This window comes from Lissotriton helveticus, chromosome 11 (genome assembly GCF_964261635.1).
Source record: "Lissotriton helveticus chromosome 11, aLisHel1.1, whole genome shotgun sequence".
In the NCBI taxonomy this organism is placed as follows: Eukaryota; Metazoa; Chordata; class Amphibia; order Caudata; family Salamandridae; genus Lissotriton; species Lissotriton helveticus.
In genome coordinates, this window is record NC_136072.1 from 113,438,321 (window position 1) to 113,582,499 (window position 144,179).

Genomic DNA, 144,179 nt, shown 5'->3' on the forward strand with positions numbered 1-144,179 from the left:
CTAAAAAACGGTGATGGATCAAGCCCTGATCCTTTGACTGGGTAGGAGTGTTCTGCTTAATTCAGATGCTCTGTCCATCACCACCACCTTTTATGAATCGTTTTGGCCACTATAGGAGTGGAAGGGTATGCTCAGACATGAGTCCCTTGCTCACTGCACCATCAGGATTCAAGCAAGCCGGGCCGAAGACGGCTGCAATGCCAGAAACTGGTCCCCGGAAGCTTGTTTCCTTTCCAGTAAAGAATTGGCTTGGTAGTTTGGTCTGCCCTGTTCCCATGATGCACTGGGCCAGGGACAGACTAATTTGCATGTAGCCAGGTTCTGAACTGGGATGGTGCAGTGAGCTAAAAAACGGTGATGGATCAAGCCCTGATCCTTTGACTGGGTAGGAGTGTTCTGCTTAATTCAGATGCTCTGTCCATCACCACCCCCTTTTATGAATCGTTTTGGCCACTATAGGAGTGGAAGGGTATGCTCAGACATGAGTCCCTTGCTCACTGCACCATCAGGATTCAAGCAAGCCGGGCCGAAGACGGCTGCAATACCAGAAACCGGTCCCCAGAAGCTTGTTTCCTTTCCAGTAAAGAATTGGCTTGGTAGTTTGGTCTGCCCTGTTCCCATGATGCACTGGGCCAGGGACAGACTAATTTGCATGTAGCCAGGTTCTGAACTGGGATGGTGCAGTGAGCTAAAAAACGGTGATGGATCAAGCCCTGATCCTTTGACTGGGTAGGAGTGTTCTGCTTAATTCAGATGCTCTGTCCGTCACCACCCCCTTTTATGAATCGTTTTGGCCACTATAGGAGTGGAAGGGTATGCTCAGACATTAGTCCCTTGCTCACTGCACCATCAGGATTCAAGCAAGCCGGGCCGAAGACGGCTGCAATGCCAGAAACCGGTCCCCGGAAGCTTGTTTCCTTTCCAGTAAAGAATTGGCTTGGTAGTTTGGTCTGCCCTGTTCCCATGATGCACTGGGCCAGGGACAGACTAATTTGCATGTAGCCAGGTTCTGAACTGGGATGGTGCAGTGAGCTAAAAAACGGTGATGGATCAAGCCCTGATCCTTTGACTGGGTAGGAGTGTTCTGCTTAATTCAGATGCTCTGTCCATCACCACCCCCTTTTATGAATCGTAATCTATAAAGCATGCATAGAGCAGACTTGTGCTTTTTTTATTGCTCTATTCATCAAGTATGAGAGGGCAATAACATTGTCGATGTTTGAGGCCTTTGGGCGGAATCCCATTTGATAATATGGTATTATATTTTTGCCGGTGACCCAGGCTTCTAATTCTTTGGAATTGCTTTCCCTTCTATGTCCAACAAGGCAATTAGCCTGTAATTTTCTGGGGCTTTGTTCTCGCCCTTTTTGTGGATGGGATATAGGATGGAACCCTCCATGAATCTGGAATGTTGGATGTCATCAGACAGTTCTTGAAAAGAATTTACATGTGAGGTGCCCAATATTTTGTGCCTTCAATAAACACACTGCCAGGCAGGCTGTTTGGCCCAGGAACCCCACAGATTTTTGCAGTTTCCACCTCTGTTACTCCTTTTCAATCATCTGTGATCATCAAGGGATTCCCGTTGAGTGCCTGCTTGTATCTTTGTGTCAACATATCGACTGTGTGCAGCCATTCTTCCTTCAAAAGCTTTTGTTTTAGGGCCCAAAGTATTTTTTATGTATGCTTCTTGCCTCATTTAGTTGTCTTAGTGCCTCTGCACCTTTCTGCTTTTCACACTTGCAAGCTGACATAGCATTTTACTATGTTTAAGTTCATTGCCCTTGTGGGTAGATCTTATTAATAGCTGTTGTTTGATCTTGATGCTGTTAGTGGTGAAATTGAATTGAATTGAATGGGGGATTTGTAAAGCGCGTAGCTACCCTAGGGCGTCCCAGCGCTGAATTGACCTAAGGTTCCAGAGAGGGTAGTAGAAGAAATGAAAGTTTATGGGAAGAGCCAAGTTTTTAGTAGCCTCCGAAAGGCCAGCAGATTGTGTTCTCTCCGCATGGCAAGTGGGAGAGCGTTCCACAGTTTTGGGGTGTTGTAGGAGAACAAGCGCCCCCCCGGATCGGGATTTTTTTATTCTGGGAACGCTGGCCAGGGCGAGGGAATCCGATCTGAGTTGTTTATTAGAGTGATTGGGTTTGACGAAGGATCTCAGAATTGGGGGGCCTCTACCTTGCATTATTTTGTGTGCAATGCATAAGGTCTTAAAGATGATCCTCTCTTTGACTGGAAGCCAATGCAGGCTTTTAAGTGCTGGTTTAGCAGAGCATCTTGCTTTGGTTCCAGTTAGGAGTCTGGCAGCAGCGTTCTGAGCGCATTGCAGTCTATGAAGAACAGATGCCGGTGCCCCCAGGTACAGGACGTTGCCATAGTCCAGTCTGGAGTTCACCAATCCCTGCAACAGCAGTTTCCTTGATTGGAAGGGGATTAGATGGAGGATTTTTCGCGCCATTCGAATGAGGGCAAAACAAGTGCCCGTGGTTTTTCTGGCCTGAGTTTTGAAGTTGAGATCTTGATCCAACCAGATGCCAAGACTTTTGACGTCGGGTTTGGGGGTAGGAGGTGTTCCCATGCATGGCGGCCAAGAAAGGGATGGAGGGAGTTTGTGTGGGTTTCCCAGGAGAAGAATCTCAGATTTTTCTCCTTTAGTTTTAATCGAGATTCACTCATCCAGTGGGAGACACTCTCGAGACATGAAGGCCCCTAATCATGTTGTGCCTTACATGTCTGATACATGAAGTTATTCCCAGGTCCCCATTTAACCCTTTTCTTTAGAGGGTTAGGTTCTGGTGTTAATTAAGTAAGTAAGATTTTTTTATAGCACGCGTATGCCCAGGCACCTTAGCGCTAGCGTACTAAAACCAAACTGACAAAGAAGAGAGGCCTACCTAATGCTGGAGACAGAGAGCCATGTCCTCAAAGATTTCCTAAAAAGAGCCCTGTCTGTTTGAGATCTGAACAAGAAGGGCATAGAATTCCAAGGCTTGCAGGCTAGTTAGGAGAAGCTTCTTCCACCCCAATTATCCTTCCTTACCTTAGGAATGACAACTAATTTAGCAGCAGATGATCGCTGAGGGACAAGCCATGCAAAGGTCTTCTGAAAGTAAAGAGGACCAATTGCATGCAGTGCTTTGTGTACTATACACAAGGCCTCACATTTTACTCTTTCACCAACAAGCAGCCAGTGGAGGTCCCGAATACCCTTTGAAATGGAACTAGCTTTAGGCAATTTTGCAAGCAAACGGGCTGCGGTATTCTCCAGATATTGTAGCTTTGATTGGAGAGGTTTGTGAATTCCAAATTAGAGAGCGTTGCAATAGTCTATCTTAGATAGAACCAGGGCAACCATTACCGTTTGTTGTTCCCAAAGAGCATCACCTCTATTTTCTCAGTGTTTAGCTTAAGGCAGTTTTCCTGCATCAACATTGTGATATGTGCAAGACAATTGTTAACTTCTTTGGCCACATCGTTGACATCAGATGTAATTGATAGGACTATCTGGGCATCGTTGGCTTAAGATAATCCAGAAAAAACATGTGATCTAATAATTTTTGCTAAGGGGGTGACATAGATGTTAAATGGGATTGAGGATAGTGATGATCCCTGAGGTACCCCAAAAGGAAGACAAAAAGAATTGGAGGTGTGCCCACCGAGCGCAACAGTCTGTTCTCTGTTTGATAGAAAAGAGCTGAGTACGGTCAGAGCTGTGCCCTTGATCCACACCCTCTCTAGCCAGTTGATAAGCATTTGATGGCTAACCATGTCAAACGCAGCTGAGAGGTCAAGCAGAATCAGGGTAGCCCTCCATACCTTATCCACCTGCTTTTATATCTCCCCTGAACCACTTAATCGAGGCTAAATCTGCACAGTGTTGTGACCTGAAACCATGTTGGGATGGATTCAGAATGCCTTTAGCCTCCTGAAAGGCCGGATCTTCAATTAAAGCTTTTCCAAGCTTTTTGCGGGGAGCAGTAGACGGGAACTAGGCCAGTAGTTTTTAACTTCTGCAGGATTGTGCTAAGGTTTTTTTTTTTTAAATAGGACACACCAGTGCATTTTTCCATGCTGCTGGAAAGTGCCCTGAGGACAGCAGTTTATTTAACAGTTTAACCAGATGGACCGCAATCCTACTGGAACCATTTGCAATACAAATGGCGGACATGAATCCATAGGGAACCAGATTTAGTGGTTTCCAACAGTCTTATTATTATTTCTTCAATTAAAGGGAGACAACTGTCAAGACCATTCAATACAGCACTTGAATTATCGTGCGGCCCAGCAAAAGAAGAGTAAGCAAAATGAACCCTGTGATTTACATTATGATTTGTAGAGAATTCCTCATAAATTCAGTTTACTTTCCGTTGGAAAAACTCAGTAGGTTTATTGTAAAAATCTTGATCTGGACCAAGCAGGGAGCCGGCAGATATGGGAAGGATGTAAGTAGTGACACACATATTATTCTTTATTGTCACTGGGTGGTGATCATTATCTGTTCTTGCCGGGGCCTTGTATATGACACATCTCATTCGCAGGAAAGCGATTCAGAAAGATGTATTGCAGTGTTGAGGTGTTTCTCTACGTGGAATGTTGTTTGCTCTTAGAGATGTCCTGTTGATCACTTGTATGGAGGTCACATTCCTCAATACAAACCTCTAGGAGGTGAGGATTGAGGGGCATATTATCAAGACAGGCGGTAATGGGCTTGATGATATACTCTATGGAATTCCAATTAAAGCCCATGTTTGATGTCCTTCACATTTAACATGGGCTTCAATTGGAATTCCATAGAGTATATTATCAAGCCCATTATTGCCGTTTTAGTGGCAGTTTTCTGCCGCTAAAACGGCAATAATTTTACTGCCTGTCTAGATAATATGCCCCTTAATTCCTTCTGTGGTACAAAAGGGGGTGGTGATGGACGGAGCATCTGAACCAATCAAACACTCACACCCAGTCAAAAGATCTGGGTTTAATCCATCACCGTTCTTTAGCCCACTCTGCCACCCCAGCTCAGACATGGCTATATGCAAATCAGTCTGACCCTGTGCCTCATGGGAACAGTCCAGCCCGAACTGCCAAGCCATGCCTTCCCTGGACCGGAAACAAGCTTCCGAGGACCGGTTTCTGGCATTTCAGCCGTCTTCAGCCCGGCTTGCTTGAATCCAGTGGCAAAGTGAGCAAGGGACTCACGTATGAGCATACCCTGCCACATTTATGGTGGCCAAAAGCGGTACAAAAGGGGGTGGTGATGGACGGAGCATCTGAACCAATCAAACACTCACACCCAGTCAAAATATCTGGGTTTAATCCATCACTGTCTTTAGCCCACTCTGCCACCCCAGTTCAGACATGGCTATATGCAAATCAGTCTGACCCTGTGCCTCATGGGAACAGTCCAGCCCGAACTGCCAAGCCATGCCTTCCCTGGACCGTCCATTACCACTCCCTTTTGTACCCCTTAATTCCTTCTGGTCACATTCTGATTGTCCTAAATTTAGTGTGTTAAAATCACCTGCAAGGATGTTCTTGTGGTCTGGGTGCTGATAAGTAATTTCATTTAAGAATGACTGGATCCAATGTAGGGCAGTATGTCCAACATCTGGCACAAATTTGAGATGTTCATTTGCGGTCTGGGATCTTCAGAAACAACTTAAAACAGATACTCCCTTATCATGAACAATGTCCATTCTAAATGAAAAAGGGAGACAGTAGAACTAAAACCATAGCATGAATGCATAAGGGCTCGTGTTTCTTCATCGTGGAAGTATAGTAATGCAATACGTGCACTTGTTATACTAAAATGAATATGATACAGGATGTAATGTAACTTAATATTATTATCCATATTTCTCATTCTGTACAGCTAAGATCTCTAGCAAAGCAGCATCTTGAAAAACAATACAGCTCTTTAAATTTTAATAACTGTTTCTAAAATTAGTACTGGATTGTGGAAAGCAAAGCCTGAAATTTGAGGTGCTGCTTCAGGGAAAATCTGCAAAACTATCTCATGATTCATAAGCATGTTGAACAGAAGAAATAAGACAGGGCAGACTATTACAATATTTAATTTAGTTAAAATTAGAAACAATCAGTCTGCAGGCACGTTTGCCAGCAAGTTTATTAATTATGTCTGGATACTTTATGTGTCCATAATATGTACCACAAGAGAAGTAAATGTTACACTATTGAATTAAGAGAATGGACTCACGTGACCATTCACCCATTGTACACAACTGGCCAATGAAGCACATTTATTTGAAGAAGGTAAGCTTTAGGGTTAAATAAAATCTTCTCTCTTCCAAATATACTCACAGTCTACCAACTTAAATGCTGTATGTTGGCTTAAATTTTTTTTACCCCAGAGCACTCACATACACATGCCCCCACTCAAAAGCCGCTCATTTCCCTTGTCCTTCTCTTTTTACACCCCTGGTTTTTGTTAGAATTGACATCTGTGGCGAGGTATTCCCCCACAATTTTTGCCTTCACTCCAGTGGCGGCTGGTGACATTTGGAAGTGGTGAGCGTAAAAGTTGGGTATGAGTTTTACGTCATGAGTGTGCGCAGCCCGCAAACCCGACTGAAAGAAAGGGTGTTTGGAAGTTCTCCCCCAGCGGAAATTTTGAAGAAAACAATGGCAAATGGTGCATTTTAAAGCAAATTTGAGAAAGGAAGGAGGTTTATAAAGCAACTGTGAAGATGTAGTCTTGAAATATTTATATTTAAACACATTAAAAATTGCCCCATTTCTTACTGTAATGTGCAAATTGTACAGTGCGACATAAGTTCACCGAAACTAGGGAAATGTCGCACATAAACAATCGGAAAACCCAGAAAAGGAAAATTCAATTGCTTCAAATGTGAATGTCACCACCAAGGCAGGACATAACTAATTGTCAATTAACAAGTAAAAAAAAAATACAGAAGGCAAATTCAATTGCTTCAAATGTGAAATTGACCTTCTAAAATTCTGACTGTCTGTCCCTTCTTCAAGACTGTGTGGCATTATTTATGTTTAATTTTGCCCTACGCACTCCAGCAGGCAGCAGTCACCTGGGAGAAAACATTCCAGCTCAAAATGTATATCTTCCCAAAAATAAAACCAGTGGTTTACAAGTTTTTCAGTTGGCACAACAAAGGGGTTCCGACAAATGCCAGCGCCAGGCGCCTTCCCAAGCATTCATAGAAATTAAATCTCATCGCTGTTCAAAACCCCCTCAGGCAACAGTAGGGTGCCCACTCTTTCCATTCTGGCTTTAGACTAAGAGCTGGTGGTGCCCCAGTGGTCCCTCCATTCCATTGTGTGCTAGGGCACTGAGTCATGCAGCTTGCCTGCCCCTGTTATGTAAAGGAGGTAGCTGGGAGACCTCCCCCATCCCTTGTGCAGCTAGTTAAAGGAGAAGCTGCCTTCCAGTAGTTGGACACCTTCTGAAACGTGCGCCTCCCACCCCTCGCAAAGGGTCCCAGCTATGCGCATGCATATTAAGGGGTCTTTCCAGTGCAGTGTTCCATCTAGTGCCAGGGATCCAAACCTGCTCTGGTGTCTGCAGCATTAAGGGCAGAGCTGCCAACTTTGGGACTAGGAAACTGGGTTTGAGTCTCGGCGCAGGCTGACCATCCTGTGATTCTGGGCAAATCGCTTAGTTTCACCATACCTAAAAAATGAATGTGACCTTGTGTAATGTAACTGGCACTTGTGTAAAACACTCCAATACCTTCTGATTTAGTTCATAGTACATAAAAAAAACTACACACTCTGCTGCATAAACATCACAAGACTGTGCTCAGCCGCATGGAAATAATAATGCACAAAAGGGATAGTATCCTCCCCTTGATGGCAATATAGCCTGGGGCTTATTTACAAGGCTCTTGTACCACTTTTGCGTAATTTTTAACATGGGAAAAGTGACGTACGGGTGGCGCAAGGGGCTTGCAAATCTGCCCTCCTGTGCCTTGTGGGTTGGTTCTTAGTATACAGTGTGGCTGCAGTATGTGTCCACGGTGCAAGGCATATGCTTACTTTCTACATACTCTTTACCTGTGCGCATTACCTGTAAATGCCCTTGTGCGTCTGCGTGCTTGTGCGCGTAACCATGAGTACATGCTGCAAGTGTCTGTTCATCGAGTTAAATACATTTATATATTATTATGTATGTCGATATAAGAGATTGTCGCGATGTGTCTGTCTTAGGCCTTCATGTGCTGTCGTCTAGCAGTGTCTGCACAGTGTGTGTGGCAAGGGGAAAAGAAACTGCATCAAAGGTAACAGATAACAAGAACAGCCTCAGCCCCTTCTCCCCGGTCACAGACCTCAGCTTGTTCCATGCAGTATAGGGTTTGTCAATAAAGAGTCAAGAGTGTGCCAATATGGTTGTGACAATGTTTGACAATATCTCCCTTAAAGCAGACGCAATCGCCCTACCACGTCATATTTTAAGCACTGGGCAGCACGTGGCATGGTACCAACAATCTCCCGATCCCCCCCCCCCCATGGCCAGGCTTGGCTTGTGTGGTACCTTATTTCATCATACTTTGAGCCCAATACCTGGACAACCCAATTCTCACATACATTTTCCGCCTGAAATTTAGATAGAGCCAGTTCCAATGTTAACATTCCCATGGGCTTCTTTGTGCACTGAGCCTTTATCTCACCTCACATTTCGATTGTAGCCCTGGATACCTTTGCTCCGCAATTTCTTCTAAGCACTGTCTGGCAGTGCTGTATGCAGAAAAACTGCTTGAAGATGTATGATGGCCTAAGAAACGTGGAGTATCACACTCGTGCTCAGTTCATACAGCCTATGTTATTTACGGCTCGCGCTTAGAACGGTATAAGTTAACAATACCAGTGTCGTACTCTGTGGCTGCAGTACTGGCTCAGGCTGGTAAGAGGCAGTCCTGTTCCTAGCAGTCAAGCTAGCTTGCTTGAGGAGTGGTGTTGCCCCAAAACTGGTCCTAGGATGCTTGTTTCCAGTCCAGGGAGGACCTGGCCTGGCAGTTCGGGCTGGACTGTTCCCATTGGGCACAGGGTCAAGACTGATTTGCATATGGCTGGGTCCAAACTGGAATGGCATGGGGAACAACAAAAATAATGAATTTAGGCCCAGATGTTTGTACTGGGGTGACTGTTTGACAGTGTGCAGTATTCTGTCCATCAGTTGTGCTTGTTGCATTTATTCCTGGCAGAGAGCAGCAGGATCAGCCCAGGTAGCCGTCACATCTACAGCAAGTTACTATCAAATGTTTTACGAATGAAAGAAGAAGACTTGCTCGCTGATCCGTACTACTGGTTTCCCCACATGGCCTCGGGCTCACTCTTTTAAACTCCTTGGAAAAAACAACATGGAGGGAGCTGGGGTAAGAGGGAGACAAAGCAGAGCGCTAGACTGTCTGCAACTCGTTTACGCCATACACAAGAGCGAGATAATGAGGCCTCTAAAGTCAGCTTGTCCCCGGCTGAACCTGCACTTTGGAAAACATACCTCTCTGCATTGACCTACAGCCTCAATGCAAACTACGATGGTGCTCCTTCCCCCTCCTGAGACCACCTATAGCAATCTAAGCACTGGCGTAACGAAACGTGAGGGGGCCTCCCTGCACAGTACTTAGGGGGGCCCCCTCCAGGCTCAATCAGGAGCTCTCCGGCCAGACTGCAGGGCCGATGGGGCCCCTTGGAGCTAGGGGCCCCCCCGCACCGCGTGGGCTGCGGGGGCCTGTGTTACGCCCCTGAATCTAAGGTGGAAAGGAAGAGCAGCAATTGCTGGGCTGTAATGAAGAAGGTCAGTGACACCCCCACTCCTTCCTTGTTCCCATGAGCCAGCCCTACCCCCTCCATGCCCATTTATTTTAATGGAAGCATTACAATCCCACCTTAGGCCATTGGAAATAACACCCAAATCAAAGCCTATGCCTCGAAGGTAAAATCCGCCACGCCCACAACTTGTCGTCACTGACGAGGAAGACATTGACCAGCCATGACATGCGCAGATAGCAGACTCAGGGCATTCCCTGAACCCCTCCTCCTCCCTATAAAAGAACACACACTTTAACTTGTTTTCTGACCGAGCAGCAAGTGCAATTTGCTTCCAGATGATCGGTCTTCTTTTAATCCTCTTCTGTCTGCGCCCAAAGTTGCAGGGCAGTGCTCCTTTTGCCCGTTAACACCAGCCGCCCCTGCTTCACTCCCTTATTTTGCTGGAACCGTTTTTGTTGGCATTGGGACTCTGTGCACTTTAACCATGTTAACCAGTGTTAAAGTGCTTGTGCTCTCTCCTGAAAACATGGTAAAATGTTCCTGCAATCAATTTAGTTGGAAGTCTCTACTAAAAGGTACTACCTGTACCCAGGGCCTGTACATTAAATGCTGCTAGTTGGCAGCACCCACTAAAGTAGCACTGTAAAACATGTCTCAGGCCTGCCACTGCAGTCTGTAGTGCAGTGGTTTTAAACAGCCATTTCGACTAAGCAAATTAAAGTGTATGCCATACATAAACCTTCCTTTTTAATACTTATAAGTTACCTCTATGTTTGGCCCTAAATGTCAGGTTGCTTGGTAGTTAAAACCGAGGACATGTGTGTTTAAGTTTTACATGTCCCGACAGTGAAAAACGTTTAAAGTTGATTTTCACTGTTGTATAGCTATTTCTCCCATAAACTAACAATGGATTACCTTAATACATTTGAAGAGAGCTAAATTCGGATTGGGAGCAGAGAGAGATAATATGTTTACATTCAAATGGATTGTAATTTAAAATCCACTTATATGGTGAAGTTGGATGTCACTTTTATAAAGTTGCCATTTTACTGCTTAAACCAAATGTGTCTTTCTGCCTATACTCCTGAACCTGTAGAAGATTCAGAAAAGGGAGTACCCTGCTGTCTGAAGATGAGGGATTGCCCAGTTAACTGAAGAAGGATTAGACTTGCGTGCCTTGAACCGAGGCTACCCAGAGTTACTCCAAAACTCAGTCGGATTACCTCCTGTGTGAGCTACAGAAAAACAACAAGCTTCCAGAAGCCCCCCTGCAACTGCACAGCTGACCGGCACCTACTCGACCTGCCTAGACCTGCCGGAGCCTTGCAGCTGGCCTCTGCTGGAGTGAGTCCTGACGTGCCTCCCAGGACCCATATCCTTGGCTAGCATTGTGGTATCTAGGTTGCCTGTTCTGGAATGTAGGGGTAGGAAGACACTTGGAGTGATTACTGGTGGCGATAAAATGCCACATGCTTGCTCTCCAATAAACTACTGACCAACTGAAAAGTAGTATGTTTCTTCTCTACACGTTTGTCAATGAGTTTGACTTGAACCACTACGGAGGCTCCTGACTCTTACACAAAGCGGAATCAGGGAGAGCAGCGACGCGGTGTGGGCTCAATCAAAATGGAGAAGCTGGAACCCCAGGAAACGTCTGGAACCAGTCCCGTTTGCATGATGGGACGAGGAGGAGGCAAACATCTTCAAGTTTTGAGGAAAAAGCGGTAAGATAGAGTGTGAGCTTGAGCACCTCTTTTGGCAGGGTTCGCTCGCACTCAGACTCACGCAGCGAGATCCGGTCACAAAACAGTAAGGCAGCGCCTGTGCAAGACGAATGTGATGCACATGCATGAAAACATCTAGTGGGATGATCAAGGCCACAGCATGCATTGCAAGAATGGGGCTTAGGTTGTAGGATTTCATATATGACATGGAATACTTACCTGGGAATAAAAAGAAGGTGGCAGATCATTTGAGGTGTTCATCCTTAGCCTTGTCAGTAATGGTTGGGGTGAATACAGTGTGGAAATGATTAATGATGGTAATCTGGCAATTTTAGATGAGGATTGGGTAGCGAATAATGAAGAGGACGAAGTTTTGGGAATGGTGAAGCAATTTATCATGAAAGGCTGGGCAGATAAAAGTAAATTACATGGGGAATGTAAGAAACTATTGGAAATTAAGGAGTTATCTCTTAGTGATGTAGGTTACATTCTCAGAGGAGACCGAGTGGTACCTCATAAAGTTTTACGGCAAAGAATATTAGAAATAAATCCTGAAGGACATCTAGGAATAGTTAAACCAAAGAGAAGGGTAAATACATCATATTGGTGGCCTGACATTGATGTTGACACAGAGAGATTTGTGAGAGGGTTGTCAGTTTTGTAAAAACTAAGACAAGGCACAATCGGTTTTTCGACCATCCCTTGGGGATCGGAAATGTCCAGAGAATTTATGGGAAGATATAAGTTTACCCAAAAATGTGATTGTTCTCATTGGTCATTATTCAAAGTGGCCAGTGATTGAAGTGTGTGATTCAGTAGATGATAATGCTGTTGTTTCCTTCCTAGAAAAAAAACATTTTTAAGGGATGGAATCCCTAAATCCATACTAAGTGACAGACTGCAATGTCTGTCTTGTCTCAGTGAGACCTCCTTCTGAAGAAAAGGTGAAGTTACAGAGGTTTTCGGCTTCTTGTGAACATGAAGCAACCTTGTTGCACCGAGAATCAACTGCCTGAGTGACTGCCAATACAAAACTCCAATGGGACCTGCTCTTCTCGTGACAGCGATCATCTGCGATGACTTTCAAAGTAAGACTTGCACTTCGCGCCACTGTACCTGCTCCTTGTGCAAGACCTCCTTCCCTTCACGGACCCTACCACTGTGAACCACAACTTTTACACCAGACTTGAGAAGGAAACTCTTCAGTCAAACTAACCGGGTACCTGTTGCTGACTCATGCTCCATTGCAGTTGGCCTGAACAAGTGATTTTGCCCTGTTCTAGCGCTAATCAGATAACAGCGAATGGCCCTTTGTGCTTCTTTGCGCTATTTTCACCTAAATGTTTTTATGTTCCAATATCTTTATTATTTTTAAGAAAAGGAGTACAAATAGTTAAAATACTATATAAAGCAATACAACTTGTAATTGTGAACCATAAATAGATGAGTGATTCATAAATACAAATATATTCAATGCAATAAATAAGGTATACGTAACAAGCTAAGATCGGGACAGCTGCTTCATTGAGAGAGATAAGTTAAGAGGAAGACACAAAAAGGATACTGAGCCACCAAACCCTGCGAAGCCAAGTCCATATATTTATCCAGAGACGTCCAAACAACACTAGAAATGGATGGCGTATGGTGCTTCTCCTCAACAAAAGTATGAGATCTTCAAAGATATGATAACCATGCCCACCAAGTATGATATGGTACTAAATTAAAGGATTTCCACTCTGTTAATATAACTTTAACTGCAATTGATATAAGCAAGTCTAACAATTGCATATCCGTAGAGTCGAGGGGTAACTATATTTTTCTAAATTGTTTTGGGATTTTTCTTGTGTTGTGTTTTTACTTTATTACTGTTTGTGTGTTGCATACATACTTTTCACATTGGCTCCAAGTTAAACCTGATTACTTTGGCCAAGCTACCAAAGGTTAAGCACAAATTAATTTTTTGGCTTGGTGATGGCTGTGGAGAGGATGGACTATTAACTAGAGTAAGCAAGAATCTCAGAAAGCACAATAAAAGAGAGACAAGCTTAGAGAAGAGAGGACATCTGAAAGAAAAGAGGTAAACTGAGAAGAGATGGGGGAATCAGAAGTCAGACTGTGGAAGGAAGCAGAGCTCAGATACCTCGGGGAAGTCGAGTAGAGGTCGATGTGCTGCGGAAACAGACATGAGCAGCCTCTTGACAGTCCCCTGGGATGCTGATGAATGAGCTGGCGTGTCTGCCAAGGTGTGATCTGTTGCCTTGTCAGGCGGTGCTCCTGTCTGAGAGTTGTGATGAAATACACACAGATACAACCTTCCCCATAAACATCTCCTCCACCAATAGTAGGAGGAATCCCCACCAGACCATCACTTTACAGCTGAGCTCACTGTCGCGTGCGGTATTGGGGAATAATTGAGGATTTACTAATCTATCTAGGAAAGGGATTGCTGGAATCATGAGCTTTGATGTTATCTCATTGAATACCATTTGTCTTGCCTTTTGATCAATATTTATAAGTTGCAAGTTTCGTAATTCTGGATTTTTTCGTTCAAGTAATTGATCATAGACCAAAACATCCCGGGCTGTACAGCAAACATTCTCTCTGGTGCCATGATATTAAAATACCCTGTTAATATACACATACTCCAGGAATGATGTGCTTGGAATGGAGAAGGGGCCGTGCTTAATTTGAGCCAGTGGTTGCCAGGTGGACCGACTTGAACTCATTTTTAGGGACCGCAACTTATTTTTCTGCATCGAGAGCAAGAGAGAGAAAACACAAAGCGAAAAGACAGAAGAAGAGAAAGGTCGACAACCCGTCACTAGGATAAAAGCGGGCACCGCAAATTTGTGAGATAAAGCGGTAGGGAGTGTTTGGTAGTGGATTAAAGAGATTAACTTTTTGGTGCTCTGTAGATTGAGCCTGGAGATTTAATGTTGGAATACTACCAGAATATTGAGTTTTAAAAATTGTGCTAAAAAAAATCTCAGGTACAATATTGACCACCAAAATATCTTGAAAGAAGTATAAGTTTACTAACTTACCTCCGCATATATGTACCTGGGAGAAATATATATTTTCAAGGTACATGCATGTGAAGTTAAGAGTAAATCTATATTTGCCTATATATATTTACTTTAACAATATTTTGGTAGTCGATTTTCTGGCTATTCTATTTTTGCAGCATGTTTGTGCTTTGTATTCTGACATATTACTTAATGTCATGCATGGCTCTTGTATAGAGCCTCTGTAGTTTAAAGCACTTTCTGAATCTCATAGTCCAATTCTATGACGTAGCAACAGTTGATATCACAACTTGGTATCCACTTTTGCTAAGTCATAAAGGCCTTCCAGGCCAGGTGACTGGGCTCCCTGGGAGCCAGTGAGAGCATAGCTGCTTTTCTGCTTGGTATGGAAGCAGGAAGCACAGCTGTGGTAGGGGGGAGGAAGGCAGGGAAGGTGGTGTGGTCGGTTAAAGGTAGCAGGTAAGGTATTTCATTTTCACATTTGGGTCATGGATGAGAGGCCATGGAATGCAAGGGTCCACCATTACTCCTCTGCTCAGTTAAAAGCAGGGGCAGATGATTTTGAGGGATGACAAATAACCCCTTCCGTGCTCCCGTCGGCCAGCACTCCCTCCCTGGTGCTGCGAATGACCGTTGGCCGTCGCAGCCCCGCCCACCCTTTAGAACGCCCGCACCGCGGCGGTTTAGGCGATAACATATAATTACAGATAAGGGTAAAAAGTAAATTACGGAGATATTTTTCACCTCGGGGTGCTGAGTGACATCATAGACAACTTGGACTTTTCTTTGGTTGTTTATTTGACGTCACTCAGAACCACTTCGTGAAATACATCCTCGTAATTCACTGTTACCTATCTGTAATTCTTTATGTTGAAGCACTAATAAAGAAGGAGTCATGAAACAGCCATCATAGATAAGGGAATGTGACCATCAAACCTTGGGCCGCGATATATGTATAATCCGATCGATGGAAATGTAGTGTGAAAGATGTTTGATACACGTGGAGTTGCCACCTGACTGGTTTTCTGCTGTCACCACCGGTATTGTGATGCCCCGGCCAGTACAAAAATGAGCAAAATCACCTATAGCAGGTATTTTTTGTCTTTATCTGTACATACCTCAAACAGCAAATATAAACAGAAAACACTTCTAAATGTTTTCTAGAGCTGCATTAATGGCCCTTGACTGATAATTAAAGTAAACAAAGACAGAAAGCCGTTATAAATTAATACATATGATTTTTTTCTATTTAGTATCTTGTTTGTGTGTTTGCAGACTCTTAAAACAACAACAAATGGCCGGTATTTTTCTCTTGGAAAAGTGGCATTTCTAGATACATATGATAGATGCAAACCATTAACTTTTAGGCCAGATTTGGGTCAAAACCCTTCCGTTAGACACTTCTGATTTGCGAAACTACACAGGATTTTGCTTTTCGAAAAGTGGATGCTTTCAACTGTGGGTTCAACAAACGTCTGTACTTATGCGATGAATAGTGGTAGTAAAGGAAAGTGCTGAAAACAGTGGTGCAGAGGCTATACAAAAGTGATGTGTGTGTATGTATGGGTGTTCATGAGCACTTATGCGGTGGTTGTGTGTGTGTGTGTATATGAATAAGCACCTGTGTGTGATTGTGTGTGGATGGATATTTGTGCGTGTGAACAAAGTTTGTGTGTGTCAGAATGGGTGCAAGGTTGTGTATTCAATATAGACTATATGGGTAGACACATATAGAGGAGATAGACAGGGACAGATAGATCAATAGACATGGTTTCATGGATGGATGGGTGGGTGAATAGTGGGGAGTAGATTGAATGGATAGACAGCCAGCCAGATGATTGGAAAAGAAGCTAGACAGACAGGCAGACATATTAGACAGTCAGAATAACAGACAAATAGATGGGTAGATAGATAAACACATAGATCCCTGTATTTGGAGGACTGATAGAAAGACAGTAAGTTCAGCAACACATGCTAATGATAGCATGAAAGCCAAAATAGTAATTTAGCTAAGAAAAAAGGAGTACAATTTGAATGTAAATAAAGCCAACTTTATGAGTAATCAGTCACATTAATCAGAACACCTGCTCAGCTATTTAATGCTGTATCATACTTTAAAAATTGCCCTAATAAAGTAACCTTACATTTCCTGAGATTTCATTTAATAAAACCTTTTTCTATTTGAAATTTTGGGATGTATTGCTGAGTTTGAAAGGGGAGTCAACTAAGGCAACATGTGCTCTGTTTTCAGTCACAGATGTTGCACTTTGGTACTTTTGGGTACAGTACTTAATTTTAGTAAATGTTGAAGCAGTAAAGGGGGGAATGTGCATTGTGCTACCTATCACCATACAACTGCTAGCACAGATAGAAGTGTTGGTGCTAGATTATGTGTTGAGTGCACAAGTGATAACATTTATACTGTATTACCTGAGAAGCATACCTCATGGCGCTGTGCAGCGGCAACAAAAACAACTTCGAACACAAAAGCAGAAAGACTGGGTCTAATTCACATAGGTAACTTACGATGTTGAGTAATTTGCTCTTTCCAGTTAGTATGCCACTTTTTGGCTATTCACAAAATCCGAGTGCACATTTATCACAAAAGTGTAACTTACACTCTGATTTTGTATATAGGCAAAAAGTAGTAAACTTACTCAAAATTTTAAATTACTCAAGACTGTATATCAATTAAAATTAAATCGCCCACAGGTCCTTCAATTTGGTGGAGACATACGAGTTATGCTTTTGGAGTAAATCTACACTTCAATTTAGTGAATAGTTAAAAAGTAGTAAACTAATTCAAAAGTGTCAATTACTCAAAAGTGTAAGTTACCATTGTTAACACCCCTTGGGTGGATTGCTCTATATGTATCTTCTGTCCTGTATTTCCTGCATGCATAAAACCTAATAAAAACTTTTCTTTAATAAAAAAAAGTGTAAGTTGCCCTTTTAAATTAAGCCCACTTTGTTTAGGAATTCCCCATCAAGGTGTACGAATCAGTTCCATTGAGTAAGTATGTAAGTTTATTATGCATGATTAATAAAAACCGTTGCATGTACTATCATTGTATAAATTCATTTAGGCAAGTTAGGTTTCCAGTCTAAACGAGAATTTAAAGGCCCCAGTAAACAGTGTGTTTCAGTGTGCAGTCGGTCTGTCAGGAAATGTAAGTCCCCAACTATCTTTACACGTTAAAGTATTTTAAGATATGGCAGTGCCCCAGTCAGGCAGCACGACTTTGGGCAAACTTTGCAGTGCGCAGCGCGTCCGCTACGCGGTACTACGGCAAGGGGGCAAAGCAAGGCAGCCGTGTTGATTGGTTCAACGCGACACCATTCACAAAGCCACCGCCGTGTGTCTGCACCGCCGCTCCCGCGCACGCCATGCCCTGCCACCCACAGCGCAGGAGCGGCGTGAGTTTCCATGGGCACCCGGTGCCAGGGAGGTTGGGAGAACAAGGTGACTCGGTCCGGGAAGAGCCGGCTGCCGAGCCTGCGCTGCCTAGGAATCGATAACCTCCTGAGACAGGAGTCATATTTTATTTCTGTAATTCACGTGTGCGCTTTTAATAGCTTTTGAACACCTGCCCAGTCTGCAGCGGTGGGTACCCGGAAGGTAACGCAGGGCGCAGATTATTATTAGGCAGAAAAAAAAAACTTCAGCAAATCACGGTCCACGAACAAACACGCAGAACATTCTGAGTGTGAAAAAAATCAACAGAGAGCGAAAGCGCCTAGTCGCCCCTAGAGCCGCGCCATACATTTGCCCTTCAGTTGACATACAGGAATAGTAAGGGGTGACCACCCATGTGCACAGCGCCTACACGCAGCGTCAGACCTGGATGACGCCCACTGATCTACCACCAAACTCCAATGGGGGTGGAGGGCGGGAACAACCTCACTTTTCCGGGGTGCTGAGGGAGTTAAATTACATCAGTCACCTCGGGGCCCCCCTTGACCTTGCACCCGACAATTCATCTGTAGTCTGTACCCTCAAACAGAGCTGCGCCTGGTTCTCCCATCAGCAGGCCATGCCCTTAACCAATCACAAAATTCCCTGAGCACAGAACAAACACATTAAAACATCCGAAAGTTTAAAAAAGCACATTAGTAGGGATGCTAAACTTCCGCTGGGCAGTGTTTCCACTGGAGCAGTAAAGCACACACGTCCTGCTGTTTATTAACACAGGGCAGCCTGGGAGGCATTGCCTTACCTGGATGTGTCCCTGGTACATCCTGCCCTGCTGGGTGGGCCGGCTGCTGGTGCTGCTGGGGGGGTCTCACGCCCCACTCTCCCCAGAGGGCAGAGATGCTCCCCTTGTCACTTGGCAGAGTGTGAACTGTGCCTCAAGTGGAAAGAGGAGGCTGTCTGAGCAGGGTGGAGGCGCCTGAAGGGCTCTGCTGCTGGCTGCCAGGTGCCCTGCTGGGCGCTGCTGCTGGGACGTGCCCGGAGCTGCTGTCCGCCCTCGGTGGTGCTGAACTGGGCGCAGCCTTCCTTGGCCTGCACGGGGGCGCGGGCAGGGTTCCCTGGGACTCCGGCACCCTGACGCCGCTCTCCACTTCCCTGGCTAACTCTTCCCCGGGCTCTGCCTGGCACCTTCATTTCTTTTCGGTCTGAAGAAGGCTCCTCCCTGGCCGCGCCTCCCCCTGCTGCCTGTGCGCGCCCCCGGCTGCAGCAGCGGTGGTACGGGCGCGCCCCCGCGCTGAGAGGAGAGCAGAGGGAAGAAGTGCGCGCACGCTGCCCTTGGTAGCTCCAGGCAGGCGTCGAGCGATGCCCAAGGACCAGATGGGGAAGAGAAGGGAGACCCCTTTCTGTTCATAAGGAGTGATGGAGCGTGCCCGCGCTGCATTGGTACCCATGAGCGCGTGGCCGAACATGTTCACCTTGTCAATAGTTTCACATTCGCACATCTTGGAACAATCACATATTCCCATTCTCTCAAAGCGCAAAATTCCCACATTTAGGTCCACCGACGTTTTATGTGCAATACACTTTAAAGTCTATATTTTATTATATAAGTGCAGTTTTCAAAAGGATGTTTTAAATGTGTTTCAACGTTTAAATCAAACCCGAGTGGAAATTCTTGTTGCTTGCCTTTACATCTTAAAGAAATTGATTTTCATGCATTAATGGTAAGTTTTAATTGGTGTTTTGTGCTACCTCTAGTTGCGATGAGTACTTACGCTTGAAAATCAAAACTCACATGCTGCAACTAGATGTGGAAAAAGCCCTTGGATGATTTGATCAGTTATATTTTTGGAAAGAAGGTTCAGCGGTTGAATTAACGTTTATGGTAGCAGTAACTTTTAGAGAGACAGATTTCGGATTGCGCGCAGTGTGAGATGGAATTGTTCACAGTCAGTGGGATTTCTGGAAGTGAGTTTTAGGAGGGGCACACAGAGGCCAACAAATAAAAGTGGTGACGCCACTTATAAAGAGCAACCATAAAGAATGCAGGCATGCTTATAAAATATATATATATTACACAGCAACATTTGCCACTGTGTAGTTATAGTTAGGACCTAGTTACCATACAAAATTGATTTTTTGGTATGCAAATAACTTTGGCACGGTGAGGGGTTGGCCTAACGGCTAAGGCGCTCGACCTCGGACCTGGGGATCTGGGTTCGAGTCTCGGTAACGACGCCAAAAACCCCCTGTCATTCTGGTCAAATCACTTAATCTCCCCGTGCCTAAAATGAAAGTGTGTCCTCATGTAACGTAAATGGTGCTATGTAAAGCGCTCTGATAACTGATTCGGTTCGGTTCTAGTTCGTGCTATATAAAACTCAGCAAAAAATAAATAAATTCTTCACAAAACTTTCCAAAAACAGGTCATCGACTAGCTCCTTCCTTCAAAGTTTTGGTGTGATTTGTCAAGCGGGAGCCGATAAAGAAGAGGGGGGCCAAAACACAATTTCCCTAAAGAAGTTTAGACACCGGAATGGCTGATCGGAATGGCACCAAATTTAGAAGAAATCAAGATATTTACCCAGAAAGCATGCTTTTTGTGATTTGGTGTAAATCAATGTAGCAGTTTTGAAAAATTATCGTTCAAAATGTATAGATATGTGGATGGATAGGTTTGCGGGAAGCTTGCAGGAGTCACGCTTCACTCAACTTTTAATAATAGAGTGATCTGATTGTCTGAGAGGCAGCGACGGCCCTTGTAGGGCGTTCCACCGGGCGGATACGTGGGGCGAAGAGGGGCAGGGTGGGAGGGTGTAAAATACGGGAAACAGACGATTACAGGTAAGTAACGTAAAAAAATAAATAAAACAAATTTTGTTGTGCGCGCTGCATCGCATATGGCGTTGCAGTGCGCGCAACAAAATTCATTTTATTTATTTTTTACGTTACTTATCTGTAATTGTCAGTTTCCCGTATATTACAACCCCCACCCTGCCCCGCCCCACGTCACCGCCCGGTGGAACGCCCTACACGGGCCATCGCTGCTGAGGGGATTTTTTTCTCATTGACCGCCTTGCTCCCACAGAAGTTAGAAGCTCCCATTCGTTCCAAAAGAGCTAGCTCTCTGATTGGCTAGCTACAACATGAATAGAAATGTTGCCTCCATCATTGCAGGACATGGGGACTTGATCCTCTTCACCTGAAAATGAAACACATAAATAAAGTTTTAGGGGTCCGGGTAGGGGTACCCTAACCCCATAGACCTTGTGGGGGTGTCTCAAAGCCACCCAGGACTAAATGTATTTTTTTTTACAGTGCCACAATCCTGTGGGACTCTCGCAGGAGCAAGCGTGGACGCTTCTGTCCCAGAAAGTCTAGCTGGCACACAGAGGCTGTGCTGGTTGCTGCGAAAGTCCAGCAGGATCTTTTAAAACAAAAAAGGGGGAGTGCATTTCTGTGGTTGAAAGGCTGTGTATGGGCAATTGGGTGCAGGGCCTCAATCGCAGGGCCCACCCCACACATGCCTGAGGGCCATGGGTGCAAGGCCTGGGCTGCAGCCAACCCCATGCTACACACACACACATAGAACATGAGTGGCGAGGAAGTGGCAACCGACAGGAGGTGTGGGCATAGGGTTTGGTTCGGCCAGGTCCTGCCACCAATCCACGCTGCACAGGGCCAAAGGCCATGCATGGCAGAAAATCTCCACCCATGGAGGTTGAGCGCAGGGCTTGGCAGCAGTCCATTCGTGGTAAGGCATTGGCATGGTTATGAATAGTAAGTGAATCTTACTTTGCATTAAAAAAAACTGAACAAATTCACTGTGAGAAAGCAAAGGTTAAAGTGATGTTATTGTTAGGTGTGGTAATAATATCTTACTTTACATCACAAAAAATCTTAAAAATGCAATGAAGAAATCAAATGTTAAAGTTACTTTATATTCAAACAAAAATGTCACTTTGAATGTAACATTTTATACTAAAAAAACAGAATTCACCTGTTGTAGTAAACTGAAGTAACTGTAACTAACGCCCTTGCCATACACTGCTAATGAGCTCACATATTACATCACTCATGACATGTTCAATAACATCATTGATAACATAACTGATGATATATGAAATTGCATCATTGATGACAACACTGTGCAGGGTGAGGGCGCAAGTTGTGGTTACTTTAGATAGCTGTAACTGAAGAATTTTAGTGGTTTTTTTTTTAGTTTAAAATGCTCCATTTAAACAGACATTTTCACCTAGCTATAAATTCACTTTAACCTTTGTTTTCTTTATTGAAAAATATATATATATATAAAGAACAGATATTATGACAAAAACAAAGGTTAAAGAGGTTGGTCCTGCTCCTCTCACCCCGGCACGCTCAAACATCTACTGTTTGATTGCCCCTCTGTTCTTGCTTTTTGGAACTCAGTTTGGGATCTTTGCATGCGTATTTTTCATTTTTCTGTCCCATACTCATCGCTACACGTTTTTTAGGCTCCCAATCTGATATTTTAGACTTACATTCATATAATGCTAAACTATTTGATCTTTTCATTGCAACTGCTTTTAAAGTAATTTTGTCCTGTTGGAAGGATAATACTAAACTGTCTGTTCATACATGGTGGAATTTCATATGTGATGAGCATAGAATTGCAATTGCTTCTTCTTCCTCTGTCACCTTAAAAATTAAATCTGATCTTACCTGGCTTCCTTTTTCTAACTTCTTATCATCCTCCCCCCCTTCCTAAACTGTCCTTCTTTTCCTTCTCTCCCTTTCTTTTTCTTTTCTCCTCCTTCTTTCCTCTTCCCCTCTCTTCCTTTTCTCACACTGTTTGAACCACCTCTCCTCTTCATCTCCTTCTCCTTGTTTTCTCATATTGGTTCTGATTTTTTGTATACTGTTATATTATGCTGTACTCTTTCTTAAACAAAATAAAACTTTATTAAACTGAAAAAAAAGAGACATTATAGTTAGGCTTTGTAATAATGTAAAATCTAGTGTTTTAAAACAAAAGAAAACCTTGCAATTCGCCAGGTAGAGGTTACTGAGCTAACTATAACTTGCACCCCCTCCATACACTGATTATAACCTCACATATTATATCACTCATGACATGTTCAGCAACATCATTGATGACATCACACATGACATCTCAAATGGCATCACTGATGACAACACTGATGACATTACCCAATCTACTGTTGTTTAACCTACTTTACAAACTTGTACAGCTCTTCTCAGAGATGCCACTCCATCAAGACATTCAAGCCCCATTAGATGGCCAAGCACGTACCATGCACAGTTTCAGTGAAATTCTACTTTTGTAAAATGTAATGTAAGTTCTTATTAACATATCTAACCATACAGGCAGTCAACCCACATCATGCACGGCCTTTGGTTATTGGGCCTGTCTTCCATCCAACTCACTCCCTTGAAGAGTCCAACCTCCCATTGCACATGGTTTTGGCTATGCGCTGCGCTGGTTGGCAGTGATGCCTGCATACAACACCCAGCAGTCAGCCAACTCCACTGACGCGCATGGCTTAGGGCCCTTTGTCTAACCCCCATCTGACGGCTAATCCCTTGCCATGCACAGGTGTGCACCGCTTGGTGTTGGGGGAACAGCCAAATTTTTTCCATTTTTTTCCTAGTTCCACGGTTCTCTTGTGGTACTCATGGGGACGTATGCGATTGACCGTGCTGAGTCTCACAGTTATCCCACAAGACCCCTCACCAGTGTTCTACAATTATGGCCACAAAATTTCTCTCAATGACTTGTTGCCCCCTATCACCAAAACTACCCTACGTTCGGAGTGTCACAAACTACTCCTTGTCCCTAGGGTCAATAAAGCAAGAAGTGACAGAAGGTTCTTCGCATTTGTAGCCCCCAAACTGTGAAAGGCGGTTCCCGCTCACATCAGACTGGACAGCTCGAAGTCAGCTTTATGAAGCAACTGAAAACCCATCTATTCAAGCATCAGGAAGGCAATTAACATCTTAGAGCAGAGGTTTACCAGCGCTAGGAGGCCCGTTGGTTAGCCATGCGTGATATAATTCCCAAGAAACGAACAGAATGTTGCAGCCAGCCAATCAGATTGTTTGGTACAGCAGAACTGTGCCAGTCCGGCTGTTCCAAGACAGAAGGCGGGAAAAAAGCCCTCTCTGTCAATCACTCTATTTTTTTAATTTGTGCACCCGCATGACCAACTATCTTTATATTTCTGTTTTTTTATCTTAATTTATCAAAACTGGATTTATAGATTTACACAAATTACAAGAAGGTCACTTTGGAAAGATCTAGCTTTCTACCAAATTTGGTGCAATTTTGTTCATCTGTTTTTCCTGTAACACTGTCTTAAATTTCTTATTGGAAGTGTCATGGGCAAAACATGTTGTGGGACCCCTCTTTTTCTCTGGCCCCCTTTGACAGATCACTCCGAAAGTTTCCATTAAAGGGGGTGAGATTGATAAGCTTTTGTTTTGAAAGTTTCATAGAGATTCGTCAAACAATGGCAAAGTTATTAATGAAAGAAAATGCTCCTTCCAATGGAAAGTTTGACATAACTATTATATATATTTCCTCGTATACTCAGGACACTGGGGACTTTCTGAAGAAAATCTATGACATCATTTGGGAAGAGGACTACATCTTAATGACCTTAGATGTCTCCTCATTATATAAAAGCATCTCCCACACTGATGGGATCAAAGCGGTGGAATCTTTTTTAAGCTCAAGGCAGCTGTCACTGCTTAAACACACTAGGATGGTAGTAGATATGATACATTGGTGTTTCCATAACAACATATTTCTCTTCGGTCCAGATATGTTTCGGCAGCTAAGAGGAACAGCCATAGGCACCTGCTTCACCCCCAGTTATGTCAGCTTGCATATGGGCTGGTGGGAGGAGCAGGTACTGGCGCAAGATTTTGCCCTAAACATGAGAGACAAAGTAATCTTATGGTCACTCTTTATAGATGAGCGCTTCATCATATGGCATGGTAATATAGAGTCAGAAGAGGATTTTGTCAAACAACTCAATGAGAATCAACTCAATCTACATTTTACATCTCACTTCGGTATTAATGAGGTGAATTCTCTTGATCTAAAAGTGTATGTCATGGAGGGGTGTCTGCACACCAAGACATTTCAAAAGAATACAGCTTGCAACATGGTGTTGCATGCACATTGTTTCCATACCAATAGGCTAAAATACAGTATCCTCATATGCAGAGAATCTACGTATGTGTAGGAATTGTAGTGCTTTAGAGCACCTAAAGATTACGCAAAAAGAATTGAATGATAGATTTCCCACTCGAGGATACAATCAGCAAGTCTTAAAAGCCAGCAACAAGTCTAGGGAACAGCTGCTTTTTGCAGATAGTAACAGCATGACAACAAGACAGCAGCCAAATGAGGTTTGTTTCATCACTGGATACATCAGAGGAATAGAGGTATTTTCCAAAAGCCTTGGCATCTCTCACGCAACGAAGCGGTCATAGATTCAAAAATACATATCAAACCCCTCATAGCTTTTCGAAGGGCAAGATTTATGAAGGACGCTCTAGTAGTCAGCAGCCCGAAAGCACAATAGCAGAGGACATGGTTGGGCAGAAATTGAGGTTACAAGAAATGCCATAAATGCAAGGCTTGCAATTATGGGGTCAACACCACAGAAATACCACTGCCCTTCTCACATAAGATGAGGAATATTAGAAAGCCACTTAACTGCAGGAGTGAGTTTGTTGTGTACGTCTTGAAATGCACTTGCCCAAAGCTCTATATTGGCAACACAATTTTGAGAGCACACCAACGTTTTTTACAACATATTAGAGCGTGATCAAACTTATCCAGTGTCCACTTTCAGGCAGCACACTCCAGTGCTATATAAGAGCTGAGTTATTTTGTATTAGATCACGTACAAGCCAGATTGAGAGGGGGCAATAGAGAGAAGTACAAGAGACAACTTGAATCCATATATATATTGCGATTCAACACAAAAATACCTGAGGGACTGTACACTGAAGATGAGTTGTATGTTCTAATCTAAGAGATAAACTGCACTGTTTTATCATCATTGGTCAATTGGCAAATGTTAGAGCAGGGCTATTCATTCCATGTAATGTGTTTTCATATATATTTTTTTTAATTGGGATAGGGTTCCGTATACACTTATAAATCATTTTTACAAGTTTTTTATTGAGTCTTTTTTTGAGGCAGAGGACTGAGAAGGTTATAGAATTAGATCCACACAATTCCCCTTGTTAGATTTAGACAATGGGGGTGAAACATAAGGGAACTTGCCTAGATGCTTATACTTACAGAAAACACAACATGTTAAAAAGATCAGGTTAATTAAGCACAGGAAACTCTGCAATTGGAAAGTTGTTGTCTTTATGGTTCCGCCCTAAGACACACAGTACTACATTTGGCAGTAAGGTAGGTGTTTGTCCAAGGAAGTGCCTTTTTGTGATTTGGTGTAAATCTTTTCAGTAGTTGCGGAGTTATTTAAAGGTTCTTCAGATATACACACTTGGTATGTGGAGGATCTGCGATTCCACTGAGATCTTATGCGTAGATCTGATTGGCTGCCAACACTTCAAAGCAGGAAGTCAAAGGAAAAAAATAAAGAAAAGGGGGCAAGGTAGAAACCCCCTGACCACCTAGGCCTCTTGGGGGGAGGTCCCATGGTGACCAAGTGGAGGCAAAAAAACATTTAAAAAATAAATTTGGCTTGAGTTGCGCTGCAACACCCACTAGGAAACAAAATGGGGTGTGGGCTCCTGCGTGAATTCATTGGTCCCTGGGGCCAAAATTGGCCTGGGAGGAAGGGCCATGTGCCCCCGCCCCTCACCCATTGAAAAAAGGCCTGGATCTGGGGGATGAGGTTCCAAGGGCCCAAAATAGCCCAGGGAAGGGGGGTGGGGCACGCAGCGCCCCTCCCTTGAAAAAAGAAACAAATAAAAAGAAAAAAACATCCATCAAGTCACCGGAGCCTGTGCCTTCACCACCATGCTGCAAACGCACCTCCTGGCACACTGCCGGTTTGGAGATGAAGTCGCTTGGGTCCAGAGGGTCTTTGGAGGCCAACAAGCCTTCCTGTTACCTCCAGTAAGTCCTATACAGCTGTAATGCTGACAGGTCTTTGGAGGCCATGCACCCTTTCTGCACCACTATGCAAATGCGTCTCTAAGCTCACTGCCTGTAGGGGAATTAATTCCACTTTACTCCTGATGGCCTCAGGACTAAAGTGGACTTCTTCCTGAACCAGTAGTGCGCCAGGAGGCACATTTGCAGAGTGGCAGAGAAAGGGGGCATGACCTCTGACAAACTTGTAGCAATTCAGCTGTGTGGAACTTACTAGAGGTAACAGAAGGGGTAGTGGACCCTCAGGAGTCAAGGGGTCTTCATCCCCCAACTAGTAGCATGCCAGGAAGCGCGTTTGCAGAGCGGTGGAGAAATGGGGCATGGTCACCAAAAACGTCTCAGCAATCCCGCTGTGTGATATTTATTGGAGGTAGCAGGAGGGGTAGTCGGCCCCCAAGGACCCTCAAGAGCCAAGGGAACTTCATCCCCCAACTAGTAGTGCACCAGGAGGCATGTTTGCAGAGTGGTGGAGGAAGAGAGCGTGGCCTTCGACAACCTTTCAGCAATCCTGCTGTGTGGAACTTATTGGAGGTAACATGAAGGGTAGTTGGCCCCCAAGGACATCCTTGGGGTCCAACTACCCCTTTTGATACCTCCAGTAACGTCCACAATGCAGGATTGCTAAGAGATCTTCAGAAGCCATATCCCCTTTCTCCACAATTCTGAAAACGTGGCTCCTGCACACTACTGGTTGGGGGATGAAGTCCACCTTTCTCCCAAGGGACCTTGGGGACCAAGAAGTCCTCCTGGTACCTTCTGTAAGTCCTATACAGGGGCGTTATAGTTAGGATATACATTTTAGAAAAACTTGAAATTCACTGAAAAAAACAAAGGTTCAGGGATATTATAGTTAGGAAACAACATTAAAAAACCTGTTGAAATTTACAGAGAAAAAGGAAAGGTTACAGGGATGTTATAGTTAGCCTTACGTTTCACTCGTACAAAACCATAGAAACTTAGCAGTTATAGATACCTGAGCTAACTATAACTCATGTCTCCACAATGCACTGTCTATGAAATCACATATTACATCACTCATGACATGGTCAGTAACATCACTTTTGACATCTCAAATGACATCACTGATGACATAATCCACAGAACTAGGTCTGGGCGGTGAACCCTACTCCATTAGCGTAGTTTTACGCACTCTGCGGAACACTCAGAGTTCAGCAAAACTCTGCTCCTCATAGTGGAGTGGAGTTTTTTCCTCACTTGTGCTCACCAACGTCAAGTTGGCAAGTGCGAGCAAGGAAAATCCACCTACCCGTGAGATTTCTCAACGCGGGCTGTCATATTTCTCAACGTGGGCGGTTGCGGAAGGTCGTGACCACTCGTGTTGAGAAACCTTCCGTTCGCGTTGAGAAAGCTGCAGTTTGGGTTGAAAATCTACTTGAGCGGCAAGAAAAGAAGCAGCGCCCTCTTGCGCTGCACTTGGTGCTGTTTGCGCTGATTTTAGAATTCAGGTGAAACACCTGGCACTGAAAATCAACACAAACGACATGACCAAACACATTTCTGCCATTTGCAGTCTCCGCGCACCGTGGTAGAGTTTTTTGAAACTCCGAAAACTCTGGCCCAGGCCTACACAGAACCACTCACACACCTGCTCACATCCACATACAACCTCTCATATCACCCACACCCACAGAAACATCCACATACCTCTTTAAAAGCTTTCAGTTGGTATTTGAATCATCATTGTAGGAGATGTTCTCTGTTTTTGGTTGTTTTTGTCATTTATTGTAATAGAAAATGGCAACAGGGATTGAGGAGCGGGACCTGCATCAAGAAGCTGAGGAGCCAAAGGTTCAGGCATGCCCAGAAGACTCTTTAGATGAAGAACCAGTGTCAAAACAACAAAGTATTGCCTGGGATTTTTTTACCACCCCGTCTGAAGTATCAAAAACAGTCACCAAATTTGTAATGGGCACCTTGTGCGACAAAACCCTTTCAAGGGGCACTGCAAAAAAATATTCTTGTGGTACAGTAAGCATGTTGTTCCATTTAAAAACATACCACAAGAACCATCTGAAAAGGCACAAAAAGAGAGAGCTGGATAGGGGCATCAACCTCTAGTCATACACCACCTGATCCTGGAGAAAAAGTACACGAGGAAGTGGAAAGGCGGCTAACCCAACCTTCTCCAGAATTAAAGAGATTAGTACATTTTGTCTCAACTGCAACACTACCCTCACAGTCGGTGAACAGTCAGTTAATGTTATCTGTGAGTGGATGCATGTGTGTCTGAGTGTGTACTGAGTGTATGACTGCCTCTGTGGAGGTGTGAATGAGTGTGTTAGAGTCTCATTGGATCTGTGAGGGGGTGCATGAATGAGTAGATCTGTGACTTGGTGTGTGAGTCTCTGAGTTGGTCTGTAAGTGAGTGCATGAGTATCTGAGTGGGTCCATGAACGAGTGTATGAGTCTTTAAGTGGATCTGTGAGTGGGTACATGAGACTAAGTGGGTCTGTGAGTGGTTGTGTGAGTCTCTGAGTAGATGTGTGAGTGGATACGTTTCAAAGTTGGTCTGTGAGTGGGTGCATGAGACTGTCAGTGAATCTGTGAGTGCTTGAGTGTCTGAGTGGGTCAGTCAGTGGGTGCATGAGTGTCTGAGTGGGTCTGTGAGTGGGTGCATGAGTCTGAGTAGGTGTGTGAGCGGGTACGTAAGCCTCTAACTGAGTCTGTTAGTGGGTGTGTGTGTCTCTGAGTGTAGGAGGCTGGATCTCTATATAGTGTACTAAAGTGAGGTACACTGTGCAGAGAGTTCAATGGATCCCTTACTGGTATACAGAGGCAAAAGCAGATAATACTAATGATCTTTTTGTGGTAGTGTGGATGAACAGTTAGGGTTATCAGAGGGTAGTGTTAAGCATTTGTTGTACTCACAGAGGCAATAAATGAGACCCACATTCAAGCATGAGTCCGAGACCAATTTGTAAAAATAGCATCAATTTTTATTCAATTTTTCAGACCAAGAACTTCATTCTAAGGTAAGTGCTTTTAAAGATATAGTTTTTCCGATTTCCCAAGGGAAATCACTATTGTGCACAATAGAAGTCAATGGGAGAAAATAGGAAAAGAATATAAAATCACACAGTTGGCTCTCAAGGCACATCTTCTCAATTTAAGTAAGTATCAGGACCACTTCCAATGTTACAGCAACAGAAGATTGGGGGCTTCCCGGATTTGACCGAGAGCAGGGTGCTGAGGTTGCTGTCAGTCGGCACTATAAAGAAGGGGGCCACCTGAAAACACCAGGTGCGGCTGGCACAGGTAAGAGCGGTTGGGTGGGGTAGGGTGGGGGAAATCAACAGATGATGGGATAGGTAAAATTAAATAAAACCACTTACCTTGCACTCGACACATCCTCGACTCAACAATTTTATCTATCCCGTCATCGGTCGACTTAATCCCCACCCGCCCCACCGCTCTTACCTGTGCCAGCCCACCTGGAAAACACTCTGCACAGAGGGTCTTAAAGGTGAGTTCGGGGGTTCTACTTGAGGGAGCAGGTCACAAGGGCCTCAGGACCACAGGAACACAGCTGGTTCGTTGTTACCCAGGATGGGCGGGTTGGGTGCAGAGCAGATAGGTCAGCCAAGTGGCGGGTTGGGTGCAGAGCAGATAGGTCAGCCAAGCGCCTTGTGTCAAGATGGTCCTCTCGGTCATGGGCAGGCTGGTTGCAGGGATGATTCCGGGACAGCTGGGCCATTCATGGAGCAGTTCTAAGGGGGCTTGAAGCCCATCAATGGGTGTATACGTCATGAGTAGTTGGAGACGGGATTTGAATATTTTTTGTCAGTCTTCGTGTAGGGGGCTGGTATCCCAGGTATTGGCACTGCTCCGTTTGGTCTTGGCGTCCCCTCACTTGGTGGGGGACAGATCTAACCCTCCGGACCTGATGTACCTCTTCTGGCTTGAGTGCTGTGTCCGAGTTGCTGCGGAGCAGCAGATCGGTAAACCGGACTTCGCAGTGTGGTGCCTGCAGGCTGCAGGGGAGAAGCTCCTCTACTTCAAGGGAGGTTATCTGCACATATTTAAAGTCTGGAGGTGCTCCAAGGATCTCGGAGGCCTCACAGTTGCATGATTAGACAGCACACCATGATTGTTGAGTTCTGAATGCAGCTAGCACGGTTTGGTGCCAATTCTCCACAGCAGGACTTCAGTTCTAGTGTCAGCAGCTCTTCTTTTTTTGTTACTCTTCTTAGATCCATCAAATCTAAGTTCAGGGTCTGGGGAGGTCACCTAAATACTGAATGTTCGGGCTTTAAAGGGAGTGACAGGTAGTAGCCAATGGCCTACCTACCTTTAGGGTATCTACAGACTCTAAGTGACCACTTCCTGTGAGAAGGGGCACTACTCTAGCCCTGATAGGTTAATTTTCTATCATCTCAAGGTGGAGGAATTGGAAAAGTAGTTTCCACATCGCCTGCCCCACCTTAGGGGTGATGTTGGCGGAATGTGTGCACACCTCCTAATCTAACAAATTTTCCCACCTGTCCTCCCATCAAAAGGGCAGCAGGAAAGGGGGGTTGGTATCCTACGCTATCTGGAGATGTTGCATTTCAGAGGGGGCATCGCCTTTGAAACGTCCCTCCCTGGCAGGCCCTTCTGGCCTGAAGAAGGTGTGAAGCACATCCAACCAGAGCAGGCTTTGTTCCTCGCCTCTGAGAGTGCTGGCTCTCACCCCATGAGGTCAAAAATATGCCTGGTGGTGGCAGGCTGGATAAGTCTAGTGAAAGACTACAACAGTGCTAGGTAGGTTTTCGGGCCCCTCTGTGTGCATGTATTATTAAATCCAACATTGGCATCATATTAAGATGAGATGTTTGGTACCTAACATCTTAGGATCCAGTGAAGCCATCATGGAGCTAGGAAACTCATAATGACAAGTATCCAGCCCATGTACTCTCTTTGTCCTCCATGTGCACTTACAGTATCCAAGAATGGACTTTGATACTGTAGGGTCATATCTGTTCATGCAGATATGTCCACACATGGGATATAGTACACCCTGCCTTATGGCCGTAAGGCCTGTAGCAGGGGTGACTTACCTATACCTCATGCAGTGTATGTGGGCATGCCACACAGGGCTGTATGCTATGTTGACTCTTCAGTTTTCTCTGCACCAGTACACACAGCCTGCATTGGCATTTCGTATGGTGTTGGTGAGAGGTCCCTAGGGTGGCACAGTTCATACTGTAGCCCTAGAGGACCCTCTTCAGTACCTAGGCCAAAGGTAACAGGTTACAAATTAATGGGGACTTACAGGGGGTGTAGATGTGGTGCCAATCCTGATACAATTTTAGGAAAATAACAATGGTGCTGGGAACCTGGTTAGCAGGGACCCGGTACACCTCGGTCAAAGTTTAATAAAACAAACAGGCAAAAAGTGGGGGATACTGCATCAAAAACCTGGCTTCCCACATTGAGTGAGAGTGTTAGTGGGAATATGAGTGTCTGAGTCAATCTGAGTGGGTGCGCGAGTCTCTGAGTGGGTCTGTGAGTGGGTGCGTGAATCTCTGAGTGGGTCTGTGAGTGGGTCTGTGAGTTTCTGAGTGGATCTGTAGTTGTTTGCATGAATGTCTGAGTAGGTCTGTGAGTGGGAGATTTTTAGCTGGCATGTTAGTGGGTGCATAAGGGTCTGAGTGGGTCCGTGAGTGGGTGCATGAGTGTCTCAGTAGGTCTGTGAGTGTGTGTGTGAATCTCTGAATAGGTATATGAGTGGGTGCATGCGTCTCTGAGGGAAACTGTGAGTGGGTGTTTGAGTGTCTGAGTGAGTCTGTGGCCATGTGCATGAGTCTCTGACGGGGTTTGTGAGTGGGCATGAGTCTCTGAGTGGCTGTGGTGGATGTCTGAGTTTCTGAGTAAATCTGTGAGTGGGTGGGTGACTGAGTGAGTATGTGAGTGGGTGCTTGAGTCTCAGAGTGCATCTATGAGTGTGCAGGAATGTCTCAATGGGTATGTAAGTGGACGCATGAGTATCTGAGCGAGTCTGTGAATGGGTGCATGAGTCTCTGAGTGGGTCCGTGAGTGTGTGTATCAGTCTTTGAGTGTTTCTGTGAGTGGGTGCATGAGTTTATGAGTAGGTCTGTGAGTGGGTGCATGAGTGTCTGAGTGGGTCTGTGAGTGGGTGCATGAGTCTCTGAGTGGGTCTATGAGTGGGCACATGCATCTCTGGGTGTGTGAGTGGGTGCATGAGGTTCTGAGTGCACCTTGGAATGAATGCATTAGTGTCTGGATGAGTCTGTGGATCTATTATTTTTTTTAATTTCTGGCAATATTTGTGAATTCATTGTGACATTACATAGGGGGCTCGCTGAGCGTTGTGGCAAAATTGCGAATATCGTTTGTGGCACACAAAAACCTTTTCTTTGACATGTTATGACCATACTCTGCCCCAGAAACACCCCTATAACTCACCCATCAGGTCAGGGTACATGAGTCTCTGAGTGGGTCTGTGAGTGTGTGTATCAGTCTCTGAGTGTATCTGTGAGTGGGTGCATGAGTTTCTGAGTGGGGTCTGTGAGTGGGTGCATGAGTGTCTGAGTGGGTCTGTGAGTGGGTGCATGAGTCTCTGAGTGGGTCTATGAGTGGGCACATGCATCTCTGGGTGTGTGAGTGGGTGCATGAGGTTCTGGGTGCGCCTATGAATGAATGCATTAGTGTCTGGATGAGTCTGTGAATCTATTATTTTTTTAAATATTTGGCAATATTTGTGAATTCATTTTGACGTTACATAGGGGGCTCGCTGAGCGTTGTGGCAAATTTGCGAATATCGTGTGTGGCACACAAAAACCTTTTCTTTGACATTTTATGACCATACTGTGCCCCAGAAACACCCCTATAACCCACCCATGGGGTCAGGGTACATCCAACCTGACCCCTTATTCCAGTTTCTGCCATTTCACTGAGCCCCTCAACACTCTGCTCAGGTTGAGGCCAGCCAATCACGACTTTCCTATTGGCGCGCGCATTCACAATTCGTCGCGAAATATTTGCTGCCATAGATATACAAATTTGGATTTCCTTAAATTTCTCAACAACTATAGAATGGATTTACAATTTTCTGACAATCAATGTAACAAAAAGACTATTCAATTGATATAGTCAGAGTAAAGATGAAAAACATCTGCCTTTCTTAAATAAAACGGTCACTTATACAAATATTCACACATGGAGAAATGGACTATGTAGTTGACGTTTCGGTCTTCAATTGTATTAATCAGACCTTCTTCAGGACAACACAGTGTGCATTTAGCAGTGACCCTTTGCAATGTGGTCAAGTTCTGAACTCAGGAATATTGGAAACATCATGATGTCAGCATTCACGTGACTCCAAAAGACTTCCGCATATCACGGCGAAAGTTTGCTTTCACAAATTAGAAGCATTAAGTGCAAAAAGGAAAGGAGGACGACTGGTCCACAAAAAAGAAAAAAGCGCTTAAACTAAGTCCTGGGGACAATTAAATCAGATAAAGACCAGGACTACCAATGAGAGTCATTTGACTGTTTCCAATATTCCTGACCGTTTTATTTGAGAAAGGTAGATGTCACTTACTGTTTTATTTTGATTTGGACTTTTTTCAGATGAACTATAGGAAGAATTGTCAAACTCCTTGGTCATTTTAAGAATTGCAATCAACGTGAACTGTTGATATGTACCCTATGAATTTATGAGCAATATAAATAAGAAATATTTTTTCAAAAAGATTATCCTGTGTTGTTTTTCATCTTTACTCTGACTATATCAATTGAATAGTCTTTTTGTTAAATTGATTGTCAGAACATTATAATTCAACCAAAATCATAGCAGATATCAATTTGATTGATCAGATTATTGTAAAAATTGAAATGCAATTCTGAATCTGGAAATTACCTTGATGAATAAATTCCCTGCTGGCATCTTAAACCTTATACTGTTAGTACAAATACTTTAGACATTGGCTCTAAGTTAAGCATGAGTGTTTTTGTACCAAGCTACCAGAGGGTTAAGCACAGGTTAATTTATTGACTTTGTGGATCATCCTGACAAGTTTTGTGAAGATTATTTGAGGTGGGTTCTCGACCCCTGAACAAATACTCTAATTTCTTACCGGAGTGTTTTGCAGAAGGCAATAGATCCCCTCACAGAACACACCACACTGCCAATATTACCCCCTTTGACATTTGCCTTTATTTGGTAGATCTGTATCTGTAATTATCAAAATATCAGTGGCTCCCTTATCAGTGCCCACAACCTAGTCCTGTCAGGTCTTGCAGCACCTGTGGTTCATACTGGACACACAGAAGACTTTTACTAATTAACCCTGAGTACTGACATACAGCCAAACTCCTTTATTGCTGCACCAACAAGGTGATTGATGGAATGCTTCAATTAATCTGTTTTATTGGCAATACCTTGGGCCATATTTCAGTTCATTGTTTTCACTCACCATGTCACTCTAGATACACGGAGGGTAGGTCAGTCGCGCAGTGCGATCATCATCGATGAGTTGGCCGTGACGCCAGTGAGCGTCCCATGACTCTGGATCTCCAGCCCCTTCCCCCTGCCACCACGGTCCAGACTCAGGAGGAACCTTCCTGCAGTGGGTGTATTTTGGTGAGGGCATGGTTACAATTCTTTACACATATATATGTACCAACCCTCAAAGAGTAGCAAGTAGGGTATTGAGGTCCTGATGAAATGCCACGATCTTTATGACACACAGGGCATGAAACATGTTGACCATTATCCAGACTCATAACGCTTAACGAAACCATTATAACTCTCTATATAAGTATGACAGGTTTTTAATAATCACATGGAAACCACTAAAATAAAGTGAATACAGCTAGTTCCCATAGTTATTTTTGGTTTATCCACCCCACATTCTAATCACTCGTGTACATACCCCCAGTTCCCACACAGACCCACTTCTTCTGCGACTGAAACCACAGGACAAAGATCTCCGGCTAAGAGCCCCCATGTGGGTCCCATCGGGCATTGCAGTGCCGGCCTGACAAGGAGCTGCCCTATGATCAAGCATGACACCCCCTGGGTGTTTGAGGACCCTTGCTCTTTATAGGAGCTATCCCCCTTTCTGTTTGGATCTATGAACTGATTTCACTTCTTCTGTTAGGAACAGCACACCTCGTGATTGATAGTTCATACATTGGGGATCATGTGCCAGACCTTTATTTGCCTCTGGTCCCCCCCTTGTATATGTGTTACTCTAGATAAAGGCCCGCCATATGCAAATCAGTAACAACTGTGCTCCTCATGGAAACAGTCAGTCCTGAACTGTCAGGTGAAGCTCCCTATTTAAGGGACCACAAGCAACCTCAGACCTGTTTCAACCTCCTTGGGGCACATCAGTTGGGTGTAGTTTGAGTCCTATGGCACAGTAAGCTTGGGGCGCATGTTTGGGCATACCCGTTGCAATTAGGGCATCATCTGTAATGACAACAAGGTGATGGATGGAAGGCTTGAATTCATCTCAGCCAATGACAATCACTTGGGCTTCATTCCAATGCATTGGAATTTGCCCACCATGCCACCCTAGACAAAGGCCCATGCTTATGCAAATCAGTACCGAGCCTATTCCTCATGGGAATTGTCTGTCTAGCACTGCCAAGTGAGGCCCCCTCCAGAAGAGACCAAACGCAACCCCAGACCAGTTGCTCTCTGTTTGGGGCGCATTAGTAGGGTGTAGCTTTGGTTCTGTGAGACAGTGTGCTCGGTACCCACATTTGTTTGCACCCATCACACTTATGGCATAAACATGATGACGTTTGGAATGCTTGAAGTAATCTCACCCACTGGCAATCACTCGGGCTGCATTCCAGTCCATCGTTTTTCATCCACCAGGCCACTCTAAATGAAGTACTACCTTATGCAGATCAGTACAGACCTTGATCCTTGTGGGAACAGTCTGTCCCAAACTGCCAGGCGATGCGCCTTAGAAAAGACTACAAGCAACTCCAAACTAGTTTTGCCCAACTTGGAGCTCTGCAGTAGAGTGTAACTTGAGCCCTATGACACGGTGAGATTGGGAGCAACGTTTGAGCATACCTGTTGCATTTAGGGCACCAACAGCAACAGCAAAAGGTTAATAGATGGCATGTTTCAATTAACCTCAGCCACTTGCAATCACTCGGGCCACATTCCAGTCCATCTGTTTTTCGTCGCCAGGCCACTCTAGACAAAGGCACGCTTGGGGTCTCATCAACCCTTCCATCCATCATTAGATTGCCAGTGGCTGAGAGTAAGCATTCCATCCATCATCATGTTGTTGTTGTAGAAAACTTTATTGTGGCAATAACTCTTCCCCTTCTCAGGGTGGCGTGCTGTAAATACATCAATATATCATCAGCTTATAGGGAGATGTTGTGGACCACCTATGAGATTCTTATATCCAGATTTGCCCCAGCACCTGAAATGCACTCGCTAGAGGTTTTATGACCAACACAAAAATCAGTTGGGGCAGGAGGTTGGTCTATCTGGTTAGATATCCCTCACAATAAAATAGAAGGAAGCCCCCCGGAAGGGTAAAATTATAGGCAGGTAGCGGGGATAGAAACAGAACGCCCCTGTGCGAACATCTCTTTGAACTGACCCTTTCTGGGACTGAAGCGCATCATTGGACCTCGGCCTAAAACGCATGTTGATTCTTTGTCCCCTACTGAGGGGTGCATCATCGCCCTGACAAAGGTGTGGCCCGTTGTCGGCCGTTACACCGAAACGCGCGTTGGCGTGTTTTCTGTTGACAGCAGGATTGTTTATTCCACCACCAGTCCTTATTTCCACCTTTGGTCCTGCGGACAATCCCTTTGTTTGATGAATTATTGTCCATCTTGTAATTAATTCATGTTATGGCGTTTATGTTCCAGTGGGAGTAATTGAGTCTGGATGTTTGAAAGAGTGGCTGTGTGATTGTGAGCAGATTAGGTAGTGAATCCAGTATGAGAGATGTACGGTGTATGTGGGACTTTACTTGTTCTATGAATCATATGTGTTTTATTCTAATTGATGAATTTTGAATTTATATTTATCTTTTGTATTATCAGCCCATGGAATTTTTGAAAATTTAAGAAAATGAGTAAATAAAAAATAAATATATTTATATATAAAAAAAAACACCTCGATTTTTGAATGAATTAATGTTTGGCTCTGACTGGCTGGTCCGTTGTTTCATTGATATAAAGGATCTTTACTTAGGACCTTTTTCTAGCATTATTGGCAGGGTGTTCTCCTTTTTGTTTTCTGTAGCTATCCCTCACAGTTTTGTCTGTAGCCATCAGTAGGGTGTACAATGCCCTGGCCCATCCCAGGAAAATCTGATCTATACCTACCTTCCCATGTAACTCAAAAAGATAACACCAAGGTACGGCATTCAGGCCCCCTTGAGGTCCACTAAAAGTACTGGGTAATGGTCTGCACTCACCATTGATTCAATCATATAAAATAGCAGCCTCGTTTTAAGGGATGTACCATGTCCCAGCACAAACCTTCTTTGATCCGAGTGAACCAACTGAGTGGAAGCACCTTGAGGAGGCAGATCGCTCTGTACTTCGTAATTGGGTAAACAACCTTTACCACAAAGTTTTTACCACGCCGTACCTTTACCATTCGGCCGTTACAACACAAGTCGTTACCACGACTTGCGCTGGAGGGCGCTGTGGGATAAGGAATTTTATTAATTTATATTCCAACACCTTCCCTACTGTTATGGGGACTGGTGTTGGAATATAAAATTATAAAAATCCTAAATCAGCGCCCTCCAACGCAAGTCGTGGTAACGACTTGCGTTGTAGCGGCCGCGTGGTAACAACGTAATCCTCGTAATTGATATTTAACTTCATAAATGGTGTTACAGTGTTCTGCCCAATGCTATCCACAAGGCTTAGGGAGGGATACTAGTAAGGTTTCCTTGGTCTCATTTTATGATAGGCTATCCCATACAGAGGCAATTATTTTGGTGCCAACCGACCACAGTAGGACCTTTCGAAATGATCTGTCCCAGTGGTTTTTCCCATCACCAGACTTAAAATTGCTGCCCTAATCTCCTGGATCATAATCACTTCATCTGGATGTATGACGTTACAACGCATATATTTACATCGTTGTACATTACATTGCGGTTTTTACAAAACAAGTCATTACAAAGACTTGCATTGGAGGGAGCTGGACTAAGGAGTAGTATAATTTACTATTCCAGCTCCAGTCTACATACAGTAGGGAAGGTGTTGGATAGTAATTTATACGATTCCTTGTCCTAGAGCGCCATCCAGCGCAAGTTGTTTTAAAGACTTGCCTTGTAAACACCGTGATGTAAAGGCATCGCGATGTAATCCCCGCGTTGTAAATGATGTTTCCCCTTAATCTTTATCTTCCCTTTGTTCAGGGGACAGTCATGTTAGATCAACTGTGTCTTGGTAGTGAGCCACGTATCTGCTATGTCAGCTCACCTTGATCTGCATTGAGCTCTGCTGTGCACTGTCAGAACGTCTGATTTATTTCTGTGTCCATGTGAGTTGACCCATATCATCTAGGAGTTCTCTTATTGCAACACTCCTAAGCTTAAGTTTAATGAGACAGGCTAAGAGCTTTTGGTGATTGTCTCCCACCTCATATCTCCTGGCCATGTAGGTGTTGAATTATTGACAGCGTAATCCCTGTAACAGTTGGGCACGAGTTTCCTGGTCCGCGGAGAGATCATGATTAACTGTTTCATATGTAGCCTGTTCTTGATTATGTTTTCCGCTCCCAGTAAAGCTTTCAAATGCAGTGTGCTCTTATTACCACTTTGAATGTATCCTGTTCAGCTAGGTTATCCCAGGCAGTCCCATTATTGTCCTCGAAATAATTATCAATTTTGTCCCGTTAAGGGCTACTGACTGAAGACTCGGGTTAGGGATAGCTGCTCTTTATCAACCCAATTTAAGTGCAACAGAAATACACTACAGTCTGACTGTGCCATTCACAACTACTTAGATCATTGACAATAACTCTAATGTGTAATATATTTCATCAAACCTATCATGTAGGTTGTGTATGTGTGATACAAACTAATATGCATTAATTGCCAGGTTAGAAGCACGCCACATGTCTACAAACCCCAGTTTTATCACCCGTATGTCACTACACATGCCACCTTATGACAGAAGAAGGTAGTGGTGACTGGCATCTATCATAAACGACATCCTCCATGCCATTGCCATCACCTTGTAGCACAATTTGCAGGTTTGCAAACTCAGCCAGTGGTTCAGAGGAGTTGTAAAATATAGCCAGGTGAACATGGGGAATGTATACCCTGGGCAGAAGCATATCCATTCAGTCCATCCTACCCACCGCCAACGAATGACTACCCTTTTGGTCCATTGAGATGCTTAAGGCAGCACATTCACTTCCTGCCTCACCACTATCAGGAACACCTGACATTTGCTAAATACGTTGAATAATATCCCTGACCTTTCCAGAGTGTCTTGAGCTTGACATCCTCATAGAAGTGCAATGGGTTTCTCGTAGAGTGGCTATATACACATTTCTGAACCACTACACCTCAGGGAGGTAGAGTTGTTGTGCTGCTTCACAGCATTCCATGTTAGAATGGTATATTAAGTCAACAGGGTTGACTGTGCCATATATATAATAGGAATAGCTATTCATATTCCAATGTCTCACACCCATGAGGTATGACCTCTCATAAGGAACATCTGATCAGGAGACCACCCACATGTGTGAATCTGTTCACCTGTCCCACTCCCCCAACCCACAATAAAGCATCTCATCAACAAACACATAACCCTGGGCTGAGAGGTCACATACCAATGCAATCTAACTTTATCAACTGAAAACAGACTCCCAACTCCCAGCACATGGGAGTGAGAACTAGAGCTGAATGGTCTCTATAGTTAAAGCAATGACTTAGAGCTTGGGTCGTAGGTTCAACTGTAGGGTGGAGGCTCATTCCATAGCTACAACTAATATATTAAGTTGTTCTAGTAGTGAATGTGAGAAAATTCTCTTTGATGTCCAGGATCTTTTACGAGGAGCCTTTGTTTCTAGACCTAAAGTCCATATGTTCTTCTTTGCACCATTTAGCACATCTCTTGGATATCATTGCTGCATCGCTATCCTTCTTCGCTTCAGATGGCGTAGGCCATCCACGCCTTTGTGCTCTCTCTGTCTCTGCTCTCTCAGTCTCTGTTGGGTTTCTTGGACCATTGCTCCTGAGGGAAAAGACCTTCCACCCTGGCACTTGCCCATTCCCCAGCTTCCCTCAGGTCATCTAAGAAAATAGTGTTGTAGTTCATCATTCATAACCGTAAGATATGCAGGGAAAGCAATGCCTATTTCACCTTGAGCTCTTGTAGTTTCCATTTCATCTCGATGAATGATGACGAATGGTCTTCTACTGCCAGAGTGTAGTCCAGGAAGATCATGATTTTTACATTTTTACATTACATACCATGTAGTGGTGAGCCTCCCTTGCTCTGTTTAAGATCATGTCTCTGTCTCTGTATTTAAAAAATCTAACCATCACTGGTCAAGGTGTGCATGGGAATAGGAGTCTCTTAGCACTCTGGGTGTTCTCTGCATGGCAAAGAGCCTTGAGAGCCCGTGTAGCACTAATGTCGGTCTCAGCCATTCCTCCAGATAATCAACCATGTCGTACCTCTCAGTCTGCTCCAGGAATCCAATCAATCACACATTATAGAATCTTCATTCTCTGTCCTGGCCCTTCTTTCCTGGAAGCAAACTCACTTTGTGAGTTCCTTCGCCTACTCCTTCAGTTGTCTGGACTAAGGACACAGCTCATTCAAAGCCCCTGAATCTGCTTAACTCTCTCCACCAACTTTTATTAGTTATCATGCAAAATACAGATCAAACAGCCAGCTAAACTTCTCCGCTCAGGGAAACAGTCTTACCTCTTCCTGCTTTTTCCTAATAAAAACCTCGAGAAAGATTTTTCCTTTCATTGTGCAGATATTACAAAAGACAGTGGTGGTGGCTCTCCTACTATCTAAGCTTGACTATTGCAACAGCTTGTTGTTGGGTATTAACAAAACCCAAACGAGTAGGCTGCAGTCACTACAGAATGCTGCCGCAAGGCTGCTTCTGAATTTACCTAGAAGCCAACCAACCTCTGCTGGAATTAGAGCTCTTCACTGGCTTCTGTACAGCAACGTGTGGAATTCAAGGCATCGTGCTGGCCCACAAAGCACTTTACAGGGGAGGAGCTAAAGACATACAAAAAAATGTCAGGCCTTTTACCCCAGGTCGTGCCTTAAGATCCAATAAGTTGGGCCTTTTCCACATTGATAGGATTAGGAGAGTGAGATGGGGTGGAAGAGCTTTCTCTAATTGTGCAGCAAAGTTGTGGAATAAAATGCCAACAGCCATGCGATTTTAGTCCAATAGACAATCCTTTAGGAGACACTGAAGACCTGGCTGTTTGCTTTAATATAGTCCCTGTAATCTAGGCTGCACCACTTACACATACACCAGCCCCAAGACGCCACGGCATTTGAGCGCTTTATAAACACATATCCTAAACACAACTGTATCGATTTCTTGTTCAAAGACCTCTCTTGTGGTCGTGATGATGGAGAAGATCAGGTCTAGCTTATCCTGTAACTGAGTGCTTACCAAGGCTGCGCCAATTGCTGGCATCCTAGCAGCAAAAACAGGAAGTCTGTCATCTCACTAGGTGCAGACATCCATGCACGTATCCTGAGGCTTCATATTTTTTTGGTTTCTCCTCAGCGATGACTTCAACCACAGCAAAAGGGCGCTATGTAATCTTGCCCTAAATGTTGGCGTTGAAGCGCAGTGGAACCAAATTGGCATTCCTGCCATTGTCATCTTGAAAGGTGTTAGTCTGTACTGGTAATCCACTTCTTGCCACTGGTCACTGGCATCCTGCTGCTGTCTATCATGCTAATATTGAACTGCCACCATTCTGCGTCCAGCCCTGTCTCTGAGTGGTGGGGGACCCGTCACATTCAAAGTCTAAAAATTGCAGAATTCTATTGATTTCTCCATCTCCCACCCATGTATTTCCTCAGTCTCCAGAGGCCCTTGTCCGTGGAGGGTCAAGATAAGTCTTCCTCTATTCCAAAGCACAATTCCCTGACCTATTCACCACTGACAGATCTGGACTCAGCAGCTCATGCATTCTGAGCTGTCTGCCCAATGCATAACTCAGCGACGCAATATACTGAGGGCACTCAGCATTCCAACTTCCCCTCCATCGTCTCTGTTTTCAACAGCCAGACACCATCCAGCTGGTCTCAGTGTATAGGTGTGATTCAGAAGCTAACTTGTGTATGCTCTAGGCCTTGCCACCATCTTGGCAGACCCCATGGTGCAGCGTGGCCTTCCATGCACCATGGTTTCCATTCCTTCTTCCACCCCCAAATCTCATCCAGAGCATTCACATCAGACAGCGACAGGTGAGCGCTGAAGGCTATATGGTTGTACCATGACTGCAATGAGGCCAGCGGGGATCTCCACAATCGAGCATTCTATGACATGTGTAGACAGGCTTGCTGAACAACTGCCATCCTGAGATGATTCAGTTGCAACAGATGAGCAGATTACCCCAGCGTTTTTTGCAGAGATGTATGCAAGTCACACCAAAATCTTTGTGCATTGGGCCCAAATGATCTATTTTTATGCCCGTGTTTATCATCAAATGGAACTTTGAACCATTTATATCTACCAACAACAACCTCTGCAGCATCCACAAACTCTGCTTCTTACTCATGTGGTAAAAAGGGCATCAATTGCATTTACCTAATTGGTAGCATTAAGATTTGCCCACCCATAGGTGCACCTGTTGCATGCTCTGGGGCAATAAATATAGCAACTCTAAGACAGGATATGCATCACAAATACTGATAGCAATGTTGTCAGTGCCCAACTTTTTAATAGCATCAGTTCCAAGCAAAAGTGTGTTTTGAATTTTGAAACTGATCTCATAGTGGAGAGGCTTGGACAAGAAATTATTGAATGGAGATTGTACAAAGAATATCACTTACTATGGGCCTGATTTAGAGTTTAGCTGATGGGATACTCTGTCACAAACTTGATTGAATGCATGTGTAATGAAGTGGACAGGCCATCTATCACTTGTGTGATGGAGTATCTGATCTGCCAAACTCTAAATCAGGTCTTATAGGTCTGATTTATGCTTTGGAGAACAGAATACGGTCTGTCAGTTTCGGAGGACATTACCTCCGTCACCCTGATGGACTGCCATCACCAAAGTTAGAAATGACCACTGGCCCAGTGACCACCTCTGAACAACAAAATGAACCATGTCACAGTGGTTCCCATCAAGGTACAAAATGTTTGGTGGAACTCTGCTGTCGCTTTTGACGGATGCACATCAAACATTTAAAGTCTTTTGTTTCTAAAGACAAGCTCCCATAGTGGGAGTTTCTTTCTGAAAAACAAAAAAACTAATGACTCCCACACCCTGGGAGCTTTCTTCCAGGTTGTGGCGGGCCTTTACTTGTTTTTTTCTGTCCCTGGTTGCCAGGTGGTGAGAGACAGAATAAAATAGGACCACCTGTCCACCCTAAATAGGGCGTGCATTGTAATGTCCTTCCTCTGATGGCCCCTACTCCATTGGGCAATTGGAGGAAGTTTGCCATCGACAGAGCGAATGGGTGGGTTAAGAGTTTTTATCTTAGTTTCAGGTAGTATTAATTACGCTTTACAAGGGTTATCATTCTGCTACAACCTTCTTCTATTTATATTTTAATTTGATTTTTATTAGCATTCCTTAAACATGTGCAGAGAGAGAATGTAAAGAAAGAACATACGAAGGGTCGAAGGTACTTATCCAATTGTATAAAGTTATCCTCACAAAAAGAAAGCAGTTTCTTCTATTGCCAGAACAGATTTTCTTTTCAAAGTATATGGTGAATATATGTATTAATGTGAATATGTGAATGTATGAATGTAAGTATTTTCAGTGCTTGTTGGAAGTACCAGATTGACAGACAGCCTTTGAGATTGAATTCTTCCAATTATCTACAAAGCAACTACAACCTAGGCAACAGCAGTAGACCATTTCTCATGCTGCTTTAATGTGTGTTAACCTTCCACAGCCAATTAGCTGCTTAAGAGTTCAAAGGTGCTTCATTTGGTATGCCCTTGCAATTATTGCTTTCCCTGTTCAAATACATTTCCAATTAGTGTCTCACTTGAAAGTCATTTTAGTCATGCGGATTTCATCCCAGGGGGAATCTGTGTCAACAATCACAATTTCAGAAAATACTCAAAGGTCCAGACTTACCAGTGCTTTGCACTGGTATTAGCATGACGGAGAGCCTAGTAAAGTTGTGCAAACTGATTCATCCTACTTACTATCCAATGCACAAGCTATTTTGAGTTGAAATGACACACTTTTCACAGTGCAAAAAGCACTTTAGACAATCAATCAATATAAACTGTATTCGGCTTTAGAAATAAAAAACACGAAAGTGCAACAAATCAATATATATACATCAGTTAAAAAGTTGACCTCAAAATGTTGCAATAAACTTTGTTTCATAAATAAATAGGAAAAAAAATATAATGAAGGCAATTTTACTAACCACCAAAACATTTATGAAGAAATTCCTAAAAAAAACATTCCACAAACTGGGGTTAGCATAAACACCCAAGGCTATTAATCACAACTATTTCCAAGCCTAACAGCGGGTTTAAAAAAACTAAGGGGCAGATGTATCATCACCATCATTTGCGATTCCCAATTAGCGATTTTTTAGAAATCGCTATTTGAGAATTGCAAATTGGGATCTATGTAGAAATTCTCTATTTTTTAGCGATTTCTTAAAATTCCTTAATTGCAATTAGCAAATTGCTAATCGCAATTAAGGAATAATTTCCCATTCATTTCTATGGGCCAGGAGGCCCATAGGAAGGAATGGGAATTTATTCTCAATTTGCGATTCGCAATTTGCTAATCACAAATTGAGAATTATTTCTAGGGTGCAAGGGTGTCTTAAGGACACCCTGCTGCACCGCTGAAATTTACATGTGTGCGCATATGGCGCACATACATGCCCTAAGGGCATGTATGAGCGCCACATGGCACCTTTACAAATGCCAAAAAGTGCATTTGTAAAAGAATTCGCAAATTACCACCAACTACAAGTTGGTGTTAATTTGCGATTTCTTAAGGTGAAATCGCAAAAAATAAATGTTTCTTACATAGCATTTAAGAAATCGCAATTTGCGATTCCTTAAATGCTTTTGCAAAATTAAGGAATCGCAAAATTTGTGATTCCTTAATTTTTGCATCATACATACCGTTTTGAGAATTTTTAGTCGCAAACGCTGCTTTTTTGCGAATCGCAGCGTTTGCGACTAAAAAATCCCATGATACATTTGCCCCTAAGAACATTAATTATAATAGTTCCCGAAAGCATTTGTAAATAAATAAGGGCAGGGCGGACCTGTCAAAAATGAGCTCTTTTTAAGATGGGAAGAATATATAGCTTCCTGGGTACCACATAAAAACTTCAAAACATTATGAAATGAAGCATGTCCTGGGGAGACTTTCTGTCGCATCCATAGGGCATATGTTTATGGCCCCTGTTTGCCCCTCGAGGGTAAGCTAAAAGGAAAACAAAAAGGTCGAGCCGAAGCCTAGTTAATAAAAAGCAATCATATCTGCTTTTGACCCATAAAAGATAAGGCTCCATGGAGGGCACAGTTTTCATTATAGTGTAACGTCATACACTAGGCTTCATCAAGGCTCCTTCTCGAACCAACAACCTCTTGCTCAAACAAAATGTTCTTTCACCCAGTTGTGATCCTTCTTGCAAATCTTACCTGGGTTGCTAAATAATTATTTTCTGTCTATATTCAAAAGGCAGTCCCTAATATATTTAATGTGATGGGAGTAATCGAGGGCCAAGCAAGCCTTTAAAATCTCTTTGCCTAGTTCAGCCCCCGGCTAAGACTAAATTTTCAGCCAAAGGGAAAGGGGTTGAAAGGCCGTAATATCAGATGAATAGGCCACACCCATTTCTTTGTGTACTGCAAATATGGGGGTACCCTGCGGCACACACAAAAACCGTCTCAAAAAAGCATTTTTGGCAATATGCAGCTCATCCTGGGAGGTATATCCCCTGATCTCATTTCCATAGATTGCTTTGGAAATATACTTGGCCGATAAATCTGTAAACGGGCCCCGGTGAGTCTAATTGTGAGGCAAAGTCAAAAACATCAGCGTTTGCCCTAGCAAACTCCTCTTTCTTCCTACAGACCAAGGGGCGCCAATTAAAGATGGAGTCAAACAGCACTCCCAGATAAGAAAATGCACAGCTCTTTGGCACTGGAGTGGGCCCAACTTTGAATGTATGTGATTTTGTGGATCGTGGATTCACAACCAACACATACGATTTTTTTGTTGTTAACAGAAACGTCTAGGTCTTCCATAAAATGTACAAAGGAGTTCAACAAAGCCTGCAGCCCCTGGCAGTTCGGACCATAAGGACCGCATTGTCTGCGTATAATAGTACCAGCAGACACCGCTGACCCACCTGTGGGCAATCTACTTTTAACTCCGAGAGGACCTGCCCCAAGTTGTTAACATAAATGTTAAAAAGAAATGGGGCCAAGATACAGCCCTGTCAAACCCCTCTTTGTATTGGAAATTCCCGGGTAACATTTAGGTCTTTTGCATAGCGTGCAGCTGCCATAGTGTCCCTATGAAGGTCCCTCAAAAATAAAAAAAGTCTAGATCTACTCCTATAGACAACATAATCTGTCAGAGCTTTGTTCTGTTAACATGATCGAACACGGATGACATATTCATAAATGCATGATGGTTAGAACCAGAGCTAGCTAAGGTGTACTTACTCAAAACCACTTTGAGTCAAGAAGGGAATTACGGGAGGGGATCAGCGCAAGCACCCATAGCTTTTGATGCAAAGCCCAATTTACTAAATTAACCTTATTGGGAGTTGATTATAAACCATCTCTATTTGAATGAGGCGTAAATAGGGGGAATGGTGTTTATTACTTCAGCAAATCAATGTCTTGCATGCAGCTCAAAGCACTCATCTTATGCCTGGGAATGTTCTGACTTTCCATAGGAATCTGGAGTGGAAAAGGGGTATGTCTGCAGTACAAATCCTATGGTAGGCAGCTCACACTCACCTGTGAACCAGTGTCAAGGCAAGAAATGACACCAACAGCAAGCCTATCCTTTCGGATGTGGCATGGTGTTGTTTTCCCTCTTGTGCAACCCATGGATGCTTCACTTCATTGCATGAAAAACGAGTAAATCTTGGCAAATGTCCCTCTAAGAACACCATACCTTTTATCAAGTGTTGAATTCAGTGGCATTTCGTGTGCTTTGAAGATTGTAATTGTGAAATTATGAATTGAACATAAAGTGAATGGAAAACATTAAATTAGGAAACAGGACACATTAATGAGTACTGTCTATAGGCAAACCTCAATTGGTGTTAAAATTCATAAAAAACTTTATGTCGGCGGCTGGTGAAATTTTAAATTGGAGGGTCATAAAACTGTTCTTGATTTGCATAGAGCAAATAAGTATGACTGAATATAGGCTTGTGATGTCTATATAGTGGCATAGTAAGGGTAAAATTAGCCATCGGTCAATTAAGGAAGAAGGGCCCCCTATGCCACCTGTTTGGTTGCATAAAGAAAGCACCCTCAGTTAGGGTGCAGAATGCCCCTCAAAATCCTGGGGCCAATGCCACTGCAACTGCTGCACTGTTCCCAGCTACGCCCTTGTGGCTGCTGACTGCTTGGCTAGACAGAGTCCTGGGCATGAACTTGCATACATATTGCAGTTGGGAATAATTGTAGGTCTAAGATCGATTAGAACATTGGAATATTGGTAGCTCCATTGAAAACAATGGAGTGCTCTGGGCTTTTAATGGCTGGTATAAGCCCGGAGCTCCAACATTCCAATGTTTCTTTGTTCACAGCTCTGGCTGTGAACAAAGGCTTCAGGGAGCCTAAGGCGATGTCAATCCTCTCGCGCTCCCTAAAGGCTTCGTTTTATTTGTCAGACCATTCTGCACTCTAGTGGCAGAATGTTTGTAACAGGTTCGGGGCGGGTGGCCTTGAAGACTGGTGGACCCCTGACCCTAACTCCCCTCCTTACCTGCAGACGGACACTCCGAGGGCAGAATGGGAAAGCCGTTCCGAACAGGAAGAGGAATACTACCCCTGCGCCTTTAACTGGGCGTATGTCGACCAAGACGAGACTCCGCCCCCTGCTGACGTCGAGAGCCCCCGATTGGTGAAAGGGCAGGAAGTCCTGTTTGCAGAGTGTGACATCACCCCGGAGGTCGGAGAAAGAAGCGGAGAAGCGGAGGAGAAGAAGAAGCGAGGAGAAGACGGAGAGGGCGAAAAAAACGAGAGTGGAAGAAAGCCAGGAGGCCAACGACCCCGTGAACCACCGTGCCACACTCCCGAGGGAGGAGTGTGGCTTTCTCAGGTACGGCGGCGTTGGGCAACCTGGGTGGGGAAGAAGAGCGCCCCTTTGTAATTAGTGTACAAACCCCTGTGTGTGCCTTTCCCTTGTTCCTTTCCATTCCCTTCCCCTACCGTACCCGTCCTGCGTTCCTCACATCTCCCCTCCTCCCTGAGCACGAGCACGTTCTACTTGTAGTATTCACGGGTGCTCCCTCACCACACTCGGTCCCAAAGCGGGTAAGCCAGTATCAGACGGCAAACTAATGGTTCCCTCTGTTGGTCTCTCTCCCTTACGGTCCTGAGACGGAGTATCCGAGTGAGAGGAGAAGAAGTCTACCTGAAGTACCTTCGGCCATACAACACCGCCACCACGGATAAGCTGGACTTTGCAAGAGAGAGGCTCACCTTCAGAACACGTCGAACCATAAAAATAAAACCCAGTTTAAAGAAACATTCTGGTCTTCCGCTTGTTACTGTGGCTGCGCCCCCGTCCTCCTTCCCTCCCACGCCCACACTGGTGTCAGAAGTGGGATCTGCCCCTACACTGCTGGACACAGCAATGGAACAGGTGATACAGCACCTGATCGAGGGGCAACAGAAGCTGGAGTGGGCCATCAGCCAGCAAATCTCGACTGCCGATGCCGACCGGGACATGTTCAAGAACACCATCTCTGCCCAGATTGAGGGCCTACAAAAAGTAGTACAGAGCCCCGGTACCCCTATGCCACTCGAACGAAGAAGCATTGGACCACATCCCTCTGGTATACCGCTGCAAAAGTATGTGCCTGGGGAAGACCCCGATGCCTTTCTCACCAACTTTGAGAGGGCGGCCAGGGCCTGCGGGTGGCCAGAGGAGAAGTGGCCCTTCTTTCTGGCCCCCCTCTTGTCCGGAGAAGCCCAAGCGGCATACCATGTCGCCAACCATGCGGGAATGACCCCCTATCCCACAATCAAGGCGGTGATACTAGACGACTTGGGTCAGGTTCAGGAAGGAAAAGGGAGTTGCTGGGGAGCATCCTAAGACTCTGTACCTGAGACTGAAAATGGCCGCCGACAAGTGGTTGAGGCCAGAGAGCAGAAGCAAAGAAGAAATAATGTTCAGCATCTACCTGGAACAATTCATGGAGGCCTTACCCTACGGCACCCAGCGATGGCTGAAGCAACATTCAGGCATAACAGCCGAGCAAGCCATTGAAATGGCCTCCAATTACAACCGAGCAATGCCACGATCGTTCCCCTGGGAAACAGACAAGGGAACAAAAGCAGTCACAGGGATAGCAAGACAGGACAAGAAGAAGAAGCCGGTTCCTGAACCACTGAGGTCTCGACCAACTAGATACGAGATACCCGAGGCAAAGGGACCGCAGTGTTTCGAGTGTGGGGAGTGGGGCCACATCGCCCGACTGTGCCCCCGAAAAAGAACAACAGAAGAACCGATGGAGGTCGGTTACATTCCAAAAGCCGTGATGTACACGGCGGAGATGAGACCATCCTTTTACGTAAGAGTCTATGTCAACAGTAAATGTGTGAAAGCCCTTTTGGACTCAGGATGCAGACAGTCAGTGATACAGAAAAGACTCGTCCTTCCATCCCAGTTAGGTCCTAACGTCTTGGTGTACATCAGATGTACACCAAATGCCTGAACGGACTAGGACCCGCCTACCTGGAAAGGAAATTTAGACCATATGTCCCTTTACGGTCCCTTAGATCAAGCAACAACTTTCTTCTTGTGGTGCCGCATATCAAAAAAGTTAGACATGGAGGAAGAGCTCTGTCAACTATGGGCCCCAAGATGTGGAACAAGCTTCCGCTGGCCTTAAGGCTATGCAAAGAGCATCTAACCTTCCGAAAACAACTAAAAACTATTTTGTTTAAAAACGAAATCTAATTCCATTCCACTGTGTAGTTACTAACTTTATTGGGCATGAAGCGCAGAGATACTCCTTACGGAGTGATTCTAGCGCTATATAAACTAATAAATAAATAAATAAATAAATGGAGAGGTGAAACCGTACCCTGTAGCCCACCTCACCATACGGCCTCTAGGCAGAGAACCATGTGCAGTGAAAGTGGGAGTAGTGGAATCCCTACCCGAGGACCTGATAATAGGGATAGACAACCCTGATTTCCTTACCCTGTTCAGGAGAGAGATGAAAGGACAGCCCCTGGGAGCCTACTTAACAGCAGAACCCTGGGAATTAGATCGGGGTTTTAAGTTTGCACAGGCTAATGACCCAACCCTTATGAATGCCTGGGAGGCAGCCCATGTAGCACAGACAACCCCACCCCAAGGGTATCTCAGATTCAAGATCGAAAACGACCTGCTGTACAGGGAAGGGAAGGCAGGTGAACCCCCACAACTAGTAGTCCCAAAAGACTTCAGGGACCAAATCCTTTTCTATGCCCACACCCACCTGACAGCAGGGCATAGCGGTGCCGAGAAGACCCTACAAAGCATTGTCAGACTCTTCTTCTGGCCCGGTATATACAAGACAGCGGAGACCTACTGTAAGCAATGTGAGGTCTGCCAAAAAAGGAACATGAGCAAACCACCAGCGGTGCCCCTCCAGCCCTTACCCATCATAGGCAACCCCTTTGAAAGGGTAGGAATCGACCTCATAGGTCCTCTCCCCCGTTCAACCCGGGGACATACCTACGCCCTAGTCATCGTAGACTATAACACCAGATTCCCTGAAGCCTTTGCCCTCAGTGCCCCGACCACCAAGAACGTACCAGAAAAACTGGTTGAGTTGTTTTCTAGGGTGGGATTCCCTAGGGAGATCCTCACGGATCAGGGGACTCCCTTTGTCTCCAAATTGATGGCAGAAGTGTGTAAAACACGAGATCTTCGGCATATACGTACAACGGCCTACCATCCCCAGACGGATGGACTGGTCGAGAGATACAACCATACGCTTAAAACCACACTCAAGAAAATGTTAACCGCAGAAAACAAAGACTGGGACAAGCTGTTGCCCTTAGCTCTTTATGTTCTACGGGCGCAAGTACAGAGCAGCCTAGGGTTCTCTCCTTTTGAACTCCTGTATGGGCGACAGCCCAGATCACTCCTGGAAATCACTAAGGAAGCCTGGGAAAGGGAAGAGGCGGCTGATCAGAGATCTCTGTTGGAGTATACCAAACAATTGAAATCCAGGTTAGGTAAACTGAGAGATCTAGCCTACTCCAACCTAGAAAGAACCCAGGAAAAACAGAAACTATATTACGACAAGGGTAAGAAATGGAGGACTATGAACAAGGGTGACTGGGCCTTAGTCCTTCTACCCTCCTCCACACAAAAGTTCAGAAGTGAGTGGAAGGGGCCTTACAAGGTAACGGAGACCATAGGCAAAACGACCTACCGAGTCCAGGTCACTCCCTCCCGGCAGCAGACCTTCCACATCAATCTATTGAAAAAATGGATAGGTCCCCCTCCTAAAATAACCCACCTAGCGCTACCCTCACGAGACGAAGGCAACACTTTGGACCAACTTCCCATCAACCCAGAGCTGACAGTGACCGAGCGAGGCGAACTCATGCAAAGGATGCAACGATTTGCCCCTATGTTCTCGGATAATCCAGGTTGCACACACTTAGCAGAACACTGCATAGAGACAGATAAGGGCAAGGTGGTCAAGCAGATGGCCTACCGTATTCCAGCCGCCAAGAGAGCAGACGTCAAGAGAGAAGTCAGGGACATGCTACAACTCGGAGTCACAAGACCATCACGAAGTAACTGGGCTTCGCCCATTGTGATGGTCCCAAAGCCGGATGGGTCCACCCGGTTTTGTATGGATTTTCGGGCTTTAAACGCAATATCCTCCTTCGATGCATTCCCTATACCCCGAGTGGACGAGCTGATAGAGAGAATAGGAGAAACCAGATTCATCACGACACTAGACCTAACCAAAGGCTACTGGCAGGTGCCCCTGCGGGAAAGCGACAGGCATAAAACGGCATTTGCCACTGACGATGGCTTGTTCGAGTTCAATGTGCTACCGTTCGGGCTACACGGAGCCCCGGGAACGTTCCAGGGCTTGATGAACACAGTGCTGGCCTCCCACACCAAGTACAGTTCAGTGTACCTCGATGACATAGTCATCTTCAGTTTAACCTGGGAGGATCACCTAGAACACCTAGACAGAATCCTCACTGCCTTACAAGAAGCAGGTCTCCATGTTAACTCCAAAAAGTCAAGGGCCGCATATCCCAAGGTAAAATACCTGGGGTTTATGTTGGGGGAGGGGGTGATCGCTCCCCAGGAAGAGAAGATACGAGCCATTACCAACTCCCCTTTTCCCTCTACTAAGAAAGAACTAAGGGCCTTCCTAGGCCTTATCGGCTATTACAGGCGGTTCATTATGAACTTCGCAAATGTAGCCACTCCCTTGACAGACCTCCTTAAAAAGAACGTCAAACCCACCCTAGCCAAACCTCCACCTGAAGAAGCCCGAAAAGCTTTTGTAGACCTAAAGAGAGCCATCACATCCAGTCCGGTGCTGATACCCCCTAATTTTGAGAAACCATTCACTCTAGCAACAGACGCCTCAGACACCAGGGTGGGGGCTTTACTGTCCCAAGAGGGAGAGGACGGGCTAGAGCACCCCATCCTCTACATAAGTCGGAAACTGCACCCTAGGGAACGCAAATACCCAACAGTAGAAAAGGAGTGCTTGGCGATTCGCTGGGCAGTGGACAAGTTACGGTACTATTTGGAGGGGAGAACCTTCACGTTACACTCGGATCATGCGCCCCTGCAATGGATGCAAAAGAACATGACCCAGAACTCCAGAGTCCTTAGATGGTTTCTTTTCCTCCAACCCTTTACCTTTATAATAGTGCACAAAAAGGGGACAGACAATGGCAATGCCGACTATTTATCGAGGGTACCCATTCTCCCCGATCAAGAGAATCCAGGGGGGGGTGGAGTGTAACAGGTTCGGGGCGGGTGGCCTTGAAGACTGGTGGACCCCTGACCTTAACTCCCCTCCTTACCTGCAGACGGAAACTCCGAGGGCAGAATGGGAAAGCCGTTCCGAACAGGAAGAGGTATACTACCCCGGCGCCTTTAACTGGGCGTATGTCGACCAAGACGAGACTCCGCCCCCTGCTGACGTCGAGAGCCCCAGATTGGTGAAAGGGCAGGAAGTCCTGTTTGCGGAGTGTGACATCACCCCGGAGGTCGGAGAAGGAAGCGGAGAAGCGGAGGAGAAGAAGAAGCGAGGAGAAGACGGAGAGGACGAAAAAAACGAGAGTGGAAGAAAGCCAGGAGGCCAACGACCCCGTGAACCGCCGTGCCACACTCCAGAGGGAGGAGTGTGGCTTTCTCAGGTACGGCGGCGTTGGGCAACCTGGGTGGGGAAGAAGAGCGCCCCTTTGTAATTAGTGTACAAACCCCTGTGTGTGCCTTTCCCTTGTTCCTTTCCATTCCCTTCCCCTACCGTACCCGTCCCGCATTCCTCTCACCTCCCCTCCTCCCTGAGCACGAGCACGTTCTACTTGTAGTATTCACGGGTGCTCCCTCACCACACTCGGTCCCAAAGCGGGTAAGCCGGTATCAGACGGCAAACTAACGGTTCCCTCTGTTGGTCTCTCTCCCTTACGGTCCTGAGACGGAGTATCCGAGTGAGAGGAGAAGAAGTCTACCTGAAGTACCTTCGGCCATACAACACCGCCACCACGGATAAGCTGGACTTTGCAAGAGAGAGGCTCACCTTCAGAACACGTCGAACCATAAAAATAAAACCCAGTTTAAAGAAACATTCTGGTCTTCCGCTTGTTACTGTGGCTGCGCCCCGTCCTCCTCCCCTCCCACGCCCACAATGTTCTAATAGCCTTATAGCCCTTGGTAGCAGGGCTATACCGGCTTTTAAAGTCCCGCTGCCTTGTTAAAGTCCCTCGCCTTCGGCTCGGGCCTTTAACGCTGCAGCGGGCCTTTAATAGCCGGTATAGCCCGCTATGGTGGGCTATAAGGCTATAATATATTACTGTTGTTTACACTATAAATAGTGCCACTGGAACTATGCGGCAGGTTAGGAGCAAATTATACGGCAATAAAAGGCAGCTGATGTGACGTAATGTTGCACATTTTGTGATAGTATTACCTCATTAGTTCCAGTCTGACATCCAAATTCAGCAACAAGCTATTCAATTAAGGAACTCTCAGGTCCATTTCATTTTACAAAAATGCCTGAAATTACCATTTTGGGGCTGAAACAAATGAAATCTTTACATGAAATAAAATGTACCAAATGCCATCAGCAATTAACAACAATCAAGAGTGAAGGTATGCTCCTTTTACCATTTATATAGGGAAGCATTTGTTACTTGAATGAATAATATGCACAACACCTTTGACAGCGTTTGCAACTGCAGGTGGGTTTTTAATCACAGCCATACGACAATTTAATTAGTGTCAGATCGTATCAAATAAAATATCAACTATAGGCAGATCTTCTATCTGAAAAAAATATAACACACTTATTTCAAAACAACACTAACTCACAGTGACTTTGCTGGGAGACGTCTGATTTCCATTGACAAACTTACGGACAAAAAGCCTTGCCCATAGATTATGACACTATTTTAAACTTCTGCAAATTCCTGAAATTAAAATTGAGGCTGTTTTCCATTGAGAATTTGTATGCCCACGCGTTCTGTCTGTGCCTTGATTTAAGGTGTGTGTGTGATTTAGGTGAATGGAATGGAATGCACATAACGCAGGTTTACCAAGTGCATTCACTGGCTTAAGTTACATATATAACACACTAAAAAAATTAGAACTGTCACTTGTGTTACAGTTAAAGCACTTTTTGGGTTGGCTTCTCTAGCACTAGGCATATACAGTTACCTTATATTCAGATTCTATACTTCACCCACAGAGGCATTGGTCCTTAGATGGACTTTTCTTTGTCGTAGTGAGGGGTGAGAAATCAGGATGTCCCACTGTTGGTCACACAACAGTGTGGTGGCTAGCAGCTCCGGAGCAGTCGAAGAGCCAGGTCTTGAGGTCCTTCCTGCATGTGTGCAGGGTCGGAGAGCATCTGATGTTCACCGGCAGCTCGTTCCAGGTTTTAGATGTGATATAGGAGAAGGCCCTCCCGCCTGTTCTGTTTCTGCGGATGCGGGGGACTGCTGCCAGGGCGAGGTAGGGGGAGCGGAGGTTCCTCTTGGGTACGTGGAATGACATTCTCTCGTTGAGGTATTTGGATCCTATGTGGTTGAGGGATTTGTAGGCGTGGGTGAGGAGTTTGAAGATGACCCTCTTTTCGACGGGGAGCCAGAGGAGGTCTGGTCGGTGGTGGGTCATGTGTTCGTGATGTGGTGTACCGAGGATGAGTCTGGCTGCGGCGTTCTGGATGGTTTCGAGTTTGTGTAGGAGGGTTCTGTTGTTTCTGGCATATAGGGCATTGCCGTAGTCCAGACTGCTGGTTATGAGCGCGTGGGTGATGGTCTTTCTGCAGTCGGGGGGATCCATCTGAAGGTCTTGCGGAGGATTCTCAGGCAATTGAAACTGGTGGAGGCAACGGCGTTGATCTGGCGGTTCATGGAGAGCGAGGAGTTGAGGATGATGCTGAGGTTTCGTGTGTGGTCTGTGGGGTAGGGTGGCTTCCCGAGGGTGGAGGGCCACCGGGTGTCATCCCAGGCAGAGATGCAGGATCCGAGGGTGAGGACTTCGGTCTTCTCTGAGTTGAGCTTAAGATAGCTGCCCTTCATCCAGGTTGCCATGTTCTTCATTCCATCCTGGAAGCAGGGTGCAACAAATGGTAGCCAACTGACAAATTGAAGATCAGGTACTACTCAGAATCAGGCTGTACAAATCTAGTACTGCAATTGAAAGTCCCAACCTTCTAAACAAGTTCAGTCTGACAAAAGGTATGCAAACCAATAGCTCTGCTGTGGCCTCACAGAACAAGAGTAAAAGTGCCTGATGTTCTGAAAATAATCTATTCCTCTTACTACCGTGCATTTAGAAATCAGATAGTTGTAAGCACAGTTTCTGTAGAAAGAACATTAAGACACAATGAAAGACTCAGACAAATTGAGATAATTTGGTTATAAGTAACATGTTAAGAAGCTCAGTCATGAGTCTTACGGCTCAAAATATAAAATCACACATCTAGCCAAAGTAAATCTATTTCTGAATAAAAGAATCCATAAGAGGATGGTTCAGAATGAGAGATTCCTACCCCCAACAAAGGCAGGAGCATGGTTCACAAGAGTTCTCTTAGAATGGGCAAAGGGATCAAGTTAGAGTGCACCAAGGGAGAGTTCATGGGCAAGGAGAATGGAGCAGTAATCAGGAAATGTCACGTCTGGTCTCTCACCAGAAAGATCCAAATCATCCAGTAGGTAAGTTCATCAGCAAGTGAAAAAAGGCACGGGGCATGTAAAAATAGTCTGACAGGCAGTTGACAATAGAGGAGAGGGGGAATGAAGAGCCTCCCTCCTCCTAGGAAAGTCACTTTTTATTCTTCAGATCATCAATTTGTGACATTAGTTGTCACCATACAATGGTCTGACTGTCATGTGACCATTCTTCCATTTACCACTTACAAGCTGATACTCCAACATATTTTCCCACACTGCTCATGAGAAGCGACTGTCCATTCTGTTGTTTCAGGTTAGTTGACAAAGAGCTTATTTCCTTTGTTACTCTTCACTGATTTAGTCCAAAGGTTGGGTTCCTACCAATTCACACACAAAGAAGTACTGAAAAAGTGTCTTGGTGATTAAATACTGTTGCGTAAACAGAGCAGATAAAGCAACATTTGAGGAAACATAGCAAAAGTCCAGTACACCAGGCTATGAAATAATGTAACCTAAGGGAACATGGCAATTCAGTGCATTTTAAAGGTAGTATTTCCTACTAAGTAATATAAACTTCCAATTAAGTTCAAGCATAACAAAATAAATCAAATATATAATTTATAAGGATATATTAGGATATTTGTAAAGTTGTCAGTGGTTATTACACAGAAATGTTCAACCCTCATTACGGCCTCCTATCAAAATTTCAAAAAGTACCTACATGTAAACTATTTCCTAAAAATGATTAAAATAAAATTGTTCTTAAGAATATAAGATCTTAATAATGTTTGCCACTTACACTGAAACTTTCAGTCATGTAGCATATTACATACATTATTTGCACCACATTCTATATTGCTGTGGCGCATTACAATGAAGTCAATAGAATTGCTAAATTTCATCATTCATTTTTCATGACGACTTTGTTAAAAATACAAGGTTATCATCATTTGACTAGTCTTGCTATAGCACACTTTTATGGTTCTGGTACTTCAACTTTTCTCAGTTTCAGTGTTGTATTTCTAGATGTGAGCAAAGTGCACATTAGTGTTTTTGTTGTCAAAATCGGTTTGTGTGTCATGTAAAGAAAGATTAACTTTTTACGCTGCATCACTTGTTATGTCTATATTCAACTGCGACTCCATCACACACACACAGTGGAACCCTCACACAACCTAAATTCCTATGTGCTGGACAGTGGAATCAGAGCAGAGATGTATATGGTGTGGGACAGCAGATGACAGGACAAACCTGTTGGAAGTGGGAAGAGGACAGATACATAAGTAGAGAAGAGTATAAGGTCTATCCAAATAATGCTTTAGCTATTGCTGAAACTGTAATGCATATACAACTAGGCTACATCAGAGAATTGCACTAGGGTTCTCACTGGTGTGGTCTGGTCGGCTCGCAAATGCTATGTCAAATAGTCACCACCTACGACGGTATGGCGTGCCATTGAGGTACTTCATCCTAATAGCATCTAAGACATGAAACATGGAGGACAGGTTGTAGTACACTATAGTGAGGGCGATTATATTGACATCCGGTAATATTTCATCCACTCATTGCCTACAGCTACATCAACAAAGCAAGTATATAATTTCTATTCCTAACACCACACCTACTTCCCAATTTACTTTGTGATGTAGTGGTTAGGTCAGTATATTACATGGTATTTATTTGTAATTTGATAGACCTTCTGAGATAATGTGATGGTATACTCAGGAGGCAGGGCACAGACAACTAACAATTGTACCAATTTAACAGAATTGATAGGCACCAAAAAGCTTTTATTGATAGAAGCTAATCTACTTGTCAGACAGTGTAAAAGCCTGTCTTGCTTAGGGTGGTCTTTTCCCAGATTTTTTTGTTTTATGGCTCCTGTTTTTGCTAATTCTTTTTGTTTGCCTTAGGCCCCGGAGCACCTTACCACTTCAAACCAGTGCTAAAGTGCATGTGCTTTTGCCCTAAACATGATGACATTGGTGCATACTTGATTGGCATATTTGATTTATTAGTAGGTCTTATGTAAAGTGGTATACCATATACCCAAGGCCGGTAACTGCAAACACAACAATGATGGACAGAATGTGGATCAATGTCACACATTCACCCCAGTCCAAAGATCTGGGCCCAAATCCATCGTTTTTCCACTCCACACCACCCTGGGTTAGACAATGGCGATATGCAAATCAGCGCTGACCCTGTGCCCCATGGGAACAGTCCAGTCCGAACTACAAAAGCCATGTCCTTCCCAGAACGGAAACAAGCATCCGAGGACCGGCCCGGTTTCGAGGTAACACCTCTCTTCAGCCCGGCTAGCTTGATTCCAGTGATGTGGAGTGCCTGGGACTCACGTCTGAGCATCCCCAGTACACTTAGAGCGGTAACTGCAAACACAACAATGATGGACAGAATGTGGATCAATGTCACACATTCACCCCAGTCCAAAGATCTGGGCCCAAATCCATCGTTTTTCCACTCCACACCACCCTGGGTTAGACAATGGCGATATGCAAATCAGCGCTGACCCTGTGCCCCATGGGAACAGTCCAGTCCGAACTACAAAAGCCATGTCCTTCCCAGAACGGAAACAAGCATCCGAGGACCGGCCCGGTTTCGAGGTAACACCTCTCTTCAGCCCGGCTAGCTTGATTCCAGTGATGTGGAGTGCCTGGGACTCACGTCTGAGCATCCCCAGTACACTTAGAGCGGTAACTGCAAACACAACAATGATGGACAGAATGTGGATCAATGTCACACATTCACCCCAGTCCAAAGATCTGGGCCCAAATCCATCGTTTTTCCACTCCACACCACCCTGGGTTAGACAATGGCGATATGCAAATCAGCGCTGACCCTGTGCCCCATGGGAACAGTCCAGTCCGAACTACAAAAGCCATGTCCTTCCCAGAACGGAAACAAGCATCCGAGGACCGGCCCGGTTTCGAGGTAACACCTCTCTTCAGCCCGGCTAGCTTGATTCCAGTGATGTGGAGTGCCTGGGACTCACGTCTGAGCATCCCCAGTACACTTAGAGCGGTAACTGCAAACACAACAATGATGGACAGAATGTGGATCAATGTCACACATTCACCCCAGTCCAAAGATCTGGGCCCAAATCCATCGTTTTTCCACTCCACACCACCCTGGGTTAGACAATGGCGATATGCAAATCAGCGCTGACCCTGTGCCCCATATCCAGTCCGAACTACAAAAGCCATGTCCTTCCCAGAACGGAAACAAGCATCCGAGGACCAGCATATACCCAAGGCCGGCACTTCAAATGCTACTAGTGAGCCTGCAGTACTATGTTCACCAGGCCTGTGTGAGTCCTGTAGCCGGCCTGCACTTCCACAAGATTGGCCCGAACTTTGGCTTTGCCTCAGTCCAGTGCGATCTAATGTAACCTTTTTTAAGCACTACTTGCTTCTAAGTGCATTACTTCATTTATTCCTTTAAAATTCAATATTTCAACTTCTACACATTAGATATTTTTCTAACATGTGTGGAGTCTTTTTGTGGTATACTGTGTGTGTGTTGCACAAATACTTTACACGTTGCCTCTTTAGATAAGCCTGACTGCTCTGTGCTAAGCTACCAGAGGGTTAGCACAGTGTGTATCTAGCTTATCCTGTCTAGAGTGGTTGTTTCTTCCTGGCCAGGGTACATACCTTAGCCAACCAGGAATCTCATTTCTAACAGACAGCAACATTCATTTACATGAGCTCCCGAGTTTAAGCCCTGTGACCGGTGCTGTATGAAATGGCACAGGCTTTGCAGGGTCTACGGCAATAATAATTGCTAAATCAATAAATAAATTGTCGGTAGCTAGATGAACAGCAGATGTGGATTCAGAACTTGCAGTCCATTATGCATGTGGATTCTTTCTTCTTCAGAAAGTGCTGAATTGGTATGAAGCAATGAAGCCAGCTGCAGCTGGGAAAGGGGATGCAGTAGATATGTGTCCTGAGCCCTCCCCTATTCCTACTTCCCTAGCACAGCACCTATAATGCATAGATGAAACCACTGCTAGGCCTAATGCACCTCCAGCTGCAGCCATGTAGAGCTTTATCAAAGCTCATGATCCACTGTGGAACCACGCGTAGCTCCACATTGCACATTTATACTGAACCCATGGAGCGATCTGCCAATCTGCCTCTTCCTGAGCCACTCAGACAACTACATGTGCTCCTCCAAACGGAACACAGCAGAACCAGTTCCAGTGCACCCCCATCCTAATCCTTTAGGTCTCTGCCAAATTGGTGGTCTGTAGATTTTGCTGACGGACTTCCATCCTAAGCTCGACAGAGCTCTTACAATACACCTCCAACCTGCATTGTCCAGAGCTCTGAGAATAAATTTTTAACCTGAGCCTAAATTGCTTTGTCAACTGCCTGCAATATAAGCTCAATCAAAGCACCTCCCAGTGATGGCTGACTGAGAGGGCAGCCAATATGCCTCCCTTGTTAATCAAATCTCCAAATGTTCTTCCTCGTCCTTGGACCCTGGCGCACATCTTCTAATGCACCACTATCCTGTGTCTGACAGTGTCCTGGCAGGGCATTTTCAATTGTAGTCCCATGAAGCGGTATCAAAGCAAGTCCATTCTCAGCTCTCTCATAGCTATCCCCTTACACCACCAACCTAACCTTATCACAGACTGTTCCTGTTACTAATATCCTAACCCTCTGTCTGCCTGCTTCTCATGCTCTGTGCTTGCTTTTCCAGTGCAGAACCTGCTCCTCTTATCCTCTGACCACAACCTTGTGCCAACCCCGTCACCTGCCTGCTTTCTTTCATTGACTTGTTCATCCCAGCATTTACATGTCCCCTGTCTCTCTCAACTTTCATGGATGTTCAAGACTGCTCACCTAGGCCTGTCCATACTCCCTTCTTCCAGGGTCGGACTGGGACAGACAATTTGCCTGGGCACCAAAATAAAAGCAGACGTTATTAGTAAATTAGATAGCTAGAAAAGTGGTGCAGGTTCCCAAATTGGAGCAGTTTTCAACTTGTAAAGGCACGCTGCATAGGTGTTTTGCAGGGTATGGCAGACTGCATGCATTTGTGTTTGCTGCAGGCAATGTTGGCAGTACGATCAGGGAATTCAAAGTAAAAACCAGCCCGCTAGACCATAAAACAAGCCCACAAACAGTTAAAAAAAATGGCAGACACAATGTCCTGTCAAACCAGCCCTTCAGGCATAGCGTGCCCGCCATATAGACCAGTCTGACCCTGCCTTCTTACCATTTCACCTTGACTCTTCTTGTAATCCTGTCACTTCTCACTTAAATTCACCTGATTGCTCCCTTCCTTCATCTCCCATCCTTGAATCGCATTTTCCCTTTTCCCTTCTTAACTCTCTTTGCTGTTAGACCCTGTACCTTTACTACCACTGCCTAGTCAATGCCCCTCACCAGATGTCTGCCTGTGCCCCCTTCTGACCACGTCTGCTCTCTGCCCCTTGCTTCTCCACAGTCCTGCACATTATAGCCCAAGGCACCTCCCTCTGCCTCTCCCAGTTCAAGCAGCTGATGAAAGGCTGAAACAAATCAACATGAACAGTCATATCAAGGACAATGATCTTCTTGACAATTTTCAGTCAGGCTTCATCCAAAACTGCAGCACTGAAACAGCCCTGCTGCACGTGATTGATGACGTGCTGTGGATACTTGATTCGGGGGGGGTCTTGTCTTCTAATTCTCCTTGACCTTTCGGCAGCCTTTGACACTGTCAATCACAACATCCTCCTCAACACTCTTCAACAGAGAATGGGCTTGGAGGGCACTGTGCTTAAATGGTTTGCTTCCTTCCTCTCTGATAGATCCCAAATGATAAAAATAGCGGACAGTCCTTCATCTCCTTTGGCGGTAGGTCAAGGTGTTCCTCAAGGCTCTATTCTTGCACCCACATTGTTCAATCTGTATTTAGAACCACTGGGAAATCTCCTAAGTAAATCCGGGGTCCACTATCATCTCTACGCAGACGACACTCAAATCTACCTCAAGGTTGCCTCTACTCACGATCTCTCCGTCCTAAGCTCTACTCTGGACTCCATTCAAAACTGGATGTCAACACATCAACTGATTCTGAATCCCTCCAAAACTGAATTCCTCCTCCTCACTTTCTCCTCCCCCGGTTCAATCATGGATGGACCAGATGAATCTACTGAACAATAAACCCATCATTGTCGACAGCGCAAAATCCCTTGGTGTCATACTAGACACAAAACTCAATATACTCTCCCACATTAATTCAATTGCAAAGTCTGCTCGATACCAACTGCGCCTTCTTTGGGGGATTCGTCGCTTCTTCCCGGAGCATGACCTTAAAACCCTGGTCCAATCGCTGGTTCTCTCCAGACTGGACTGCTGCAATACTCTTCTTGCTGGCCTCTCCAAATCCCACCTGTCCCCCTTAAGTCTGTTCTCCATTCAGCAGCTTGTTTAATTTATGGGGCCAAAAGAAGCGACCACATCACACCCATGTTATCCACCCCTGCTGGCTTCCCATCGAGGCAAGATCTATCTACAAGACTGCCTGCATCACCCACAAAGCCTTGCACTCCTCCTCTCCTCGCTACCTGGCGAATAAACTGAAACTCTCTGGAGGCTCTAGACCATCACGAAATGCGGACAATATACTGCTTGAACCTCCCACTTTCAAGAAGGAAAGATCGATGGCCCAATCCTTTTCAGGCAACGCGGTGAGAATCTGGAACTCACTTCCGCCCCAGCTCCGAACCACCTCCTCCTCCCAGGCCTTCAAAACTGACCTCAAAGTTCTCCTCCTTCAAAGACACTTCCAAATTTAATTCATGCCCTCTCTATTATCTGAAGGAAGACCTTTTATTATAGAAAATTCTATTCTCCTTGACTATGGAAGTGTCTTCCCAGTGTGTTCTTGTGGTTTGAGAGTCTGCCATTTATTGCAGTATTACCCTTTTACCTGTGTTTGGTACTCTTTTGTAACATGCACACGTCATTTTTCTCTTGTAACACACTGTTTGCTACCTCTTACATTTTGTTTGCTTTCGATACTTGCACAAGTGCCACCATTGCCTATGTAACGTTTGTTCTTGTGTTTGAGTGTCTGCCATGTATTGCAGTATTTTACCTCTACTTGTACTTTATATGCTTTTGTAACCTGCACAAATGTCACTTTTTCCTCCTGTAATGCACCGTTTGCTACCTCTTGTATTTGTTTGCTCACGTTTGTCACTTTTGCCTCATGTAACTTAGCGTTTGCTTTTGTAATTTGTTCACTTGTAATGTTCTCATGTATCAGTTCTGTTCCTATTGTGAAGCACTCTGACTCCTTCGGGTAAAGTCCGCGCTATATAAAAACACATAAATAAATAAATGGAGAGACGCGGCTGAATGACCAAAAGGAGGTGGGTGAACGACATGTCCAGCAGTCCTTTAGGTCACCTAAAAGTCTTAAGGACTTGAAACTCATTGCACAAATCTAATATCCTGTGACATTTAACGAAGAGAGCAATTTGTAAGACTGAGATGGCGGACAAACAAGCAAACTGATGGAGACATGGTTATGAAAAAGAGTCATTAATTCATCCAATCAGTCAACACCCTACCATGCAGATGTTTATACACCTACTCATGCAACTCCAAAATCAAAATAATGAATCAGTTTATTCTAACATTGTCATTGATTCATCCATAGAGCCTCCCAAATATGTATTCATCCATCCTCATGCTCACATTAATTCATTCATGCGTACAGCCTCACACTTTCAAGCATCAGCCATCCTTCGAGGTGAAGCCCCCTTCTCACTTAGGTGTATGAGTGGTTGGTGGTCACCTGTATACGTAGAAGATGCTGCCACGCTGCAGGTTTGTCCTTAATGCCCATGATGCTGGATACGTATGACATACAACTGGCAAGTGCTTCCACCCTGTCTAGGTATGTCATAAGGAGCAGATATAGACCGGCTCCTGACCCCATGCTCTACTCTTGATTTTTGGAGCTCAGGTTTTAATGGGAGAACGATTGCAGAATATGAGCTGTTGTCAGGCATGTACAGCTGCCTTTGAAAATATAGATGTTGCAGAGTAAGGGAATGAACCAAAAGGTCACCGGTGACAATCTATTTGTAATATCACACAAATAGTTGACAATAAATTGTAGAAAAATGGTACCATAAAGCATGTGTGCGATCAACCATCATTCTTGGAGATAATGTAACTTGTTGAACTTTCTGCTTTTTGAAAGGAATGAACATAAACATCTAAGTATGTTAGGGCATTTCATATCTACTTTGGGAAATCTTTGAACATCTGCCCTGGAGGGACACAAGAAAGAATGAAAAAAGGACCTGGGACCAAATTAAATCTCTTCTGGAAAAATTACTGGCTGAGGCTTTACATCTAATGGAAATCCGCCTCATCTAATTTCCCTGGGCTTGGTACCACAGTGAATGTTTAAACAAGCGGGCTTAATTATAAAGGTAGGCTTGAAGACTTGTGTACTTCAAAATGGTGAACATCAGCAGTGAGCGTCATCACTAAGTCCCCAGAAGAAGGGGTGTTAATTCGGCACCTTTAGAGTTAACAATACTTGAGGGGGTGCATAATAAATGGGGGCGGGGGGGGGGGTCCAGTTGACTCTAAGAGTCCCCTGAGTAATGAGAAATGTGTAACTAGAGGAAGAGTGTCCTAACTTTTTGAGTAGACCTACTTGCCCCCTATTAGTAGGGGACTTGCAGTAAACCAACCAATCAAGGCACCCACCATGGACCAGCACACACTCTCTGAAGCTTGTGATTTCACCTGACAACACAGCACCACTCTATGCTATTCTAGGTGATACAGGCAAATCATTTGGAGTCATACCACGTCCGTAAGCTCATTAAGAACCTTAAAATGGTATAGCAAATGTACACCTTTGAGTACCCATTGAGATACTCTAATAATTCATTTTTTCACTCAATATCTAGGCTTCATCAATGTCATCTTCAATTGTCAACACACTCCCTGGAGCCATGTTAGGGGCATCTCTCAGCTAGCGTTCCTCCTTTAGCTTCTTTAGTCCATATCAGGGGTGGAGCAATCAAATTCCTCTCAGATCAAATATTGATTGAAGACATTGTCAAAATTAGTAAAGAAGACAGCGTAGCACTTATGAGAGCAGCATATGTTAATTTTAAGCCATGGGACCTTTGAAGCCACACATGGTGCTACCAATTTAGTAAAGCGGTGGTCGGAGGAACAGAGATGACAATACATTCAAATCAATCCAGGCCTGATGTTGAATGCCATTCTAACTGTTCCCCTGCCACATGTGTGATCATATTGGTAAGCTGGACAAAATTTAAGTCTTCCACTGTATTCTTCAGTCCTTGGTCAAGGTATCCCCATATAGGCCTTCAGCGATGCTGGTGGCCCTAGAGTGCTGATTTAATATATGTTTATCCAGATTATCATTATAAAATCAGATTTATTAGCCAGGTGGTCTATACTGACCATCACATAAGGCCGCTGTAAAGCAGATTTTCTAAAGAGTTACAATAAAAATGGTGAATTGTGATAATTGTAGTGATCATAATAATATCCTTCCCCCTTCATTGTCCACTGAGTATTGCTGAAACAAGAGTATGTCATGGTCTGATACAAAGTCAATTTTGAAATGCCCGTTATTTACTGCCAAATAGGCCTCGATGATTATCTGTCCATCCTTACCTAGCGTGTTCCCACCATCTGATATGGGACGGTAAAGATGCTCTGTGGTCACTTTCACAACCTTTTCTCTAAACCACAGCTTTCAGTGGTCTTCTTCTCTCTGACACAACTCTCTCTTCACAACCCCCTCCAGTTTACTCATTGCCTCCAGGCCGCTAATAAAGTCTTGAAGTGCAGAAACTTTAAGTCCCAAAGAGCAAACCAAACCACGGATAGGAGGAGTGCTGAAATGGCCGACAGACAGAGCGTCATCTTCCAGGAGGAACCACAACTTTGGATCTACCTGACCATTCAAGAGCTCATCTACTTGATCACCTAACAGGTAATCTAGGAGATCCCTCAGTGCTGACTGCCCAAACACCACCCTGCTCCTTTACATTTAATCTTCAGCTCCATCCAGGTAGGGTCCTTCCATGCCTGCAGTAAGTTCCACTTCATCCACATGTCCAGAAGTGGTCAATGGGAAGGGAAGGGGGTGTAGGGGTAAACGCTATCTTTGATAATCCACTGTAGCATTCATAAAGTCAAGCCTAAGACATAAAGCTTCCAATACAAACGCAAGAGGCGCCCATATCAAATATCTCATTTATAAAGTAGCAAAATAATTTCAACAAGTGAGGCTAAAACTCATGATAATCAAGGATAGCAAACTAATAAAAGAAGTAAAATACATACTAATGCCTGGATGAGAAGCAGGTTTAATACTATGAATATATTGAGAGCTCTCTGCATTAAACCCTTTGAAAAAACACAACTTTGAGCAGCTGGAAAATAGCAGAATTGAGATGTTATCCAAGAGGCAAGGTAAATGGTGAATACTGTGCTACACGAATACACAATAACACAACACCACATATCATTGGGCTAACACCAGCCACAGACACTGCTGCACTCAAATGCATTTTACAAACCCCAACAAGCACATTAATACATAACAAATGTCAAATAAACACAACCATCTGCAAAACTGATAATAATTGCAGGACCCATCTGTCATATGCAAGAAAGGGCCCTTGTTTATCATGCCAAGTCTAGCATTCCAGTATCTGTCTGCAATGGAACTGGCGGTGTTCAGGGGAAAATTCATTAACATTTTTTTTACACTATTCTCAATAAAAATAACCCAAACTGAATTGAATTCTGTGCTGGAGAAATACATTTGACAATATATCATAGGCGCTCTCTGGGGAACATGCACAACATCACATACAGCTATCCATATCAGAAGCATGTGCACAGCACATATACAATGGATCGATACTGCATGACCATTGGTAATTGAGAGACATGATACTGGCACAACTGTGCACACCTGTGTCAATACACACCAAATACAAACAGCACAAATACCCCAAAATGTAAAGTTATCATAGGCCAGAAAACTATGGAGGAAGCAAGCTACATGATGCACAAACTAGTCATCTCAGGAAGTTCTTGTTTCATACAAAATACCATATCCCACATCTCAGGAAGTTCTTGTTTAACACAAAGTACTTATTCCCTCATCTCATGAAATTCCTCTTTCATACAGTGTACTAATTCCCTTATCTCAGGAACTTGCTGTTTCATACACAGTAGCAATTCTCGAATCTCAGGAACCTACTGTTTCATTTTTCTAAAATCTCTGGGTTCTCCACCAAGCTGACGGACGTCTGGCAAAACTTCTGAGACGCCATGATGGGGAAAATGATAGGCATGGCGTCCAAAAACCCAGGACAAATAAAGGGGTCTTCGATCGGGAAACACTTAACCATGGACATGAAAGTACAAAAACGAATAATAAATCAAACCTTGAGACTAATGAGAAAGGATCAGGCACACTGTACTTCTAATCTGCTTGCCTTCAGAAAGGCCCTGAAAACATGGCTTTACAAGCAGTAACTTGTTATGTTTGTGTTTTCTTCCATCTTCTTTCTCAGTTTGGGGTCAGAAAGCGCCGGGACACTCCCTGGAGTAGCCGTGCGCTATATAAGCAACCCCAATAACATAACATAACATAACTGTAGCTTGCAAACAGTTCTCCGGGAAGCTAAAAAACAGCTTAAACGGATGAAATGGGAAAGTCAAAGGCAAAGAAAGGACGATTTTTGGATAAAACTTGTCCACGAGGGGAAGCAGAAAAACAGCTCCAGGTTTTGGCGAATGGTAAAAAGATTGCAGAACCCCGACCATTTAGGGCAAAATTCTCATATATCTGAGGAAGTATGGACAACATACCTTTCATCACACTTCAATGATAATGACGCTATAGGTGTCACGGCCACAATGTCTCCTGGCTTAACACCTCTAAGGCCTGAAAATGAGGCACAACTCAATTACCACGAGATCGCGAGCATACAGGGAACATGGGAGGGTGATGGAATAAGGCCAACGAAATCTGACTATCCAAAAGAGGAAGAAAGTCTAGCAAAGGACGCTGAGCAAGAGCGAATGAAAATTATCCCAGCATACATCAGTCGGCAAATAAAAAAAGGGAGACCTAATGGAGCACCAGGGCCAAATGGAATACCATCTATGCTGTATAAATCAGATGCAGATTTTTGGAGTGCATCTCTGGCCCCAATATTCACCAACATAAGCTCCACTTTGACGCTTCCTGAATCATGGCATGGGTCCGTCATAAGTCCTATTTACAAACATGGGAACAAGAGCCATCCAAATAGTTATCGTCTCATTGCTTTGCTTGACGTTGAAGCAAAATACTTTGCAGGACTTATCCTGGAGGAATTATCATCATGGGCCTCCGAAAATGCCATCATTCCCTTCAATCAAACGGGTTTCTGCAAAGGTCAAGGGACCATCACCAACATCATGGCTCTGTCCCTTGTGATGAGTGCAGCAAAAGCCCCTAAGTCACCCTTATTCCTTACATTTATTGATTATTCTGCAGCTTTCGATCATGTCGATCGCAACAAACTTTGGCTGAAACTTTATAACTGGGGCATTCCGAAGCGCCTCCTAGATGTTTTAATACTGCTCCACTCCAATACTTGGATTAAAATCAAGCTTGGGGCTGGCACACACGTCTCGAAGCCGATCAGGACGACAAAGGGATTAAAACAGGGTTGCCTTCTAGCGCCCATCCTATTTAATCTCTTTTTAGCGGATCTGCCTGCAGAATTAGAGAAATGCCGTAATCACGCACCCAAGTGAGGGAACATCACTCTCTCAAATCTGTTGTATGCCGACGACCTTTTGTTGATAAGCCGCTCCCAAGTAGGCCTACAGCACCTCCTGAACGCAACCTATGCCTTCTCAGCAAAGAACGGCCTTCAAATAAATCTTCATAAGTCAAAATCCATGACGGTCAATTATAGGAAAAAACGGAATCCTTGCTGGTACCTGAATGGAGAAAAACTTGACAGGGTAGCCTCATATAAATATCTGGTAGTCCTCTTGGATTCAAACAACAACTCTAGATCTCAACTCCATTCCATCCGAGGGAAAGCCACAATGACCTACCTGGCATTAAAATCTTTAAAGGCAAAACTCCCTGATCTCACACTAAAACCCTTTCTTGAAATCTTGCGTGCGAAACTACAACCAACTCTCACGTATGGGAGTGAATCACTTCATGGGAAGGATGCCGAGCTGCTCAACACGGTCATAGCCAACTCCTATAGGGCCATTTTCAACCTTCCTACATATGTCTCCCCTGCCCAGATTCGTTTGGAATTCGGCACCATCAAACAAACTCTAGAAAGGCGGAGTGCGTATGTAGCAACCTGCCGCAAAATCCGTAATGCAGAAGCCGACTCCCTAAACGCCAACATATGGTCTGAGCTACTACGGCACCGCACGTCGCGGCATAGAGTTTATCTTTTTGAATCAATTGAAGTCCTAGGTTTGTCTGACACCTGGGAAATGTCTACAGACCTCCAGTCCTTTAAAAAACTGGCTAAAAAATCAGCATGCATCATCTCTGCGATTGAAGACAAGAAAGTCTTAGCAAACAGAGCGCACGGATGGACAACCCTGGGTGGCTATGGTAAAACACAGCCACAAGCATACCTTAACATCGGGATGAAAATACAAGTCAAAGAAAAGTTCTTAAAACTGCGCCTCGGTGTAATCCCGATATTGCCACACCTTCCCCCCTGGGTGAGACCTCCCGCTTTGCAACAATGTCGCCTGTGCAAGTCTGGCACGGAGGATATTGTCCACGTGATATGTATATGCCCTAGACTGAGGGACCTGAGGCGCAATCTCCTGCTTCCATCTTTTAAGTCACATGCTGTACGGACCTGTAGGCAGGCAGTTATACTATGCTTTACTTCTAGCAACACAAAATTTAACTGCCAGGTCGTGAAGTTCTTTGACTCATTAAAAAAAAGACTTGACATCGTTTGAAGTTCTTCACTAGCACCTGAGGACATCTTTGACCTGCTCACAGCAATGCAGTATTCTTTTTTATCCTAATTACAGTTTGGTTTTTAATGTTGCTACTGGTATTTTATATTTTTGTAAAGATTTTAATTAATCATGCACAAATAAAAATATTACCTTACCATTACCTACTGTTTCATAAAGTACCAATTCCTTCATTCCAGGAACTTACTGGTTTGTACACAATATCAATTCCCTCATCCCAGAAACATCCTGTTTCATACACAGTACCAATTCCCTTATCCCAGGAACTTCCAGTTTCATATAGAGTACCAATTCCCACATATCATCCCGGAAACCTCCTGTTGCATACAGAGTATCAATCCCCTCATCTCAGGAAGTTCCTGTTTCACAAACATTACCAATTTCTTCATCCCAGGAACTTCCTGTTTCATACACAGTATCAATTCCCTCATCCCGGAAAATTCTTGATTAATGCAGAGTACCAATTCCCTCATCTCACTGAGTTCCTGTTTCATACAGAGTAGCAATTCCCTCATCTCACTGAGTTCCTGTTTCATGCAGAGTACCAATTCCCTCATCTCACTGAGTTCCTGTTTCATGCAGAGTACCAATTCCCTCATCTCACTGAGTTCCTGTTTCACGCAGAGAACAAATTCCCTCATCTCACTGAGTTCCTGTTTCATGTAGAGTAGCAATTCCCTCATCTCACTGAGTTCCTGTTTCATACAGAGTAGCAATTCCCTCATCTCACTTAGTTCCTGATTCATGTGGAGTAGAAATTCCCTCATCTCACTGAGTTCCTATTTCATACAGAGTAGCAATTCCCTCATATCACTGAGTTCCTGTTTCATAGAGTAGCAATTCCCTCATCTCACTGAGTTCCTGTTTCATGTGGAGTAGCAATTTCCTCATCTCACCGAGTTCCTGTTTCATGTAGAGTAGCAATTCCCTCATCTCACTGAGTTCCTGTTTCATACAGAGTAGCAATTCCCTCATCTCACTGAGTTCCTGTTTCAGGTGGAGTACCAATTCCCTCATCTCGCTGAGTGCCTGTTTCATGTAGAGTAGCAATTCCCTCATATCACTGAGTTCCTGTTTCATACAGAGTAGCACTTCCCTCATCTCACTGAGCTCCTGTTTCATGTGCAGTAGCAATTCCCTCATCTCACTGAGTTCCTGTTTCATGTGGAGTAGCAATTCCCTCATCTCACTGAGTTCCTGTTTCATGTGGAGTAGCAATTCCCTCATCTCAATGAGTTCCTGTTTCATACAGAGTAGCAATTCCCTTCGAAACAATCTTGCTCTGGGAGTGGTCCCAACATTTGAACCTTCAACCCTCCTGTTATTAGGACCTATCACTTTTATACAATAACGTTGAAGTCCTGCTCCTCCTGCATCTCTTCCAATCATGACCGGGTTCTATTACTCTAATGACCTCACCTCATGTCCTTCCTTCCTGCTGGGCCAACTTCTCCTTTTGGATTATTATTAGACTTACCCTCTAGTCTAGATTTTCTTGTTGGTGCTTGATTTTGTTTTACATTACAATTGCAAATTATAAGGATGCATATTACTCAGATGAAATGAATGAGATAACTAGCCCTATATTAATTGATTGTAGGATTAATCTTAAACAGTAATTATATTTATTTTATGATGTACTGTATAGGTTTTAATTATTTCATTTTCTTAGAAATATATGGGCAGGTAATGTAATGGTGTTATTAACTATACACTTAATAAAGTGACTTACTTACTACCATGTGTAGTACTGTGGTTTGGTGTAAGTACTCGGTTGCCGTAAGAGTCTGGCTCACGCTATGTACAACCGCAAATATATTCGTTACAGATGACCACCACAGAATTCTTTTAAAGTTATTGTTTTTTTAAAGATCTCCTGGAGATGTTGATATTAACAGGGACTGACACATGCATGTTGCATGCATGTGTTTGCGTCCATGAGGGAGGTTTGCCTGTGTGGCTTCCTAAGCAATCCAAACCATGCAGTGCAAAATGCTAACTCTATTCCCCCATGATCTCTGATTTTTACATACAGCCTATCACCCTCAGAATCACAGTCAGTCCTTATCCATTATTGTGGGCATGCAACATGGGCACATCCATTTAAATGCTAGAGCAGTTCAACACTGGTATCTGCTGCCTGTTTTTAGAAGAACCATCAGATGACCCCCTCAACATTTGCAACAGAAAATCTATTTGTGATTTTTGTTGGGCTAGAGCCTTTTATGTAGCAATTACTCTATTTCAAGCACAGTGACATTTCATGTCACCCAGCACATTGTTTTGTCACCCATATGTGTGTGCGTGTGGTGGGGGTTCTTGTGTGTGTGTGCGCACATGTGTGGGTGCTTGTGTGTGTAAGCCCCACCCGTTAATTGGCTTATGATTACACAATCATGCAATAGTGGCATATTTTGACATAGTGCTAACACCCTTCCATTGCAGATGCAACCGCTCCATGGGGGCGCTGCCATGGAAGCCATTTTGTGGCTGACGTTAGCGCTCCATGATAGTGCTGTCATTCCACCCACATGACACTGGTGACCCTTCTTTCCAAGTGTGTGGGATGTGCCATTGGGTGTGTGAGTTGCAATTGTCATCCAACACAGGTGTGTCACTGGTTCCTGATTTCTTCACTTTGTGTGGTAGTAGAGTGTTATCATAGATTATGAGTCACTTTACATTGCTTACATGATATTGGTGGTTATATATAACGTGGAGAGTATTGTTTTTTACCACAGTTCAGCTGTATTCGTTTAAAATGTAGGAATTAGATATGTTGCCACTGCACATGGCACACACATATTGCAGTTTTGAATACTGCAGAATGATATGCCTCCTGTAGCCGCCTACAGACTTTTTGTCTGTCTTTTTTCTACCTTCTCTTTCCGCTTGCCACGGGTGTTTGAGAGTGTATGTTGTTCCAATGTGCTGTATTCTCTTGTATTATTTTGCCTTGAATTGAATGTTTTCCATTACCTTTATTCAGTATGGAAACAGAATGGAGGGGCATCATCAGGTTAATGTCTCTGCTTTCCAATGTGTCCATCCTTGTGCAGCACAATGAGATGTTATATTCACATCCAGCCTAGGCATTATGCATGTTGGCATGTGTGCAGTGTGGATAGAGCCAGTACGTGAGCCTATTGTGTCAGTGGTATTTTAATTTGCTATTGGCATTACCCTTATCACAGAAACAAACTGGTGCCTGTTAGTTGAATTATTAGGAGATAAAAGCTATCAGAGCTATTTCAATTTGTCAGCAATAAATTGCACACTGCTAGGTGTTAGAACAACATTGCATCCATAATGTGTTTTGCATTGTTGCCAGTGGTATTTCAATAAATAACATTATGTCCAAACTGTTTTACGGCTAACAAATTAAACTTTTGCAGACATAAATCTATTAGGTGAGACGGTCAATAGAGCTGACAAATTCAAATACCTCCAACACAAATCTGGCATGTTATTATGCAATGCATGTTATTTATGTTTATTTGATGTAGGTAGGCAGAGGTTGTAGGTGTTGTCTGAAAACATAACAGGCTAAAGCTACAAAGAAACTACTTAGGAAGGCAGAAAGTTACATATTAATAAAAATTAAACGAAGAAGAGTTACATTTTACAAAGTCATGTTTTGTTTACTTTCCAAATCCTCAGAGGTTCGTTTCTGCAGGCAAGCTGGGAGGAAGAGAGGGCCATAACTTTGTCATGGCTGTTGAAAAGGATCTCACTGCGTAAGAGATTGTACCTTACATGGTTTAAGTGTGTTATTGCAGATTTCACAGAAAATAACATACAATGAAATGGGCCATAGTCTTTCTTTCATTTTATTCCACAAAGTTCAATTCTACATTAACCCAAGAAGAAAAAGAATCATCATCCCTTTCCATCCCTTCCCTCCTCGTCGCTCTCTCAGAATCAGGACCCCAGTGGAGTTAGGATCCTTTGAAACCTCCGTCTGGGACTTTCTTTGTTTTGTGCACCACATTTTCACTATTCGTTGTTTTGTAATTGTTTTGGGAGTAATATTGTGTGTGTATATATATGTCATGCCTCTGTAAATCTATATATATGAATTATTTACATTTCACAATTTTGTTAGTGTTTTTCTTAATTTTCGAAATATTGGGAGTATTGCTTTTCTACTTATTAATTGAATAATCCTTCCACTAGGCGGGGGGTTCAATTTAAGTTATTAACTATTTCTTTCGGATAATATGTTGTAGCAGAACCATTGTTCGTTTATTGTAATTGTAACCAGGTTCTGTACATTACTGGGTTACCCCATTGATATTAATGGCCCCTTCAGTGTAGTCAGCATGTAAGATTTACCTTCAACTTCTCCCCTTGTGTCGGCGTCTTGTAGCATCTGAATAAAGTCAGATGAGATAATGTGTACTACCCTGAGGTCTTTGTAGGATGTGAGCTCTTGGAACTCTGCTGTTCGTAACATGGGGTAATAATCTTCTTAAAGATGTGTGAGGTGCCCTGAAGTATACACTGTTAATTTCTGCATGCCTAGCAAGAGTCGTGGTCTCTGTAGAAAATCCCAAACATTGGCACCACCACGGTCCTCCACCTGGCTGCTATTGCCTTTCGCACTATTATCTGGGCCGGTTTAACAATGGCACTAGGAGATCTCTAAGGAGGGTGATTCTGTATGTCTTGTAAATTGTGATTAATGTATCTTTCCAATATTTAGTCAGCATGGGGGAGCTCCAAAAAAAATGTAAGAGCATGCCTTCTCCTCCATTATCTCGCCAGCATCCAGTGGCCAGAGTCTAGCTGTCATTTCCGCAGTCTAACTGAGGTGTAGTATGAACAATTTTCTAGAGTATATTGCATTTTCCTGCCTTTTGAATCTCTCACAATTTTCGCTGTACAAATCATAATACTGATCCATTGTTACTCCGTCAACCCCGTTTGGAGTTCCTTTTCCTGTCCTCTTTGGAAAGGAACTTTCTGAAATGACAGTCTGCTCACCCAAATTTACATAAGTAGGACATCAATCTCTTAACCATTGCTTCTTCAACTGTGTCTGTTTCTCCAGATTTGTATGGGAACCGTAGTCCAGTTTCACATGCCAGCCTGGAGGACCAAATGCCCCACATGGGCATTTTTAAATTGCTCTGATTCTGGGAGTGTGAAATCTTTCTTGATTTTTCAATTTTGAAACATATCTTCAATCTTTGTACATCTAATCTGGCCTTCAAGTCTAATAGCCAGTGTCTTGACCAGGATAAAGAAAGGATTTCCTCCAATTGGTATAAAAGGAGAGGAAAAGGAGTTGACACCAGAGGGATATTTACTTTGCCTGATAATGCTGCCAGGGCACTGCTTTTCTGGAACCATAAATTCCTATTGGTCTTTGCACTTTTGACAGCCACGGGACTTCCCATAGTAGTGCATCAGCCATTGTGTGGTCCATGTAGCACAACTGCGTGTCAGGTTACTGTCTACACCACTCCACCAGACAATGAAGCTGAACTGCCCGATAATAGAATATGACTTCTGGGAAACGAACATCCCTAGTTTTAGCTTTAGCTGCTTGTTAGTCTCTTGTGTTTTCCTGCCCATGTGAAATCCTTAATTAAACCCTGAAGTAAACATAAGATCCTTGTGGCGAGAGGCAGGGGAAGACTAGAAAACACACAGCATAATAATAATAATCCACATTTGTGAAGTGCGAACCATCCCCCTGTTAGGGTCTCTAGGCGCAGGGGGTCGTCGGGAAGATTAAGCAAGCTATTGCCCAGAGTCACACGGTGCTGGGCTAACCTGCCGCCGGCCCCGAACCGTGATCCCCAGATTCCGGAGTCAGTCACCCTGGCCGCGGCACCACACCTCTCCCCTTATTTGTCAACAATGTTATTTTGATATCCGATATCTGACTAAAACATTAGCAAACTTCTGTGTGTACCCTGTGTAATTCATATTCCTAACCTATGAGAAGGAGGAGTTAAGTTGGGTAGTGTTATTAATCATGGGAGTCAATAAGATCCTCAAGTAAGTAATGGCTTCCAATGTCTATATCACAGCCTTGTAGTTTTCCTGTATCATGGCCTTGTAGTTTTCCTGTATCGTAGTCTTGTAGTTTTCCTGTATCATGGCCTTGTAATTTTCCTATATTATGGCCTTGTAGATTTCCTGTATCATGGCCTTGTAGCTTTCGTGTATCATGGCCTTGTAGCTTTCGTGTATCATGGACTTGTAATTTTCCTGTATTGTGGTCTTGTAGTTTTCCTGTACCATGGCTTTGTAGATTTCCTGTATCATGGCCTTGTAGCTTTCCTGTATCATGGACTTGTAGTTTTCCTGTATCATGGCCTTTTAGCTTTCCTGTACTGTGGCCTTGTAGTTTTCCTGTACTGTAGCCTTTTAGCTTTCCTGTACTGTGGCCTTGTAGTTTTCCGGTACTGTGGCCTTGTAGCTTTCCTGTTTCATTGCCTTGTAGTTTTCCTGTATTATGGCCTTGTAGCTTTCCTGTATCATGGCCTTGTAGCTTTCCTGTACTGTGGCCTTTTAGCTTTCCTGTACTGTGACCTTGTAGCTTTCCTGTATCATTGCCTTGTAGATTTCCTGTATCATGGCCTTGTAGCTTCCCTGTATCATGGACTTGTAGTTTTCCTGTATCATGGCCTTTCAGCTTTCCTGTACAGTGGCCTTGTAGTTTTCCTGTACTGTGGCCTTTTAGCTTTCCTGTACTGTGGCCTTGTAGTTTTCCGGTACTGTGGCCTTGTAGCTTTCCTGTTTCATTGCCTTGTAGTTTTCCTGTATTATGGCTTTGTAGCTTTCCTGTACTGTGGCCTTTTAGCTTTCCTGTACTGTGGCCTTGTAGTTTTCCTGTACTGTGGCCTTGTAGCTTTCCTGTATCATTGCCTTGTAGATTTCCTGTATCATGGCCATGTAGCTTTCCTGTATCATTGCCTTGTAGTTTTCCTGTATCATGGCCTTTTAGCTTTCCTGTATTGTGGCCTTGTAGTTTTTCTGTACTGTGGCCTTTTAGCTTTCCTGTACTGTGGCCTTGTAGTTTTCCTGTACTGTGGCCTTTTAGCTTTCCTGTACTGTGGCCTTGTAGTTTTCTTGTACTGTGGCCTTTTTGCTTTCCTGTACTGTGGCCTTGTAGTTTTCCGGTACTGTGGCCTTGTAGCTTTCCTGTATCATTGCCTTGTAGTTTTCCTGTAATATGGCCTTGTAGCTTTCCTGTATCATTGTCTTGTAGTTTTCCTGGATCATGGCATTGTAGCTTTCCTTTATTCATGTCGGAACGTTTTCTCCCACACCAATTACAGCTAAAGTTGCTTCTAAAAATTGTCAATACACCACAACAAATTCTAAATAGACCCCACTGCTCTGAGAGATGCTCACCTATCTTTGTCTAAAGTGTGCAGGACCTTTTTGTGTTGTTGCCCCCATGCCTTGCTTTATTAATGCCTGTCTGGTTAGAGTGAATGAGATTTGAGAGCACAGTTCCAGCTTATTAAGCACAGTGACTGTAAAGAGTTGTGCATCAAGCTTTAAGAAGGAAATCTATTGGTAGCGAGTCTTTTGGTTCCTTTCCTGGGCTCAGGTCTTTCTTGATACCAGCTCTGCAGATAAATTGAGTGGCTGTCACACTCGAAAAATAAATTAAGGACTACAGCCAATTTTAATGCCAGGTGCCTCCCGTAAGCCATGTAAAATACAGCCGAACAGCCAAGTAACCAACGAGCCCTGAGCCTTTATTGCATTTCAATTTGCTGATGGCTTTTAGTACCTGGTCTAATGGCACAACAGCCTCTAAGGCTTCCCACTGGGCCAGTAAAATCTTAGGTAAGTAGTATTCCTCTGTCTGGGGCTGGGCATCTCACAGCTGTTGACCTCCTGGTTTATAGCGGTTAGTAGAATCATAAAAACTTGTTTTCAGTCATACGACCATAAAAGTATGATGTGCAGTACAGCTCATACTTAAAAGATTGAAAATATGATAAGACATGAGTTACATAGCGAAGCCATGAAAGTGCAATGTGCAATTCAGCTCATACATAAGAGATTAAGAATGAGTTAAAACATAAATTTCATAGCAAGAACATCGAGCCATGTGGGACTAGAGCCAGGTTTGTAGTTTGCATGCTAAACGACCCTCTATCTAGTACTCACAAGACAGTAACAACAAAATCCTGAAAGAAGCCATAATCTTCTAACAGGGTCCGCTATGTTGCCGTTGTTCGTCTGGCCTGTGACCAACACAGAACTTGGATTTATCCACAGTAGAATGCTATAGTGATTTATAAAATTCAATAAGCCCTTCTACTATTTCCTGGTCATCTCGTATCACCTGTCCACTCACCATCTTGAGAAGCACCATCCGTGACTGGCCCAATAGTGCTGTGAGTTTACACCCCAGGAGCCTGCCCACCTGCCAGGTCTGACATGAGCTTCTGTCTCACTGCCCTCATTTTGGTCAGCCAGGCCACTTCTGCTATAAATATGACCATCTTCATAGTCGCTTCTATCATTGTTGGGTTAATTCCCTTTGACTTTTTCTCGGCAAAGATGTTTTGAGCCCCCGTTGCATCACAGCTTCGGTTACTGTTTCCTTTAAGAGAAGAGCGTTCCATCACCAGTGCCTAGTTTTATACCTAGGAGTGCCCATTGCTAGCATTAAATGGATAGTTCTACAAAGGTTTATTCCACAGAACCAGATAGGGAATTATTGATAAAGAAGTGATGTGACTGGGTGTGGGTTTTATGTACTGCTAAATAAAACACATAGTCTATTTCTGGATGGACTTCGCTCCAAATGTCTACCACGCCCACGGAATGTTACCAGCCTTTCCTAGCCTGTGGCAATGTTCATCACCTTTCAGTCCTTGCCTACATCCCATCTCTAATCCTGTCCATTACTACATTCAGGTCACATTTTATAATCCTATTCCCCACTTCTTCTTGCAGTAAGTCTGGGATATGTTCCTTCAGGAACATTTTCAGTCCTGTGGTTAGCACATATAGCAATTTAATCAACCCTGCTGCAAAACCTTTTATGGGGCACCTCTTTGGTTTCTGATTCAAAAAGGAGCTACTAATTAAGAATACATGTATATAGCTGAAAGAAACACATTTAGCGCCACCTAGTGGTGTTTCTGTTTTAGCGGCACCATGAAGGAACAAGTCAAGCCCTCATTTTAATCATTTTGATACATGTTAAAACAGGAGCCAATGGCTTTAAAACAATGCGGAGCCCAGTGTAAAGATCCCGGGTTGCATCCCCCTAGTGATTGCTCTAATTACACTTCCCACCTAAAAACCTATACCCACCATAAACCCTAAAAATACCCTTGCTACCCAAAAACCTTAACCCACTCCAAACGATTAAATTACCCTTACTACTCAAAAGCCCATACCCTCCCTAAACCCTAAAAATACCCTAACCACCCAGAAACCCAAACTCACCCTAAACCTTAAAATTACCCTTGCTACCCTAAAACCTAAACCCACGCTAAACCCTAAAAATTGCCTTGCTACCCATAATCTCATACCCACCCTAAACCCTAAAAATACCCTTACCACCCAAAAACCCAAACTCACACTAAACCTTAAAACTACCCTTGCCACCCAAAAACCTAAACCCAGCCTAAACCCTGAAAATTCCATTACTACCCAAAATCCCAAACCCAGCCTAAACCCTAAAATTACCCTTGACAACCAAAAAACCTAAACACACCCAAAACCCTAAAACTTCCCTTGCCACCCAAAACCCCAGACCCATCCTAAACCCTAAGATTACCCTTGCCACGCAAAAAGGTATACCGCCCCTAAACTCTTGGAATTACCTAATATGTTGTTGTAATTGGTATTGGTTTCTCCTTTTTTAAGAAAATGTTAGTTTCTATTTTTGAATGTGTGTGTCAAAGGTTATTTTATGCTGATAGGAGGTCTGCTACTTAGTCACAAGGATGTTGTCATCAGTGATGTCATTTGAGATATCATCAGTGATGTCATGAGTGATGTCACTGACCATGTCATGAGTGATGTAATATGTGACGTCATCAGCAGTGCATTGCACGCGCAAGTTATAGTGAGTCCAACTAACTATAACGTGGGAATTTCAATGTTTTTTTGCGAGTAAAATTTCCACCTAACTATAACTGGTGTGAAACCTATGGTTTTTTCAGTGAATTTAATAGGTTTTTTAAATGCTAATTCCTAACTATAACTGGTGTGAAACCTATGGTTTTTTCAGTGACCAAGCGAAACGCGTCGGCTTTTGTAACTGTTGCTGCATTAAATGAATTTTAAGCATCCTGGAGTGTCCCGACCTTTTCTGTGACTGGATGGTGCGCAGGAAGTTTGCCGAAATAATATATATATATATATATATATATATATATATATATATATATATATATATATATATATATATATTGCAAAACGCAAAACCCCAAATCCCGGGTTTGACAAATGAGAGCACTCCAAGCCAGTACGGCGTAGGTTCGCCAAGTCTTTTATTAGTCAAAGACCTCCTCAGCAATCAGTCTACAAACGCGTTTCGGCGTTACCGCCTTCGTCAGTGTAAACTGACACTGTTTTCAAAAATGTATTTAAAATAGAAGCCGTGATTGTCATCAGTCACGTGTCCTCAAACACAATATACGTAAACATAGAAAACGGTACTTGAAATAATTCATACATTACTAATGCGGCAGCCATCTTTCAATGAATAGTCTGCTCATTCTAATATGTACATTCATACGCATAATAGGAGAACCAATCAATAATTGAACACAATTTAAACAAGAAATCACATTTCATTCAATATTTGTCCCCTATACTTATTGTCTCATGCACAGTTGGCATTTATGCCGCTAGTACCTATATGAGTGATTTTCATACTCAACTCTTGTTGGAAATCACTTTTAGTTCACAGAGTTTTGGGTCACCAAAAAGAATGACACAGTTGAATTGTAAACAATCTAGCCCTGGATGGGCATAACGATCTACTTATAAACATATAGATAATTGTTATACATTATATCACTGTGCTGTACCAAAAAATTATCTAAACAATGAATCATATAAATTCCATTTGTGGTGACGGGTCAGACTACTCTGTATATTAAAGGAGCTCTACACATGTCTATTTTCCAGATTTCTAAGAAAGAAGATGGGGAAACAAGAAGGGATTATTTTAGATGTGAGTCCACATCTCTTCTTCATTATTCATCCCTCCCGGGGTCTTGGTCTATAACTGGATAATGAATCTTGACTCTAATGTTCTTAGTCTCTTTATCCAGTTTCCCCCTCTTTCTGTTCTGACTAGTTGATCCAAAATGAAATAAGTCAATAAATTACTGTTACTGTCATGCATCTGCTCGAAATGGCGGGCTACTGGATAGTTTGAATCCTTTGATGAGATAGCCCTCATATGTTCTAGGACCCTGAGTTTGGTGGGTTTCACTGTGCTCCCTATATACCTCTTCCCACAGGGACATGTCAGACAGTAGACAGTATAGTCAGAATTACAGTTCACCAATTTGGTTATTCTACCTTTCTTCTTTCTTCCTGGAATATAGTATTCCTTGACTTTTTGGGAATTCTTACAGGCCTTGCACTTCATACAAGGATAGAAGCCTGAAACAGTGATTTTTTTCTTCCTTCTTTTTTCATAGTGGCTGTCCACAAGATGGTCTTTGAAAGAGTTCCCCTTTCTGTAAGTAACCAGAGGATAATCAGATAATGACTTTCCGATTACGGAATCTGATTTCAAAATCTTCCAGTTCTTGCGCATTATATTGAAGACTTCTGGAGATTTTTCCGAATAATCGGTAATTAGTCTGATCTTAGTATCTGAAGGCCTGGGTTTGTCAATCAGCAGGACTTTTCTTTCTACCAAATTGCTTCTCACTTCTGCTTGTATAAGGATTCCTCTCCCATAACCTCTCTGAGAGAATCTGTTCTTAGACTGTTCCCTGGCTCTCATAAACTCCTGTGAGGTTGAGCAATTTCGCTTGATTCGCAAAAACTCTCCCAAAGGGATATTATTGATTACACTGCGGGGGTGGTAACTGCGTGAGTGCAATATAGTATTACCCGCCGTAGGTTTTCTATAGACAGCGGTCTGAATTTTGTTGTTTTCCACAAAGACCCGAAGGTCCAAGTAGAAAACCTCTCTTTGACTCAAATTACTCGTGAAGCTGAGATTCAGATTGTTCTTATTCAACTCAGAGATATATTTTTCAGCCTCCTTCTGTGGACCCCGCCACACCAAAAACAAGTCGTCGATGTAGCGGGTCCACAGGACAATGTTATCCATCCACCGCTCGTTCTCTCCCGCCCAGGCCACGTGCTTCTCCCACCAGCCCACGAAGAGATTCGCGTAGCTGGGGGCGAAGCACGTGCCCATCGCGGTCCCCTGCAGTTGTAGATACAATTTACCTGCAAATAAGAAAATATTATTTCTTAAACAGAAGTCTGTGAGTTCCAATAACATTAAGTTATGGCTTCGATACTTGATGGGTCTTAGTTCTAGGAAGTTCTTCATTGCCATTAGACCGTCTCCGTGTTTGATGGACGTATATAAACTGGCAATGTCTAAAGTAATTAGGATCATATCCTCTTCCCATACCACATCCTGTATGATTCTCAAAAAGTCCTTCGTATCTTTAAGATACGAACTGAGGTCCTTCACGAATGGGGCAATGAAGCTATCGATATAGCTCGATGTTTTTTCCAGTAAACTGTCTTTAGCAGACACGATTGGTCTACCAGGAGGCCAGATTTTGCTCTTGTGTACCTTTGGCAGGTGATAGAATGTTGCAATTTGAGGGAAATCGCACTTCAGGTTTTTCCAATCTCTGAAATCAAGTATTCCTTTGTCTTTCCATTGATCAATCAAGGCATTGAAGGATTTTATGCTTTCTGTATATTTGATCCTCTTTATCTCCACATATATATATAAAATTTCCATGGCAAAATGAAACCCCTCATTTTGTTCCTTTTCAAATTAAATGTATTAAGTGTTACCACTTTATTCCAATCAAGATGACTTCAGGTGTGCCATACGTTTGTCATAAGTAAGACTGTTAGCGTTCTAGTTGTTCTTTAGAACACTCTGGGACATTCTGTCATTGGGCTATAGTTGGGCTACATCTGGCTGATATTTGGGCTACATTTGGTCTCTTTTGTCTCTGGTGGCCATCTTGGGAGACTGCATATCAGAATTTTTTTAATGAAATATAAGAGGATTTGAGAAGTCACTCAAAATGTGCCCTAATTTTTCTTTCTTCAGCACTAATCATAATTTCTATGGCAAAATGAACCCCCTCATTTTGTTCCTTTGCAAATTAAATGTTTTAAGTGTTAACACTTTATTCCAATCAAGATGACCTCAGGTGTGCCATACTTTTGTCATAAGTAAGACTGTTAGCGCTCTAGTTGTTCTTTAGAACACTCTGGGACATTCTGTCATTGGGCTATAGTTGGGCTACATCTGGCTGATATTTGGGCTACATTTGTTTTTTTTGTCTCTGGTGGCCATCTTTGGGCTACATTGGGCTACATTTGGGCTCTAACATATATATAGCCCAATGTAGCCCAATATATATTTTTTCAAAGTTAATTTTCGTAAAAACCACTGGAGCATATATCTTGAGACATAGCAAAGGCACATCGGGGTACCAGTCCCTACAATTTTGTCAAGTTTGGTGGAAATCCATTCAGCCGTTCGGGCTAAAAGTGAGTCCAACCGCCCTATGGAAATTAACATGGGGAAAACATGTTTTGGGACCCCCCTTTTATCTTGGCCCCCGCTTGACGGATCCCCCCGAAACTTTCAGGGACGGAGCGGAGCGCAGCGAGGCAAAGTTAAGGAAAATTACAGGCAGATACCTCATTCGGCGCCAAAGTTATTCCTAATAGAATGTTGCGGATTTCCTATGGAAAACGATCCTAACTATAACTACCTACTGGCGACCGCCAGTAGGTAATGTATAAACACTTAATAATTACCTAATACTTACATTGAAAACGCATATGCCTTTTGGAAAGACATGCTTGGTAAAGGCATATGCGTTGTAAAATCCTGTGAGGTAATGTAATGCTTGGTAACGGAACTCGCGCTGTAACGGCTGCGTTGTTAAGGTAATGCCTGGTAATGGCACCGTTGATATTTCTGTTTCCCTTTAAAAGGTAAGGGACACATTTTTAACTGCTAGATAAAAATGTGCTGCAGAAAGTCAAACACTGTTCAATTAATTTGCTGTGAATAGAATCACGGTATTTTGAATATGTGTGCATTAACTATTGATAGTAAATTAACCATAACACCAGAATGATTTGCTTCCAGGCTAAATAGCAATAATGTACCATTTATGCTGTTTGAAAATCATTTTTTTCCATAACGAAATTTGCTTCCAACGATCATTTAGTAAAGTGAGCAGTTCTAACATGGCATGGCAGAAAGAGTGTAATGTGAATTAAAGTGCAAATTAAACTCCATGTATATTTTTTATTGAGCGGGAAGAAACACGTTCAGGCAGAAAAGGAAATGCATACGCTTTGGATTGTAATTTTATAAAAGTACGCTCTAGGGTTTGAATTAACAAAGACAAATAGGTAGCAATAAAACTGCAGGGCGCAAAGATGAAAAAAACATATCTCATAAATAAACTTGTTAAACAGTGTTCACATTATTCTGGTGGAACAAGAGGTTTCATGATTTCTGTCGAAAATGATACCTCTATTATCATAGCTGCCAAGTTTTCCATGTCCTTGAGTGATGCACTGATCCAGTTCGGCATTTTTTCTTTGAATTTTTTAAAACAAAAAATCTGGACTGGAGCTGTCCATCACCCATGGACCTAGGAAACTTCACAGGGCTGCATAAAACATGTGTAGACTATAATGAGCTCATTCCTAGTGCCTCAGGAAAATGGCACTGTAATATTGCATGTGGAATCGCCCATACTGTGTGGTTTCGTTTTTGCAGTATGCGTTGTATGACCTCATTATTACATGGTCTCTCGGCCAGTATAAGGTATGCTGCATTAATAGTAAGTTTTGCCTGCTTCAGTTGAAAAACTCAGAATGTTATGTTCAGTAGCGGCCGGCATCAGAGGAGAGGGGATAGGCGGGAGAGACGATGAACAATGAAAAAAAGTAGGGGAAAAAATTACCCGCGGCATTCAGCCCGCCAAATCGGCATCTTCTGCTCCTCTGGTGGCTCCACTGCAGGCACAGGCTCCCAGACCCCCCCTACAATCAATCCTGAAGCTGCTCTCATGCATGAGAGCAACTTCAAGATTGGCCTGAGTACTGATGATTTGAGCTCCCAGGGATACTAGGACCTTGTGCTTTGCTGTCTCCAAACTAGCAACACAGCTGGGTTGGAGAGCGCTTCAGTGCGCATGACGTGTTGGCCGGCCTGAGGCGGCTAGCCGAACTGTCATGCACACCGATGGCAGTGAATCACTCCCTGTCGGTGCCTGGCATCCCCGTGGCCCTGCCCACAAGACTCAGCCGGGACACAAGATAAAACGATAATGAACCAGGGGTTGATTATCGTTTTCTTTTTTTAAGCTGCTGGCGGGGGGGGCGATGCTTCTCCGCCATAGTGGATGAGCCGCCCCTGTTGCGTTTACCCAAACACATTTCCTTACATTTTGCCTGTAGAAATGTGTGCAGAAAAACTGCAGAGTTAGTGCAGTAATTTCGTACAAATTGTCATCCCTATTGGCAAAAAGGAGTTTGTGCCCACATTGGAATTAGATTGAGGGCTAAAGTAGTGTTGAAAGTGTATAACTAAAACACAATGGAGCCTTATGGCCACAATGCCAAGGCAAGCTAAATTGAAACTCCACGACCTAATCCAGGTTAGAAGAAAGTAGTGGAATACGATAGGGAAAAAAAAGGAGCATGCTTTGGTCTTATTCTCAAAATTCCCCAAAAACTTTTTGGATAAGATCTTCCTATAAGATATCAATCTTATAGGAAGATCTAATCTACAATCAAGTAATGGAGAGTCTCTTGTGCTTGTCAACAATACAATGAGAAGTTAATGATGTATTTTTCTCGTGCACACAAAACCTTAACAAACACAAAAACTGGAGTATATGTTTTTGTGTTAATCAGTATGATATATTTCAAATGTCATCATCACTATTATTATCATTATCATAACTATTCTCATAACCACCGTCATCACAGTCAATATTGCAGTTTAATTCCTAAACTGTTGGAATTTTTCAAACCTCGAGTGCCTGTGGACCACATTCTGTTGTGTGTGCATGTGTGAGAGCACATGTTGCTTGTGGGCATGTTCTCTATGCACACATTTCAGCCAGAAGTGCAACTTGATTGTACATCATACCCTATGGAAACAAAATCGACCTGTTGGATTTGCTACTGCTTGTTTTTATTAAATTAGTATTGTTTTAACTCAACTGGTTTAGAATTTTAAGTTATTACGTTAGCTCTAAAGATATTTTTGGGATTATTTGTCGATACCTCACACGTTCCTGTGGGCTTGCTGTTCAAGTTGTCAAAGATCAGCCCCCGCTATCTTTAGTGCAAATTTGTTTGCCTTTGTTGATCTTTTTCTTTTTTAAGTGTAGGAGGTAAGCCACAGCTCAGATTCAGAATGCGATATGTCTCTCTCTCCTTCTCGCTTTCTCTCTCGCTCTCTCCCTCTCTTTCTCTCTCTGTTACAGAGGAAATTATTTTTTGGTCTCAATTAAACATTTGTTGCTCAGAGGAGTTATTCAACTTTGAATGGAGGTCACGTGTTCAATTTAACCTATGAGGTTGTCTTATATAACCGTTTTTTCTCTGTTCTCTTTCAACAGCCGAACTTTTCAGTTCTACTTTTTACTTGAGGAATTGACCAGCTTTCTAAAATGTCCTCTCATCCATGCCTTATTTCTCATTTGTCTCCTACCTGTATAGGTTTCTTTCAATAGGCTCTGGTCGCATATGTGTGGTGCAAAGTTGGTGAATTGTTTGTGTGTGACTGACCTCGCCATATGTGCAGGTCTTATGTTCACTTTCAGGACCTATGTGTTGAGGAATAACAGAAGCACTAGTACAAGTGCTGCTTGGCTAGCTAACCGTTTATGAAAGGTGTGTTCCAGTACTTGATTCTGCATTGGGTTCCATGAACCATCAGGGTAGAAGGATGGGCAGCTCTGAGATTTTTAACAGTGCTCTCCCACTTCAAAAAACAGCTGAAAACGTGGCTATTTAACCCGTTGCGTGCTCATGACGATCTCAGCTCGTCATGAGGCACGGTTGAGCTGCACTCATGACGAGCTGAGCTCGTCATGACCGTTGGAACGTTCACACGCGTGGATAATTTCGCAGCTGTGCTGAACGTTCCAAAACGGGTGTGGTTGTGACGAGCTCTGCTCGTCATGAGTGCAGCTCCGCTGTGCCTCATGACGAGCTGAGCTCGTCACAAGGACGGCGGTGCCGCGCGCGGCCCCCTCCCCCCCACACAGCGGGGGGAAAACACCTTGCAGCGAAGGGGTTAAAAACTAAGCCACGTAGGCGCCGGGACACTCCGGATGGAGTAGCTGCACGCTATACAAATATGGGTCATTCATTCATTCATTCATTCATGGAGATATATTGAGCAATGCTGCGCTCCAGACCTCGACAGATGTGGCCTTGGAAGCAAGTCTTCCTGGACATGCCTAAAAGTGCTTTCCAGGAAAATCTAACTTATTTCATGTGATGAGTATTGGTGTATTGTAAAGTACAATCCAGAGAGCAGACAAATCCTGTGTCGGGATTGTGCAGAGACCTGTGTGGACTTTGCGGTGGGAACCTATTCATGGTCAGATCGAGGCCAGAAAAGGAACAGACGCAGAGACACCTTTTCAGGTTGCTCCCGTTTCTGTGAGCATCACACCCATTGCCATGTCCTACTGTGCAAATTGGACACATTGACAACATACATGTGTCTAGCATATGTTCTGCATATGCAACATATATTTTCGGTGCGCAAATGCACTGTGAGAATCTTAAAATATGTAAGAGGGGGTAGCTTAACTGTTTATACATTTTACACATGCACGCTGACATATTATTTTGCAGATTTAACCTCATGTTCTCTAGACTGTCAAAAAATGTGGTAAGTAAGAAACACAGAACCACTAAACAGCTTCCACCTTCCAATAATGCTGGATAAAGTTTTGACATATTAAGAGACAGTTGTGCACATTATTAGTGTATGTACTATTTCTTAGCATTGCTAGTGCAGATGTATTATTTATTTATTTAGCAACATGCTGCATGATATTTCAACCAAAAATGTCTTACACAAAGTCAATGTACTACATAACTAAGGACATATGAGCAAAAACATGAACCTGAATCGTGATGAAAGTTTTGGACAGAGAAGTTGCTATGTGATGAACAGAACGGTAAAACGCCCACTGCAAGACAGGAATACCACTTATAGATTGGAAAGTTGGGGGGCGCTACAGAGCCCATGGCAAGATGGCTGCACTTTGGTGCAGTTTTGTCGGCGAGACTCATATTCTCTCTAAAATCCTGCCATCTGACCACTGAAATGCTGCCAAGCTAGAAGTTATGTGCGGGGAGGTGGAGTGACACGCAGAACCCCCAAAAACGAGCCCTGGAACTCATCTGCTGACGTTAACGGCCCACAGACCTCAGCCGCAGGGTATCCACTCAGATGGCAGAGCTTGGGCCACACTGAGAGGAAAACCATACAGGGGTCCACAGTCTGCGGGGCCGGAGCAGGGCCTGCTGCCATTGCAACGACTTGCAGGTGACAAAAACCCGCTGGGGTGTCCGGCAGTGAGCAGGTACGGGAAGTCTGGGAGACACCAGCTGTGCCGGCCAGCGGAGTGTGACAGTGTGGGCCGGTAGGCCCAATCAGAAAAAAACAGAGACGCTGCATCAGCTAGGGATGCCTGGCCCACCGACAGCAAACCATCGCTGCCAGAGCTACAGATACTTGATTTCGTTGTAGCGGCTGGGTCACCTGGCGTGCCGTGCACCGACTGGCGCGTCCATGGTGCAGCCTCACGTGAAGGATGAAAAGGCCTGCTGGTCAGTGCAGTTCTGTGCGCCACCCCAGCGATACAGACAACGCTGCTTGCTACGCACCTCATGTGCCCGTGTAATTACTGTCACAGCACCCGCACCATTGTCGCTATACTTTGTGGCCCTAGTCCTGCAGACTGATCTTACAGAGCCCCCTGCCAATGTTACCCCTGCACTGACCATTACTGAAATGCTGTGCACTTTGGTCTGCTTTCACATATGGTGCTAACCCTGTTTTCACTGAATGTGGGTGTGAGCGAGAGAGGAGCCCAGCCTCACCTTCAATCTTTGACTTGTCACTGGCCTCTGCAGCGCTGAAGCGATCAGTGCATGGCCTTAGAGACGTCATGTTGGGACCTGCCGATCTGAAGGTCATGCATCTGATTCACACCATGTGGAATCCCCTTATTGATCCTATTGAACACCTGGTGGGCCCCCTCATTGCAGTCTACTTGTGCAAGGACTCCCCCCCCCCAATTTCTGGGCACTCCACGGTTGCTGGTCAGATAGCTAGTGGAACTATCAGTCCTTGATTGCACTACTGTTCTACTTCAAAGAGTCCTATTGCATGTGGACAGCTCTGATTCAGGGAGATTGATAGTGCTTGGAGACTGCGGCCACGAGTTGACCTGGAGTGGGATCGCTTGCAACTATAGGGAATGCAGACCAAATTCAAACGTGAGTACATTTTGAATTGTGTCACTCTGCCAGGCCCCCATGGGATGAATTGTCAGACCAAGAACAGGAGGTGAGTTTGCAGGGCACAATCCCACCAGAGGCCACGCTAGTGGTCATGCAGCAAAGCCTCCAGTCCAAAGATGAGAAGATAGGCTATTTAATCTTGTGACTGGACCACATGTCCAAAACATTCGCCAAACAGACAGTGAGCATCAAGGCAATAGAGTAGCAAATCTCTACTGTGGAGATGACCTACATTTCATGAGCACAAAATGCTTGAACATGGAGACAGTACTAGCAGTCATATTAGCCAAAAATGAAGATTTAGAAGCGCTCTCACGTCAAACAATTTGTACATCACTGGCATCCCTGAATATACTAATACAGGCAAAATGGAGACTGGTGTAGAAATTATACTAACCATGCTTTTTGGCCCTCAAAACGTGTCATATCTGCTAGTGGTGGAAAGAGGACATTGGTCCCTCATGGCATGGCCGCCCCCATGGGCGTCCTGCGCCAAATAATAGCAAAAGTGTTAAACTACCACAAATGAGATACAGTGCTCTGGCTGGCATATGAGAAGTAGGACTTTAAGTATCAGGGCAATCAAATTGCTTTCTTCCCTGACTTTACAGTGGAGCTACAGGCTGCCCGCATTAAGAAACCCATTAAGAAACGGTTGCAAAAGGCCGAACTCTCCTATGCTGTGCTTTACCTGGCGCTTCTATGCTTAGACTATCGTGGTACTCAGAAATTCTTTGTGAAACCCCTGGGCAGCAATGGAATTTCTCAAGACCATTACCCAGAAATGATGAGACCAACCTGCAGAGGGCATGGATGGTGATAGCAATTGACTTAGGATATGAAAGTTGGCACTCTTCCCTGTCGATTTCATACTACCCATGATGTGTGAAGCATACGTGGGGAGATTAGGAGCCCTGACCACCCTGCTTTACGCTCTGTTCAATTTGTCTGGTTTGTCTATACTGTTGTTTTTTCCCAGCCACCTCCAGTTACCTGGAGGAGTGTTAGGGATCTGACGGTCCCCATGTGTGAACACCTAATATGATATTTAAATGTGGTAATCTGCTGACTGTGATGATGTATAATGTCTTGTTTTTTTCTTATGATTTTTTTGTCTTTCGATCGTGTGACTGTTTTTAGCATGATTGGGATGCTGAAGTGGGTGGTGACTGAACTATTAGTTTGGTTTTTTGGTGACAATCATGGTGTTACTCGTTATAATATTGCTTTTGTGCATCACTCACAATCTGCCCTGATACACAATACAATTGCTGCCCATATGTTGTCCTTATGGACATGTAGCCCTCCTGACTTAGAATATTCTGGGACTCAATAATCCTCATAAAACTTGGCAGGTACTCTCCTATCTAGGTAGATTGCATTCTTGCAAGAAACGCACAACACGTCACAGGGAGCATGTCATTGGGTCCCGCTGGGCTGCTAATAGGTTGGCCTCCGCCTACTCCTCATACTCCAGGGGCATTAATTGATAAAAAAGGGGGTGTCATTCACAATTACACACTCCTTGGTAGAGGAGCAGGTCTGTTATGTAATAGCGCATGGTAATCTCTGTGGAAAACCTGCAACTCTGATCAATACATATGGCCATAATGTAGACGATTCTAGTTTTTATATGACACTCTGGCATCACATTCAAACCTTCCCTCTGACACACCCATTATACGAGAGGGGATCTCAACACATACCTGCACACCATGCTTGACGAGTCGACTGTGGCGGACTGGCACTGCAGGCACTCCATCGAGGTTGGTCAAGATGGAATGGAAGAATATGTACCACCACCCCGGAGGGTATAGATCATTATGATACCCCCTCTTTACTAACTGAATTCACTGACTTCTATTCCGCCCATATAGTACCTGCCGTTCTGCCATGGAGGCTGAGCTGGTGGGAAAGTTTAGGGATATAGCTTTGGCATGGCTATCTGATAGAATATCTGATACAACCTATTACATAGGAGATTAAGAATTCGCCAACCTGCTGGTGCAACATTTTAATTTCCTGTATGACGAGGCATACACCTGGTAGGCATTACCCCGTCACTGTGGGAGAGTCTTATTTTTGCGCTGACAAAGCGCTGGAATGCAGCGAGTCATACAGACCACTGCCCTTACTAAAACGCTTGCAAAGATCCTAGTCGAGATATTAGTGACCCAGCTGCAGCCAATATTCTCCAGCCTGGTATTGCTGGACCAATCCGGTTTCTACCAGCCTCCTCCACCGCACATAATTTGCGCACTCTCTTTGCATTGTTACACCAGCTGAATCTCTCACTGCGGGCAGTGGTAGTCCTGCTGGATGCTACTAAAGCTTTTGATTCCATCAAATGGATTTATATGTGCAAAATAATGCCTGTATGGGGATACCTGCAGCATTCCTGCAATGGATTTGCTTACTCTACATGGACCTAATGGCCCAGCTGCGTATTAATGGTAACATATTTGAGGGGTTCCCCATTCTTAGGGGTACACGACAGGGGTGCCCCTTGTCACTGCTACTATGTGCTATCGCACTGGAACGGATGTATGACGGTACGACGCGTACTTTGACTACGCGTACCGTTACCTTGCAAGTTTTACAACGCAAGTCGTTACAACGACTTACGTTGAGGGGCGCTGGATAGTAAATAGTTTTATTTACTATTCCAACTCCAGTCCCCATGGACTCTAGGGAAGGAGTTGGATAGTAAATTAAACTATTTACTATCCTGGAGCGCCCCCCAGCGCAAGTCGTCGTAACGACTTGCGTTGTAAAAGTAGCGTGGTAACAGTACTGCGTTGTTAAAGTTTCGTCGTAATTGATGTTCCCCCACTGGAACACCTGGTTTGTGTGATCCGGCAGCGCCATGCCGCTTCTGCGCTCCAATCCCAGCTGTGCCCCCTGGGTATCTCTTTGTATGCAGATGATATAATATTGTACATCAGAGAACCTACCATACGTCTGGCACCATTAATCCAAGACTATATCAGATTTGAACAATATTAAAGCCTAAGCACTAACTGGTTGAAGTCGGTAGTATTCCCCCTAACACCGAGCACCCGAGCATACCCACTTGATTTTCCATTGCTTTGAAGTATGGACCCTGTTAAATACTTGGGAATCTGGACCCATAACGGTCCGGATCTCATGATACGTTACAACTATTGAAGGGCCATCTCGCACCTGGAAGATCAGGTTAAAAGGTGGTCCATCCTGCCAACGTCTTTAGCAGACAGAATAGCCATTATGAAGATGGTGGTACTGTCCAAATTCTTATATCTTTTTATGAACATTCCTATATTTGTGCCACAACACTTTTTTAAAAACGCTCCTGGGGCACTTGATTAGATTGGCATGGGTGGTGCAGCAGCCACTGATAATGCTGAGAGTAACTCTCCCTACAGTGTGCCCAAGGGGACTTTAATGCACGAGATTTGCGTTTATACCATCTATGTACCCAGGCCCATTCTGCCCACTATTGGTATGTTCCTAATCACTATGTACCACATCTAGCAGTGGAACATGATGATGCTTACCCAATCCTACTACAAGCTCTACTGCTGCATAAGCTTTGGGGAGTGACACAAATGGAAATGAAGATGATCCACTCCACCACGTGCTCTTGGCACACTCTTGGGGCAAGAGCGGGAAATGTCCTGTTACATGCTCCGGCACTCCCACTGAAATTCCATCCCACCATATTGGTCATGCAGGAGAGTAAGGAGTTGGGACTGCTTGGTTGGTCTGGGTTGAAAACCTTAGGGGATGCCTACCGCAGTAGCAATTTCACAACTTTAAATGACATTTCACAGACACAGAGGCAGATCCGGCTGATGACTTTCACCTATCGCCTCAGAGCTACCCTACACGAGTTCTATCCTCAATTTCCTAGGGATCCACCTACACTCTGTGCCTTGCAAACCTTTCTCGCTAGTGACACTTTCAGAAGCTTGATCATTAAACTACATATCGTGGCGCAGGCAGATAGACCGGTGACCCGGAATCTGGCACTAGAGAGGTGGAATGCAGTTCTTGATCGACCGCTGGAGGCAGCAGGCTGGGCCTTCTACTACACACAGGTGAGTATGCTTAAACCTAACTGTAATTTACGCATCATACACTTTAAGATTTTATACCAGATGTACTACACACCTGTCAAATTATGCAGATATAGTCTGAGAGGGGATGTGAACTCTGTGGAGTGCCAGATGCTGATTTTCTGCATCTGCCCTGGCTGTGCACGTCTGTCAGGCGATTTTGGAATCAAGTCACAGAGGCTCTGATAACTATGGTGCTGGAGCCAAGGAGTGTGTTTACTGGGACTATTCAAAGGCTTACAACTGGAAAAACGTAGATTTGTAGCTGTAGCCCTACTGTTGGCAAAGCGGAGAGTTGTACTGCACTGGGGCAATTGAGCCATACCCATCAAACGGCAATGGCTGTCAGACCTAGCCTTCTGTAGAGAGCAATTGGAACTATATGCGGAAGAGTGAACATGGCCATTGAGGCCAAAATACATTTAGGGCCCCCTCACGTCTTCTCTGCTCTCGGAGAAGACGTTGAGGGTGTTGTCTGCTGTGCAGTGGGTTTCATTTACTATATGGATTTTGGTGCATGCACTTGTGGAAGTGATGTTTCACAGATAAATCAGCTCTCTTTCATTCTTGTTGCATTGATGTGCACTATGTTGATGTAAGTTTTGTTTGTTCTGAAAAAGAAAAGAAAATCAATTTGAAGAAAAGAGATTGTAAAGTTCCATGTTTGGCACAGTGGTCATCACTACTTGTTCTTTTCTTGTTCCAGTCCAGGATAGTTTTGAACTCAACAAGTGTGAAGCCCCACAAGTTTCAGGAGGGAGTACATATCCTTCAAAGGTATACAACGGTAACCACGCATTTTTTACAACGCGGTACCGTTACCACGCTACTTTTACCACGCAAGTCGTTACCACGACTTGCGCTGGGGGGCGCTCCAGGATAGTAAATAGTTTAATTTACTATCCAACTCCTTTCCCTAGAGTCCACGGGGACTGGAGTTGGAATAGTAAATTAAAAAATTTACTATCCAGCGCCCCTCCACGCAAGTCGTTGTAACGACTTGCGTGGTAAAAGTAGCGTTGTAACGGTACGCGTTGTAAAAGTACGCGTGGTACCGTCATACATCCATTTCAATGAATGTCGGCCAAGAAGGTTGAGAGCTTGAAACTTGAATGCTGTACAAGGGGCTGTGTGTCACAACACAAACTTCAAAAAATATTGTGATCGAAAAATATAATTGCCTAAATGTCAGAACAAAAATATTGACTTTTTAATAGCCAATGCAACAATAAAAAATAATATAGAATACATTCATATCGTCATCAACAATATTGCGAAAAAAACATAAAGTACAAAGATATCCATATCATTAATTTAATCAAAACTCAAACTTGAGGAAAAAGCAAAAATATTGCCACAAGCATATTAAGTAGAACAATTTAGATAATCATATTAAAAAAAGAAAAACACATAAATGCACACCTATAACTAACCCTTAGAGTAATTGTTATTATGCCTCTGTAATTTTGGTAATTTCACATTACCCTTTGATGCGGAATTACTGATAATTATGCATGTTAGCGTAATTAAGAGTAATTTGGGATGGAGGTGAATTATCACAGAAACAACACATTTGCATGTGGTTGCTCGAGCAGCTGTTCATGTTATTTTCCATTTTGTGATATTTTCTTAGCACAAAATGCATCCTCGCAAACATTTTGGAAATGAGGGTGCGTTTTGTTCCAGTAAATGCTGGAATAAATTGGGGGAAATCCCAATTTCCCCCAAGAGCACATTTAGTACACCGAAGGGCAGCTTGCACTGCTAAACATGTTCTGTTGAATTTAACTCTACTTCTTATTGCAAAATTCATCCTCGCTTACATTTTGGATGTGAGCGGGCATTGATGTGCTAAGGAAATACCACTAACTGCAGAATTACTCTTTTAGCATAATTCTGCATAATCTCACTGAATTCTTAGGTAATTCTGCGTAATTATGCTGCACAAACCTTTGAGTTAGGCCAACCTCTAAATCAGACTGAAAAAGATTTACGAAACACACCTACAAAAACTAACTTTTAAGCGTACATTAATTAAAGTGCAAAACCTACTTAATTAAACCAAGCCAAAAATCACAAAAATAGCACCTATATCAATCACAATCAATGATGCAACAGTTAACAAATATCAATTCTCGATTAATTATTGAGTGGTATAAATATAGAAAGAACCAAACAATTAAAGCTGCAACAGACCAGCGTGATATAAGAGACACATGTTGTTTTGCAAAAGAGAAATACAAATCCAATCCAATCAGCTTTATTTGGCAAATAAATGTCATTAAAGCGAAGTACATCTATTAAAACTCATTTTTGTTACAAAAATTTCAGTGCAGGTATTTTAAAATTACAATAGAAAGATTAAAAATATACATCAATCTTACACTTGGTTAAAGAAAACATTAACCATCTAGAATGATGCATTAAATAAAAATGTTGGATTGTCCTAATTAAAAATACAATAATTAATTAAACATACACAATAATTAAAAAGAGTAAGCTGCGGTATATTTGTGCCAAGCAACAATTAATCAATTGATTGAGAGAAATGTTGATCTTATAGCCCACATCCAGCTCAAATACTTGACTACAGCTACTGCAATACCAGGGAGAATATCATTTCGCAATATCCTCATTGCAGTGCTACATTTTCTACTAGACAGCAATCTACATAATGGGGCCAGCCATGCTTTGCGTGGAGCAGTATATGCTGAGCACACATTTAGAACATGGGCGTAACACTCTTTACACTTCTCGCAAAAGAAGCATTTACTCTTTACCTTCAACTCTTTCTAAAGTAAGAGGACATTTTTTTAAACAATAATCAAATTATTTGTAAAGATAAAATCAGATGCCTAAAATTATATGTAAGAGACAAATAATAATCAATAAAAAATATGACCTCAATTATATACAGCAAGAGAAAGCTTTCAAACTACTTAAAGAAAAAATATACTGAAACGTGTATTTACGGTTCACATTTTCACCAATATTTTTTTGCAAATAATAAAAGTACATTAAGTGTAAACTATATCAGCAATTGTAAACTATAATAACACAATTATTTTTATGAAAGTTGTATCATTAGCAGGTCACAAAATATCAAATCAGCAAAGCTCCATTAAATCATAAAAAGGGAACACTGGGACATGTTCACTCAAAGGAATACACTATAATGAATTCACCCATTGTAATGGCACTAAATATCATTCTAATTAGTGCTATGGTTGTGTAAACACAATAAATAACAACCTTGAATATGTAAGAGAGCACTGCCATCCCACTTCAATGGCAGAAATATAGGGGCCGGATTTTGATCTTGGCGGAATTGGTCCAGCCGTACCTTTTTGGCGGTCTTCCCACCCACCAACTAGATTGCCCTATTTAGATGTTGGCAATTGCATAGACGAAAGACCGCAGTGGCCCGCCAGGAAATCTTGACCGCGGTATAGGCAACAGCGGCTGTCGGCTGGAGAACCACCGGTTTCTCCACTGGGCCAATAAAGATGTACCTTCCAGCTGTTGCAACTGTGGCAGGGAAATCTCCACACCTGAGTTGGTGGAATGGAATGCATATAAGGCATAAAATCACATTTACTCACCTTCCCACTTACTGTTCTGCCATGAACCTGATCCTAAATGTCCTGCCTCTGCTGCTGCTGACTGATCACAATGCAAATCAACACCGTCGTCGCCGGAACCAAAAGTAACCTCCCCCTTACCTATTACCTGTTTTCAAATGGCTGTTCACATATGCTAAGGACTCATATATTATGAAATTACTCACACAAGCTACAGCATACCAATGTGCAACGCATATGTCTCTAAAGTTGACGTTTAAGAAATTTAAAGAAACACACCTCTATAACCACATCGTGTTCATAAATCAGGTGCCAGCTGCCTTACAAAAAATGGACACTTTGAAAAAAAGGATATAAAACCAAAAATCTGAAAATCACTGTACAGGTGTGTGGAAATAAAGTACAAACATTGTCACATGAAAAACATTTGCATCGCGCATTATTGGGATAGGTGCAATGTACCCTTGTGTAGAAATGGTACTAGACAAGCTGTAACCCTCACCTCATAGATTACCTGGAAAATCAATGGCAGTCCCAGACCTGAAGCACTCTACATATTCATCCATGTAACATTTCCCCTTGTCTAGAGCAAGTCCTGTATTGTGTACAATTTAATTTTGCACATCATGTTACATAGTACGGTCTTTTTAGGGGTGGTTTGGAATGTGGAAGGTATGGATTGAGGGTGAAAGGTGTAGGTGTGGGTTACGGAGGGGTGGGTGTGGCAGGGCTCAAGGCAAGGGTAGCAAAACACACAAGGTGATGGACGGAATGTTGCACAATGGAAAAACATTCACCCCCAGTCACAGATCTGGGTTTAATCCATCGTTATTTTGCTCACCATGCCACCCCAGTTCAGACATGGCCATATGCAAATCAGTCTTGACCCTGTGCCTCATGGGAACAGACCAGACCGAACTGCCAAGCCATGTCTTCCCTGGACCGGAATCAAGCATCCTAGGACCGGTTTCTGGCTATCAGCTGTCTTCAGCCAGGATAGCTTGACTCCAAGGGCAAACAGAAGACTTTCACAGAAAAAATGGGTGAGATGGTCAGGAGGGAGTTGGGGTTGGGAAGTAGAAGGAGTGGAAGTGTTTGTTGTGCACATGCCTGTGGATGGTACTGGTGTCTGTGGGTCTACCGTATGTCTTTAATGTTGGGGTGTGTCCTGCTTTGTTGGTGTGTGTTGTATGGGTAAGTGTGGGTGTTTCTGTTTTTTGTGTGTGTGTACTGTGGAGGTGCTGGGTGTGGTCATGGTGAGTATGGCTGTGGTGGTGGGTGGGGTGTATGTGGGTGTGACGGTGGTAGTGAATGAGGCTGTGGTGGTGGGTGCAGTGTATGTGGGTGTGCTAGGGTGGTGGCTGTGTCTGTGGTGGTGAGTGCAGTGGCTTTGGTTGTGCTGGGGTGGTGAATGTTTCTCTGGTGGTGGGTGCAGTATATGTGGTAGTGAATAGGTTGGTGGATGTGTCTTTGGTGGTGGAGGCAGTGTCTGTGGTTGTTCATGGGTTTGGGGTGGTGTCTGTGTGTTTGGATGCATGCTTTATTGTGTTATTCATGTTTGTGTATGGATGTGATGCTTGTGTATGGCTGAGAGAATGCATGCAAAGTTGTGAGTATGCTTGGGACAGGTCTAAGGAACAAAATTAAGCGTTCAGAATAAATGCCATGAAGGCTCAAATGCAAAGTTACACAAAGAGCTCAAGAATCAGAAATAATCTAAGTCCCAAATGAGCAGCAAAATCAAGAAAGAATTGGGCAACATCCCTAGCTGTAAGAAATTCAGGAAAATCGTTGGATCACCTCCAAATTAAGGGATTCTTATACACTAGTCTTGCTTTACAAATGAGAGACAAATGCAGTCTATCAATCAATCAATCAGTAGCCATTTATAACGTGCACAGCTACCTCGAGCAAGGTGTCCAGGCGCTAGCAAAAGCAGACTAGAGAGACTTAGCAACTCATGATACTGCTCCTCCTGTCTAAAGAGCCAGGTTTTTAGGGGCTTTCTAAACTCATTTTCCATTTCTAACAAGCGCAGGTGGCTAGGCAAGGTGTTCCATAGTTTGGCAGTCCTTGCTGTGAAGGACCTGCCCCCTTGGCGCATCTTTGTAAAATGTGGGACACAGAGGAGACACTGTTGATTTGATCTCAAAGTCCGCTCCTGTCGATATAGGCTAACCCTCAACCTGAGGTAGCCTGGGTCCTTGCCATGAATGGCTCGAATAGCGAGGGTGAGTGCCTTAAACTCAATCCTCCTGGCCACTGGGAGCCAGTGAAGCTGTCTCAAGTGCGTGCAAATGTGCGGGTGAAAAGGGACTCAGTGGATTAGCCTTGCAGCCACATTTCAGACCATCTGCAGCCTGTGTGTCAGGTAGCCAGTCAACCCCAGGTAGAGGCAATTAGCACAATCCAGCTGAGGGGTACCAACCTATGGACCATAATCCCACGGTTCTCTTCTGCCAGGAAACATAAAAATTTCCTGATGGATTTCATTTGCCCAAAACAGGCAGCAGAGATTTGCCGGACTTGTGCCGTAAAGGAGAGGTTCTTCTCCCACCTTACTCCAAGATTTCTAACTGAGTCCTTAGGCACGGGCGGAAGGCCCAACTCTCTCAGCCACCAGAGGCATGACGGGCGAAGAGATGCTTGACTGACAAACAAGGCCTCAGTCTTGTCTGAAATTAAGTTTCAGACAATTTTCATTCATCCAGCTAGCAATGTTCTTTAAGCATTCCTTACATTTATGGAAGTCTGAAGTGGATTGTTCTTTAAAAGTGAACACCAACTGAGTGTCATCTGTATAGAAAATTACCTTCACCCCCAAGTGGAAATAAGAGCTGCCAGAGGGACAAGGGAGACATTAAAGAGCAGGGGACTTAAGTCAGAACCCTGAGGTACTCCACATATTAGTTGTTTGAATGAGGAGGAGAAAGGATGAAGGAAAACTCGTTGAACACGGTCTTCAAGATAAGACCGGATCCAGTCATGTGCCACCCCCTGCACACCCATATGTTTAAATCTTTCCAACAGAATTGAATGTGACACCGTATCAAATGCAGCTAGTAGGTCAAACAGCACTAACGTGGCAGATGAGCCCCCATCATCTGTCACTCTCACTGATTCAGCTACGTCAACCAACGTTGTCTCTGTGCTATAGCCTGGCCGGAAGCCTGACTCAGAGTCATGTAGGAGACCATAGGCTTCTACAAAATCGGCTAGTTGTCACTGAGCCAATTTCTCTAAGACTTTAATAGGTGCAGATAGCAGAGAAATCTGTCAAAATTTGCTAAGCACTTCGGGGTCAGCATTAGGTTTCTTCATCAATAGTAAAAAATATGACTGTTTCCAAGTGGCTGGAAAAATTCCAGTATTAAATGACACATTCCAGATTTTGTTTAGTGAGGGATTTAGCAGTGGTGCCAGTGATCTTAACCACCGGGCAGGGCAGGGATCTCCTAGGGAACCCGATTTACATTTCAGGAGTTCAGCTAGTGACTCCTCTGCTGTTATAGGAAGGAATTCTGAAAAAAATGTTAGGTCCATTGTGAGCGACTATGGATTTCTTGATTATCATGGTCTCCGACACTGGTGTTAATGAAGAATACAACTTTTGTATTTTTTGTTCAAAGAACTCGGACTGGCTTGTGTACAGAGCCAGGGAGGGGTTGATATTACTATCCAACTCTGTTGGTTTGGTAAAGGATTTTACGATCTTAAAAATGTCCTCAGAGGAATTTTTTAAACTCTCTCTACATCTTGCCAGATGTTCCCTCCTCTTACATCTTAACAGATTGTGGAATTTCTTCAGGACCTCTTTATAGGCACTTTTGGCTGCAGGCATGTAGGACTTTCTTCAATAGCATTCCAACTTTTTACAACTGCTCTTTTCCTTTCTGAGTTCAACAGAGAACCAAGGAGCTTAAGGAGTGGCTCTATAAGTAGTGAATGACCTCAGAGGAGCAACCCTATTTAATGCAGACGTCAGCCAAGCATTAGAGCAGGAGGTGTGGCAATCGGGATTGCCTGACAGTTGTGGTGCTGTTATGTCAAGGACTGACCCCAGGGTGTTTGTAGAGACCCTCCTCCAATTCCTCTTTACTTCTGTTAATTTTATGCTTGAAGAGTATTTAGCCTTAAAACTAAACCTAAAAGTGACCAGAAAATGGTCCGTCCATACCATGCGTAGCAGCTTCTCCACTCTCAAATCTTGCATATTTGAGAAAATTAAGTCTAACCTGGCCAGCTCTATGGGTATGACATCAGCCAGTTCCGGCGTGTGGATGTGTGGGAAGTCTGAAGGTCTATATAGCATCAGCCCGGCAAAGGAAAAAGAGGGGGATATTTTTATGCGGAAGATTAGACCCTCAATATTACCAAAGTGGCCCAGTTTGGAGGTGGACACCTCCCAAGTCTCTTTCAATATAATGGCCACACCTCCCCTATCCTATCTCCACCCCTGTTGGCACACAAAATTCAAAAACGTGGGGGAATCGCAAGGGCCACATCGGGGTTAGTACCCTCCCTCAACCAGGTCTCGGTTAGGAACATCAGGTCCCAAGCAATGTCCATTTGGGATTGCTAAATATCATCTGCTTGTTTAGGTAGAGACCTGCAGTTGATAAGATAGGCTTTAATGTCATTGTGTCTTAAAGTGTGGTGAACAGAGTTTGCTGCATTTTCTCCTCATAACTCTGGGCGTACATTGAATTTAAAGGTACAGACTGAGCAGCGGTACTCAGAATGTCCCGCCCTGAGGTCAGTGTGTGGCATACCTATGTCAATCTCAAGTTCATAAGCACTAACCCATTCTAAGAAAGCATGCAGCTTCTTCTGTCCTATTGCTATCTGGAGGTGTCTAAATTAATATTAATATGCAACATTTCAATAATGAACCTTCACACCAGCAAATAAGACTAGCCCCAGCAATGTAACTACAGCGGAAGAACCTTGAGAAATTTTACTGTCGGACTTGGTCCTCTCTGCAGGGTTACCCTCAAATATTTTGCATACACCCCTCCTCTCTTTTCAATTTGTTTTGTTTGCTTGAGGACTCTGTGCACTTTACAAATGTTAACCAGGTCTAAAGTGCCTGTGCTCTCTCCCTAAAGCATGGTAAAATTATCCTACACCTCATTAACACATTTAATTTACTTGTAGGTTGCTATTATATGGTACTACATGTACCAAGGGCCTGTGAATTAAATGTTTCTACTCGGCATGCAAAACGTGTGCCACTCAATTAAGTAGCACCTTAAAACATGTTGTATGCCTGCCATTACAGCTTGTAAAGCAGTTTTAACCTGACAATTGGACCAGACAAAATAAACCTTTTGCAGGCCTAAACCTTCCTTTTTAATGCATAAAAGTCACCCCTCAGGTAGGCCTTAAACAACCCATAGTACAGAGGGCATTACATTTAAAAAAGGAGGACATTTGTTTTTAAGTTGTAAATGTTCTGGTAGTGCAAAACTCCTAAATTCATTTTTCACTAGTGTAATGCCTATCTCTCCCATTGGATAACATATAGTTACCTTGCTGCATTTAATAGTTGCCACATTTGATTGGGGACAGATAGGGATGCCAAGTTTGGACTCAAATGAATTGTAACTCAAAACCCTCTTTAGTGTTAATGTTGGATTTTTAAGTCACGGTTCTGAAATATGCTACTGTCAATACCTTAGCTGTTGGGAGTTGTGTATTCCCCCCAGACTGTGAGACAAAAAGTGCACTATGTGTTGGCAGGATGGCTTGGATTGGAGCAGTTCCCTGCCCTACTTATATTTCAAAGGGCTGCCTTCAGCACATACACATTTTGTCATCTCAGACTTCTTGGAGCCTTGACAGGGAAGGGGAGAACTTTCCAGAAGCAGTTATGGGGGTAGTATAGGACATTACCCCACTTCAAGTGCTGGCAAAAGTATGAATATCAGACCCTAACAACAACTTTTTAGTACACTCCTGGACCTATGGAGGACGTCAGAAGGATGGCTTTGGACACACCAAAGGTCTGCCCTGCTGCTCGAGGCCTGTCTTGTACCCGAGATAACTGCCCTGGTGCTGCCAAAGGACTGCCTAGTTGCTTGAGGCTTGCCTTGCTACCCAGAGGACTTCCTTTCTGCTTGAACCCAGGACTAAAAGAGTGACTACAAGGGCTAGGTGGCTGGCCTCCTGTGTGAGCTAAATCGACATAAGCTCCAGAGATCTTGAGCCCTACACCTATCCTCTGCTGAAATGAGTTCCAACCCCCCAAGTCCTGGAACCTTGGTTGTGTTGTTAGAGGTGCTTGCTCCATAAATCAGCCTTAACTTTTGACTTTGTCCCGGTTTCACTCAAACAGATACCAGCTATTGGTTCTTTGATCTTCTAAGCAATATTTTCCACTTAACAACTTTAACAAAGGCATGCTGGCTATTGGAAGCTGGATGGCTCAGAATTGCCTAAAGCTGAACTATGATAAATCGGAGGTTGTAATTTTTGGCAACTTATCCCCGGAGTGGTCCCCCCTCTGGTGGCCTACATCTATGGGCCAGCCTCCGGACCCGACCAACAAGGTGAGGAATTTGGGAGTCATTTTTGACAACCACCTAAACTTTCTTCCACACGCCAACCAGATCTCTTCCTCAGCTTTCCATAAACTGAGGCTTATTAAGAAAATCCTGCCTTTTTTACCGGAGACTGCCGGAAAAACGCTGGTGAGCTCCCTCGTCCTGTCGACCCTAGATTATTACAATGCTTTGTTTCTAGGTGCCCAGGAGAGAGTGTTATGGAAAATGCAGGCCATTCAGAATGCTGCCGCCAGGCTTTTAGGGCGCATTCCCAAACATCAATCGGCCACACTCACCATAAGACAACACCACTGGCTACCAGTGAGAAAGAGAATTATGTTTAAGTCTCTTTGCCTGGTATACAAGGCTCTACACAATGCTGGACCTGCATTCTTTACCCAAAACCTTATCCCTTACTGTCCCTCAAGAACGCTACGCTCGTCCAGTCTGCACGAGTTGGTGGTACCTCGAACCAAAACTGTCACATGGGGGGACAGAAGATTCATGGTAGCCGCACCGAAACTGTGGAACACATTACCACAACCGATCAAAACCAGCACCTCCCTCTGGATGTTCCGCAAGCAACTTAAAACCTGGCTTTTCAACCAATGAACCTCTGCCCTCCTGAGGGTTAAACACTGCAGCAACTTTAGCGCCGAGATGCCCAAGGGCCGTCGTTCGCGCTTTACAAATGTTTTTATAAATAAATATAAATAAATAAATAACACTTTCAAAATGCATGACCCTGCTTCTACCTATTTGGTTTAATTTGTTTTGGTGTCATTTTATTTATTAACATTTATCCTATTTTTCTAAATTGGCGTGGGCTTTTCTTGTGTTGTGTTTTCACTTTATTACTCTTCGTGTGCTGTATAAATACTTTATACATTGCCTCTAAGTTAAGCCTGACTGCATTGTGTCATACTACCAGAAAGTTAAGCACAGGTTAATTTAGTGAATATTGTGGTCACCCTGACAAGAAATGTGGTTGTTGCTTGAGAAGGGTTTCACTCCCCCTCAACTAATAGATCAGGTTCTTACAGGAAGATTAGAAAGTTCATTCAGAACATATGCACATGGTAATATTCTATAATATCAATTTATCTTCAATCTCTGGAGCTAATGGAGAGAGAAGAGCGCCAGGGAAAGAGATGGGATGGGGAAGATCAGGAGTGAATACCAAAACAACATTAGAATAGCATCCAAGTTAATCAATATGGCATTTTATAAAAATGTGGCAAAACTAAATCCCGTTATTAAACACACTTCTAAGCATCATATCAAACATATTTTAACTGTAAAAAAAATCATTCAGTATTTGCGTATTCAATCCATCAAAACAATCATTATTCCTCATGATTTATTTACGAAATATAAACACAGACAAATTCTACCACACTACTAGGAGATGGGAATGAGTGCCACAGAGTCCCCTGCCTTTTCCACTCACAAACAGCCTGCTCAGATTTGTAGTTCAACTCCTATTCCAGGTCACATGATGCTACAGTACTTCCCCTGAAAATGACATGGCGGGAAAAATAATGACACATCTTTCATAGTGAATGTCACACTCATTTGGAATTTTTTGTGTGATTAACTTGTGATTATAACTAGTACTAAATTAATTTTCTTTTTATTATGTGTAAGCCTGCACTTTGTGGGTTTTCAATACACGCTCATTAAGTTTTCATGCTTAGCACAAGCATTTTTGATTCCTGATGTGAGTCACCAAAAAAACTACAATTCAATTCAACAACAATAGAAAATAGACCGCTCCCTCCCCCATCCTGGAGGTGTGAATTGTTAATTGTGAAGCCTAAACCTTTTGACTTTACAGACTTTTCAGATGTACCTCCTTTGGTGTGACTTTGACATTACAGGCTTGTTCTTCTTGGATATTTAGCACCCACAGGGCTTTATTGAGTTAACTGGTAATCGTAACTTGGTAAGTAATGAGAGTGACCAACCTAACCAGGATTGCAAATGTGATGGTGACTCTGCTGACATGTGGAGTTTCACCCCGATAAACCACATTATAAAATGTGGGGTAAAATAAGGAATTATCTGGGGAATCAGGAGCGAAATTATTGTTTCCAATAACTATTGCATTTTTCAAAGGTGGTCCTCGGGGTCTCACTTGTAATCCTTGAAAATCTGCCTCCACCCATGGGTTGCCAATGCCCCTAATATCAGTATCTCGGTGGGTGGAGTTACTGGGGGAGATAGTTTGGACCTCTAGTAAAGCCCACAGGGGGTCATTTAAAAACTGGCGGGGAGCCCTGGAGTTAGTTGGATCTGCAGACACCTTCGCATCTGCCCCTACCCCCAGTGCCGTATTGGTATATTCCAGCCTGCCTGGATGTGATCACTGTTCCTATAGGCTACCTTCTGGTCATGTGAATGTACTGTAGTCACAAATGTACACCAAGCAAGTGCCATTTTAGTAGCCTGATCGCCATTCTAATTTTTTGCCAAACTCTCAAAGTGGGAGTTTGTTTGAGAGAAACATAACATCAACAGCCATGATGAGGATGAAGTATTCTCTCAGCACGTCATGGCGATTATTTGGTTCTTCTGGTTGCACCCACTGTGATTTGGTTGTCACATGGTGAATGGGTCACCAGTCAAGGGTTTCTGATAATGGAGCCAGCTAGGGATATGGTGGTTCTACCACCTATGAATTACGAGGGGGGGAACCACGATTTTGCCACGGGGGCTTCACCAATCCACAGTGGAGCTCCCACTCAACTAACCTCTAAATGAGGCTTATAAATTCTTCAGGATAAAGCACCAGAATATTTTCATCAGAATATCACCTGACAGAAATATCAGTCAAAAATATAATTTACAAAAATATTGCCCCATTGAAGTTAATTATACAATGGAGAGGTGTGGTGCAGCGGCCAGGGCAGCTGACTTCGGAGCATGGGGTTCACGGTTCGATCCCTGGCTCCAGGAGCAGCTCAGTTCAACACCATGTGACTCTGGGCAAAAGCTCACTTAATTTCCACGACGGCCCCCAGCGCCTTGAGACCCTTAAGGGTGAGTAGTTTGCGCTTTACAAATAAGGATTTAATGCCTTTGGTTTCCTAGTTCTTCTCTCTGATTTGCTCATTATTGACAGTGTATATGTGTAAAAGAATAAGTGCCAGCACTCTAAGGACCCGATTTATCAAGGTTTTGTGTTGCACTTGTGCCATACAAGTGGGTGCAAGGCGGACGCAAAGTCTCCGTGAGATTTATCAAGCTACACAAGGTCACCTTGCGTGGCCCTGCATTGCTTGATAAATCTAGAGTGCCGCAAGGCAGCGCAAATCACTGCATTGAATAACTCTACGGCAGAGAGGAGTTCCATGGGTTGAGCGTGGCTGCTCCTACACATCCACCCATGGATTTTGCCACATTCCCAAATTTACCATTAGTGGTAGACGAGGCAATTCGTCAAGATATTACGCCTTCCCAACCGAGTCTTATTTTCTCCTCGCTTTTTGCTCTTTCTACAGGAAAATGTCTCTCAGGATTTCTTTTTGTGCATGAAGGTGTCCCTACCTTCACAAAAACAATCCTGCTCACAATGCAGTCATCCTTGCACCGTGATGAAAGCGTGCCTGCGTTAGTGTGAGCAGCCAAAAGTGCGTCAGTGTTAGGAAAGGACAGGAATGTGCTGTATAATGGTAAATACAGCGCGTTTTTGCCCTTTCCCTTTCACACAACTCAGCGCAATAATGTGGCCTGCTGCGTGAAAGTTTTGCACAGATGTCACGGCAGGCACTAGTGAATGCTTGCATGTCAAATACCAAGGCTTCATAGTTTGAATCCACTTAATGCCTCTTTCATCCACCAGCAGACACTCACTGCTTCTTTATCTCACTCAGGTCTGTATTTTCTCCTTTTGTTGCCGCTTTTCCATCTTTCCATTCCTTCTTTTTCCCCTTGCATGTTTTTCTCTCTCTAACTCTGGAGCAAAGTCTGATGATGGGAGAGAAGTTCCATGAGTGCCATTATGCTCCACCTGCAACCACCAGCTCAAATTAAGCTCTGATGCAGCGCCAAGTAACTGAGCACTTTGTACACCAAACTGGAAGAACTTTTTATAAACAATGTATTTTTGTTTTAACCCCTTCGGCGCTGATGACGAGCCCAGCTCGTCATGAGCGTAACGTGCCCTACGCTGATGACGAGCTGGGCTCGTCATGTAACGCGGGGTTTTGAACATCACAGCGCGCAGCGGGAAAACCGCTAGCGCGCATGCGGTTAAGTTTGAGTTTATTGAAACCAGAGGAAATAGAACAACAATATAATAAACAATTTAGGCCTTAGGTAATAATACAGTTCATATTAAGGGATAGGAAATGCAATGGTTACAATAAACATGTTATACAAGAGGGTAAAAAGAGGGAAAGAGGAAATGATGGGAGGGGAAAATAATATAACTATCATCATAAAAGGATTTAAAGAAAAATGGATTCTGAAATTAAACATTGCATGCATATAAATATTCAATAAAGATATGATTGTGTAATTAGTTGTATGTAAGACATAGTAACATCGTTAGATTTTTAAGAAAAAGACAACAAGGCATGATCATGGCAGTTACGGACATCATCTGATGTATTCACAACAGTAGCATTAGAAGTATTTAAAGAAACAGGCCTAGATAAATATGTAGTGATTGGGAGCCATAATAAATCTATTTTAATTGCTAGATAAATAGGGGTGATATAATTGGTATCAAGTCTATGATGAAAGTATATGACGTTCCACCAGGCTCTATGAGTGACTTTATCTGCGTGTTTCCAAGTTGAGGTAATTAAATGTAGGGCTATAGCTAATAATAAATCTAACAGCTTAAAATGTGATGGGGATTGAGGCCAATAAGGGGACAGGGAACCTAGGAAAATATTTGATAGGGAAAAGGGAATAATAAATCTACATTGTTGTTAATTTGAGACCAAATTGATTGCCAGAATTTATAGATATTAGGACAGTCAAATAGCATGTGCTTTAAATCAGCGTTTGAGCATGGACAGGACAAGCAAACAGATGGAATAGTAGGGGAAAGGGAAGCTAATGTCGCTGGGAAATATAATAAATGCTGATAAACCAAATAAAGAGTTTGGGTAGTATTAGCCGCCCTTGAGGTTTTGGGAATCTTTATTCAAAAATCAACAGGGAGGGAGGAGGAAGATTAATAGTCCATTCAGCTTCCTTGCTTAGTAGTCAGACAATCAAAATGGGGGAGAATGGACAACTTGTAACTGCGTTTGCATGGTTTCTTTCTGTATATATTCAAAACCCCTCATACACGCATGTTGTTCGGTGGCGGTATATCTTGATTTTCCGCCTGTAACAATGCGTTAATGCATCATCATCGGGTCTTTGTTTGTTGTATGCTTGCCTCTGGCCAGAGGCAACCACTGGATACATAGTAGTGTCCAGAAATGGTGTCCACAAGTGCTCATTAATCATGTGAGTTAAAAAATTCTTCCTCGCCCAAAAAAAATAAAAATAAATATATATCTATATTTAATGCACAAAAGATGAGTCAAAATTGTTAAAATCACTAGTGTATAGATGTGGATCCTGTAACTAGATCCGCTATACAGTCAATTAGATATCAGGTTGACATGTGTCTGCCCCATTTGGCTCAGCCGGGTCTTTGGGGCTTTCATCGACCCCCGTAGAAGTACGCACCCTCGGTAATATAAGGTACAGTTGACCTACCTTTGATTAAGAGTGGAACACAAGACCCACTGAAAGTAACTTCACAAGTAGTGTAAGTATTTACCTTAGTCCTGAAGAAAGCCCCATAGACCCGGCTGGGCCAAATGGGGCAGAAACATGTCGACCTGATATCTAATTGACTGTATAGCGGATCTAGTTACACGATCCACATCTATACACTAGTGATTTTAACAATTTTGACTCATATTTGTGCATTAAATATAATTAATTTTTTTTGGGGTGAGGAAGCATTTTTTAACTCACATGATTAATGAGCACTTGTAGACACCATTTCTGGACACTACTACGTATCCAGTGGTTGCCTCTAGCCAGAGGCAAGCATATGACAAACAAAGACCCGATGATGATGCATTAACGCATGGTTACAACATGCGTGTATGAGGGTTTTTGAATATATACAGAAAGAAACCCTGGAAACGCAGTTACAAGTTTTCCATTCTCCCCCATTTTTGATTGTCTGATTTGTGAATCTTTAGCCATAATTTATCCCATATAGAAACAGGCCAGCATTGTAATAAACCCTTTTCACATGCCAATTTAGTCTTTGATTTAAGCCTTTCTGATGAGGGTAATAGTAAACATTTGTAAATAGAAGATGCAGAAGGGGAAGTGTCTAATAAGGGAAATATTGTAGAGCATGTTATAGTAAGATTAGGGAGGGATGAGAGTGTTATAAGCAGTTGCGGTCGGTAGGGGAGTACCTGCCGGGGCGGTGACATGGGGAGGGGGAGGGGCAGGGTGGTGGTTAGAAATGTATGGATAATGGAGGTTTGCAGGTAAGTAAACATTTAAATAAATCAAACTAATTTCGTTGCGCGCGCTGCATCTCCAAATGCAATGCAGTGCGTGCAACAAAATTCGTTTGATTTATTTAAATGTTTACTTAGCTGCAAACCTCCATTATCCATACATTACTAACCCCCACCCTGCCCCTCCCCCTCCCCACATCACCGCCCTGGCAGGTACTCCCCTACCGACCGCGGCTGGTTATAAGATATTGTTGGAGAGAGGGGCAGTAAAAGATCATAATGTTTTTTAAAAGAATTTGGAAGAGCAAAATTAGACTGGAGATCAGCAAAAGATAACGGTTTATTGTGAAGCAGAAGTTGGGAAATCCATACCAGACCTTTGGATCTCCATGATTTCCAATAGAAAGTACGATTCTTGATGCGCAATAGTTTGTTATGCCAAATGGGTTGTTGAGATAGCGAATTAGAGGAAGGATAAAAAGATGGTAGGAGAGGAGTTAAAAGTTTACGAGTATGAGAAAAAACAGGGGAACGCAAAAAGGAGGTATTAGTAGTGAATGCAAGAGTCTCTTGAAAGTCAAAAGGGGAAGTGAAGAATTTTTCAATGGACAACCATACCGGGGGTGTGTAGGAGAATCAAAAGAAAGCCATTGAGAAGCTTGTTTTAGTGAGAAAGCATATTGATAAGAGTTAAAGTCAGGAAATTTAAGTCCTCCATTAAGTTTATCATTTTTGAGAGAGGATAAGGCTATTCGAGAGGGTTTGTTTTTCCAAAGAAACTCTAATAAAAATGAATCTATTTTCTTAAAATAATATCCTGGTATATGTACAGGAATCATAGAAAGATAATATTGGATAAGGGGGGCAAGCATCATCTTAAGCGAATCCTAGTCCACCCCACCAAGAGAGAAAAAGAGGATGCCATCTAGTAATTGCATCATTGAGTGATTTGGTAATGTAGTCGAAATGTAGTTTTAAGGTTTCTGAGATAGTGGGGGAAAACCATAGTCCTAAGTATATCAATTTAGAGAGCTGCCAGGAAAATCCTGTCTGAAGGAAATAGTGTTTAAGGCATAAAACATTAAGGGGCAGAATTTCAAATTTATCCCGGTTGAGGTGGTATCCTGATAACTGCGAAAAAATATCAACTTGATGGAGGAAAGGGGGAAGAGAAGCTTCCGGGTAAGAACAACATACAAGAATAACATAGTTGAACACCCGTAATCAGAGTATCCTGTCAGATTTTAGTTAAGAAAGGTTCTAGTGCTACTACAAATAATAAAAGAGATAGGGGACAACCCTGAAGTACTCCTTGAGAAAGACAAAAATAATCTGAGACTTTACCATTGGCAAAAATAGAAGCTTTGGGACCAGAGTATCGTAAAGAAATCAAGGAAATTGATGTGGGAGGAAACCCTATCCATTTTAGAGCATGGAACATAAATTCCCATCCAATCCTATGAAATGCTTTTTCAGCACCTAGTTCAAAAGCAACAGGGTTCTACGCGAATAACCCTTCTCAATCTGGGTATCAGATATAGTAGGAGTAACCAACAGTCAGTATGAAGGAATGAATAATACACTAATTTACCTTTCCTGTATTTTATAGTTCACAGTGAATATATCATACATGCATTGTCTCCTCGTAGCTAACAATACCTAATTAATGAATTACAAAAATACACATATCATCACATTCTGTACATGGACATAAACTCTACAAGAAAAACACAAAGTAACCCTCAATAATATTACAATTTTGATAGTGGCTTCATTGCACATCTGGATAGACCACTCGGAGGTAGTCATAAACACACACTTCTAAGTCAAAACCACTACTTCTATAATTTACAGTGTGACACTCTATAATTTAGAAGTACACTATATCTCCATTGACACCTCCTTAAAAGTGTCATTGACGTGACCATGTTTCAGCCTATCTTCATCTTAGGCCTCCTCAGGACAGGGTTAAAACATAAATTTATTATCCATATGAGAACAGCTGAATTCATCAGACTCTATAGCCAAGTATATAATCCTTTACAAGACGATGGAACATCCTCAGCCTGCTGCCTCCCTTGTGGGCATTAGTCCATGGTTGACAACTCCTCTTCTGAGGCGTTCCTTCACTATAACTCGCTTCTACTGATTTCACGAGGTTTCTCTGAGTGCACGTGTTACTTAATAACTAGAAGCAATGCATCCGTCTAAATCCACGTTTCAGCATCTAGAGCTATAGCAGCGAGCGGATAATCTAGGGAAGAGGCCTTGCTAAGAAAATTGAAAAAGACTCTAGAATTATCTGAGGATTATCAACTTTTTACAAAGCCAGATTGTTCTGGTCCAATGAGTTCCGGTAAGATGGGGTCAATGCATAAGGCGAGGATTTTTGCAAAAATCTTATAGTCTGTATTAACTAAAGAAATGTGGTCATAATTTCTACATAAAGAAGGTTCCTTATTTGCATTTGGGAATTAAACAAAACATGGCTTCCTGAAAGGTGCCTTGGGATGATCCATTTGTAATAAAGGAGTTGAATAAAAGAAGAAGATTTGGAAGAAGAAGTTTCGAGAAGTGTTCATAAAACTCAATACCTGTTTGGTCCAGGGGTTTAACCCCGTCTTAGTACCGAAACAGCGTGAGAATTTTCTGCCAAGATAATATATGTTTCTAGCTAATCAAAATCAATATGTTGAGAAGGAGGAAAGTTAATTGATTGTAAATAAGAGGATAAATCAGATTGAAGTGGTTGGGTCTCAGGAGTATAAAGATTCTTGTAAAAGGAGACAAATTCGTTTAGTATATCTCGGTCTTCAAAAAGAGTATCTCCAGTAGAATTTGTCAGGGAGTCTATTCTGGTTCTATCAGGCCAACTTTTAAATAATTAGCTAGTAGTTTCCTCATTTTATTTTGACCTCCATAGTAACGGGCACTACTTTTTAGGAGATAAGAAGAAGCAGCCTCTGCGGATAATTTATTAAAAGTAATCTGAGCAGCAATAAGATCCTTTAAAGAAGCTTCAGTGATAGAGTGATAGTAAGCATATTCTAGTTTTTTAATTTTAGCAAGTAATTGAGTCGATTGTTTTTTAAAACCTTTTTCCTTCAGAGAGACATAATTGATTATGAAGCCTTTCGCAGCTGCTTTGAAAGAGTCCCAAGTCATAGTGGGAGAGGACTCGGGAGTTGTATTAATAGTGAAAAATTCAGAAGTGAAAGAGCTGAATTGGCTAGAGAAATTAGGATCTACAAGTAATGAGTTATTAAAACGCCATCTACCAGCAGATGGGACAAAAGGTATTAAGTCAAAATCAACAAAAACCTGGGCATGATCTGATATTAAAATACAACCTATTTCAGAGTGGAGAACATGTTGAGTTAAAGATTTACTTAAAAAGAGATAGTCAATACGGGATTGTGATTTATGTGGGGGAGAAAAATAGCTGTATTCTAGAAGGTCTGGATGACAGAATCTCCAGATATCAACTAAGGATTTTCGACGTATGGTAGAGGTAAATTGTGAATGCATTTTAGTATTTACAAATTTGACTGGGGAATGTCTGTCTAAAATGGGGTCATGAATTTGATTGCAGTCACTGCCAAAAATAATCTAGCCATCATCAAATGAAAGTAATTTATCGGGAATTTGCAACCAGAAAGTATTGTCAACAGAAACTGGACCGTACACATTAAAGAAAACTAACAGTATTTTATCTATAAGTAATTTAACAATAACCCAGCGACCATCTGATTCAATTTCTTGATGAACAACGGAAACATTAAACTTTTTATGACAAAGAATAAAAAAACAGATTTTTTTACACAAAGCTGGGGAAGAAAATACATTGCCTACCCAACATTTCTTTAATTTAGAAGCTTCAGCATCAGCTAAATGTGTTTCTTGGAGTAGAGCAATGGCAGTTTTTAACCCAGCTAAATGGGACAGTACTCGTTGTCTGTTAATAGGGTTACTTAATCCCTTAATATTCCACGTAGTAATTCTGAATTTAACTGAAGGAAATAAAATCATTAAGCATTGAGCATACAATGTAATATTCAGTCTTAGATTTGAGAATGTTCGGTAAATGTGAACCAATGAATTTAGCAACAAGGAGACATTGAGAAATATTTCTAAAGATACTAGTAATGATAAAAGCAATAGGAAAGTAGAGAAGTGAGAAAAAAGAATAGAGTTGCATATAAACTGATAAAGAAAAGAGACAAGAAATAGAAGGGGAAAAAGAGAAACAAGAGAGTTTAAGGAAGAAGAAGAAAAAAAGGTAAAGGAGGAGAAGGAGGGAAAGAGAGAGGATGAAGGAAAGAACAATGGAAGAAGACAGCAAAATATAAACACAAAGAAGATGTGGAAGTATAAAATTCCTACAAAGAGAAGATTCAGGGATACAAGGGGGGGGGGGTCAAAACACATGGAACAGACGATACATCCAGGTTCGACCAAACAGAGGACTAGGGGGTGAAAACGCCTTAGGGGTGAGACATCTGTGGAAGTAAAGAATAATAAAACGTTGATACACTTAATGTAACGTACAATGAACAAGACAACAATTAAATAAAACAGGGCAACTTAACATACTGAACAACTAGTTCAAAACAGTAAGCTTATCTAAATCTAAAGATTAACAATTATTATATGAACAATGCTAAAAAGGAGAAAACAGAATATGAAAAACCTGTAAGAAAAATACATAGAGTTAAACATTATTTGAAGACGAAGGTCCTGAAGAATCCATAGCATCTGTTTTGCATGAGTTTATGAAACTGTGTAATTGCAGCTGGTCTTCATATGTTGTTGTTCTGTTATTGTACATGACTTAAAGAGACAAGGGTGAAAAAGACCATAACGGGCACCCATTGACTGAAGATCAGGTCTCATGTGAAGAAAAGCCTTGCGTCTGTTAGCAGTAGCCTTGGCGTAATCCTGTGTGAATAATAAGGTTGAGCCTGACCAAGTGATTCGTTGAGAAGTTTTTGCCGCTGACAAAACTTTTAACAAATCCATGTATGCTAGGAATTCTCGGTCGCTGTGAAGGTGAGGCGTTTGAGGAAAGGCGACCCAATCTATGTGCTCGTTGAATGTTAAGTACAGTGCTCTCTGGCATACGAAGTACTTTGGGGAGGAAAGATTTAAAGAAGGTAAGAAGATCCGACCCTTCAACTCCCTCCACTACACCGTAAATGTGCAGATTATTCCGCCTATTGCGATTTTCAAGGTCTTCACCTGCCGTTGGAGTAAAGAGACTTGAGATTAAAGTTGAGAGACACTGGTACTGGTCTCTCTAAATGAGGACACACTATGTTCAACTGCAGTATCTCTTGTGTCGACCAATTATCAGTGAGGATTTGTAGTTTTGTATTGGTTTCTTTCACAAAGGGTGGGAGGGCCCTAATTTCTTCCAGCAACATTTCCATGGAAACAGGTGAGCCTGACTTAGTTGGTGAAGGAGGGTTGTGTTTTAGGCGTTTGGTAATGGATTTCCCTGAAGGTGCTGGTGAGGGATCAATATTTGTCATAGAATCTTGAGATGGAGATAACAAAGAATCCTTCAACTTGAAAAACGTAGTAAAATGTTTGAATTTTTGACAAAAAATATACTTTGGTTTTGTTGCGTAGAAAGGGTGCCTTTTGTTCTGCCCATAAATCACAAAACATACGCAACTTCCGGACAAAATATGCGTACGCTTGATAAAAATGAAATGGAATTAACTGAGAGGAGAAAAGAAAAACCTTGAAAAAATTGTGCATAATATAGAAGTGTACCAGTCAAGGTCATTCACATAGCATCTTCCTTATACTGAGGAGAAGTGCCAAATCCGCAGAAGTCAGAAATAATGAGACAAAGGATGAGCGGATGAAGATAACTGTGATGTGGTTACCCTCTTTCAACGAAGAAGAAAGAACATCAGCTTGGTATTTGCATCAGTATGGGCCATAAGGATGAGGAGGAATCTACAAAATGGCTGCCACAATTGTCTCTCAGGCGTTTTAACAAAATGTTGCAAATTTAAATATCACGTCATTATGAAGAATTTCGGAGGCAATGGAGTGTAAAAACACTGGTCAGAGCAGGCTAAGGAAGATTTTCAACATCTGGATATCAGTACCTCCTCATGCGAGAAGAGCTCCGTAAGGCTGGCGGAAAAACAAAATGGCGGCTGCGATATAGCGTCTCCACTAAGAAGAACTCACTGCGATAAAGAAGCCATTATTACGCTATGAACAGGATCGGCGAGGGTCATAAAGCATTCGGCAGACCTTTAGACGTCCTCAGCCTGCAGTCACTTCGCGGGAAAAATCCGGGTAACGCGAAACCACCAGGTTCCTCGGATGCCAAGCCAAGCCCCCTATAAACGATGTTTAGTACACAATATTCATGCTAAATGATATTTCTGACAATGATTCACTGTGGAACTCATTTTACAATTGTTCTTTAACAAGGATGAGCTGCCATGCTTAATGATACTAAATGACTACCAAAGGCCTGTAGACGCGCACAGAAGAGACTTGAATAAACCAATTTGCATTTCCTGTAAGTAAGCTGCCATTGCAATGCAAGGCTTGCTCAAGAACCACATTCAGACAGAACATGCTGCTAGCTTAGCAACAGGCGCTTGGCCACGCCATATTTACTAGTGGTAAAGCTTATGTGTCCCTAATTGGACAAATATTACAAATCTCTCTGATCACATTTACCATTACTAGTACATTGCATTAGCTTGGGAAGTCCCAACAGTCACAAGCAAAGACACATGGGCAGCAACAGCCCCACCACCTCACGCCATGTAGGTATCACGCAGTGTTGGCCTTTTCTGATTGGCCTGGTGTTCTATAATTCTGTAACCTGCTAAGGCTAGTGATGGGCGGGAGACGCCCCTGCGCTTTATTCCTGAGAAAATGTCTTCATCTTGTACTTCTACAGAACGTGTATTGCACAAACCATAACGCCCATTACTTGTGGTTTGCATGAATAAAGGATTGTGGGAGACATTCGGCTGCTAGCTGTCTGTCCCCGTGCTGCACGTAATGTTGGTTTATAATACATTTTCTCTTTCATCATATGTGCTGACAGAGTTTATATTTATTTCAGTAGGATTCTAAAACACCTCCCTTGAACACGTTAGTACTCTGAACTCCTACACTAGGTATGTAATTACATATCTACACGTTTTACTACACATTTTGGGCCTCATTAAGAAAGTGCTTAATTTGAGCCAGAGCTTTCCGGTGCTGAGCACCGGTACTTAATTGGGTTCCGGTGCTCGGCACCGGCACCTAATTGTCAACACCACACTTAGGGCAGTCTGCCTCTAGGTGGCGTTGCTCATGCATTTTAGAGAGGAGCAGTATAACAGCTGTTTAGGGAAACAATATACATAAAAAAATGACTAATACCTGCCTCCCCAGCCATTCCTTTAGCGTTGGGGACCTAGAATAGTCTTTACTGTCGCATTTACATGCGAGAGAGATGGTTAGTAGTTGTTTTATCAGCGATGACAAGGGCGATGGGTGGTGCAAGCTGCAGTGGCCTCCTGGTCAGAGCCCTGGCACTTAATATTTTACAAATTAAGCACTGCATTAAGAGCTTTTGCTATGACGGCCTTTTGAATCGCTGGCATATACCCTACTCGGGCTGTCTCCTTTCCCTGTCAAATATTCAATATCTATTGCAAATGCTCCCGCAAAACCCCCTTATCCAACCAGAATCAGTTTTGGATCACCTTTAACTGTAGCTTTAAATTGATCCCAAAGTTAGTAACATTATTTCATCCCCTAATGCTGAAAAACCACAATTAAAGTGATAAACACACACCTCCTGGGTGTATTCTCAAGATAGATGGCACTAGTCTAAGGCCCCCTGCAGGCTCTGTGCTTAAATAATTCAGAATGGGGGAATCTGTGATGTAATTACAGCCGGTACAGGGCAGCGGGGCCCCCTCGCGCCCACCACTCATAACCACGCCCCTGACATGGCACCTTTAAGGAAAAAGCAGCCATGATGGAAAAGCTTCTAGAAAGCGACAGATGGTATTTCCTTACTAGTATCAAATGATTTGTAATTTTGGGTGTCTTGCTTACTATGATTAAACTGAATAAAACGCTTCAATCGGTTTTGCAGGCAAATGTAACATCTCCCGGTTGCCTTTTCATGTCCTCCCATTATATCCAGGAATTATGTTTAACGGTTCAGATATGCAAATGTTTTTTTTTCTTACCATCTGCCAAACTTTTTTTTTTAAAACTCATCAGCAAAATGAGCACATTTCCATTTAGTCGTTTTTACATACACATGTAGAAAGAAGTAATTTGAGAACTGGCTCGCTGTGAATGTAAATTATCTCATTTTATGTTTTCTTTGTTTGAACTTCCCTATGCGATTTGAAAAACCCCATCTGTTTTGCAATTGCAGTTGCAAATAAGTTGAAAATTATAAGCAGGCCTCTCAGTAGCTCAAGGCACTTGTTTAGTGCAGGGTCCTTTACCTGTAAGAGACAGTTTGATTGTGTTTGCATCAAGTAGGGAGCAGAGATTGTGTTCAGTGTGGTTTTAATATCAGGTGGTGATTGACTCAATCGGTGTATATTATTTTATGGAAGTAATATGTCGAAAAGCGTCCAATCACAACTATCACAAAATAAAATACAGTTTATTTTATTTAAATCTTTGTACCTTGTGACAAATGTAATGGTACAGTGTGCTAAATATCTTCTTATTTGGTCAAATTATAGCATGAGGTCTCTGTGGATTAACTACAAGAGTGTTTCATCTTTCATTTTTCTATATAAACTTCATGCTGTGACTCTATCTTGCCCAAACTTTCTCTTTATTTGTTTGGCGAGTGAGAGTTTTTTCCTGCAGTCCATACATGAAATTGGATCCCTGCTAGGCGATCCCAATTTTGTATATAAAAAAAACAGAAGCCCAAGAATAAATGTTGGTATTTGTGAATACTGGTCAATGTGTGATTGTGTTCCTAAGTGGAATGCAGAATGTCATTTTCAATGTAAGGATGGAAATCAATCAATCAGTCAATCAGGACTTATAATGCGGGACTAATCACCCGTGAGTGTATCCAGGCACTGGGAACCCTGCAGCAGGAGAAGGTTCAGAAGAACAGCTAGGTCGTGAGTCCTTTCCTGAATTCCAGCAGAGAGGATGATGTCCTGGGGTGAAGGGGGGGGGGGGGGGGGGTTGTATGGCTAAACCACATGTGCCTTTACCATGCAGCCCGAATCACAAATGCGTCCTAACCACGCATGACTTTACCATGAAATTTCATTGTAAAGGCATTAGTGGTAAGAGGGTATGCGTGGTTAAGATCGCCACTTCCCCGACCCCCCTGCCCACCCTGAGGCCTAAATTTAAACCCTCTTCCCCGTGCCCCCCTCCCCTGAGGCCTAAAACCTGCCCAGCCCTTAAAACTACCCCTTCCCCTCCCACTGCACTGAGGCCTAAAACCCAGCCCCCTACAGTAAACTACCCCAACCCCAGCCCCCCCTTGAGCTTTAGAACTTACCCCGTGCTGTCCATAAAACTACCCCAACCCCTTCCACTGCCCTGAGGCCTAAAACCCTGCCCCAATTAAAAAACTACCACAAACTCCCACGCCCTGAGACCTAAAAGCACCTACACTCCTAATAACTTCCTCCCAAGCCCAGCCCTTAAAACTACAACCCAACCCTCTAAGCCAACCTTGAGCCCTAAAACCCTGTACCCCTTCATATAAACACCCTGATCCCCCCCACCCTGAGCCCTAAATGTCTATCCCCCTACATTGCTCCCCACCATGAGGTCTAAAACCAGCCCTGCAACTAAAACTACCCCTTCCCCTCCACCTGCCCTGAGGCTAAAAACCATGCCCCTACCATAAACTACCCTGACTCCAGCCAATAAAAACCTGACCTGAGCCCTAAAAGTGACCCCCACCACTAAAAACTACCCCCCACACCCACCACCAGCCCCACTTACCTATCCGCATCCAGAGCTTTCTGTTCTGACACGTCCTCGTCTTTTCCCCGCACATCCTGAGCACTAGACTGCTATCTGCCTTAATCACGCATATGCGTGGTTAAGGCAGATGCATGGTTCAGGCAAGCGTGGTTATGCCTGCAGGGAAACGGCATGCAAGGCTCTGTCCATGTTGTACATGGCGTTTCCTGAAGGGGGAATATGTTCCAGGACTTCGCAGCAAGGTAGGAGAAGAAACTACCTCCGCTGTTGCTCCCCTCAAGATGGCCACTATTTCCCAGAATGTTGAAAAGGAGGAACCAGAAATGGCCACTTCCTGTTCTATTCTTTCTGCAATATGAAGCTGTTACCTAGCAATTCTAAAGATAAGTAGCTGTGTTACTGTTTAATTTGTTGTTGGTTGGAAGCCCCACCAAGGCAACTACCACAATTCTTCTCAGGATGAACTACAAAAGTCACTAAATTAACCTTTGCTTAACTCTCTGGTAGCTTGCCACAAAAGCAGTCAATCTTAACTGAGAGGCATTGTGCAAAGTATTTGTGCAGCTCACAACCAGTAATAAAGTGAAAATACACCCGTAACCACTGCTTTGCTGAAGACACTTTGCTCACCTGGATACGCTGTATGGTGCCCGAGCCAGGACCAGGGATTCTTGCTGCTGCCTGTGACGATACTCGCCTGCCCTTACACCGCGGAGCACAGAACTGCCTGGGACCACAATTCCCAAGAGGCAGTGCGCTCTTGCGGGACTTTGCAACCTTCGTCAGCCCTTGAAATTGCCAGTGGGGCTCCCGCGGCGCAGGACGCGCGCGGGCTCGTCCTGGCCAAGGGCAGGCCCGTCCTTGCCCGTCATAGCCTGACAGAGACTGTACTGGGCCATCCCTCTGATATCTGGTCACTGATAGATCCTTAGTTGTTAGGTAAGCTTCAACTATTAGAGTGACTGGACCTTTTTACACTTCATTGTATCTCTTGCTTGGTGCCTCACATTGTTTTTTTTTGGGGGGGGGGGTTCTCCACACCTGTGTTAAAGTGTAGTATCATGAGTAAATGTAAAGGGCCCGCAGCCACCTTAGATGCTTTTATTATTAGGGCAGAATCTCTTCTAAATCATGAGATCGAAATTGTTGAAAGGAGACTGCCCATTGATCCAATACACACAAAGGTGTTCACCTAGGCTCTCTGGTACACCACAAATATCACCTTTGGGTTCCGTAGAAATAGATGAGGAGGATGGACTGGTTCTTACTTGTTCTAACCTATCCGGTCCTACAGGGACAAACGATACATCTAGTGTGGGATCTAGATTAAGAAATAAAAACCAGATATTGGCAAAACAAATAGATGTTAGATGTGCAAAAAAGAAAGTCCCAGCTCCCAGGAAAGCGAGGGTCAGGGCTGTTGGGGTTTTGGCACAAGGAGGGAAAATTAAAACTGGACCCTGATAGAGTTCTTCTGAAGAGTGTATCCACCCAGACAGAGTCCCATGATGATCAAAGCTACTCTGCTCCAGCTAGCCTCCTCGGGGATCTCGAGTCTATTGTAAAGAGATCCCTGGATTCCGCTAAGGAAGGCATGTTATCCGAGTTAGTGAATCATATTAATACGGCCTTAAGGCCACTGGAATGGAAGCTGGGCCTATTGCGAAACACTATGGGACTGTTGAGTTCTGGTAGCCATCCACTTGGTGACTGTGCCCAGAAGAGAGAGATTGGAAAAACACATGGAGGCCCACCAAAAGTTAGTGCACAGGTCGCAAATAGGTCCATACCACTCGAACCCGAGATAACCATATGTCGTGACAAGGTTAGGAACAATCCCAGACCACACAACAAGCTCACAGTAGATAATAGAGCAGAATCAATGGTAACTGAGATAAGAGCCAGTATTGAACCTCATCGGGAATTAGGAGGCCCTCGATATGGTGTCTCAGCTTGTGATAGATATGGGGCTCAAATAGATAAACCATTTCTATTCAGTCCTAAAGGTACAGATCTAATCCCCAATGAGGATGTTTTAAAGCTACCACCTGCCTCATGTCCCTATACGCTAATTTTAGCAGGGGTACCAGTGCTTAGGAGGGAACAGAAAGAGAAATGGACCAACTTGAAAAATAAGGTGATTGACTGGCTAGCAAAATTCAGGCAATTTAATCCAATGAGAGAAGCTGACATCCTAATGGTACGTAGGGTAGGCTGGGTGGGAGAATCTAGGAAGAACATCAGAGGGGATTGCGTGGTGGTAAACTTTAGGCGGCCACACACGATTAGGGCCATTCTAGCCAACAATGAGATGACTGATTTGGGGACCACCAACATTAGTGCGCTACCATTGGGATATTTTTACAGACCGACGGAGATAGGTAACACAAATAGCGATGTCCCGAAAGTCTCATTGAACAACTGTTTTGAGGTCCTATCAACTCTTGATGATTTGGATTGACATTTAAAGCCTACACCTCCTGGGTTGGAAATATTGACAGCGTCCAGGAAGGCCAATTGCTTGGATAGGAGACCTGTACCTGAGTCACGAATGGAGGAGATCCACCAGCGACATAGGTTGAGGGCTCATAGGGCTGAAGTTACAACTTCGGCGATGGCAAAAGGTTTCAGTCTACGTCAGGTGGCAAATATAGAGGTTCCTCTGTCTAATATGCTAGACATCATTGATTCTCCTAGAAATACTGGGACTCTGGGTAATGATGATGTACTGAGATTGAGGGCATCTAGAGACACATTGAATCTGCATGTTACATCATGGAACATTGCATGTTTAAAGAGGAACATGTTAGATCCAATGTGGAATGACTACGTAGAGGCTTGTGATGTGCTACTCCTACAGGAGACCCGGTTCCGAGACACACCCCACAGAGTTGGTTTTAAAACATTCTTTGTGGAGGCGAGTCCCCCAGTAAGGGGAAGACCAGCGGGGGGACTGGTGATCTGGATTCGGGTTTCTCTAGAAATTACTATTGTGCTTTTGGATGTCCCGTCTACAGATATATTGGGCCTAAAACTAATTTCCAAGGATGGTGGGGTTCTATATTTGTTTAATATTTATAATAGACCTAGCCCTGCACATCATGAGTCACTAGTAATTAACCAGCTGGACCTCCTCTTTGATACACTAGGACACAGACCGAATATTATAGCAGGAGGTGATTTTAACTGTAATTTCGAGCCTGTGTCAGGATTTGGTAATTTGCTGGAGGTCGAAGACCTGTCGTACAATATCCCAGAGTTAGAAAGTAACAAAGAGGTAAAGTGCACAGTTGATGTGACTCAATTGGTAAGATTAACAATGGACTATAGCCTCAGAGCCTGTAATGGGCGCCTCCCATCAGACAGACCCAATGCTTACACGTTTAGCAGAGGTAAATCACGTAGCAATATAGACTATATTTTAGTGTCATTGGGATTTTGGAGTCACTTGGTTGATTTTAAAATAGATGCCAGAGTCGAAAGTGACCATCGACCCCTGAGTTTGTCGGTATCACCAGAACATCCCATTTTGATTCTGAAGAGATCGGTAGTTTGGATGATGAAATTATATTAAAGAGAAATAATCGAGCTGTAAAATGGCCATTCATTCTATGGAATATAAAACCAATGGCTAGTATTTACTCAGTTTTTGCTGACACTATTGCACCTCTTATAGAAAATCCCCCAGACCAAATTAAGATGACAGATCTTCATGGTAGGTTGGTAAGTGCCCTAGGACCTGTACTAAGTAAAATTCCCAAAGAAAAGAAGATAAGAGCAACAGACAGGACTAGCCCGGGCAATCCGTGGTATAATGGGGACTGCCGAATAGCCAAGCAAGAATTAATTGTGGCTATTAAGAGCGAAGAAATAGATAAAATAAGGGAAAAAAGGCGCATCTATAAACAGACCATTGAAGATGCAAAGAGGTCATGGGATGAGGAGATTTGGGTAGACTCAATCCGCGCGGCCAAAGACAAGGATCAGACCGGATTTTGGAACCTGATGGCCAAAGATAATAGGTCATGGAGAACACAAAGAGACCTATTCTTAGACGAAAATACTTGGGCGGATCACTTTTCTGCACTTTACTCCGAATCTAATGGTAACAGTTTTGTCTTAATAGAGGAAATGAATAACAATGCCAAGGCAGCTAATTTGAGCTTCACTTTAAATGAAACGATTTTAATACTGGAATCAGTTAAATTCGGTAAAGCACCAGGACCGGATAAAATTCCTGGTGACCTTTTAAAACATGGTTTAAGTATTTAGGGTCCCTACATTAATCATCTATGCAACGCGATAGCAAAATTTGAACCAATACAAAACACGTGGAAGGGGGCGTAAATAGTCACAATCTTTAAAAAGGGAAATAGACACGATCCGGCGAATTACCGCCCTATTGTTCTGATTGGCATTCCACAGAAATTATTTGCCAGGCATTTACTATCTCGGTTATCGGCTTGGATTGAAGAGGTTGGCTTACTTTCAAAATATCAAGCTGGGTTTAGAAAGAAGACTAGTACCATCGACCAAGTCTTCAGATTTTTGTATCTTTGCTGGTAATATATAACCCTAAGACAAGGTAGTTTATATATTGCCTTTGTAGATTTGAGGGCTGCGTTCGATTTGGTACCTAGGAGCCGTCTCTGGGGCTGCCTGAAAGACTTAGGGGTACCAATCGAATTACTAGTACAGATAATTAGGCAACATGAGGGAAATTATGCAAAAGTGAGATGGGGCAGAGGAGAGAACTTCCCAGGGAAATACATGTGAGACAAGTGTACGTCAAGGCTGCGTCTTGGCACCCACCTTGTTCACACTGTATATAAATGATATTCCCTGTTTCCTGGGAGGTTGTAAAAATGATTCCCCTATTCTGGCAGGGGAAGTGATACCCGCATTACTTTTTGCAGATGACACTATCTTAATCTCGCAAACACCCAATGGCCTCCAAAATGTGTTGAATTCCTTCCACCTGTTCTGTATTAATATGGGACTGGAAATTGACCCCAGAAAGACTAAATATATGTCTATCAATTCACATAAATCTTTTTAAAAGAATCTAGAGTTAAACTGTCAAAGACCAGAACACGTACACAGCTTTAACTATCTAGGCATTACACTGGACTCGAAATTATCCTGGAAGCCGCAATTGGAAAAAAATAGATTAGTTCTGCTCCAAAATTGTACCCCCATTACAAAGAAGCATGGAGGGAGTACCTCTAAGGTTGTCTCCCCTGCCATAGAGGTTTTTAAATTCAAGGCTCAGTCAGCTGCCTTGTATGGGGCTGAACTTTGGGGCCCTTTCTGTAAACGTAACTTTGAAATTGGAGAAAATAAATTCATCCGTAAGTTACTGTCTTTACCTAATAGGACCCCACTGCTTCCGGTAACACTTGATCTTAACTTAAAACGTACTGATAATCTTGCAGTATTACGCCCCTTTTTATTTTGGGTAAGAATCTGGTCAACGGTAGAGCTTGTACACTACAAAAAAGGGCTGCAGGAGATAATGAGTATCGGTCTTCTAAAGGCCATCCCGTGGTTGCAATACGTGTCACCATGGTTCAAAAAAATAGGACTATCAAATTATTGGGAAGAGCAGTATCGAAAGAACGTGAAGAGGAGTGAGGTGCACTACGTAACACAGAACACATCCTGTTCTTGAATAACTAGGAGACAAGAGGGAAAACCATCTCCAAGAAACATCCCGCAGCCAAGGTCTTGAATCACTAATTGAGCCATCACAAGCTTAGCACGATCAGATTGGAGTGAACGGTAATACCATTACATGGGGGCAGAGTCATCAACTTGATATACAAGTACTCGCCAGGAGAAAAGTGTTGATCGTCTATAAAAAAAAAAAATCTTTGAATAAGGTGCATATAGGTTTTTCGTGGAATATCATCCCAAAACAGTTAGTGAAAAAAAGAAAAAAATGGCAAGTTACCTAAAGATATCCTCTCAAAACAAAGAGAAGGAATCCATTATATTCAGAAAAGTGACCCCAAGGAATCAGTCCTGAAGAAGGTGTCTCGACATCCATTGGCTCTAAACACCGAAACGCGTCGACGCACTTGTTTTATGCATAGAATCCAAACAAAGCCTAGGAGGCCTCAGATAATCAGAAAGTTTGGTACTGTAGGCCTTATACAAAAGATAGAGGGCTATTGGATCTCAGCAAGGTCTAACAAAAGCATTAGAATTGCTTAACGAAGGGGGAACTAGGATTAATTGTGATTTTGTGTTATTTTGGAAATGTTTTTTCGCAAATTGTTTTTTCTAATGAAATTTTATGGACACATTGTTTTCATGCTATGTATTGTATTTTATAATGTTTTGTTGATGTATATGTTTTCAGAAATATTTCTGAAATTTTAAAACTGGTATAAAAGATAATATCTTTTTTTAATAAAAAATATTGTAAACGTTACATTTTAGTTGGCAAATATATTTGGGATTAAACCTAAGGCTCTATGATACATTGGTATGAAAGAATGAAAGAATGATGTGAATAAGGATACATTGCGGTTTCCAGGTATTTCCCTTTCTGGCTTTATTTACCTAATAGGACCCCACTGCTTCGGGTAACACTTGATCTTAACTTAAAACGGACTGATAATCTTGCAGTATTACGCCCGCTTTTATTTTGGGTAAGAATCTGGTCAACGGTAGCTTGTACACCACAAAAAAGGGCTGCAGGAGATAATGAGTATCGGTCTTCTAAAGGCCATCCCGTGGTTGCAACACGTGTCAACATGGTTAAAAAAAATAGGACTATCAAATTATTGGGAAGAGCCTTTAAATTTGACTATGGCATGTAGCAAGATTGTAAAGTTATCCTTTTGGGACTACATGAGTGGTCATCTTTTGTATGATTCCAATTTAGGATCTTTATCTACATCGTTTCTCCTGTTTAAAGACATAGCTCTGTTTGGACCACTCTTGGATGAGGTACGTCCACAAATTGCTAAATCATTGTACCTGAAATTTAGATATGAGGTTTTACAAACAAATGAAAATAAATCCAAATGGGGTGGTAATCGCAGTGATAAAGATTATGATAAATGTACATTTTGCAAACATCGGTTTGAGATCAAGGAAGATGATGCACACATATTTTTCTTCTGTCCTTTATATGACACTCCAGGAAAAAATGGATTAAACCCCTCTGTATCACTTTAAGTTTGAGGCAGTGCAGAGAGGCAGATCGTCTATTAAGGTCCGATACCACGCAATTGGTGGTTTTCTGTGTATCTAGATTTCTCTATAGTGTGATGTTTATTAGAGCTAAACAAGGGTTGAAACTGTAAAAATTGTTCCATAAAACTCTAGTAAATAACTGATATATTTTGTTTTTATATTTAAAAAACTGTCAAAAAACAACCCAGCGATTAATTTTTCAACCATTCAACCATCCAATCCTTGTGGAGCAATTAGATACTATATGTCATTGATAATTAGTTTATGAGGTGTGTGTTTAAAAGAGTTTTAACTTTTACTGTGGTGTTTTTAACTTTTTAAGTATTTTTTATCATATTTATTGTAATTATGAATTATCTGATTTTAACTATACATTTATGATGGATTGTTAAACTGTACGCCCCTGACCAAACCATTGTGATAAGGTTATGCTATCATTAAGTGTAGGATGAAAATGTGTTATTTTCTTTTTATGTACTTTTATGGCCTAAAAAGTCCGAAATAAAGTTATAATCTAATTGAATTGAAAACACAATGCAAGAAAAATCCCAAACCAATTTAAAAAAGTAATTTTTGTTTAAAAAAATACACCAAAATGAATTAAATCCAACCAGTAGAACCAGAGTTATAATTGTGTACAGTTTTTAGTGAAATCTAGCCCCTAAAAGCCCAAAATGCCAACCGCAGGTATCTGATTGTTGGAGCCAGGGTTAAAGTTAAAAGATAAGGCCGACGGCGATGGAGCGTGGGTCGAATACAAGGGTTGGATTGGGCCCAGTCTTGGCTTACATTTGGACTTAGAATTTTTATTTGAAAAGTCCTGGACAAGGTTAAGTCTTCAGCGGGACAAGGCAGAAGGTGTTATCTGAGGAAACTGCTTATTTTTCTGGGAACCTCAAGGCAAAGTCACAGTGAAACTTTTTACCTTCAAACTTAGATGATTTTTTGGAAGCCGGATTCCTCCAGCGGGACGAAGGTGCAGGCTTCGAAGAGAGTTCCAAGATTCTGGATACCTTCACCGAGAGGTCCCACTAAAAAGGATTTACTGCTGTGGAGAAGAACGCAGCTGGAGTTGCCGCAAAGTCAGGCTGACCGGCTATGTACCTTGGTAGCTAGATCCAGGTCTTCTGTCAGTTCTCCAAGAAGTTCTTCTTGACATTATTTTTAAGTTCCAGCTTTAAGGGTTTGGAAGTAGCAGTAGCACCAACATCACTTCCATGGGACCAGGACCAGGAGGGCACCACTTGGGGGTTGGGACTCCCTCCAGCAAAGGCCAGTAGCAGAGTTCAAGGTCTCTGAAGCTTGTTATGACCCTGTAGCTCACACAGGAGACCAGTCAACTTGCTTTTGGAGGTACCCTGGTGGTCCTGGGTCCAAGGAGCACATCCAGTAGCAGCAAGACAGTCCTTCACACAGCAAGGCAGCCTTTCTGGCAGTAGGGCAGTCAGTCTGAATCTTCCACAAGTCCAGGAGTTAATGAAGAGTGGTTCTGAGGGTCCAATATCTATGCCTGGCACCACCCTTTGTGTGTGGGTAACACCCTGTCCAACCCTTACATCTTATTCTAGAAAATTATTATCTTCCCCTGTCAAGGCTCCAAACTGTCTAGGTTGACAAAAGGGTGATGTCAGGTTCCTTTGTGTCTGCTAGAGGCAATCCATTTGAAGTGTAAGTAGGGGCAGGGTCAGCTTCACCACCAGCCTTCCTGCCCACACCTTGTTCCCCTTGTTTCACTGCCTGGGTGCAATACACAAACCCCAACAGCAGAGCCATTCACAGTCACATGACCCAGTACACTGGCAGAAGACACAATTGATTTGGAGGGTGGTAGTCTAGGGACATTGCCTAACACCAATATGGCAGCTCCCGTGAGAGTTTGGAAGCCAAGTAACCTTATTTCCTTAGAAACAAACTGAAATCAGGAAGTGCAGTTTTCCGATTCAGCTTGTCACCGTTTTTCAGTCTGGAGAATCCAAGTACTTCTGCTGAGACTCCATCTCTCTCAACCGTTCAGCATATAATTAATGAGGCAGTGGAAGCTACTTTTTAAGCAAGGGAGGATGCTATTCTCCCTCCTTCCAAAGTGCCCAGATTAGAAAAACAGGAGGTGCAGTCAGATGACCCTTATGATGAGGACAGGTGGGTGGGTGTGTGCAGGGAGTTGAACTCTCTGACCTATTTCACTTTGTCAGGAACAATTTGGGATTCACTATTCTAGTGGAAGAGGGTGATGACAAGGATTTGTTCCCCAAATACCAATGTCCTGACCTAGAACCTTTTCCTTTGCATAGTGCAGAATGAAGGGCACTTTCACATGAATGGAAGGACAGTGTGTCTCTGAGTAGGGGCACGGCGCTGCAGCTGAGGCTTGATCGCATACTTTTCTGGAGTAGTGCGAGTTGCGTATTTCTGGGACAGCCCTCTTTCGTGCTGGGACCGGGACTGCTGATTCCCAAGCCGTCATTGCACTGGGGGACCTGGAGCTGCTGTTGCTTTCCTGGTGATTAACTTTGCATCTGGGCGTTCACTGGGGTGCGGGACTGCGAGGCCCAGAGGTCTGTGCGCTCTTGCAACCTTGTGCACCTGGTGCCTCTTCCCATCCCTCCTCCCTGCCAAGCTCAAATACGACTCGCGGCCCCTGCTCCGCGGGAGCCGCTCGCAGTCGTGGACTCTTCATTTTTAAAACTGGTTTTCTCTTTCTTTTAAAGCCCTCTTTCGTGCTGGGACCGGGACTGCTGATTTACAAGCCGTCATTGCACTGGGGGACCTGGAGCTGCTGTTGCTTTCCTGGTGATTAACTTTGCATCTGGGCGTTCACTGGGGTGCGGGACTGCGAGGCCCAGAGGTCTTTGCGCTCTTGCAACCTTGCGCACCTGGTGCCTCTTCCCGCCCCTCCTCCTCTTATTTGAGGCACGCCCCTCACGCTCCCGCGGGACGTGTGCGGGACGAAGCACGGGGCGAAGCCCGGGCCAAGGGCGGGCCCGTTGTAGCCCGTTAGAGACCGTTAGAGACCGGCCTGGGCCCCCCCTCTAAGTTTGTTTACCGTATGTATTAATAAACTGTATGTATGCCTTACACTTGTAGTAATTTGTATTTGGATACCACTCTTATTTAAATATAGGCGTCTGCCTGGAATAGTATACCCTCACTTTTGGATCATGGCTACGCGAGGAAGTAGGAGTAAAACTGCTGCTGAAGGGGGTCAGATAGTAGGACCGATAGACAATTTTCTCATAAGAGCAAACTCTTATATTGATCAGGGCATTGCTGACCTTGAACGTCGAGTATCTCAAGACTTAGCACTTGCACTCCAAAAAAGATCTTCCTTGGGCCATCTTGCTACTGTAAGAACTCCTTAGCAAACTAGGAAACCTCCCTCGACAGAGGTTCGTGTTGACGTGCATAGCCTACCAAATGTGGTGGACTTATCGGCATCAGAACTTCTGTCTGACTCCCAAATTAGTCTAGAACTTGAAAAAACTCCAGATTTATCACTGCACACTACACCAGAGGTAACAAGACAATTAAGAGGAAAGAGGGAGGGCGCTGTAAGGAAAAAAGGGATAAACAGAAAACTAAAAGGGCCAAGAGGATACAGGAGTTAGCCAAACACCAGGGGGATAACTTAAACAACCTTGAGCAAAAGGGGGGGAAAACAGAAATAACAACTCATTAAACCTTGTTACAAATGAGTCTTCGGGAAACGTAAACACTGATGTTTTGACTATCACAATAGGGGGAGAAAATGAAAAAGTGATAGAAAATCAACTCCTAATAAAAGTGGGAGAGTTATTTAAATCTTATCTCTCCCCGCTAGAAACTAGATTACAGCATATTGAAAGACATCTAGCTGATTTAGTTACTCACTCAAAAAGGAATAACCCATTAACACCTGGGATATTAAAGATAGGGGGAAATAAACTACCTACTGATAAATCAGCGGTTCCACAAGTAACAAAAACAGTGGCTGCAGGGCAAATTGTAACATCGAAAACCCCTGTAGCGGTAGTGGAGAAGAAAACACCTGCAGCCGTAGTAGAGAAGAAAACAACTGACAAACCCAAAGAACCCGCTGTACAGGACAGGGTGATCAGTAATACCCCCATAGTACCCCTGACGAATGTCACTAGGGACTCTAATAAGGGAGTGTTCAATAGCCGACTCCCTGCTAATCTTCCCCCTGAGGCTAGCCCTTTTGTGGTAGTGATGACTGGAGTCCCGGAGCTGTTGAATACCACAGATGAGCCTCCCTGGGCACTAATGAACAAGGTCCAATACTGGCTCAATAAGAACCGACCATTACCACCCTACTGGTCGAGTCAGATCATAACGGTTCGCAGAGTTCCCTGGGTGGGTCATGGAAAGAAGTCAACCCAGGGTGACTGTATATTGGTGAATTTCAAGGATCTTCGTACAGTGAACCATATCTGCTCATGGGGTCCCAGAAATAACAATGAAGGTATAGATAAAAAACGACTCTCCTTTTTTTATCCCCCTGGGTCCCACAATGACTTAGTTTACGAACAGAACTGGCACAGAGTAGGCCAACGAGCGCTAGGAAGAGAGTGGGAGGATTGGGGAGGTAATTCCACCAGATACCCTACCAGGGAGGATTGGGGAGGTAATTCCACCAGATACCCTACCAGAGAGGATTGGGGAGGAAATTCCATCAGATATCTTACCAAAGAGCCATCTTTTAGGGACACCTGGAGAGGAATCCCAACCATGAACTGATATAGTTGCCTGGAGATGTTGGACTGACCACCAATGCCAACTGGGTGCCAGAAAGTTGATCGGGTGCATACTGATTGCATCTCGCCACAGGGCGAGAGAGCTATCCCCAGACAGGTAGAATCTGTCCCACTGGATGTAGACACTAATTCTTTGATAGTAACCCCGAGAGCCAATGATGCATCCCAGTCACAAATTATAACACACGTGGGGGAAGTAGACAGCCTGGCTGAGTGTTACCCCTTCCGCTTGATTTCGTGGAACATAGCCGGTCTCTCATGGAGGCTAGAGGACCCGGTATGGTTAAAATTTGTGGAATCCTTTGATATAGTCTATCTCCAGGAGACATGGAGCAGATGTAGATATGATTTTTCATTCAGGCAATTGTACTTTTTTTCTTTTTAGAAAAGGAAGAGCTTTTGTGGTTTTCCCATTGCTAATGGAATTTTAATATTTGCAATAAACGGATGTAGAAAAACAGTTTTAATATAGTCTATTTAAAGGAGCTTAGGCAGTCCAAGTTGTATTTTTATGTGAAAAGATTTTATGAAAGTACCATGCTGTAAAATGTATACTACACGCAATAGGTTTCAAAACACAGGACTTTAAATTCGTTGTACAGTTCTAATGCAGATAATGAACGATTTCTGTGCATATTAGAACCATTGAAAATATTTCGAGTTATTCCTTTAGCAGACTGAGGAGAAAATTTTTTCGGGTCACAGTAAACTCCACCAGGCAGCTCTAAGCCAGCAGTGTAACTAAAGTCCCAGCTTAAGAAAAAAACTATTAACTACATTTTCTGTTGGGCCACTGGTAATACAAATGCCAATGGAACTAACCTGGCCAGACAGCGAATTTTCAGAACTGAAAAAAGTCATGTTTAACAAACAAACGCAAAATATGATCTTATATTTAAATGATTTTCAAATTAGATTTTTAAGTGCGAAGCTGCGGTGAAGTTACTTATTCTAAAATTAAAAGAACACATCTGGGAAGCTCACTGTCACTTACATACGTCCTCGTCCTTTATCTCCTGCTCTGTGCCCTCCGCATGAATGAAGGGCATGAAATGATGAATGGCTCTGACGTCAGTCGCACAGAATCCAAAAACACCTATGGGTCGAGCGCACAGTAAAGTCATTCAATGATACAAGCTTATCGGGCGTGCAGAGTTGCTCTCTGCCTCACTGTTAATACGTTGTTTTGCTGACAGACTACGCAGGGGCGGGGCGAAATCAGAAGCCATGTTTCATCTAGACTGGAAGTGAGGCTTCCATGTTGACCTATTCAATACGCTCATGGGAAAGTGTGTATGTAAATATAAGGTGAACAGTCTCCTTCTTTATATTCAGTACGTGTTCAACCTAATGCGAAAGGCAGAAAACAACAAGCCTTGGCTGGTCGTTTCACGATTTTCCTGAAAGTTGAAACGTTCGAAATCTGCGCACAGAGGAATTTCGTGGGGGAACGAATTTACGAAGGGTTTCACAAATCAATCTGATCTCCTCGCGCAATTCCGTGAAATATCATGGTTTTGCTGTTTCGGGAAAGGTGTGTGCCCTGGTGTTTTGTGGTGGTTCACGAACTACCACTAACCTACATGTGGTGTTGCGGGGGGGGGGGGGGGGGGGGGGGGGGATGTGAACACCAACACTATGGGTCTATGCAAATAGGCCTAATGGGGGAGCAGGCAGTAATTACGATAGGAGACGGTGATTGTGGTGAACTAGAGCAGAGGTCTTCAAACTTTTGTAGGTTAAGCCCCCCCAGCTGAATTATTTTAGATGTTGGGCCCCCCCCTCACCACCTGACAGAAATTTCTGGAATCTGGTACACTACATAATCGACTGCCACATGCATATCATGGGCCATATTCGGCAAATAATGTTTTACATAATTAGTGTTTAGTAAACTGCAGGTTTGTGAATGGGTGTGGGGAAATGACAGAGGCTTATTACACACCTCAAAACCCAATTTTCCAAGATAAAATGTGCGCAAATTCTTTTTACTAGAATGCTTTGTTTAACACACAACCTAGATTAATAACAACACCACCAACATAAATGTGTGGACCCGTTTTGATCTAAAATTGCATGAAACAAAAACATTTCTCTGCAAATAGTAATAGACTCTCTCATATCAATCACATTAAAAAGAAATGAAACAAAACAGTATTTACAAGAATCTGTTTAGGATTTATTCCCGGCCATCAGGACAAAAACAGAGCTGCCTCTATCAAGGGAACCCCTGAAAGGCTGGATTGCAGTGCATGGAAATATGTCCTTTTGTAATTTAGGACGAAAACCTTGATGGGGCACGACATGCCCATACTTGTGTACAGGGGCTCAACTAGACCCGAACTTCGAGGGTTAACACTCCCATCCAGGGCTGGCCCTAGCACTGGTTGCACGTAGTACAACAGTCAGTTTTGTCCCCCCCCATTTCCTCCTTCTCCATGAATTTCCTCACTACAACTCATCAACAATGCCCATTTTTTATTGCGCTACTCATAGTTTACCCACACTCTGATCTGCATGGTACACGTTCTTTGTAGCAGGCACGTAAAACCTCTGCGCTGTGTGGGTGTCAGGAGTACCCATGTGAGTGCACATTGAGCGATGCGAGAGTGTGGGAGTAGGGTTAGAGAAGTGACTGCAGGGTGAGTGAGGTGACCATATGAATTTCTGTGCGGATGTAAGTGCAGAGTGGGACAAATTAATGTATGGTTAGTGATGGTCTTATTTGAGTGAGTTTGCACATTGAGCAGTAAGGGGGACATGTGAGTGACGTGTTTCATGAGTGCAGGGTGAGTAGTGTGCTTGCGTGACTGCAGGTTGAGGTACAGGGTGAACAGCACAAGTGCATTGTGAGTGCAGAGTGATTACTGTGAGTGCAGGGTGAGCGGGTGATCAGAGTCAGTGCATGGTGATGAGAGTCAGTGCATGGTGATCAGAGTCAGTGCATGGTGATCAGAATCAGCGCATGGTGATCAGAGACAGTGCATGGTGATCAGAGTCAGTGGATGGTGATCACTGCGAGTCCAGGGTGAGCGGGTGAATGGTGAGAGTGCATGGTGATCAGTGTGAGTGTATTGTGATCGCTTTGAGTGCAAGGTGAGAGGGTGATCGGTGTGAGTGCATGGTGATCACTGTGAGTGCAGGGTGAGCGGGTGAATGGTGAGAGTGCATGGTGATCAGTGCGAGTGCATGGTGATCAGAGTGAGTGCATGGTGATCAGTGTGAGTGCATGGTGATCAGTGTGAGTGCAGAGTGAGCGTGAAAGTGAAGGGCGAGAATGAGGAGTGAGTTGTCTGAATGCATGGTGCATTCCCAGACACTTGAACTAACTCAGCAAGATATTGACGGCAGCGTAGGGTTTCAGATATGTTAAACTATTGCTGTTATGGCATTAACGAGAGATCAAGGTGGAGGAAATAAATGTGCTGATCTTGCAACAAACTTCCAGTTTTATGGTTATGGTTGCCAGCTCATTATTTTGATGGCCCAGTTGGTACAAACATAAACAGTCACCTAAAGCTGCATTGTCAGCACTTGTCTGCACATACTTTGAACAGCAAATATAAATAGTAACACTTTTAATTGTGTTCTAGGGCTGCCTGATTAGTCCCTGACTGATAATAAAATATAAAATGGAACAAAGACAGAAAAGTCACATTACAAATGTATTTATATTTATTTATAAGCATATTTGGTGTCACGACAAGCAATTTGCAGGCTGTTTAAAAAAACACATGGCTGTCTGGCATTTTTCTTTTGGTAACTCAAAGTGTTGTGGCGCCTGCCTGTGTAAATGTAACAGAAACTTTGTCTCTTTTCTAAGAGCTTCCTCCCAGGGGGTTAAACTGGTAGAGCTGAAATGCTTCAGCTGCTTTAGGAGGCAGGATGTCTCCTTTGCTAAAACTGAAAGCAAGGAGCACACTGTCATTTCATGGCAAGGAATCTACTCTGCTATGAAATCACACACAAAGGAACAAGACTGTCTGTTCATTTGCTTTCGTTTTTTTAGCAGAGGAGACCCTGCCTCCCAATGCAGCTGAAGCTTCAGCTCTACCAATTAACCCCCTCCTGGGAAGGTTAACACTTAGCTCTTTGCAAGACAAAAGTGCAAGTGGTGCCTTATCTATTCCCCCCTCCCCGTCCCCACCCTCCTCCAGCCCTCAGTTACAGTTAGCTCAATAAATAGATTCCCATTTGAAAGGGGTGAAGACCTGCACACCTCAGGACAATAAAAGACTGAAAGGGAAGATCTTAGTGTGGAGTGCGTGCCCCCCCTGCGATGGTGTTGCGCCCCCCTGGGGGGTCACGCCCCACAGATTGAAGAACTCTGAACTAGAGGGACTCGCCTCCGTCGCCTGACTGGTGTACGTTTGCGTGCCCTACACTTTTATTATATGCTGGTCACATGACCATGACGTTCTGGACGTGTCGTGACACGTCACACGTCACAACATCACATTCCTCCCCAACATAAATCAAAACAACATGGGCTTCAGGCCCCCCCCAACATCAGAGCAACAAATACAGTATTAAAATGAAAATCATCACGTTTACACTCAGCCCCCAAAATATCAAGAACAGTCTTACATAGAAAGAGGAAAATGTCCCAGGGAATTGTTTTCGTGCACAAAGAAACAAGAAAATCCTGCTTATGACACCTGATGCCTTCATGTATAAAATACGAACTTAAGCAGTGCTTAATTTGTAACAGAGGTTGCGGGTAAGGGCCACTGTCACCGCTGAAGTTTTATCTTGTCAAGTTTTGTGCCAAGAGTCCCGTTCCCTTTGGAAAGGTCAGCAGGGAGAAACTTAGAGAGCATCTCTGGTGGTGGTTGGTGTGGCACGAGGAGCAGGCTGGGTGTTGCAGACACCAGGGAAGCAGACTTACGTTGACGATTCTCTGTGGCGATCAGTGCTTACTGTGCGAAGGGGCGTCTTGCATTGATTTTCAGTGCAAGTGGCGCACTTCCAGTGCAAACAGGCCTGTTTCTTGTTACAAAGAGCCCAATAGCTTGATTCAAGAGATGCTGAACCACACCAAGGGTTGAGGCAGAGGCGTAGCTAGACGTTCCAGCGTTTGCCACCCTGCAGCGGCACTTGTAAAAGCGGGGGGTGTGCTGGTGATATTCTGGCATTTGCCGCCCACGCCGGCTGCTGGTAAAAGTTGGGGTAGGCCGCCACCCCCAAAACTCATGCCGCCTTCGGCAGACACCCCCCTTGATACTCCACTGGGTTGAAGACCTGAGAGGCACCACTTGGGGGTCAGGAACTCGCTGTAGGTGATCATAATGCCAGCAGACTAACCCTTTGAATCACTCTGGTGCCCTGCGTTCAAGATGGGTTGCAGGTCCAGTTCTTCCTCCCCAGGCAAGAGGGAAGTATGCAACAGGTCAGAACAACAGGGCATCCGTGCCTTCAGAGTGGCAGTCCAGCAGAGTGACAGTCTTTCCAGCAGCACAGCCATCCTTCTTCCAGGCAGAATATCCACAGGTTCAGAAGTGTATTGAAGTGGTGGTGTCTGAGGTCCTCCTTATATACACAGTTGTGTCTTTGAAGTGGGGAGAAACCTTGTACCTGCGGAGGCAAGGAGCCTTCACTGTTGAAGGTGTAAGTTTACCATGAAAAATCACACAAATACGCATAGGTCTTGGAGAGGCTATGAATTGATTTCAATAGGAACATCACAGTGCAAATAACTGAAACACAGATGAGAATGAAATGGAAACAAGGATTCAGTCAAGCAAAAAAAAAAAAAACAAGCAAACATTTTGGTGGTTCTCAATGACAGAGGGAGCTCCTTACACAGACGTCCCCACTTGGATGAGACTGGATTCAAATTGTCTTTTTCTAGTGAAACGTGCATAAGGGAGAAAAGAAAGTCAGAATAAATGACTCTGAGGTGAGTGACAATGATCTGAGCACTCAAAAGAACAGCATGAAAACTGAGCTGGTATATCCAAATAAAAGTCAACATTGTTTGGAGGCAGGGAACACTAATTATTGGAGGTACTACGTGTTAATGAGTTAGTAGCAATTTTATCAAGTTTGGATAAGTCAAACCTGTAACAATTAAGTATATGGACAGAAATAATATTCCTGAAAGATTCCTGTACCCAGGATTTGACCAGGATGCATTCAGCAGCCCAGGCTGGTTGCAGATGCCCTGCAGTTTTAAAGCCTCATACAATATTCACACATGAAATTGAGTCAGACATTCATTTACATGGGTGACTTTATTGGAGGGGGATACTGAGGCCTACGATGTGCCATTCATAACTCAGATCTATACATATTTTTGTCAGTAGTGAAGCTAATAAAACATGCCTGCTGAGGGAAATGTGGTTGGTAGTAGAAGGAGGAAGTGTTGATGGTAGGCTTACATCTGTCAAGCCCTTAGCTTCAATATAGTGCTTTATAAAGTATTGTTTTTCTCATGGACTTGGGTGAGGTATACACTTGAAGAAATTGCAAAGTTTGAGTCCTTTGTAAAATTTCACCTCGGACGGCTAAATGTCCCTGCTAATGATATTGTATGTTCCACAAAAAACTAACCCACAATACATTTTCCTCCTGCTAAAAGGTAGTTTGCTGGGTTTTATATGGTAAAAACCCATTCACAGCTGATTTTAACTACCCTTTAAAAAAAAAAAAAAGCATAACTAACTGAAGTTGATAAGTAATTAAAATAAAAAATAAAAGTTAATGCCAGCAACATTTTAGAGCTTTATACACCCCTAGTTTTAGTTTATTTTACTTAGTTGTTTTTTGCAGAGTGCACATATGCACATGAAGCTTCTGAACAGGGCAGACACATAGTGGTTCTCAAAAAGAGGTAGTCAATCCCTGGTTTATGAAGTTATGGCTGAGAACAGTCTACCAGCAGATGTACATTTATTTAGTCCTGGATGCATTCAAAAGCAGATTATAGAGAGGATCTCAACATCTATCTTCTCTGTTTCACTAGCAGCCATTGAAGAGTAATGGTATTCAAAATAAAATAACAGTAGCTCTGAGTAATTAACAGTGGCAGAGAATAATTAAAGCATTTCATCCATCACTTTTGTATACTTCAGTGCGATGCCCTAAGTGGGATGTGTATACTCAGATGTGGGTCCTGTGCACACTGTGCCACTGGACCCAAGCTATACCTAACTGATGAGCTCTAAGAAGGGCAAAAGTGGTCTGGGGTTGCTTAGGTTCTGGTTTTGGGAGGACCTTGCCTGGAAGGTCTCGCTGGAGTGTTCCTATTGGAGCAAGGCTAAGACTGATTTGCATGGAGATGGATCCAAACTGAGATGGCATGGTGTGCAAATTAACTTTGGACTGGGATGCAGCCCCGAGAACTGACCAGTGGCTGACATTAATTCAAATAGTCCATCCATCAGTTTTTTGTATACTTCAGCGGGACACCTGTAGTGGGAAGGGTATGCCCCGACGTGGGCACTGAACACACTCTGCACTGGAACCAAGCTATACCTGACTGATGAGCCTTAATAAGGGGAAAGCCTGTCTTGGGTTGCTTGTGTTCTGGCTTAGGGAAGAACTTGCTTGGCAGTGCGGACTGGACTTCTTCGTTTGGAGCATAGTCAAGACTGATTTGCATATCACTGGGTTCAAACTGTGGGGGGCAAGGTGTGCAAATCATCTATAGACTGGAATATTCCCCGAGTTATTATCATTGGCTACAATAAATCTGTCATTCCATCATCACTTTTTTATATACTTCAGTGTGATACCCTAAGTGGGACGGGTATGCCCAGATATGGGTTACGTGTAGACTGTGCCACTGGAACCAAGCCATACCTGACCAACAAATTGGATTGCTTGTGCTCAGGTTCAGAGAGGACCCCTCCTGGAAGCCTGGGCTGGACTGTTCCCACTGGAGCAGGGTCAAGACTAGTTTGCATATGGCTGGGCCCAAACTAAGGTGACAATTAATAAAGTGAATAATCAGTGAATCACAGGGTCAACTAGCCAAAGATGCCCCCTGTAGAAGGTAGTGTGGCAAGCTTGTAAGCAGAAGACTAAATGCAAATGTATATCCTAATATTTGTGGTTTGGTTGCATGTCTATTTAAAACCTAATATGAGGTCATGGCTTTGAAATTGATGCAACTATGTAAACAGTCTCGGCTGAGCGCTTTCTAATCAGTTTTCACCTCTCAGGAGCCAGAATGCAAAAGCAGCGTGGATCAGAGATGGGCACTTCCTGAGGGCAATGTTAGGATAAGAAAGAAAACATAGTTGAAACAGATTTAATTGCACCAGTGCCTAATACTAGCAAATACAGTTCTACATTTTTACATGGGAGTTCCCCAGTCCACAACTTCTCCTCTCTCTCTGCCTTCCTGTACTCAGCATTCAAATCAAATAAAATCTAAAATAGCTTTATTCGATGTAGATTTAAATCATAAAAGCACTACACTAGACATTCATCCTAAAAACACATTTTTACAAGGAAATTATTTCATGATAATTAAAAAGTCATACATCAGCTATTTTCATAAAAAATGTCCATAGTTCATAACATTATTGCATTCAAGCTGGTGTTAGGAAGAAATTCCAGTCACTTCACTTGGGTCCTCCTTTCTGTCCTCCTGCATCTTCTGTCTGTCTGTGCTCCTGTCTTTCCCCAATTAGTCTTTTTTCTTTGCCTTTGGTACCTCTCTCTTCCTCTTCCTCCTTTCTTCCTCTCTCGTCTCTTGTTCCTACCGCCCATTGCTGTCACCTCGCCTGCACACCTGTTTTCGACCAGACTTTGCCCTGCGCCGCTCCACCCCAATGCCGCTCCACCCTTCTCACACCTTTCGACCACTCCACCCATCTCCTCTTGACCCAGCTTACCACTCCATAACTCCAACCCTCTCTCTTCTCTCATCTTCTGTGCAGATGGGGAGATGGCGTAACGGCCAGAGCTGCCAACTTTGACGCTGGGGAACCAGGTTCGAATCTCGCCGTCGGCTCAACATCTTGTGATTCTGGGCAAATCGCTTAATCTCCCTGTGCCTACCAAAAATGAACGTGTCCTTGTGTAACGTAACTGGTGCTCATGTAAACCGCACCAATACCTTCGGGTCGAGTCTGAGCGAAATAAAACTGCAGAAAGAAAATGTCTGACTAATATCCTCTGTACTGCAAGACCTCGCACCACCCCTTTCACAGAACCTCAAGTTATATTCAGCGAAGAGTTGTACAATAATGTCATATACATAAATAACATTCACTAATTACTTGTGCTCAAATTGCTAGAATGCAGCTAATAATTACTTTTGTTTGCCCGCATTATGAGGCTTATATGAAAATGAATGAATTCGTACTTGTATAGCGCACTTATACCCTGAGGTGTCTTGGTGCTGTACGCATACCGCTGTGGAACCCTTCCTGGCTTTTCCCTGGGAAATGCCCACTCCTGGGCACCCCCAAGGTGGAGGCCAGGCATCCCGGCGCTGTTGGGGCCGTTGTGGAGATTAAGCAAGCTATTGCCCAGAGTCGCAGAGTGGGAACCCTGATTAGAATAGGCACCGAGGAGAGAATTATCAGATCCGAGGAAATTAAGCCCAAGACCCGCCAAGGCGGGAATTGAACCCTGGTCCCAGGCCAGGCCTCTGCATTAGGGTCTGCCGCTCTAACCATTGAGGTACAAAAAGGGGGTGGTGATGGATGGAGCATCTGAACCAATCAAACACTCACACCCAGTCAAAAGATCTGAGTTTGATCGCCATAAGTGTGGCAGGGTATGCTCAGACGTGAGTCCCTTGCTCACTTTGCCACTGGATTCAAGCAAGCCGGGCTGAAGAAGGCTGGAATGCCAGAAACTGGTCCTAGGAAGCTTGTTTCCGGTCCAGGGAAGACATGGCTTGGTAGTTCGG